General features: G+C 40.0%; 5 protein-coding genes across 5 annotated transcripts; 2 read left to right on the top strand and 3 right to left on the bottom strand.

Moving 5' to 3' along the window:
- Positions 1-32,207: 32,207 nt before the first annotated feature.
- On the bottom strand, positions 32,208-42,871 carry LOC127633854 (WD repeat-containing protein tag-125-like). Its single transcript, XM_052113202.1, has 9 exons — positions 42,755-42,871; positions 42,143-42,423; positions 41,978-42,062; positions 41,666-41,795; positions 39,590-39,797; positions 36,082-36,572; positions 35,931-35,996; positions 33,334-33,426; positions 32,208-33,213 (listed from the first exon to the last, which is right to left on the bottom strand). The coding sequence occupies exons 2-6, from the start codon at positions 42,421-42,423 to the stop codon at positions 36,383-36,385; spliced, it is 894 nt and encodes a 297-aa protein (XP_051969162.1). The 5' UTR covers positions 42,755-42,871; the 3' UTR covers positions 32,208-33,213; positions 33,334-33,426; positions 35,931-35,996; positions 36,082-36,382.
- Positions 42,872-43,150: 279 nt separating this feature from the next.
- Positions 43,151-53,930, top strand: LOC127633896 (tectonic-3-like). Its single transcript, XM_052113272.1, has 14 exons — positions 43,151-43,635; positions 44,630-44,744; positions 44,835-44,935; positions 45,155-45,267; positions 48,385-48,493; positions 49,117-49,229; positions 49,821-49,856; positions 49,980-50,054; positions 50,137-50,256; positions 51,430-51,537; positions 51,673-51,776; positions 51,924-52,071; positions 53,522-53,659; positions 53,778-53,930. The coding sequence occupies exons 1-14, from the start codon at positions 43,275-43,277 to the stop codon at positions 53,928-53,930; spliced, it is 1,794 nt and encodes a 597-aa protein (XP_051969232.1). The 5' UTR covers positions 43,151-43,274.
- Positions 53,931-54,041: 111 nt separating this feature from the next.
- On the bottom strand, positions 54,042-69,498 carry mto1 (mitochondrial tRNA translation optimization 1). The gene is made up of 13 exons (XM_052113271.1): positions 69,402-69,498; positions 68,257-68,455; positions 67,976-68,175; positions 66,398-66,515; positions 66,010-66,308; positions 64,990-65,102; positions 61,398-61,588; positions 60,977-61,107; positions 57,087-57,291; positions 56,418-56,589; positions 54,963-55,072; positions 54,737-54,894; positions 54,042-54,412 (listed from the first exon to the last, which is right to left on the bottom strand). The coding sequence occupies exons 2-13, from the start codon at positions 68,444-68,446 to the stop codon at positions 54,305-54,307; spliced, it is 1,995 nt and encodes a 664-aa protein (XP_051969231.1). The 5' UTR covers positions 68,447-68,455; positions 69,402-69,498; the 3' UTR covers positions 54,042-54,304.
- Positions 69,499-75,874: 6,376 nt separating this feature from the next.
- On the top strand, positions 75,875-112,183 carry LOC127633484 (ataxin-2-like protein). The gene is made up of 24 exons (XM_052112628.1): positions 75,875-75,946; positions 76,109-76,262; positions 77,112-77,145; positions 77,378-77,434; positions 80,509-80,580; positions 80,670-80,826; positions 81,298-81,419; positions 81,499-81,590; positions 82,077-82,316; positions 83,776-84,125; positions 84,209-84,289; positions 86,563-86,679; positions 88,364-88,441; positions 88,563-88,624; positions 88,979-89,307; positions 92,869-92,938; positions 93,046-93,174; positions 93,255-93,321; positions 93,569-93,747; positions 98,816-98,954; positions 99,166-99,272; positions 101,176-101,352; positions 101,899-102,070; positions 111,852-112,183. The coding sequence occupies exons 2-24, from the start codon at positions 76,180-76,182 to the stop codon at positions 111,899-111,901; spliced, it is 2,964 nt and encodes a 987-aa protein (XP_051968588.1). The 5' UTR covers positions 75,875-75,946; positions 76,109-76,179; the 3' UTR covers positions 111,902-112,183.
- A 188-nt stretch (positions 112,184-112,371) lies between these two features.
- adprh (ADP-ribosylarginine hydrolase) lies at positions 112,372-140,062 on the bottom strand. Its single transcript, XM_052112629.1, has 8 exons — positions 139,795-140,062; positions 139,273-139,387; positions 137,640-137,748; positions 137,467-137,565; positions 121,384-121,489; positions 120,733-120,999; positions 115,987-116,201; positions 112,372-113,527 (listed from the first exon to the last, which is right to left on the bottom strand). Exons 1-8 carry the CDS (start codon positions 139,800-139,802, stop codon positions 113,379-113,381), a joined length of 1,068 nt encoding a protein of 355 aa, XP_051968589.1. The 5' UTR covers positions 139,803-140,062; the 3' UTR covers positions 112,372-113,378.
- Between the last annotated feature and the right edge of the window lie 4,117 nt (positions 140,063-144,179).

Raw genomic sequence — 144,179 nt, 5'->3', positions numbered from 1 at the left:
TTGTATTGCATAATTTGGCCATGCTGTGGAAGATGCCAGTTGATGATGAGGTGAGGAGATCCCGCAGGAAGAGCAATAAAGACGCATTCAAGACCCAGAAGTGCAAGAGGGTGTAACCGTCAGGCATTTCATCGCAAAAAATAAATTCACTTAGACTTCACCAAAACACATAGGCTAACTGTTTTATAGTACATGCCTCTATTTGTCATAAATTGAATACATGCAAGTTCTTTCTAATAACTCATGTGTTTGTTTTATCTGCATTATTCTTATTAGACTATTTTTTTTAATGGATTAATTGAACTTAACTTAACTTTACTCATTGTAGATTCAATTTGTATTACTCATCTTACTTGTGAGTTGTATCTCAATGATCTCATTTTCCATGATGTAAAATTAAATAATTGAGTAGTATTGTCGTGGCAGAACCCCCATAACAGCCATCCAAGCACAGTCGAGTCAAAGATTTCTCAGAGCCGCAAAGTTCTGATTCCAAAAATAGACTCTTATTACAGAGTAACCATATGTTCCATGGAGCATCTAAAATTACACTTCAGAATCATGCATTTTTATACAGTTTCTGTTCTTAACTCTTTGAGCGATGGTCTCTTCATCCAATGAAATCCTTTTATGCCTCCCTAGTTTCATCTTCGTCATCTCCCTTCAAGCTGGTCACCCTTGCCCCAGCTTGCTTCAATGATGGCAAAAGAATGACTATTTCATTTTGTAGTCACTTCATATGGTTACATATTTTGTATTGACTAACTATCATTATTTTCTGCATTAAATTGATTAGTATATTAAAAGATTTACCTTATTACAGTCGTTGGTTACACACATTCTTATAAAATGGAGAGTTGTATGTCCACCCACATACGTTTCATCTAATTCCTAGCACTAATTAACACACATCGGCCATTTTTGGACACCAGGCAGTTCCTGTCTCTGACATTAAATCATCCTTTTAGTATCCACACACACATCTCCTTTAGAGTCATACAGAGTTTAACAGAAAGAGGCTGTAATTTTGAACACATAGAATAACTTTCATAATGCAGTTATTCATAGTACATTGAGTACATGTTGTCATTTTTAGATTATTGCATATTGCAAACATATTAATTCGATTATCAATAATGGATTAACTGAATGATTAAATAAAAATATTCCATATATTCCCTCCATTGGGACTTCCTATAAAGTCTCACTAACTTAGTCTCACAGCCACGGAGGCCGTTCCGCTGACGTGGCCAGTGCTCACGCCTGCCACGGTCAACCAGCCAGCGCCCATGTCTGTCATGGTCAACGAGTCAGCTCTCATGCCTGCCACGGTCAAAAAGCCAGTCCCTGAAGCCTCATCCATCCCAGAGCCAGCGCATGCGTTCCCGGCCATTTTGACCTCCGAAATCTCTTAGCCTTCCAAGGCTCCACCGCTTGAGCCGCTCCCTCCTGAACACTGTCCAGCGGCCGCCGTCCTGTTCAGTGCCCCCAGTCCAACAGCCACTACCCAGTCCGTTTCCCCCTGTGCAGCGGCCGCCACCCAGTAGTGTGCAACATCTGCCCTGAGGCCTCCTCCCAGGCTGCCAGACCCTGCCTCCGCACTGAGGCCTCTCCCCAGGCCACCGGACCTTGCCCCTTTCCTTAAATTCCCTCCCTTCACTCCCTTTCTGTTGTGTTGTATGCTTTATGTTCATTTTCATTTTGTCTGTCTTGAGTATTTTTTGATGTTCCCTGTGTCAGTCTGGGTTTCGTTGCGCTGCGTGACTGGGTTGTGAGCTGTCTTCTTTTTGTCGCCTGTTGCATGCATGTACACTCAGGTTTCGTTTAGTGTGAGAATTGCTATGTATTCTTTCGTCTTGTTTGTTGTTTGGCATGGGCGTATATTGCCTTATTGTCTTGGCGATGTGCGCCCATGCCCTTCAGGAGTTTTGGTGAGAGCATGTGGCTTGTTTTGTTTCTTTATCGTTGTGTGTCTCTCTCTGTTTTACGTCATACGTTAACCTGTTCTCTCTCCCTATTTTAGTCTCCTTGTGTGTTCTGACAGTGCCAGTTCATCTTCTGTGCCTTGTATTTTCAGTCGATCTAGTTCATTCCCTGTCAGACCTGTTTCCCCTACCTGGTTCCTGTTTTGGTCCGGTCTGTCCTGTTTCCCTCTGCCCCAGAAGGATTACCCTTTTTCCCCTTTAGGGTAGTTTTTGTTTGTTTTCCCCCTTGTGGGAGTTTTGATTTGAATATTTATTTCCTGTTTATTTTCACTCTATGTTTGTGTCCTGAGCCTCATTATTCTCTATTAATCCTGACAGTCAACCTCACAATCAGCTGATGCTCAGCTGATTATGATGTCTACCAATACAATTCAGATGTTTATCAGAGTGGTCCTGTTTAAGTCCTCCATTTTTCATTGCCTTAGCAGCCTTTCTATTGCATGGATTCAAGCTGTCAGCATATTTCTGTGTAGACCTTATGCACAGCAGCACCATCTTTGATTTTTGATGGAAATGACAACGAGGCTGTGAAGGATAGATGTACAGTCATTTCAATGGGCTGTTCTGTTGTTTACAGTGTTTTTGTATCATTCCGCTGTCAAAACATTAAAAAAATATAGACAAAAAGTAGACAATAAAATTCAGAAAACATGAGTTTTGGAAAATCAGATTTGATCTAGAAGATTTAAATAGCTCGGTTTAATGCAAGCCATGAATGACAACAAGACCCGTGCTCCCTTCATGGCATCCACTGGCTGCTGCGGGCCTCAAAGCAGCACCTCTGGCTGGCACTGATCACCACTCTCAGCTACCATTCTCCCCAGTTATGTGCTTAGATCCTCACAAGTACTGTTAATTTAGTTACCATATCTAACATCTGAGGTTGACACCCATCCTCCCAACCACCAAAGGGAGCCCTCTCCCGAATACTGATCATCACACATTCCTTCACTGCTCATTTCTTGTTTGCCATGCATTTACACTGCTCATTGAGAAGTATTGCCAGCTAACCCCTGTCTTACCAAGCGTTTACCATTGCCTACTGTTTATGCCTCACTTTATGACGATTGTGCCTGTTTATCTGGATATCATCTTTGGATCACTGTTTTGCCTTGTTTGCCTTGTTGGATTGTTTACCTGTTACTGGATCTGGATTTGTTTGCTTATATTTTTGCATATGGATTCTAAAGCTGCCTCCATGTTCAGTTCATAACACCGCATTGTTGAGAGAAAAAACACAGATAAGTCGCATCTCTGTATAAATCACGTGGACAGAGGTTGAATGTGGCAGGACCCAGGAGCAGCCGCCAGACTTCACTTTAGGCATTCAGCAGCATGTCAACATTCCCTCCTTGGAGATTTCCATAGGACTGATGCATGGGATCACTTTGTTTTAAAGCTTATTTTAATTGAGATAATCTGCTTTAAGTAATCATCTATAACAGTTTTTCATATAATGTTAGTGTGGCAGTGGGGATGTGGTCAAGTGCCCGTCCGGAGAGAGGGAAGTGGTAAGGGCACTTACACCTGAGCTAAATTATGTCTAACACCTGTCTCTAATTCCAGTGAGCACGGGGAGAGCGGATAAAAGACCCACGCCACCAGCACTTGAGGGAGAGAGAGTCTGGGGCCTGAATTGATTGTTGTAAATTCAAGCTGTGTTATACTGCAATTATTGTGGAGTTGTGTGCACTGCAGCAGGCCAATAAAATATTTACTTTGAGAGGAGCTATTCGCCTTCGTGTCCTCCTTAGCTCCTGAACTCGTTACACTGGTGCCGAAAGCCGGGATTTCCAAGTACGCCCCATGGAGTCCTCCCAGCTGGCCGAGATCCTCCAGTCCCTTGCTGGGATGCATCAGACACACCAACAGTCCCTGATTGACCAGGACCGATGGTTCTTCGAAATCCTGGAGGCTCAAGCAGAGGACCGGCACACGATCCGGAGCCTCCTTGGCCAGGAGAGAGCCCCGGCCACGACCCCCGACATCCGCACCCAGCTGCCCCCGCTTCTGAAAATGAGGGAAGAAGATGATGCGCAGGCCTTCATCGACCTCTTCGAGAGAACGGCAGAGATCTGGGGCTGGCCGCATGAACAATGGGCGGCCAGGCTCCTTCCATTACTGTCCGGGGAAGCCCAGCTTGCTGCCCAACAGTTTCCGGCGGCAAATCTCCTGGCCTACGGGGACCTGAAAAAGGCTATCCTGCAGCGGGTGATTCACAGTACGGAACAGTATCGCCAGCTGTTCCGGTCCTAGAAGCTGGGGGAAGACGACCGCCCGTTTGCTTTCTCCCAGCGGCTCCGAGACGCGTGCCGGAAATGGCTGCTGGCAGGGAATCCTGACGTTGGGGGAGTGATCGACCAGGTGGTACTGGAGCAGCTGATTCATGGTCTGCAGAAGGGGACAGCGGAATGGGTCCAATGCCACTGCCCGGCGTTGCTGGAGGAAGCTGTCCAGCTTGCATAGGTCCATTTGGTGGCGTACCCGAGGGCAGAAGAGCTCTTTTCTCTCTCTCTCTCTCTCTCTCTCTCTCCCTCAAGTGCTGGTGGCGTGGGTCTTTTATCCGCTCTCCCTGTGCTCACTGGAATTAGAGACAGGTGTTAGACATAATTTAGCTCAGGTGTAAGTGCCCTTACCGCTTCCCTCTCTCCGGACGGGCACTTGATCACACCCCAGCTGCCACAGTTAGTTTAATAAAAAATCTGTAAAAAAGAACAAATTTATAACCGATGTTACTCTATGTTGTATACAAATAAACAGCTTTAAGTCTGTGAGTAACACACTATGCCTGTTATATTCTGTTAATTTATTAACTTTAGTGTCTTTCTATCTGTAAATATTTCTGATATTTGAAACCCTGTTAACTGTGCACTAAGTTTCCAGTTCACTTGCTGAATTTTTATACCACGAATGTTATGAAATATCATTTTATGGGCATGTGAGGAGTTGTGTTAGACAGCAGTGCAAATATTGGGTATTAAAATGGTACTAAAATGTCTCTATGACTGTTGTTTCTTCTGTTTTGGTGCACCTGTTTAACCAGACGACATCAGGTATGAATAAATTATGTATATAAGTCGCTTTGGACAATAAGTCACAGAACCTTTCAGATGGTGCAAAAAAACATGACTTATATTGTGGAAAATACAGTAAATAATTATGTTACAGTGACCTCTGGTGATTAGACAATGGTGTTGCATCAGTCATGACAGAATTCCCACCTCTACAGGCAGCCCTGATGCCAGAGAACCCCTTCAAATCATTCTGCCATGGGGCCGTGGTGCTGGTCGGTGATGGTAAACTCAGTTGAAGTCAGTAATAACGGAAGGATCTAGGATGTCTTCCGCAGGAACCCAAGACCTTTCCTGTATCCATCCCAGTCCACCAGATATTGCATACAATTACCCCTCCAATGCAATTCTTGCAGTTCTTTAACCAGGTAAGCCTCCTCACCATGAATGTTGAGCGGAGGGTGTAGCGTTGACTCCAAGTCTCGAAAACAGCTCTCCTGAAGGCACCAGTTTAAGGAGGGAAACATGAAGTTTAGGAGAGATGTGATAATGAGATGTAACTATATTTTGTACAAAACAGACTTAATTTGTTTGATAATAAGAAACGTTTTTGAAAGGTATTCTTAGATGCTGATCTTGTGTGAACAGCCAGACTTGCTGTTCAAGAAGCAGAACAGGAGCTGATTTGTGTTGATCTGCCTGGTTCTACATTCTTCATCTAGTCAGCTCACCATACCATGGGAAGAAGGGAGGCTGAAACCCTAAAACACACTTGGGGTAATGCGTAATGGGGTAATTCCTGTGGATGAATGAACCACCAAATTTTGTGGAAGAAAGCGACTCCAGTCGAGTTGATGATTGCTACAGTAACCCCTCAAATACCGACCAATCTCTTGATTTAATCTCTCCACTTGTGAGTTTGATTGAGGGTGATAACCGGAAGTTAGACTCACATTAATATTTAAGTGATTGCAGAAGGCTTTTCATTTTCTGGAGATGAACTGCAGCCCCCAATTAGACACTACATCTTCAGGTAATCTGTACAGATAGAACATAAATTGGAACAAAGTTTCCACTGTTTCCATGGCAGTAGGGAGTTTCTTTAAAGGAATTAAGTGACAGCCCTTAAAGAAACAATCTACTACTGTTAAAATTGTGATATTACCATGGTATGGTGGTAGATCAGTGATGAAATCAGCTGCAATGAGACCATGGCCGATGAGGAATGGGTATCGGGTTTTAGGAGACCAGCAGGGAGTTGTTGTTTTTTTAAGACACCACAGTTCCTGATATGATCTGTGACATCACTGAAAAGTGAAGGTCACCAGAATGTATTCCTAACAAGCATGATAGTTTGTTGGGTGCCAGGGTGACTTGAACTAATTGAAGAATGAACCTATTGAATGAGTCATGCTCATATTGACTGAAGAACACAGACCTTGTTTGTGGGACATGTCTGTGGGGTGGGTTCTGAGAGTTGTGCAACTCATTCATTATTTCCCAGTTGACAGGAGCTACAATCACAGATAAAGGGAATCCTCCTTTTGCAGTTTTCACAGTCTCTTTCAGAGGTTTGAACGTGCAGGCAAGATAAGGTATCAGCTTTGACATTTTTAAATCCTGGTGTGCAAAAAATAGTGAAATTAAAACAGGCGAAGAACAGCGCCCAGCATGCTTGTCTGGAATTATGTCATTTGGCACTTTGGATAAATTCAAGTTTCTTGTGATCAGTGAGAATGAGAATGGGTGTTGTGCTTCTTCAAGCCAATGGCACCACTCCTCTAATGCTAACAATTCCCAGTTCCCCAAGTCATAGTTGCGTTCGGCTGGAGTGAGTTTACAGGAGTAATAGACATGTGGGAAGAGTTTATTTGAAGGTTCCTGTCTTTGGGAGAGTATAGATCCAATGCCGCATTCTGAAGCATCCACCTCTACATCAAATGGCAGCAATGGGTTGGAATGCTCTAAGATGAGTGCACTGGCGAATCATTGTTTTACATTTTCGAACACTTGATTGGTGGTGTCTGACCATATCAGTTTCTTGGGCTTTCCCTTCAGAAGTGAAGGGGTGTGATGCAACAATGCTGAAATTTCTAGTGAATCGCCGATTAACATTTTCAAACCTCAGTAAACATTGTAATTCTTTAATGGACTTGAGTTGTGGACAGCTTGGATTTTGGACTGATCCATGGGTACACCTTGGGGATTCAGTATATTTCCAGGAATGTGATGGATGATTAATGGAACTCACACTTCTCTGCCTTGTTACACAGCTAGTTGTCTATTAGACATTTGAGGACCTTGTGGACATGCTGGACATGGGATTCGAATGTGGGTGAGTAAATTAATATGTCATCTATGTAAACAATGACAAACTTGTTAAGCATGTTTCTGAATATGTTTTTGATGAATGCTTGAAAAATGAAAGGTTCGTTAGCAAGGCCGAAGGACATCACGTGATATTCATAATGCCCTGTGTGAGTGCAAAAAGCCATCTAAGATTTATCACCCTCTCGAATGCGAATGAGGTTGTAAGCATTTCTGAGGTTCCTTTTTGTGAAAACTCACTTCTTACAGTTGTTCAAGAGCAGTGGGAACAAAAGGCAGAGGATAATGGTACTTAATGGTGATTTAATTGAGGCCTCGGTAATCGATATAAGGTCTTAGACTTCTTTTTGTAAAACTTCATTAACATATTCCTCCATGACTTTCATCTCAGGAGCAGTTAAGTAGCTAAATTTGCTTTTGGGTGGCGCCACTCTGGGTAACAAATGTATCACACAATCGTATTTTCTGTGGAGTGGCAATTGAGTAGGTCAGATTTTGCTGAATCGTTCCTGTAAATCAGAGTATTCGGAAGGGACACAGGGCAAGACTGTCACATTGATATTTTCGACATGAAGAGTCCTACAGTCGACCGCAGAGTGAAGGCCTAGGCATGTGCGATGACAAGAGGAGCTCCACTTACTTATTTGAACATCTTTCCAGGAGATTTTTGGTTGTGTTCAGTAAGCCAGGGAAAACCTAGGTCAAGGGGTTTGCGAGAAGTCTGTGTAACCTGAAACAGACTGTGTTCCACATAGAGAGCTCCAACTTGGACAGTTATTGTGGTTGTGAAAGAATGGATGGTTCCAGAACCCAGCAGGCATCCGTCTCATGCAGTGGTGATGGTGAGTTGTCTTGAGAGTTCAAAGTCAATAAAATTTCTGGCAGCTCCAGAATCAATTAATGATGAAATGGAAGTAATTTTTTTGAGAATTCCATTGTAAAGGATCAATGGAAAGGAGGAGGCGAGGATCGGCTTGACGATATAAATAATAGTTTTAATGATAAATTTAAAAGACAACATAAACACACACATGACGGACATGTCCGTAAATGATCTCTCTCTCCCGCACGATCCCCTGCAGTCGACCTTTATCCTGGAGGCATAATTAGCCTAATATGGGACTGGGTGTGTAGGATCATGACCCGGCCCCGCCCTTCGCCCTGGCACATCCATTTAATAGTGACAGGCACATTTAGTTGTCTACTTTCGAAATGTAATGTAATTACCCACTGCAGTTTAAGTGGAAGTTGACTTGTACAGTTGGGGACATGAGACAATTATAGACATAATCGTAGTAAAGGCAGAGGCCTTGACACCGATGCCATTCCCTTGGCAATAATCATGCTCATCCAATCTGCATCAGTTCGGACTGCACTGGTTCCGACATGACCTCCAAGGTGGGGCAAGATCAGGGATGACTTTACAAGTTTATTTTCTTGACATTCTAGTTCTGACTGTAGAATTCTTGAGAGACCTTTGTGATACAATAATTTCAGCGGATTGTCAAGCCAACCATACTGTCTGGCTAGTGTCCTGAACAAGAAGACATAATCAGCAGCGGCATGCTTCCCTTGCCAGCTCAAGGGAGTTGCGAGTCTAGTGTTCTTCTCCCACATGGCCATAGCACAGTCCAGAGCATGGCCGGACAGAAGCAAAGTTATCACTGCAACTTTGGACCCTTCACTGGGGAAGACATGGAGCAGCTGGGTGAAGTAAACTGAACATTGAGCCCTTCAGGCTCCCAGGGTTCTGTCAAATTTTTATGGCAGAGCCAGAAAAGAGGGGTCTGTTTTGCGATGATTTAACTACCAGTTCTGGTATGGGTGGAGGAGAAGGTGTTGCAACAGCGGAGGTAGTTTGAGGGGTTAGGGGTTTAAAGAAACATTGACATCTCTCAATGTGTTGAGCTTTTCCAGTTGTGCATAGTGGACAGCTAGGGTTGCTTGAATCTCTGCTGGATCTAAGGGAGGCAAAGTATTCTGTGAATCAGTAGGCGAACTACTGGGGTTTAGATCCATGAGTAGATGAGTTTTGATGAGCCAAACTTCCAAAATGCAATCAAACACATTCCAAGTCCAAGAAACAAACAAACAGATTGAAAAACACAACCCAGGAGGCAAATAAGAGATGATCAGGAAAAAGGTCAAAATAGCACAAGAAAGAAGTCAAAGAATATGCTCAGAATTCCAGTCCAACAACTAAAAATACTTTGCACTGAATGAGTTCACAAAGGAGGTTTAATAGGGTTGATTAACAAAATTCTAATGACAGTGACCTCTGGTAATTAGTGGTCAGTCATGACATGCAGTCAAAACAATAGACATAAATTACAGTATCACAGCAGTTGTTCCAGAAGTAGTCTCCGTTCACAAGCAATTTTTTTGCTCAACAAAGATATATTGATTAAATGAAACAAAATTAAAATAAACAGTAGAAATGCACCAATATGGAAATTCTGGCCAATACAATAAGGCAATCATTTATTTAATGTAGTGGCCGATAACCGATAAACCCTGATATAAACTGTGGCAGCGGGGGCGTGGTCAAGCACCCGTCCGGGAGAGAAAAGCGGTAAGGGCGCTTAAACCTGAGCTAAATTATGTCTAACACCTGTCTCTAATTTCAGTGAGCACAGGGAGAGCGGCATAAAAGGCAGCCAGAGGGCCTCCATGGAGAGGGAGAGACTGACTTGAGAATTACTGTGTGTGTTAATAAGAGCTTTCTTTATAAAAGTGCTGTGTGCACGTCCAGATTAATACAATAAAGACACTTGAGCCACTGCTTCAAGTGTCATCCCTTGGAGGAGATCTTTTACATAAGCAGTAAACAATCTTTTTGGTTCCTGCTTCCTTGTTTCCTGATGAAAGAGAGGCTTGTCTGCCACACAGTGCAAAACTTATTTTATTTTAAAGCAACTGCGAGAAACATTTATCAACATTTCTTTCCAAATACAGGCCTACTGTGATCCCTTGCAATTCAAAAATATAATTTCAATGCTTATGGCAACTTTCTTTTTAAAACAATTATATAACTTTCAAAAATATAACAAAGAATAAAGAAACAAAATGAGTGTGTACCATAAAAATAATAATAATGTTGAATGTTTACAGAAAGTTTGCACAATTTCATAATATTGTAGTAAATTAGCGACTTTATGGTGGGTTATATTTACAACTGCCAGCATTCATCAGCATTAATATGTCAGATTGTTTAATGGAATTAATTTAGGAATCATGGTCGGATTCTACCACATTCTACCACAATATAAATGACAAATGATCAGATTACAAATCTGAATAAACATTTTCCACCATTAAATATGTAAAAACAACAGGCTCACATTTTATATGTAAGGAATTAGCTTAATTCCCTTATTGAAAGAATTAAGGTGTACATCTGATCACTGTTGATCACGAGTTGATATGATGCATCTGTTAAACCTTTAGAGTAATACTATTCTCATGGCTATATAAAATAATATCACAAATACATTGACATATTGTTTGAACTTGGAACGTAGAACTTTAAGGATCAATTGATCAAATTATGTATCAAAATAAACCACATTCCAATTATATTTTAAGATTTTATTGCTAATCTAAACCATCAAACTAAACTAACTCAGACAAACATGAAAAACAGGTTGGTGAGTGGTCTGTAACTGAGAAAATTTAACTTTATCGAGTCTATAGACAATGCCTTGTGAACCATCGATACTTCATTTAGTATACCTCGAATTGCAATCTGGCTACCCGAAGTGTCTTGAACAATGAGTTTTTGCATGTGGTGGTCGTGCTTCCACAGAGAATGTCTCATTCTCCATTATTAGCCTAATTTTTTATTGTAAATTGGTTATATCGAAGGAGAAATGATTTCCATGGGTTTCATAAAGGAGTAGTCTCACAGCAAATGACCAGTCATGTGATGACCATTAACGTCTAGGGAATTTTTGATTTACAACATGGACAAGGAGGGGTCTTGGTGGTCCATAGCACTCTCATTGTACTCAAGATGGCTGACACTCAACAGAGCAGCTTTTATCGACTCTTTTCATGCCTCTGGCTCTTTTACACCCGATTTTTTTGCGTCAGCAGAACAGAGTCTTTCATTTATTAACCTGTTGATACGCAATTTCACCGCACTCGGGAGTGACGTCACTTACATTTACAATATAATTTACAGTCAAAATGAAAACATGCGATATCAAAATGGGACTTCATACCTTTGTTATGAAATCGCGATCGCTAGATGAATCCAGTTCGCCCCACTTCTGTCAATTGTCCATGACAAGTATTCATTGAAATACATCCAATAGCACTTTTGTCCATAAAAGTGATAAATCTGAGAAATATTGAAATATTCTCCATTGTTTACATGCAATCTCACCTGAAAGAATTACCCTACATCATCGTTCTTCAACAAACTGCAATCTGAGTAGCATTCATGTTGTAAAACTGTATATGATCTTATATATTAGTCTCATAAACAAAATGAGCCTGTTTCCAAAGTCAGATTTTGTGCCATCTTGAAAAGCAGAGCCTTAATTTTACTATGTATACCGGCAGCGATTTACAGAGAAAAAGCTAGCAGGAACCTAATTTTTGGTTAGATCATCTTCAAATTATAACTTCTTTATAACAAAATAACTTCTTTAGACTTGTGGCTTTGAGAACATTGTATTTGTGGGTTGTCTCAATTCTATTATTGTTTTTTTATATTATAAAAACATGTTCAGCACAAAATATTTTATAAACTTCAGCTTCTCTAACTTTAAAAAATAACAACATATATTAATCCTTGTAATATTACAACTTGGGAAATAAAGCCTGAGGAGAAAAGTAACCCAACAAATAAGCTTTACCTTGAACTACATATCGCAGAGTGAAAGTGGCCAAGAGAAAGAGAAAGACAAACATATCTTTGGTCGAGGGCTAAGGCAAAGAGAGCAAAGCTCTGCCTTAGCAACACACACACACACACACACACACACACACACACACACACACACACACACACACACACACACACACACACTTCAAAGAGATTAAAACCTAAACTGTCTTCAAGTTTTTTGTTCTTTTTTAAGACTGTTTAATGTCTGGGATGCCCAGAGGTGGGTGTATGGAAGATGTTATATGTCTTCCACCCACTAGGAGGTTCCTTATTGAGTTACTGAGCCCTTCATTGGAGTGTTGAAGCTGTTGCTAGGCAACTGATTTGTCTTCCTTTTGGGAAGGTAAGAATTGTGCTCTTTCTCTCTGTTTCAATATAATTAATTTCTTTATCTATATTGCCCATACATTGTTTAGGATCATTATTAACATGTTAAAATGTTAATTAAGAGGTTTGTGGTATTCGTGCAAATGGGTGTTTAAATTCAGTATTTTTATACTTTGAGAAAGTCCATGCAGTTGATAACATTCAATTACATTCAATTCTGTTTTAAAGTTTGATTTACAGATAAGTTCTGGGTTATATTTTTGTATGTCAGGAGTTTTAATATTCACTTGGTTTAGTTTGATTAGTTGTGTTGAAGTACTTGTGAACTTTATATTTAATGTGATATCATATCTAATACATACACAACCACTATTTTATTTAATTCTTCATGTAACAAGATTTATCTGTGCTGTTACATTTAATATTAAAACTAAAACAGACTTGTCACCCTTTTGGGAAGCCTCCTTTACACCTTTTGCCTGATGTGGAGAGAGAGAAGAAAATAAAAAAGAGCCTAGTTTCCCCTGTCCTTTCTCACTCACACAACTTAGAGACATGAAACCTCCACTTCTGTGCTTGTCTTGGCCTCCCTTTTTGATGGTGTGAATCTCTGGAAGATTTCAGAAAGTATAAAGGCATACTTTTTAGTTGGTTTGCAACCCATCAGAAAATCCACAGAAGAAGAAGAAAGGTGTTATAGATTAAGTAGAGAAGTACTAGAAAACATTGGGGAATTGAGGGGTCACAGGGTGGTGTGGTATGGTGATTTTAATGCACATAATACATTATGGGGAAGTGTAAAAACAGATTATAATGGTAGTATAATGGATGAAATGTTAGAATGGAGTGGACCAGTGTTCTTGAATGATGGCAGGGCCACTAGAATGGATGTAGGTTTTGGACACTATTCGGCAATTGATTTAATGATTGCTTCAGAAAATCTGGCTGGAAAGTGTGTTTGGGAGGTTTTATTAGAACGTACAATAGGTAGCGGTCATTTTCCCATACAGTGCAACATAGGGGTAAATGTAGAGCAAGATGTGGGGGGAAGAATTCATAAATGGGCATTTAAATCAGCAAACTGGGAAAAATTCCATGAGATTTGTGAGATAAAAATGATAAAGATAGACACATCTATTGATGATATAGATAAGATACTGTAATTGGAATACTATGTAGTACAGCAATGGAAGCAGTCGGCAAAAAGAAAGAGTTAAAAGGTAAGAAAGCTGTGCCATGGTTATCAGAGAATTGTAGCAAAATAATCCTTGTGAGAAACAAAGCACTCAGGAAAGTTAGAAAATCATATTCTTTTGATGATTTTATTCATTATAAGAGGGCGCAAGCAGAAGTTAGAAGAACAATCAGAGCTCCCAAAAGAGAATACTGGAGGACATTTTGTGACAGTATTGGTGGAAATATAGACATTAGTAAGATATGGGGCATGATTAGAAGGATGGGAGGAATTCAAAACTTTAGTAGAGTATGAATGTACTATGTACAATAAAATACGGGAAGCAGGAAAGTTACCATCATCTTGGAAGCATATTATTCCCATTGCTAAACCAGGTACAGGTAAATCCCAATCTAAAAGTTACAGGCCAATAGCACTTACTTACGTCCAACCTCTGTAAGCTAATATAAAGAATGGTAATGATAAGGCTGACATATATTCTGGAAAGTAAGGGATTCATTTCTTATCATCAGAGTGGATTTAGAAGAGGACATATTACTATGGACATTGTTCTTTGCTTAGAGACTGATGTTAGAAAGGCGCAAGTTAACAAATACATTTTAATAGGAGTGTTATTTGATGTGGAAAAGGCATATGATATGATATGGAAGGAAGAGTTTTTAATTAAGTTAGATAAATTGGGAATTAAAGGAAGAATGCAAAATTGATTGAACAATCCTTGTTAGGGTAGAAGGATCACATTCAGAGATGTATAAAATAGATAATGGAATGCCACAAGGTAGTGTTAGTAGCCCTATACTATACAACATAATGATTAATTACATTTTTCTACAGTTGAACCAGATATAGGGAAGTCATTATATGCTGATGATGGGGCTACATGGAAGAGGGGATGGAATATAAATCATGTTGTGGGAAAAAATGCAAAGAGCAGCTTGATGAGTTGGGAAAATGGGCTGGATTATGGGGCTTCCATATGTCTATCTCAAAGACACAGGTGATACGTTTCTCTAAAAAGAAGAATTCCTTCCAGATCAAACTAAAACTATATGGACAGCTGTTGGAGCAGGTATCTGTGAAAAGATTTTTAGGGGTATGGATGGATAGCAAAATTACATTTACAACACATATTCAAAACATTATTGATTAATGTAAGAAAGGAGTCTATATATTAAGATACCTGGCAGGGGTGGAATGGGGTGCCAGACGACAATTTTTAAAGAGTATTTATTGTGCAGTGATAAGAGCAGTGATAGATCAGCGTTTTGCATCGGCAGCTCTCTTAAAGAAAATCTATGTTTTACAAACACAGGCTTTACGTATATGCTGTGGAGCTTTTAGATCCTCCTCTCTGCCAGCTATTCAGGTAGTGATGGGAGAAATGCCATTAGAATTACATAGAATTACATAGGATTAAACTATCTATGGCTTACTGGTCTTCAATGCAGAATTTCATCCAATTAATAAAGTTTTGGACGAATTTTGGGAGTATGTGGCAGCTCATTTGAAAAGATTTGGAAGAAATGGAAATAAAGAAACACAGTACACTCACCTAAAGGATTATTAGAAACACCATACTAATACTGTGTTTGCCTTAATTCTACGTGGCATTGATTCAACAAGGTGCTGAAAGCATTCTTTAGAAATGTTGGCCCATATTGATAGGATAGCATCTTGCAGTTGATGGAGATTTGTGGGATGCACATCCAGGGCACGAAGCTCCTGTTCCACCACATCCCAAAGATGCTCTATTGGGTTGAGATCTGGTGACTGTGGGGGCCATTTTAGTACAGTGAACTCACTGTCATGTTCAAGAAACCAATTTGAAATGATTCGAGCTTTGTGACATGGTGCATTATCCTGCTGGAAGTAGCCATCAGAGGATGGGTACATGGTGGCCATAAAGGGATGGACATGGTCAGAAACAATGCTCAGGTAGGCCGTGGCATTTAAATGAAGCCCAATTGGCACTAAGGGGCCTAAAGTGTGCTAAGAAAACATCCCCCACACCATTACACCACCACCACCAGCCTGCACAGTGGTAACAAGGCATGATGGATCCATGTTCTCATTCTGTTTACGCCAAATTCTGACTCTACCATCTGAATGTCTCAACAGAAATCGAGACTCATCAGACCAGGCAACATTTTTCCAGTCTTCAACTGTCCAATTTTGGTGAGCTCTTGCAAATTGTAGCCTCTTTTTCCTATTTGTAGTGGAGATGAGTGGTACCCGGGGGTCTTCTGCTGTTGTAGCCCATCCGCCTCAAGGTTGTGCGTGTTGTGGCTTCACAAATGCTTTGCTGCATACCTCGGTTGTAACGAGTGGTTATTTCAGGCAAAGTTGCTCTTCTATCAGCTTGAATCAGTCGGCCCATTCTCCTCTGACCTCTAGCATCAACAAGGCATTTTCGCCCACAGGACTGCCACATACTGGATGTTTTTCCCTTTTCACACCATTCTTTGTAAACCCTAGAAATGGTTGTGCGTGAAAATCCCAGTAACTGAGCAGATTGTGAAATACTCAGACCGGCCCGTCTGGCACCAACAACCATCCCACGCTCAAAATTGCTTAAATCACCTTTCTTTCCCATTCTGACATTCAGTTTGGAGTTCAGGAGATTGTCTTGACCAGGACCACACCCCTAAATGCATTGAAGCAACTGCCATGTGATTGGTTGATTAGATAATTGCATGAATGAGAAATTGAACAGGTGTTCCTAACAATCCTTTAGGGGAGTGTATATTGGATTGTCTAGAATAGAAATCAGTACAACTGTTGTAGTGCCTTTCATTCCTCCTTGGTTATTTACTGCGCCAATAGTAGATCTTAAGTTGATTGATATGCTCAAAGATAGGAATAGATATATTTCCAAAAATATACTGGTTAATCAATATCTGGACTAGAAATACATAAATTACATCCAAATATATACTGATGGATCAAAAGAACCTGAATCCAGAAATACAGCTGCAGCTGTACCACAATTTAAAGTCAATATAGCAAAGAAGATGTTGGATAATGTCTCAGTTTTTAGCACAGACATGATTGCTATTTTAATGGCCCTTCAGTGGGTGGAAGAAATATAGTCAATAGTCACAGTGATTTGTTGTTCTGACTCCTACTCAGCACTGACTAGTCTACTGAGTGGCAAATCCGCATCAAGATATATTATATGAAATTATCCACAGTATGTTTAGGATCCACCAGCTAGGGTTAATCATTTCTTTGTTATGGGTGCCAGCACATGTAGTGGTGGAAGGGAATGAAGAGGTAGATAATTTGGCAAAGCAGGCCTTGAGATACTCAAACATTAATATTAACGTTCCATTGAGCAAAACAGAAATTAAAGGATTAATTAGAGTAGCTGTGATTAAAAAGGAGATGTGGGATGGGGAAATAAAAGGCTGCTATCTTTATAATATTCATGCATAAAATAAAAGCATATTGCTGCTGAGAGGAGGAATTATGGTGGAAGGAAAGAGGACTCAATAATATCTTGAATGCTTATTGGCATACTGCACTTTATTAATAACTCTTCATTGTTGGTAAACATGAGTCTGGTATTTGTAATGCTTGTTGTTCTCCAGAGACTGTGGAGCATGTGCTTTTAAATTGCACAGCATATGAAAATCAAAGAACACAACTAAGATAAGAATTAAGAGAAAAGTGTATAGAACAGATATCATTATATTGGCTTGAAAGAGCCAACCTACAGATCTACTATTTAAAATTATAATTTTTAGTGGTGCTTGTGAAGCAAAGCATCACTATTATAATCTCACATACTTATTATTATTAGTGGTGCTTGCAAAGTGTGTGTGTGTGGGGGGGGGGGGGGTATCTTCAGAATAGAATGTCGTAGAGACTTGGGGATTGATGCTTTCATTCAGGTTATTAAGCAGCCAATAAGAATCACTCTGGTTACTGGCTAGCCATGGCCTAGCAACCATTTAGAGTAACCTAGCAACCAGCCCTATTGACTTCAATTAAAAATGGCTGAGAGGGATATCTTCGGATCAGAATGTCCTATAGACATGAGAGTGAGCTTATTTATTTGGGTGAGCAATCAGTCTTCAAGTATCCACTTAGAAACTACTTGGCCATGCCCTCGCAACCATTTAGAGCATCCTAGCAACCAAATTTCATTGACTTCCATTCAAAAATGTTGTGGTGCAGAGATATGGGCTTGCTAGGGTGCTCTAAATTGTTGCTAGGGTGTGGCTAAGTAGTTTCCATGATGATACTTGAAGACTGATTGCTCACCCAAGTAAAACAAGCCAACTCTTATGTCTGTAGGACATTCTGATCTGAAGATATCACACTCCATTTTTGAAGGAAGCCAATGGGGCTGGTAGCTAGAGTGCTTTAAATGGTTGCTAGGGCATGGCTAAGTAGTTTGCATGATGATGAATAAAAAGTGCTTTGTAAGTCTCTGTGGCATTCTGATCCGGAGATATGATCTAACAAAATTCTTGCTAATGTTAAGCCAATGGGACTTTTCGGGCGTACCCCAGGCGTACAACGTAGCCCCCAACTCTTAGAAAAGTCATAGCACAGGTATACTCAATAGGCCGGTTGTTTTGACACTTAATTTGTGAATCTACACCAATTGGTGCGGCACAAATTACATGCCAAAATGTTTTGTTTTTTTACAATTTAGTGGTGCTTGCGAAGCAAAGCATCATTAAAATCTCACATATTTATTATTCTTCTGTACACTGTTTAGACCCACAAATGAGGTGTCAAAATGATCAGCCTATTGAGGACAACTGTGCTATTACTTGCCTAAGGGATGGGGGTACAGTGCACCCCTGGGGGCAAAACAAACATCTTAAAAAGGCACAGCATCACTATTATAATCTCACATACATATTATTCTTCGTTACACTTTTTCTGGACCTAACTCGTCCCCTACCATTTGTCGTAGACCCACAAATGAGGTGTCAAAATGAGTGGCCTATTGAGGGCCCCTGTGCCATTACTTGTCTAATGGATTAGGGGTACAGTGCACCCCTAGGGGGCAAAAACAAATCTCAAAATGTCACATAGGGAACTATGGGAAGAGATTTGTTTTCCTACTATTACAAGTCAATGCAAGAAATTTGACGGATCATATCTCCGGATCAGAATTTCATAGAGACATGGGACAGGCTCATTTCAGCCAGGCTACTAATAGGTCTTTAGGTATCACCTTGGAAATGGAATAGCCATGCCATAGCAACCATTTACAGCACCCTAGCAACCACCTGAATAGACCTCCATTCAACATTGCTGAGAGTGATATCTTCGGATCAGAATGTCGTAGACACTTGGGGATTGGCTCTTTTGAGTGTCAGGTTAGTAAGCAGCCAATAATAATCTCTCTTGTCACAGGCTAGCCCTGCCCTAGCAACCATTTAGAGCACCCTAGCAACCAGCCCCATTGAATTCCATATAAAAAGGCTGGATATGATATCTTCGGACAGGATGGACTACAGACATGAGAGTTGGCTTGTTTCACTTGGGTGAGCAATCAGTCTTCATGTATCCACTTGAAAAACTACATAGCCATGCCCTAGCAACCAGCCCCATTGACTTCTTTTCAAAATGGCTGAGCGTTATATCTTCGGATCAGAATGTCCTATATACATGAGAGTTGTCTTTTTTAATTGGGTGAGCAATGATTCTTCAAGTATCATAATGGAAACTACTTAGCCATGCCCTAGTAACCATTTAGAGCACCCTAGCAACCAAACCCCTTTGACTTGACCATTCAAAATCACTTAGATGGCTATCTCAGGATCAGAATGTTGTAGAGACTTCATTGTTGGCTTGTATGACTCAGGGCAGCAAGCAGCCTACTTAGTAAACCCCCTGGCAACTGCCTAGCAACCACATGGGCTTACCCTAGCAACCAAGAAGCAAAACACACTCTGTACCAGAATATTGTAGAAAATTCCTGGTTGGCTCATTTGACTCAGACTGGCAAGTAGCCTTTTGAGAATCACCCTGGTAACTGTCTAGCAACCACATGGGCTTACCCTAGCAACCAAGAAGCAAAACAATTATCGCTGCACCAGAATATTGTAGAAAATTCCTGGTTGGCTCATTTGACTCAGACTGGCAAGGAGCCTTTTGAGAATCACCCTGGTAACTGTCTACTAACCACATGGGCCTACCCTAGCAACCAAGAAGCAAAACACATATCTCTGCACCAGAACATTGTAGAAAATTCCTGGTTGGCTCATTTGATTCAGACTGGCAAGGAGCCTTTTGAGTATCACCCTGGTAACTGCATAGCAATCAAATAACCATGCCCTACCAATCAAGTAACAAAACACATGTATCTGCATCGGAACATTGTAGACACTTCAGGGTTGGCTCATTTGACTCAGGCTGGCAAGGAGTCTTTTCAGTATCATCCTAGAAACTGCCTAGCAACCAGATGGTGTTACCCTAGTAATCAAGAAACAAAACATATCTCTGCACCAGAACATCATAGACACTTCCAGGTTGGCTCATTTAGCTCAGGCTGGCAAGGAACCATGTTAAGTATCACCCTGGTAACTGTCTAACAACCAGATGGTGTGCCAACCCTATCAACCAAGTAACAAATCAAATATTTCTGGACCAGAATATCGTAGCAACTTCCATGTTGACTTATTTCACTCAAGATGGCATGGAGCCTTTTAAGTAGGACCCTGGTAACCTCCTAGCAACCAGATGGGGTTATCCTAGCAACCAAGTAACAAATCACATATTTGAACATCGTAGAGACATCCTGGTTGGGTCATTTACTCAGGCTAGCAAGGAGCCTTTTTTTATCACCCTGGTATCTGCCTAGCAAACAAATGAGCTATCTAACTATCTGTCTGCCAGCCTTCCTATTTATCTATCTATCTGTCTGTCTGTCTGTCTGTCTGTCTGTCTGTCTATCTATCTATCTAGCTATCTATCTATAAACTTTCAGATTAGGCTTTTTCAAGCCAACCTAAAGTTTGTCCACAAATTTTTGTTTTTGTGAGGTGAAAATTCAAAAATATAATTTGAAATTCTTTTAATTGTTGATGAATCTGTAAAATGACAAGACTTTGTAAGCTGGCCAGCAAAAAAATAAAAATAAAATACACAAAATGATTTACTTAACATCAAGTTGATCACCCTCATTGTGTTTTGTGTGTGTTGTTGTTTTTTTTTTTCAGTGGAATCTTAACCCATTTTTTTCAAGAACCTTTATGTTCATACAAAAATAGTTTTTAATAATGATCACTGATATCACATGTACAAAGAGAACATAAAAATCATTAGAATACCAGAAAGGTAGTCAAGACAACACAAAGCTGCTGTATAACTCCAGAAAATTTTGAACATGGTGCGCAAGCCATTTGTACTTTTATTGTGTCTTTATACACTTTTACTCTCCTTTATAATTTTTGTCCTTTTTGAATCTTCACAGTTCCTGCTCATGATTAACTGTCATTCTATGGAATAGAGCTGCTTAAAATATCTATTTTTGTGTACTAAGAAAAAGCGACAGCATATGGGTTTACAATAACATAAGGGTAGGTAAATGACAGAATTTTCCATATTTAGTTAACTACACCTTTAACCCCTTACACCCTAAAGACATTTTGACTGATTCTGACCAAAGTCGTATACCCAAATGTAAGAGCTTTTTTTTATATGGCAAGGAGCTTCAATTGCATGGTATAGTACATTATACATTAAAACAGAATAACTGAAAACTAAGAATGTAAAAATCTAAAAAAAATACATAAAAAAATACTTAAACTAGTCTAAATAACTTTCAGAGCTCTTTGGCTTCTTTTTCCGTAATTTCATCCATACCTCAAAAAATGTGCATTGAGCACCCTCTTGTGCGCAGTCTATGTATGCTGTTGCTGTTATTGACCCCCATACTGAACATATGACAATTTAAATTTGTAATTTCCCTTAAAATATATGACACTGTCCTTGCCAAAACCTAAACACACAAAGGAAGTCACAAGTCTTACCATGTTCTAGTTATGAACATCTGAGGGTGATAGCACTCATGCTTTGTGTTTTATGGATAATTTTCTAAGAAAATATCAAGTGAATTTTCTAAAACGCTACTTCAGAAGCAAGACAAATAACAACATTTATTCAATTCATTCATAATATGCACAGTGTCTAATGTTTTTTTATCATATGCTTGATAAGCTGAAATCTGCTCCGTTGACGTTTACACATTTTCAATAACAAATGACATAACACATCATGTATTGTAAAAGACATATTTTCAAGTAAAATTGAACATCATTGGAAATTACTGTCAGGCGGTACATGTCAATCATAAAATAATATACAAATATTGCATGTTAAGTTATATATTATGTGCTTATGCATGCCGCTGGAATAACTAGATTTGCGATTAGCTTCTATGAATTCTGCCTAGTTTTATATAAAAAATTTATAAAAATTAAACTTGTTTAAAATGACCCTATTGGTTAGACTAAGTGGGCCTGTTCAATAAATTGGAAATGGGCAGATAGTGGTTTGGTGGACTTAGTGTTAGGGATAAAGAGCCTTTTCAATTATTTGTAATTAGGCAGATAGTGGACAGTTGGACACCTTTAAACTCAAAGTCATTTATAAAAATCCTAATAGAAACATAGAAACTACTAACCATTGAATTCATGCAGTTGGCTGGTTGACCTTTCCATAAATTAGAAATGGGCAGACACTATGTAGGTGGACTTAAGTTTGGGGTTATTGGGCCTATTCTTTTAATTATAAGTGGCCAGATTGACGTTTGGTGGACTTTGAGTAAGGGTCTAGGAGACCCCAGGGAGAAATAAGTGGGTAATCAGGATAAGAGTGTCTTAGTGGATACACCTGCCTCTGGACACCCTTCCGAAATCGGCCAATCAAAGCCCTCAGGGTAGGGGCTCTGCCCTTACATAGTGGGTAATGGGACATTTTGCGGGTCTGTGGGACATCAGGGGGTGTGGGCTGTCCTCGGCCCAACAGAGAGATAGTGATCTAATATATTGACTAAAGGTACCCCCAGGGTCATCCAATCAATTTATTTATTATTTATTTCTGCATTCATATAACTCATTGTATATACAACAAAGAAACATTATCTTACATTAGCTGAAAAAAGGCTGAAGCCAATGACCCATTCCTCCAGGGCTGGGAACTCCACCTCTGAAATGTCGGTAAGGTGACATACGTGGGATGTGAGAAGTGTCAGGGGCTGTCCTTAACCCCGCAGGAAAGAAGTGAAGTAATATAGTGAGTAATTGGATGGATAGGATAAGGGTTTTCCAGTGGGGCATTTTTGTTAATTTCTAGGGACGTCACCAAGCGTCATTGATGGACCCCTAGGTCGAGAAGGGAACGTGCTTTGCGTCAGCAAAAATCACCTGGGTGGTGTCACGCAGTCCGCAGTTCATTAAAAAGGCCTGCCTCTTCCCATAGTTGGGATAGGGTGAAATCAATTCAAGTCATGTTTATTTGTATAGCACTTCCTTATACCATATTTCTTGTTTTTTCAGTACTCTAGCAGCTGTATTTTGAACTAATCGAAGTATATAAATTGAAGCTGCAGGACATCCTGCCAGTAATGCATTACAAAAATCTAGTCTTGTGGTCATGAATGCCTTAATACCTTTTTCGGCATTAGAAAAAGAGCATGTGTTGGAACTTAGCAATATTTCTGAGGTGAAAGAATGTTGTTCTACAAATATTGGAAATTAAATTTTCAAAGGACAGATTGCTATCAAATATAACACCCAAGTTCTTCACTGTAGAAGATGACATAACAGTGCATCCATCAAGAGTCAAATTATGTTTTAGAAACTTATTTTAAGAGGTTTTTTATCCAATAAATAGTACCTCTGTTTTGTCAGAATTGAGTAGAAGGGAATTTCTAACCATCCAATCTTTGATATCATTGATACAATCTGTTAACTTTAAGAATTGGAAAATTTGTGTAAATATTAAGTTGGGTATTGTCGGAGTAACAGTGAAAATGAACTCTGTGGTTTCTGCTAATGTCACCCAGGGGAAGAATACTGTATATAAAGAGAAAATTAGAGGCCCTAAAACTGATCCTTGTGGCACTTCATAATTTAGCTTTATATGATATGTCCTCGTTTACACAAACAAAGTGATAGCAGTTGGATAAATATGACCTAAACCAAGCTAATGCCTGTCCATAAATGCAAACATAGTTCTCATGCCTTTGAGACAAAACTGGATGATTATTAGTGAATCTTTAGTGGTTAAAAGAATAATTCAAACTGATTGATAACACAGTGTATATAGAGTAACCTTAGTTAAGCACAGCATACAAGGGACGAGGCAATGATCTGAGATGTCATCGCTCTGCGGCAGAGTTGCTATATTATCAACATCGACTCCATATCACAGAAGTCTGACAGGTCCAAACTATCATCTGTATTAATTTCATATACAATAAGGATGAAACAAATATATTGTTTAGTAGCCTTACCTTTTATGAAATGTTATGTTATTTTCAAGTTTGACATCAATTATATTTTTCTAAATGATTTAATGAAGGTCACAGAAAAATCAACACTTTAAGACTGTATCACCTAGATATCATGTAGAGACTGTGTCTGAACTTCTGTTTTGTTTTTGGAAGCTCAGGGAACAGACACAGTCTCTAGATGATTTCTAGGTGATGCAGTCTCTATGTGTTGAAGTTTATGTGACCCGTGTGGCAACTCAAGGCAGCTAGCAGTCAAATTATCCAGCCTGTCTGCTTCCTGAACTGGGCCCCAGTTTGTCAAATATTATCAATATGATCCAGTTTACTAGAGAGGAGAGCTGCAACTTCCTTGGAGGGATGGAGTCCATCTCTCTTAAGTAGGTCAGGTCTACTTCAAAAACTTTTTGCTGCCATTTGTCTATAAACTCTATGTTACGCTCCAGACACCGCTCAGACATCCATCCATTCAGTTACAATAATCTACTATAAACTTTGCCACCACTACAAGAAGGAAGGGGGCCAGAGCATATTACAGTGTCTGTCATCATTTTTGAAAGTTCACACACCTCTTTAATGTTACATAGTGATTACCGACTGGTTAAGCCGGACATTGTGAGTGCCAACATAAACAACGATTTTAGACAATCTATGTTTAGCATTAACCAGCACTTGTAAATTTGATCATATATCAGATGCTCTTGCTCTGGCAAGCATTTTACCATTGTGGCTGGAATCCTTTTTTCCTCGTTCCTTACAATCGGATCTCTTATAACCAGGACACTTTGAATAGGTTTCTCAGTGGGTGCATCACTGAGTGGGGATAATCTGTTGAAAACTCTAACAGGAACAGGAGAGTGTTGTTGCTTAGCTGAGTAAGAATGCAGCTGAGACTTCACCCAATTGCCCTGCAACAGGGTTATACAGCCTGAACCGATGTGCAGTTGTTGCTCGCTGTACTACCCCTATCCAAAACTATTTCTACCGGCTTCTCTTTCTCACCCACCTTCACTAGTGTTTGGATGCATGTCTCTAACTCATTAATCTTGTGATTTTTCTGAGGACAATGTAAAATCAGCTGTTGAACATTGCTGGTCCATTCATTTTAACTTTGACTTAAGGCACTGTACAGCTGACACTGACTTTAAGGGAGAGAGGCTTTTTCAAGATCCCTCAAGAAAGATGGCTGTTCCTTCAGGCACATTTGGGGTCCTTATTGAGAGCTTGGGTGAGTATTGAAATGAATTAGATTGGGCTGTGAGGGACCCAACAACTAATTAAGTTGCTGGTAGTGCTGTGGTCCTGGTGGAAAGGGGTGTTGGTTTTTGGTAGTGATGTTTGTGGCACATTTTGAAATGTCTAAAACTGGGGTACACAAACTTACATTTAAATTATATAAAATGTAATGTTAGCGTGCACTAAACCATCCTTTACAAATGAGAATTAACATTTCTATAAAGACCTTTATGGTTTGTCTGTATTGTAATTCTTAAAAAAAAAAATCACGTACCAAAGAACTGAATTGTGCAAAATATATTTAAAGGCTACATAGAAAGATGGACATGAAATGAATAATTGGAATTCCAACATCAACATTTAAACATAATACACATTCACAATCATCAAGCACACTCAAGTGGATCTTGTCGTTACACACTTCCTCAACATCTTTGCCAGTGCTGTCTGCAAATTTAAGTGTAGATGCCAATCAGTTGCTTTCGTCTCTGTATTGCAAAATGATCCTCTGGACATCTCACTCACCAAAACAGTGACATCTGGCCTCTGTTGAACTGGACATTGCAATGGCAGCACTTTGACCAGACTTCAGTCCACACCAATGATGTCTCAATCACCTCCTTAGCTTCGCCAAACACCCTATGTTCTTCTGCACTCCTTTTTCATCTCACCCGTATTCTCCCTATCGTTCCAGTCCATGATCTTTTCAACTCTCTCTTTCCCTGTGCATTCCCATCAAGGTGTTTAAGGGCATTTGCAAACATACATGCTCGTGTGCCACCATATGTCCTGTAATCATGTATTTATGGGATTCATGTATCATCTGTCAAAGCATTTCTCTCAGAGAATTCGATAGTTGGAATAATATGAGTTAGTGATAGATTCGATTCCCTTGGGCATAAGCAACGTTCTATGGTTCAGCATCTGGATTCCCGCTCGAAACATCATGTCCTGCTGGAAGGCGATGACGGCAGGGGAGAGGCGTTTACCCCACAGCAGGATGGGACCCAAACTAGTGGTGTTGGGGTGGCAGTGGGCGAAAGCAATGCAGTGTAATGAGCAATGAGACAGAGCTGTGGTCCCTTAAAAGGCATGGGCTAGATCATGATTTGATGAGATGCTGAAATTGAATGAATGAATGAATGAATGAATGAATCACGTGATGCTACAATGAGTCCTCTATTAAAATGATCGCTTAGGCTTCCATTTCTAACTGTTTTCTGTTACGCTGTAGAAGCATACACTAAGTTCTTCTATTAACCTCCCAAGAGGAAAAAAGTACATTCTTTAAGTATGTAAGTGAGAAGTATAAAGAGATTCAGGACATTTTCCTTCCAGGAATGTGGACATTGACCCGTGACACGAATATTTGACGTAATCACAACAACCGCAAATGAATTACTCTAGTTTTGTTTAAATAGCACAATTTATACATAAGGAACAACTTTCTGGGTATATGTACTGTTGCAGCTACAGTTTGGAAGAGCGGTCTGACTTGCAGTTTTTTTAAATCCAAGATTATGAATGAGACATCTCCTCTGCTCTTGAGGCATTATGGGATAGTAAAGTGTCAAGTTGATCCGCACCTCAGAATCTCGCCGGAAATAGTAGGTCATCCAGGTATTTCTCTCTTAATGTTTTAAGAATACTGAAGATTCAGACATACTACTCCATTGGCATACTGTATTTGGCATACTATACTGTATAGTAGAGAAATATGGATATGTGAAAGTGCCCTCTGTCTCTATGTATGTATGTAAAACATCATAAGAGTGTTTCACCCCTGTTCAAATGCTCCTCAGATCGAATCATTTACATGTGTGGCAGGGGGAGGGTGGGGCCGGGTCGTGATTATACACACCCAGCCCCTTATCAGGCTAATCAAGCCTCCGAGAGGGATAAGGGCTGACTGCGGATGGTGGTGTGACAGAGAGAGAACGTTTATGGGCAGCTGTTCATCAAGCTGTTTGTTGTTTGTGTCTTTTGATTTAAGTTCTTAATTAAATATAATTTATATTGTCAAGCCGGTTCTCGCCTCCTCCTTTCCACAATTCCCCTTTACACTGGTGCCGAAACCAAGGAAGGAGGAGGAGTATACGGCGTAGTGGAGTTCTCGCCACTTCCATCCACCCCAACGGAAGCGGAGGAACGGCCGCCGACCGCGAGGGGAGAAGGGGCTCCTAGCTGACCATTTGGAGCGGTCAGAGCAGCTGCCAGGAGCGGGGGGAGACCCCTACCAGCCGCCAAACGTGGCGGGGTTAAGAGAGGACCGCTGACTGTGAGCGGGGAGGAGCTACTAGCCGACCGCATGGAGCGAGAGAACTGCTGCCAGTGGTGGGGGAGACCCCTTCTGTTCCCCGAGAATGTGGCGGGGCATTCCATCTGCCAGGGACCAGAGGACTGCCTCTGATCTGCCCTGGGAGGTGCAGCTGTCGTCCATTAGAGGGTGGAGGAGTGGCCGAGGACCAAGCTACGGCGTATTGAAAAACCGGCGAGTATGTGTTTTTTTTCTCTCTCTCTCTCTCCCACTGCCACTCGGCGTTGGCCTTTTCCCAGTCTTTTAAATTTTACAGTGTTTTTTTGTTGGTGGTACTGCACTGTTATAGGGAGTACCCTCTATTCTAATCATTATTGTTTCCCTCCCCCTGTCCCTTCCCAGATTCAGGAAGGCGGGGATGATCTGCTGGCAGATGGGGCATAAGGCACACCCTCCCCCGGCCTGAGAGAATGAGGGAGGAATGTAACATGGCAAAGGGTGGGGGCGGGTCGTGATTCCACACACCCGGCCCCTTATCAGGCTAATCAAGCCTCCGAGTGGGATAAAGGCCGACTGCAGACAGTGGTGCGACAGAGAGAGAACATGTTTTACATGGAGGCCCCAGAGACAATTTCAACAAATAGTGTCTCTGTGTAAATAATAGGATAACTATCAAATATCGAATCAAAATCTTTCTTTGCGTTTTTCTTTGTACTATAAAACCATCACCAGTGAGGCAAACACTTGTGTGAAAAATCACAAACTGGTGCAAACATCGACCTGTTACTGCACAGAAACATTTCACTAGATATAGACACTAGAATTATAAATAATATTTAAAGGGATATTTTACCCAATAATGAAGATTCTCTCATCATTTACTCACCCTCATGACAAATAAGAATATCTCAGCTCTGTAGGTCCATACAATGCAACTGAATGGTGACCAAAACTTTGAAGCTCCAAAAAGCACATAAATACAAAATAAAAGTAATCCACAAGACTCTAGTGGTTAAATGACTCAAATGAAGTCCCTTTTTTACTATTTAAATCTTTACTTTCACACCTATTTAGTTTTTCTTTCAGATGTTAAAGTGGAGATATAGAGTAAGAAAGCATTAAATATTGATCTGTTTCTAACTCACATCTATCACTTTTGAAAAACAGAGATTTAACAATTTAAGTATGGTTACTTTCATGCTGCCTTTATGTATTTTTTGGAGCCCACTGTTCACTTGCATAGAATGGACCGGAGATATTCTGAACAAAAACAAACAATTTTAGAAGCAGGAGAAAGGCATACATATCTGAATCAGAGATTTATCATTTTTGGGAGAACTATCCTTTTAATAATACAATGGGTGTTCAATGTTTTTAATGCTAAGTGTATTTAACATTAATTATAAATGTTAATACATTTTTCTACAAGCTGTTTATTAAAACATTTGTAAAAATGAGTTAAATGTACTTATTGCATGTATGTATTTATGTTCATCCAAAAATAAAGGAGCTACAATGGTTACACATTTGTTTATGGTGTGGTTTATTTAAAATATTTTTTAGGATAAAACAATCTTAAAATATTATCTCACTTATGAGATCAAATTAGCCCAGTATTCCTGTAAAGATTAACCTGCATTTGGGTTGAATAAATAACCCATTTGCTGGGTTAAAATGAACAACCAATTTGCTGGGTTAGTTTAGCCCAATGTGTGTTCTGTCCCATATTAAAACAGCGAATGAGTTAAAAACAACCCAATTTGGGTTATTTTTAACCCAGCATTTTTAAGAGCGCACACAAAAGCCACTAAAAGCTCAGATGCACAGAAAAGGTCATATTATCAACATCAAATGTATTTAAAAGGATGGGATGTTTTTTTTTCCTCCACAAACTACAAATTCTTTTCCACGGTCGCTCACGGTCGCTCACGCATGTATGTTTGCTCACTGGGTGCTTAAAGACTTTAATGCATGCTTTCTACAAAGCTGTACACTGAGGGTATTAAAACAATAAGACATGACCTTCTGTAAAGCTGCTTTAAAATGATGTGTATTGTGCAAAATACTTTACAGTTAAAATGATTTAAATATGTTTTGGGACAATGGCTACTGAAAAAAAATAACTTAATTAAACATGGGAAAACTATACACACAACTAAATGAAGCCTCTATAAAAAGAAAGAACATATTTTCTATTGTATGAATTCATTTAGTTCTGCCTATAAAAGCCACTGAAATGATCAAAAACCCCTGAACACATGCACCAAGACACATATCAGATCATGTGCACTGTTTATATTCTAAGTCACTCTTCTAATATAAAGTATAATGATATTATTACACAACTAATATATGTACTTGCATTGATAGTTTTTCTGGCATGCAACAGTAAATAATGGATTAGCCATAATTAATTGAGTAGAATATTAGGTAAACTACAAACCACATGGACAGATTTTGCTAGATTAAAAGCTAATTTAAAATTAATTCCCATACATCCAGTTATAGCATACTCAATTATTCATGTAGTTCCATCACAAAAAAAGTCAATTTTACACATTCAAATGGAAAGAATCCAATAAAATTATGCTGTCACAAAATATGCAAGACTTATGTTGCATTAGCTAATTTTAATTAAAGTTTTTAATTACTTAATTAAATACTCTCATCATTTACTCACCCTAATTTTTTAGAACACAAATGAAGGTTTTTAGAAGAATATTCAGCTCTGTAGGTCCTCACAATGCAAGTGGGTTGTACCTGTTTGCATAAAGCTCCTCAAGTGTCCCTTAAACTTAAGGGTGTTGCAGGAAATAACCCTTAAGTGTTGCTTAAGGGTTTTTGTGGGTAAAACCTCACAAGCCCTTACGATTTCCATTAAATTTTTTTTTTTTTTTTTACTTAAGTGTGTCCTTAAAAAAAGTTAAATGTTGCATAAACTGCATTTTCCTAAGTATTTCTTAACGTTAGGAATACTTCACATTAAGTATATTTTTAGAGTTTCAAGATTTCGAAAAAATTAATAAATAGCTACGTTTATACAACCAGTTGAAGAGTAGATTTTTCACAATAGAGAGAACCCAGTTTTGACCATTTAAGTGCTGAAAAACTGTTGCAATTGTTGCAGGACTACAGATTTGACAGTCACTCAATATGAGAAATCGTTAACTATTTGGAGGGCAGATTGAACAGGAATGCACACAAACCAGAAGTGTACCCTGTATTATCTGCTCTCTGCATCTTTATAAACTGTATAAAAAGATGAATTAAAATCATACCACAAGTTCACTTGCACTACATAGTTTATTTTTATATATATCCGACACTCCTACTGACCACCACTAATATTCTTAATTTGGGATGGCTATCAGTTCTCTCCACAGATGTACAAGCATCTTTAAGTCTTGCACCTCTAATCCAACTCTTACCGGACAGTCTTTCAAAGTTGTTGTTCTTAAAAGGCCATAAAAGTGTAACCGGACCTACTCAACCCACTCCGAGCAGGATTCAAAATGGCATCTCTGGCATGGGAAGCGGGCGCACTAATAAGGAGGCTAAAGGCTACAGCCTCTAGCATCAGTCGCTAGTGTGCCGCTTGAGGCCAGGGGAGTGAGGTTTACACACTGCACAGCTAACTACCAGCTGGCTACCATTACACTCACCCCCCTAAACCCCACTGCCATCCAGTTAACAGCACCACTGTAACCGGTTCTACTCAACCCACTCCGAACGGGATTCGAACCAGCATCTCTGGCATGGGTGGCTGTGAGCGGCACCCTGACCCGAGGAACCAATCGTCTAGCCATGATTGGTGAGGGGGTTGCAGAGGGTTCCAGTCCAGCCCCACGCTCATGGTGGCACGGGCAAGCATAGCGGACATCTGTACGTCAGGCTCAGACTGGACAAGCAGACTCGAAGGTGGCAGCCCAGTTGAGTCACCAATATTAGACGCCGCGGTAACGTTCTCCGATGCAGCAGCGAAATCATCATCCAGCTCACGGAGTCCGAGGGAGACATCAGACTGGCCGTCGGGCGAGCCGGGCTTGCGTTGGACCCGGACGGAAGCAAACGAGCGTGCTGGGGTGCGGGTGGTTCGTGGGGATCTACCAGGTGAAACCGAGCCCGCCACACTCCACAAATCGCCTTCAACACCAGCCACACCGGCCCCAATCCCTTAGGAATTAGGTGCAACGCGGGGGGGCGGCTCAAGTGGCTTTTTACCAGAGGAAAAAAAGACGCGACCGCAATGTTGCCACGGTTATGTTCTCGCAATGAGAACATGAACCATTCATAAATTGCTGCCTGCTTTTGATTGCAGCCCAGACACACGAGGCAGCTCTTATGACCGTCAGAAGCGGAGAGATATCTGCCGCATCCAGGATCTACACAAAGGCGGAAAGACATCTTTAAAAAGACATTCAACTCCAATATGTATACTGTTTTAGAGAAAATATATTCTTTTACAGGTGTATTTGCTCTTTAAGGAAACGCTGGGTGTTGACTGCCCGGCGTGCAGAGAAGGGAGAAAGCCGCTGGTAATGCACCATAGGATCCAACAGCAATGCTCTGAGAGGCGAGTGGAACAGTAGTGGACCACCAACTTGCTGAACACACAACCGCTCGGCTCCGAAGAAAAACTCTGAATGGACAGACGCACGATTCCTTCCTTTTATACCCGCATGTCCGGGGGTTAATTTCTCATTGGCCTTTTCTCAAGTTCAGAGGTAACCGAGGCCTTCAAGGAAGACCTCTAGTGTCGCTTAATTCGACACAATGTCGAGTGAGCGACAGACGGGGAACTTAATGTGTTTTATGCAACCGGGCACTGGTCACATTCACTTGAATTGTTCAATTGGACCAACAGAGCTGAAATATTCTTCTAAAAATCTTAATTTGTGTTCTGCAGAAGAAAGAAAGTCACACACATCTGGGATGGCATGAGGGTGAGTAAATGATGAGAGAATTTTCATTTTTGGGTAAACTATCCCCTTAAATTGCATAAGCAGCAAAAATCCACGAATTGTAGGGTTACAATTTTTATTTACTTGGGAAATGCATATTTCTTTTGGAACAGTATTCAGTTTTTTGCAATTGTTTGCTGAATAGAAAGAGTTGTATTGTGTAAATGGTAAGTGAAAAACTGTAATGCATATGTCATTTAAGGCCTAAGACAAACATGAATGAATCGGTGAACAATGAGCATCATGACATGTGAATTCTTCAGTTATAAAAATAAATATGAATGAAAAATAAAACAGAGACATTAAAAAAAAAAATATTGAGCTGAGATGCTAAAACTGCGGTTATATGCTGTTTGCCTTTTACCCTCTCTTTTTTACACACCCTGCATTCACGCAATGTCTTTCCTGGCACGCCATCCTCTGTCCAGCAAAAACACTTTGTTCCCAGAGCTCGCCGCTATTAGACCCATCCACTTTCCTGAAGGACACACTGAAGAACTGAAGACCGCCGAGGACAAACCAAACAAACAGGATTCCGTCTGCAAAACAAGAAAACATATTGAAAGGCAAGAACTCTTGTTACTGAAACATTTTCAGTAATATTGCTTTTTAATATAATAGACTACACTGAGAAGTGTTCAGATGGAAAGTTCACTCACAGTAAAAGTCTTTCGGCGAATGACTCTCAGCATGTTTGGCTGACTCCCGGCCGCAACTATGTGCTCCTGTCCAAACCAGTGACATGTGTAGATCTGGTCACAGAAGAATGCAAGAGAATTCATGAGAGTACAACTATAGAAATCCTTGTAATTAATTAGATGAATCATTAGACGAATGTTCCAGGCTCAATACAGCATTCATCTAATTCTAATCCTCTCTCTCAAGTTGTTAGAGGATGAGTGCAAATGTGAATTTACGAATTTAAAGCCTTGCTTTCTGATAAAGTCTACAGTAACTCAGATAACCACTCTGTACAATTGTGGTGAGAAGAATATAATCCCAGAATGCTGTTCTGAGATGCGGGTTGGGGCTGTTTTGGTGGCATGAGGGGAACCTGCACAATATTAGGCAGGTGTTTTTAATGTTGTGGCTGATTGATGTATATACTGTATTTGCACTTACACTAACAAGAAAAAGGTTGAAAATAAGTTGAAGAAATGGTTGTTTTATTCCAAATTATTAGTTTTATTTCCAAGATGATACCTGGGCGACACATACATGCAGCATAATAAGATCAAGTGTCAATAATGTAGCATACTATTGTTCGAAATGTGTATTGTGGAATAATGCAGACTGTTTAGAATCGTATGGCAGTATGTAGTGTATACTGCACAGTATTCAGTAAATTAGTAAGGTAGCATTCCATTGATAGCCAATAACCCTTCAAAAGTGCAGAATACTATGTGGAATACTGTATGTGTATACCACAATGCAATCAACTCGAAAAACAAATACTGGTTGAAACATTTGCATAATCCCTACTGTTTCACAAACTATTTATTCAATAATAGTAGGCAGTATAAAGTTGTGGCAGGGCGGAGGGCGGGGCCGGGTCGTGATCATACACACCTGGTCCCGTATTAGGCTAATCAAGCCTCTGAGGTTTAAAAGACAACATAAACACACATGACGGACATCTCCGCTAACGATCTCTCTCTCCCGCACGATACTCTGCAGTCGACCTTTAAACCTCGGCACAAAGGGCAAGCAGGCAGTCCAAGGGGGCCACAAGATGGGGACTGGGTCAGGAGGCCTGGGAGATGGCCACAGGACAGGGACTGGGTCAGGAGGCCTGGGAGGTGGCCACAGGACAGGGACTGGGTCAGGAGGCCTGGGAGGTGGCCACAGGTTAGGGTCTGGGTCTGGAGGTCTGGGAGTCGGCCACAGGGCCACAGCCATGGAGAACTCCGAGGGCGGAGCCATGGTAGGTGGAGCCATGGAAGTTTCAGGTGGCGGAGCCATGGAGGGCGGAGCCGTGGAAGACTCAGGTGGGAAACAAAACCAAAACACGAAAACATTCAAAGAGTACACAGGCTGGGGAAACATCCACGGAGGGCAAAGGTAACGTTAACAAACACATGAAAGCATCAACATTCAAACATCAGGGGTAATGAGGACTAAACGACAAACAGGTGAGAACAATGACTGAGTGCTGGCAGTGATGAGGGCCGGGAATTATGGGAATTGTAGTTTAACACAGTTGACAAGTGAAACACAGGGCAGACAACAGGGGATTGTGACAACAAGACAGACAGTTGTGTAATATGAAAGGTACCACGATCCAACATCTTTGAAAGCCGTGTAGTGTGTAGGAGGCATAATCTGACACCTGGCTAAGTGATTATGTAAGTATACAGGCGTGGAGCACGAATAAAGCACGCTCAGCACTAGAAAGAAATATTTCTCTCTAGAACGGGAATAAAAAGCGTGTTCAGTGCTATGTGCTTTATTCCCACTCTGTGCGCATTGCCTCTCTCCCCGCTATAGACATGAGGTGCCACATAATTAATTTGCTGTATGTAGAGTTGCAGGGCCGGTTATTTTAACAACAGTAGTGGAGACACCGCTACAGGTACTGGCATCTTTTGCTTAAATACACTGCATATGGTGAGTAAATTCACAACTTTGCAGCTGTACTGCATCAATGCATCACCGTGTCCTGAGTGCGATACCTGTGTCTTGTCCTACCTGCGATATGTTACGCTGTGACACTTATCGTCCGGTGTGACTAATAAGTCATTTACAAATGCATTCTAAATCATTAAGATGCTCTTATAACATCATGCATAAAAAAGGTGATGTTCATGCAGTACCTGGCAACAAGTGAGGCTTTGTATCTCCTATGTTATAAATGAAGTAGACAGATGTGAATGATTAAGTAGTTCCCAACATTAAAAATGTGTACTGTATATACGTGTATATAAAAGTTCAGGATGGTTTAATGTTCATCAGGCTTTATGACTTATTGTTCAATGAAACCCTTTTATAAACCCTTAACAAAGGGAACATAAGTGTAAAGTATCTAGAAGATATGCCTTGATCTGGTGAAGTCTTGCAAGAGTGGCATTTGCTACTTCTTTGGGTTAGGGTTACAGTTCAGGGATAGTGGTAGGTGTAGGTGTAGGGTTTCTGTAGGGTTCTTCAAATAAACACAATGTTATATACGTCTTCTGAGAGACATCAAGAGTTCCCTTCCAGACAAAACCAGGAAAAAGGTAAAAAGTAGCTTTGAATATTATAATGAGAAAATATTAACCCTGCTCTCTCCATGATGGTCATGAGGCACTTTGCATACTCTCTGCCCAGAACTGTAGTCCCACACCTGAAAAAACAAAATGTACAATCACAAACATCCGTTGGGTTGGTGATAAACTGCTTTGTGAATATTTTTCTTTTCTCGCTCTTACTTCTAGTGTGTTATATTTCCTCCAAGATCCTGTGAGAATCTGATTGGCTATTGGATCGATCTGAAGGGCATCACCACACACATGAGGGCCAGAGATCATTCTGACAAAAAAACAATTCATGCAATAAATATATTATTATAATGATTATAGAGCATATACCTATTAAGCAATATTTGTCAATATTAAACTTCAGAGAGACCTGATCGAGTTCTGCTGTCTAGTATCCCAAAACTATACATGGAAATGAATAGAAATAATTATATGAAATTAATACAAACATATCCAGAGTTTGTTCCCATTTTCAAATACTCAATTTTGTATTTGACATACTATGAATAGAGTGAATTTGAGAAGAATTATTGCACGAGAAATGATTGTTTGCCTGTATGGTGTTGTCCCATCCTCCTGAGATGAACTCTCTCACACTTTCCGGGTGAAACGTCACAGCAAACACTCGAAACCGATGGCCATCCATCACTGTTCTTGAGGAGCTACAAGAGAAAGAAATTACCAACCAAAACAAAAGAATATTCCTTATATATATATATATATATATATATATATATATATATATATATATATATATATATTTCAATTGTGATTTCAAAGCACATTTTCTCCCTAATTCTTAATGGAGTTCTTAAAATAAAGTTCTGAGCTGAAGGTCATGGACCGATGATGGCATGAAGACCACGTCATCTGCAAAAAGCACCCCAACTACGCTTGGATATCCTGTCCATGAATATCACAAACAGGATTGGTGACAAAGCGCAGCCCTGGCGGAGACAAACCCACACATGGAACAAACTCAACTTCCTGCTGAGGATCTGGACACAGCTCTCACTTTGGACGTACAGGGATTGGATTGCCCTAAGAAGGGACACAGTCTCCTGGGGGACCCAGTCATACGCCTTTTCCAGATCCACAAAACACATGTAGACCAGATGGGCATATTCCCAGGCCCCCTCCACGATCCTTGCGAGATTAAAGATCTGGTCCTTCGTTCCACGGCCAGGACGGAACCCGCATTGTTCCTCTTCAATCTGAGGTTCGACAATTGGCTGAACCCTCCTCTCCAGCACCTTGGAGTAAACTTTACCAGGGAGGCTGAGAAGTGTGATAATCCTGTAGTTGGCACACACTTTGGTCCCCCTTTTTGAAGAGGGGAACCACCACTCCATTCTGCCAATCCTTGGGCACTTTCCCAGACTTCCACACCATCCATGACACCCCCTCCACATCCAAAGTTTTCAGCATTTCTGGTCCGATCTCATCAATCCCCGGGGCTTTGCCATTTGTTTGACTACCTCAGAGCCCTCCCCCAGTGAGTATCCCCACACCTGCCCATCACCTCACACCCTGGGCAACTCCAGAGAAGAATAGAGTCCATCCCCTATCACGTTGCTTCTTTGGGCTGTGCCCGGCCGGTCTCCGTGGCAAACCTGGCAACCAGGCGCTCACCGACAAGCACTCCGTCTGGGCCTGGCTCCAGACAGGGGCCCCGGGCTTCCTCCGGGCAGGGTAACTCCTCCTCTTGCTGTTATATCCATGGAGTCTTTGTGAAAAAGTCATGTGCTCCTAACTAACTTTTTCCCATATAGATGTGAACAAATGTACCATTTGCTTCCCCAAAAGGTGAATACAAACGTAATAGTCATGTTTTCCTTACTAACCTTTCGCTTCCCTTACAGCACTTTTTAAGTTTCTATCTCATTTACTCCACTGCTGCAGCAGTGCTCCCACAGAGTGCCTTTTTAATGATACTAACTCACCTACACCACTGCCGCAGCTCAAACATTACGGTCCCCATCTCCTCCTATTCATTTCAATCACCCATATTTCCCAGTCTCTGTCCAGACCCTTGCATGAGGCGGCATCCGCAAGCCAGCTCCTTCTGCGTAGTTTATCAGATTTAGTACTTCAGTTAGCCTTTGCATTGCATTTTTTTTCACCCATTTTGGGGGGTTTTAACATTGTGCCTAAGCAGTTCTATAACAGCATTATTTGTCATGTTCACATTCACATCTAAGAATATAATATTTTATAAATTTTATCTTAGAATAAAGGACAGCAAGACCATGGAAAGATCCTAAGCACCTGGGGGGTAAATTTAGAGCTCAAGTTGAGCCTCTTCCTCGAGCCACTACTTTGCGGACAACGAGCCACATAAGTTACCATGGGTAAGCCACGAGTCCAAGCTCCGGGCGAGGGGCACTAAGGGGACGATCACGTGTGATGTACCTGAAGGTGAGGCCTCGTGACGGGGGGGAGCAGGCGACGTCACGTCGAGGAGCATTGCTTTGTCCCTAGGTGGTTGTGCTGAGAAGAAGCTCAAAGCACTTTCCTTGCTCCATGTACCCGGCCTGGGGCAGGTAGGCGACTGAGGATGTTCTGTAGAGACGACCTCTAGACTCATCACCACCTGCCAGCCTGAGGTGCGAGGTGGAACGTCCGGGTTCATAGGGGCCTGACTGCAAGTGCTCGGTGTCTGACCGCCGTGAGAATGGCGGTTGTGGGCACCGGCTAAGTGACCCAGGGAGTGAGGAAACTGCTTTTTTTGTGACAATGTGGGTACCGCAGCCCATTGGGGGTGCAGCAAACAAAGAAAAGAAATCAAAAGATTCTCCACCCGGCCCTCCACCGGGGGATGGAGTGGTCTGAACACCAGCGCCCATGGCTGTCAGAAGCAGAGAGGTAATGATTGCATCCAGGAATGACACAAAGACAGAAGGGCATCTTGAGAAAGATGTGTCTTTAAAAAGACGTTCACATCAATGTGTACTCTTTTAGCGAAATATATACTCTGTCGAAGCGCCCAGGGGCGTAGTCTGCACTGGCATGCAGAAGAAGAGGAAAGCCGGTGAAAATGCACCATATCTCCAACAGCGTATGCTCTTATAGAGGTGAGTGGAACAGCAGTGTGTTTATTCAGCTTGCTGAAACACAACCACTTGGCTGAACAAACGCACGCTTCCCTCCTTTTATACCCATATGCCCGGGGGAGGGGCATGTAAATTCTGTTCGGCAATTCTTATTGGCCTTTTCTCAAAAATAAGAGGTAACCGAAGCTCTCAAGAGAGACCCCTATTGTCACTACATCGACACAACGTTGAGTGAGTGACAGAAGGGGAACTAGACTACACATGATCCTGAAGACAAAACATCCACCAATCAGAGAATCGTGATGAATAAAGCTTGCCAAAAGAGCTCTGCAGCTACCGACCACTTTCATGATGCACTGTGAATGACACAATTAATTTGGTCTCACACACTCTCAAAACAAAACATACAGTTTCTATATTTATAATCAACAACAATAAATCAATAGATTTACATATTTCCATCATTTTTAATTTGATTACGTCAATCGCAATGCTTCATGGGATTGTAGTTGAGGTTAAGTATACAGTGTGTTGTCTTTTTGTCCAATTTCCAAATACTCTTTTACTTCAGATGAACGATTGTAATGTTATGATTCACCTCAGGGCTGGCTGGTTTGTTTCATTACCTGGCACTGAAGCTTTGCAGTCTCTGGTGAGTGGTGAGGTCATACAGATGGATGACAGAGTCTGAGCCACCGGTCAGAGCCTGTTCTCCTGATAGAGAGACAGACAGAGAGAGAGTCTGTCTCTGCACTCCTGCTTCACTTGCTTCATTCGACTCCCACAGCTTCTGTCCTCCCCACACATACCAGCAGCACACATCACCACTGGCATCTGACAGAGAGACAAACACATATTGATCTCTACAATTCACGACTGTAGTAGTCTGCTATCTGACCCAAGCCTGACAAGATGAAAACAATTTTTTCATGTAATTTTTTTTGTTTTATATAAGGCTCGGAGACAAAAAAAATAATAGTCATAAATATTTAATGTTTTCATTTGAATGTAACTTGTTTTGCAATTTTTTTTTTCTAAAGGGTTAAAATTCTCTCTCATATCCCGAGATGTAGAGGCAAGTATAACAATCAGTCCACGCACTTTAAAAGTTCAATTTAAGTCAGGCTAAAACAATAATTCGTCTTTTTTACAATTTAGTTCTTTTGTTAGTTTTTGCTGTCTTACATTTTAAGTTGGAATAACAGAGGCCTAGATAATGAGATTGTAGCTCAGCTTCTTCCAGCATGTATATATATTAATCAAACCACAATTGGCCCTCAATCCTGCTACGTGTTTCAGACCAATTCAGGCCTATCCATCTGTAACCGCAAGCTTTTTGATTACGCTTTGTGTCATGTAGGGCACAATCGTGCTAAAAGCTCCATTGATATAATTTTCTCCCAAAAAACTAAATAGCAACAAAAGCTACAACAGGAATTTCCTGAACACCTATTTGTCTCTATACACTGCAAAATATTCCTGATCCATGAGATCATTATGTGTAATATCTAAAGTTTGATCTAATATTTAATGAATATCCTGGAAAGTATTTATTTTGTGACAAAATACTTGTCTGTGATGAGGAGGAGGGTGGGGCCGGCCCATGAGTCTGCATGACCGGCCTCCAATCGGGCTAATTAGCTGAGGAGAGGGATAAGGCCGAGCCGGAAGTGGCAGTTTGGGAGAGAGGGAGCAACATGCAGCTGCCGTCTGTGCATATGTGTTTTGTGCCTTTTTGTTTTATTAAATATTCTTTTGGCTATTCAACTTGTTCCCGCCTCCTCCTTTCCCATTTTAACCTTGTTACATTGGTACCGAAATCTGGGAAGGTGGAAGGATGCGCTGTCGTAGAGTCCTCGCTACTGCACTCTGCCCAAAGGAGCAGCCGCAGCCATCCGCCGGTGGATAGAGGAGTCGCTGCCGGACGCCTGGACACGGAGGAATGGCTATATCAATATAACTCCCCTGGGGGTCTTTTACACCAGGTGTGGGTAGGTAAAAGGTCCCCTAACGACTGTTTACATTTTTTATTTTATTTTATTCAAAACAACCTTCTGTTGTTATTTCTTTTTACACAAATGATGTTGCTCCATTAATATTCAATAAAAAGAAATGTATGTCTTTATTCTTGATCCATTTTGTGACATGAAAAAAGCTAATTTTGCCTTTAGCCCTGTCGTACCATATACTTGGAAAGACAGATGAAGACTGTAGCTCGACTATGCAAAAACTATATTTGATTGTTTGTTTGTTTGAGTGACTCATCCATTCTGACACAGTGACATGAGTTTGGGACAGGACTATCTCTTGGAACAACCAATGGAAGACAAGTTTTTTGTTTTTTCTGTTCCCTGTTTAAAAACAGTGATTATTCTTGATATTCATTTTGGTGAAGCAAGTGTTGCAGAAATTACACACAGCAGCTTTAAAGCTGAAATGTGTAACATTTGCATCACCAAACGGAATTGCATGAACAACTTTCCTAAATCATTCCCCCTTCTTTGTTTGATCAAACAGATAGTCTGCCCCAAACTCACACCATTGGTTGAACCGCTCAAACAAACAAAGCAATTTTTACAGTTTTCCTGAAATTTAAAATACAAATGGCTTACTTATTGTTATCTATGCATATTAAGCTGTGATAAGAGAAAGTATTTGAACATCGGGAAACACACTTCACCTTTAAAATAATGAATACTCACAGGTGGCCAATATTTGGCAGTGTGACTGACCAATGACAATAAAGCGTAGGGCAGTCACAGGCATTGAAAACAATGAGCTGCTGTTGTCCTTTAAGGTCTGGATCAGTTCTCCACTATCTGTGCCATACACCTGATGAGAACATAGAGAAGAAAGACTTACTTTAATTGTATGTAAAAATAAAACAGACTTTTCCTTTCATGTTCCACAGATGAAAGAATGTCATACGGGTTTAGAACGACGAGAAGGTGAATAAATGATTACAGAATTGTCCTTTTTGGGTGAATTATTCCTTTAATGGTATTAAATTGAACCTTGATGGATCCGTCATTGAGACCAGCAGCCAGCATGGACCCATCCTCACTGAACTGACATGTCATAACCTCAAAGCCACAGTCTCTACAATGAAAATCAGATTCGATCATTTGATGTTTTTAAAGAGGCCTGTATGAGCTCTAATACATATGTTGTGGACTCACAGGACTGTGTGTATGTGGAGGTCTCCATTAGTTTTGGGCTGTGTTTGAGGGCTGTGTGACTCCTGTGGATGGGTATCAGAGCTCATGTGGAACTGCTGTTGTTCCAGGTGTTGTTCCTCTGATGAAGTGTCTGAGTCATTATCGGGTTCACACTCACTGTCCCCATCTGTGTCTGTTTCAGAGCGGGACACACTAAAGAGATCCGTGCATTTAGTCATCAGTTTGATCTGTTGAGGGCCATCAACAGGAAGGACTGGAGGTGTCATCATTTTCTCTGACATCTGAGGAGGAACAGATTTGATATTGTGTACTGTAATACATTTAATGTGATAAATTGAATGGTCCCTGGCCAATTTGCAATAAAGTACAAAAAAACAACCATGTTTTTGGACATGTACAATAGTATTCTTTGAAGGACCTTCAAGTACCATGTAAATAGCACTTTACGTGAGTTTGGTATTTACCGTCTGATGCCATCCCTACCATGTCACCGCCACAGTACTTTTTTTGCGAGAGACTTTACAATCATATAGTAAGTTATATATGACATGTTCTATATTAGATATTGTCAAAAGGAATCAAAACGTTGCCTTGTGCAAATAAATATTGTACCTCTTTAAAAACGTATACTTTCAGCTGGACTTTCCTTGTCAAAGTTTCCCAACACGAGTAGTCCAACTGTTTTGTTGTTTTTATTTTTGAGATAACAACCAATGTTGCTTAGCGACCACACACACACACACACACACACACAGTATATAAATATATAAAAACTCCTCCCACTCCACTCTTATGGCTGATTTGATAGATAGATAGATAGATAGATAGATAGATAGATAGATAGATAGATAGATAGATAGATAGATAGATAGATAGATAGATAGATAGATAGATAGATAGATAGATATACTTTTGACACTACGGTAATGACGTAGTATTAGCGCTCTCTGATTGGCGGAGATAACCGGAAGTGCTCAAAGTATACACTTCCTTGACGACGAGCTCTAGGACGCTTATAGTTGTTGACATATGTTTCTTCGAGTGTGCCGTGTATATTTTATGCTGGTTTGTGTTTATAAAATGATAAATATAATACAAATGGCTTTCTATACATCTTTCTGACGTTGAGTGCATGGCTATTAATATTAAAAACCACCTGGAATTAACAGATATTCTTTCACAAATGACAACTCGTGTCTTCTGTCGTGTTTTGATTCTTTTCGCGGTTTTTTATCCTAAATCGACGCATTGTCAGAGTTTCAGTGATCCGACAGCAGTGACTGATTCTATGAACACTACGCAGACCTTCACTGATCAGACGAGCACCGATCGGAGTCAATACCCCTTCACATTTACTGACAAGCCACCTACAACCTCTAACCAGTTACCATTAATAACAGCAGCAGCGACGGATCCATCTGTGACCGCAGCTCTCACAACAGATTCTGTTCTGCGCATTAATGCCACAATACTGCCCATCACAAACCTGACGGGTGAGTCCGTCAAGAACACATGCGGATCACACTCCAGCCTAAAATAATCAAATAACTAAATAGAAGGTCTTGTAAGATTGTTTGAATTGTGACATAATTTTATTAGGACACATTTTCACCTCAATTCTTATTACTGTAATGGGTTACTTCGAGTTTATTTGTATTAATTCTCACTATATTTAGTGGATATTCTAATTCGATTCTCATTACTGTAATGCATTATTTTGAGTTTGTTTGTAATTGTTGTTATACAGTTTTGTCCATAAAGTTACCCTGCTTAATTTTCTTCATGCATTGATGATTTTTGGTAAGTTCTTGACAGGCTTCGTGAGATCACTTATCTGAAGTTATTTACAGTTCACTTCTTACAGGTTCAGAGTATCCTGAGTTTAGGTTTCTTTATCAATGATGAGAAGTCATGGATTAACATACTTGTATTCTGGGTACAAAAAAAGTATAGACCGATATCTATTTTGTGACAAGATCACTGTTTTGCTTACGAATTAGGATTTAAAAATTTTCAAAGAGATATCAAAAGCTATTTTATTGTTCTAACTTCTAACAATAAGTAATTTCCATTGGAAATCTGTTGGATCTGTTGAACACATGAAAATATGACAATTAATGTTGAAAAACAATAGAACATATTATGATTACTACAAATTAATATAATGAATTTTGGCATGTCTTACATTTTCCGGGTTTCATTTATTTTGTAGGCATTTCTTAGCAATAATAACAGAAAAAAAAAGATTTTCAACTAAATGCAATGCAGTAAATTAAAATAATTATGTACATACATATATATACATTAGTTCTTCAAATCAGCATTTTCATGCGTATGACTGATGTGCAGTTGGTTAATAATTCAATAATTCAATATTTGTGGCTGCTACATCGGAGCATCCCTACTTTCAAGAATCAGTCCTGATCTGTTCCGCGTCACTGACATTACTGGTCATAAATGGAGCTGACTGTTTTGTCTCTGCTGCAGACTGTCCCTGTGATGTCACTCCTGATTTTTGTGACATTGGCTGCTGTTGTGATGTCATCGACTGCGGTCTCCTCAACCTCAGCTCTGTGTTTAACGGCTGCAGTCAGGACACAAGGTATCGGCATTATCTGTACTATAATGTGTTCGCAAACATTTGAATGCGATTGACATACACATACTGTACACTGGTCTTACTCGCTCACAGGTCTGGCGTGTGTCTTGAGAGCTGGCTGATGTTCAGAGCCAACATCGATCCAGCGCTAGTTACACTCAAGGGAAACCTGTTTTGTGTTCAGAGAGAAGAGGGTATTCACCTTCCATTACTACTGGCTATTTCAAACATTTAATGAGGTCATACCTCTGTTTGAAACTATATTGTCACATTATGTGTGCTGTTTCAAATGCCATACTATTTAAAAAATATATATTTTCAATTTATTTTCGAACTTCTCCCACATATTCAACATGAATGCATGTCCTCTTTTAAAGGCTGTAGTTTATTTCTTATCTTCTCTTTTTGTTTAGAATTGCAGTCAGGCACTCAGACTTCTTCTGCTGTCTCTCAATCCAGTCCTCTCTATCCACTTTCAGTGAGAGATCCTACAGCCTTCAACAGGCACAAATACAATTTTTACAAGGTAAACTGTGAGATATTGTTAATTCACATCTTGTATCTACAGTTACAGAATCTACTTAAAAATTTGACAGTTGACACCAGGGTTTGTTTGAAACAAAAATGTTAGCTTTGATACAATACCAGCTTCTCTATCTTAGTATCGATTCGTGATCAAACAAGATGGATGGATGGGTGTATGGAAGATATGTGTTTTTATTAAACTAAAAATGGATAGAAACATACACAATCTTGGGTGGAAATGAAATAACATGTTCATTGGGTGACTTGTTCATCATATTCATTTCCACGTAAAAGCCAATTTGAAGTTGCATCTACATTATTAAAAGAACACGAACGCAAATATCAGGATTGGGTGCGTTCCATTCAGAAATGATTGTCCTTATGCCCAATTCCCTTCTTAGACTTTACCATCCACTGTAAGAGCTTTGAAAAAAAAAAGTGTGGCTCAATAATAGTCATTCAGAACTTACTTTTTAAATAGGTTTTCTTTTTTTTATTGGAAATTTGCTTTGAAATGATCTTTGGGTATGATTAGCACAATTGTTCTTCTGAAGGGCACTCTAAATGCATCATTCACGCTGTTTAGAACACAGAAGCTTTCATTCCTCTGCAAGGGTCATCTGCTGGCATAGGTGGCTGGTCCACAGTGAGAAAATAGAAATGTCTGACCTTTCAGCTTTTTTATTTCAATACTCTCATGTATTTTCAAGGCAAGGTGTTTGGCCGTTTCATCGACCTAGCCAAAATATCACCTGATTGCTAGTATCAATGCAAAATCTTTACCTTAGGCAAGGGGTTTTCAAACTGGGGTGGCAAGGGGGTACTAGGGTCTTTGCAAAAAAACTATTGTATTAAATATAAAATATTTGAAAGTAAAAAAAAAATAAATAAATAATAAAAAAAAACTAATATATATATATATATACAGTAATGTGCAAACATTTTAGGCACATAAGATGTTTCACAAAAGCATTTGTCTGAAGATGGTTATTTATATCTTCAGCTTTAGTGTGTCAATAGGAAATAGAAATGTCAGACTCTCAAACATTACTTTTGCAAACAGAAAAGTTAGAATAGAAGAACAGGGAGCCCTGCAACAGATGTCATGACCCCCACAAAACCCCCCATTGAACATCGAGTCAGTCTCAGATCACATAAAGTGACAGAAGCAATAGAGATAGCCGAAATAAATAAAAGAACTGTGGAGAATTCTCCAAGAAGCTTGAACATCCGATCTGCCAACAACCAAGAAAAACTGTGTCCAGGTGTATCTAGGAGAATTGGGCTGTTTTAAAGTCAAAGGTGGTCACACCAAATATTTATTTAGCTTATTTTGTTTACTGGACTTTGTATAATGATAATTGATTTTTTCATTATGTTTGAAGACATCCTCAATATGCAACACTTTTCACAAGTGCCAAAATCTTTTACACTGTACTGTATATAAAAAAATATTAAAATCAAAGTTTTGAGACAAATGATTTAAAATGATTATTCAAAATGTATTAATTAAAATTATTACCAATTCATTCTGAAAAACAATTGGAATTTTCACAATTATTTTATTCTAATAACAGCCATCATTTTAAATCATGATAAAAATAACAAATCTGCATATAATTTAATATATTATGAAAAATATTGAATTCCTATTTATAACAAATAAGGGTTGTACATTACTATTTTCTTTTAAGTTGCTTTAAACAATATTTATTGTAAAAAAGTGCTTTAAACAAATAGATTTGAATTTAATTAAAAATGTTTCTCTTCAGGTTTAAACATCTGAAATTATTGTAATAGAAAAAAGACACTGTCAAAATAATAAAAAGTATATATTTTCCATATATAATGTGTTTAAAGGAATATTTCGGGTTAATTACAAGTTAAGCTCAATCGACAGTATTTGAGGCATAATGTTGATCACCACAAAAATTTATTATTTGACTCGTCCCTCTTTTTCTTTAAAAAACAAAAATAAATGTTACAGTGAGGCACTTACAATGGAAGTCAATGGGGCCAATCCGTACATGTTAAAATACTCACTGTTTCAAAAGTATAAATGCAAGACATAAACTATATGTGTGTGATCATTATTTTAGTGTGAAAAATCACTTACTAACTGTAGAGATGTGGGCGTGTCCGAGCGACATCTGTGGAGAGCGAGGCCGGGAGAGGAAGAGCGGTAAGGATTGACACCTGTGGGAAATTATCTCTAACAGCTGTTCTGTGTTTCAGTGAGAGCTGTAGAGGGATAAAAGGGCAGTCCAGACCGCCGAAGGGTAGAGAGAGTCTTGTGTGTGTATTAGACTGAAAAGTGTGCGCAATAAAAAGCTTATGTGGATTGTCCACCCGGCTCCCGCTTCCTCCTTCACAATGTAGCAAGAGATCTGTCACACTAACCTTTTCTGGGTAAAGTTATAGCCAATTTTACATCTTCGTTGACATGATGATTTTATTGTCAACAAACCCTAAAACAACTTTAAAAATTACTATTTAAACAACTTTACAGCTCAAATGATACACATGTTTTAACAGAAGAATTCATTTAAGTGCGTTTTATAAAATCATAAGCTTCACATTTCTGCTTTAACAACCTCCAAAAATTGGCCCCATTGACTCCCATTGTAAGTGCCTCACTTTTACATTGATTTTTGTTTTGTTTTTAAAGAAAAGGAGGGACGAATCAAAAATAATTTATGGCGTAATCAACGTTATAACACAAATGCTGTCGATTGATCTTAACTTGTATTGAACCAGGAATATTCCTTTTATTTTTCTTCCGTGCAATGGCACTATAAAAGCCATGGGGGTGTTTCTGATATTTATTCCGTTTGTTGCCGGTAATCAAAATGACCTAAACTGTCAGAAATGACACACTTCACCTTTAATTAACATTACCTTCACCTCCACACTTCATCACACTGTCATCAGGTACTGAAGTTTGTGCAGTTATGGTGTCCTAGCATTTTACATTTTTGGTAAACTGGTTTCTTTTGTGCAACCCCACTGTACCTTTAGATTATGGCACTGAGCAGTTGTATGGTGCGAGTCATGTGTTGCACATATGTAAGTATGTATTTGTGCCAGTGCCATGACTGAACATTTGCCTTTGTTGCAGGTTGATGACATCATTCTGACCTATTACAACAGCACGTCCATAGTGAGCACACTGAGACAGCCGTCACCGGGTCCAGCTACATCCACCTGTGTCAACCGCAATCCTGCAAGTATGGGCAAAAACATGTATAAACACTGATCAGCCACAACATTAAAACCACCTGCCTAATATTGTGTAGTTCCCCCTCGTGCTGCCAAAACAGCAACACCCGCATCTCAGAACAGCATTCTGGGATTATATTCTTCTCACCACAATTGTACAGAGTGGTTATCTGAGTTACTGTAGACTTTATCAGTTCAAACCAGTCTGACCATTCTCTGTTGACCTCTCTCATCAACAAGACATTTCTGTCCACAGAACTGCCACTCACTGGATGTTTTTTGTTTTTGGCACCATTCCGAGTAAATTCTAGAAACTGTTGTGTTTGAAAATCCCAGAAATACTCAAACCAGCCCGACTGACACCAACAATCATCTGTGTGATTATCTAATCAGCCAATCGTGTGGCAGCAGTGCATAAAATTATCATGCAGATACGTGTCAGGAGCTTCAGTTAATGTTCACATCAACCATCAGAATGGGGAATAATGTGATCTCAGTGATTTGGAGCGTGGCAAGATTGTTGGTGTCAGTATTAATATTAGGCAGGTGGTTTTAATGTTGTGGCTGATTGGCATATTTGACCATGATCAACAGTGTTAATTATGTATTGATTTTGGTCTCCCTTTCTCAGGGTTCTTGCGCTCTAGTTCTCTGTCCTGCTCTCGTATGGTGACTGCTCGCTCTTGTGTGGATGACAGCAGTTTGAACGCTCAAAACTATTACACTGATTTTAGCATACTGAAGGTATAACTATAGCTCTGTTGAGCTGCCTACTTAGACAGCATTTTAAGGAATCATAGATGCACTCTTAATGCAAAGGTTGTATCAGTCGGAGGTGTAATTATACTGGCTTCTGTAAGATACCTGTTAGAAACCACTCGCCTCAAGGAAGTTACATGAATGAAAATAATAAAGAAGGTAATAATAATTCAGGGAACATAAATGAAGAATTCCAAAAAATCAAGGTGCTGGCCAGAGGAAGAAAACACACTGAGGAGAAGGGCGTTTTTAAAAGCTGCTCAATCCAGGCCTCATTTCAGGTTAATCAATACACATGTTCTTTGACTCCGCTCTGTAGATGGAAAGTGGTGGACAAAAAAATACCACTAACAACAAAGCAGGGTCATTACACACCATATTTTGAAGTAGAACGATCATAAACAACCAAAAAAATAATACAAATTACAATGCACAAATTAGTTGAATTTGCACAATGAATTATAGGTTCAGTTTTCCCAGACACTAAAATGTGATATTTACTGTAAAATAACTAAAGCTAAAACTAATGCTTTTTGTGCCTATTAATATCCTCTGATTTTGTTATCATTTTTCTAGGTTCCCAGGGCCCAAATGGAGAACAGGGCAGAACTGGTAGCTAGATCACACGATTTCTAATTACTAATTACTAATTCTAATTATCTAACTAAAGTGATACTTATCCATAAATTGTTTTCCACAGTCTTCGAGACCCAAAATGTTTTTTCCTTGTCTTAGATCCCATTGTCTACAGTGCGTGACTGGCCTGAACCGCATGAACAGATCGGCTTATGTCTGAATGTGGTGTCAAAGGTCAGTGCAGAGGTTTGTGGGGATGCTCAACTGAAGAGGTGGTCAGCATGTACACGAGTGAAGTGTTCTGTTGTGCTCGCAGGTGGAGTATGCAATCAAGTACACCGGCAAAGGAGAGATCGTACAGGCCACAGTGAACATAGAACTGATGAACACAAGTACAGATACACAGCTACTGCAAAAGCATACAGTTGTATTTGAGGTATGTACCTCTATGTAATGTTCTACTTCATCATCACACATTTAGGCACATTTCAAATGCCTAAAGGAGTTAAAAATCCCCAAATTAATTTTTAGCGATAACTTGTACATTTTTAAAAGACAGACATACTGTGGGCTCCAATGTTGTTATTAATGGTATTTGCTTCTGTTGAAGGCATCAATCTTTTATTTTTTAGTATCGTGTTTAATAGCAGAATTCCTGGTGAATGGTCCTGAGGAGAAACAATTCACCAATCAGAGAATCGTGACCAACAAAGTGAATGTCGAATGATGTACTGTGAATGATGCAATCGATTAGGTTTTCCTACTCTCACAAACTACTTGTATATTTGTAAATATCTGAATATTATTAATTCGATTACCTCATTTGCAATGCTTTATGTTACGGGTGGGCAAAATGAAAAAAATTCTATATCATAATGTGAGTCATTTTATATTACGGTAATGGTTTATATCATAAAATTGAAATGATGAAAAGTGATTCAAAAACTTTTTTTTTTTTTTTATTAAAAACGATGTCCATTGCAATGAAAAATACATTATCAATAAACAACTAATAATGAAAAATCTCTGCATAATTTTTCAATCCAAGCAAAAAATGAGACCTCTCTTTTTAGTTGAACACAAGTATTTGCTTAGATTTGAAGCAAACCCCTCCATCACACATTTGTTTTTTATTTAGCCTTCTTTTGGATACTGGAAACCTTTTTGGCGACTATATACTAACTATAAATGCATGGTTGACAAAGGTGTTATTTAATAATTCCTGTGGTAATTTACTCGATGCGATCGCTACCAAGTTTCACAGAAAAATCTCTTTCGGATGCCACTTTATACCGATGCTTCAAAATATATCACCATACCACATAGCCCTACTTCATGGGATTGTAGTTCATTCCCTCATTACAGATGTTTAGTGCAGTCTTGTACCTTTGTATTTTCTTCCAATTTTTAAATACTTTTTTGCTTCAAATCAAAGTTTGCAATGTTGTGATTCAAATAGGACCTGGTTGATTTGGTTCATGGCTTACAACTCTATTATGAAGGATTTTATGAAATAACTAGGGAAAAAATCCTTCCAGAACCAAGATGGCTGAAAAAGTGGTTATGCACTGTTGCACTCAATAACGGTACTGTGTTGTTTGCATTGCAGTTGGCCACACCCACTCCCCCAGTGGCTACACCCACACCGTCATTATTTCCAGAAGGGCTGAAACCCGGTTCGCCAGTAATTGGCTGGTTTGCTGAAAAAGCGCAACCTGTATCCTTCACACTTTGCTCTGTCAGCGGAGTAATATATAGTGCACATTCATTGGCACATTGTACCTAGTGACTGATATATAGCCTAAATTCCTAAAGCTATTATCAGTATGTTCTTCTTTGACATTTGTGGCAGCTGACAGTTATGGGCTTGTCTGAGGATGGAGGGTGTTCAGCAGGGCTCACTACTCGGCCCGCTGTTCTTTTCAAGCAAAATACTATGACTGGCTGCACCTTCAGGTACTACATCAGAATTACACAACTTACCACATGGCTTTAAATTAAAATCCTCCTTGTTTTTGCTCACATGCCAACAAGGTCATATGTGATACAGCCAAAAACATGATTAATGCTGTATTTTGTTTGCTGTTTGTCCATGAATGGCAGGTCCTCATCCAGTGAATGTGCTGTGCTAAGAGCTGAGCTGCTGGGGGTTTTAACAGGAGCTGCAGTGCCTGATCTGCTCAGTATGACTGCAGGCTCTCAGACAGACAGGACTCAGGTCATAACAGAGGACTGCTCAGTGCCGGCTTCAGTGAGTTGATTCTTCTGTGCATAGCAGTTAATAACATACAGAAGTATTTGTTTACTTAGGTCACACATCAAAATGTCTGAATGTCATTTAATTGAATGAACAAAATATTATAGGTGTCCGCTAACAAATGATGCTAGAGCTTTTCTCAGAACTAACTTAACTTTTCTGACCAGCTGGTGTCAAAGTGATTTTTAGAAAATAATACAAAAGTAATTATGAATCATCCCTCCTTTATATAAAAAAAGAAAGAATCATGGTTACTGTAAGGCACACAGTGGGAAGTAAATGGGAAGTGAATATCCAATATTACAACTTATTGTCATTGTGGAGGACCAAAGGACTCATAATAAAATAATTAAATTAATATATAATTAAAGAAATAATTAAATATACCAATTTATTTAGAAATAATTTAATCATTAAGTAACTAAATAAAAGAATAATTAAAATGTACCCATTTAATTTAAAATAATCCATGAAGGGGCCTGTGTATCTCAGTGAGTATTGATGCTATCTATTACCCCAGGAGTCGCGAGTTCATATCCAGGGCGTGCTGAGTGACTCCAGCCAGGTGTCCTAAGCAACCAAACTGGCCCAGTTGCTAGGGAGGGTAGAGTCACATGGGGTAACATCCTCGTAGTCACTATAATGTGGTTCTCTCTCTCGGTGGGGCATGTGGTGAGTTGAGCGTGGATGCCACAGAGAATAGCGTGAAGCTTCCACATGCACTATGTCTCCGTGGTAACACGCTCAACAAGCCTCGAGATGAGATGCGTGGATTGACAGTCTCAGATGCGGAGGCAACTGAGATTCGTCCTCCGCCACCCGAATTGAGGCGAGACACTACGCCACCATGAGGACTTAGAGCACATTGGGAATTGGCATTCCAAATTGGGGAGAAAAAATTCTAATTTTTTGTTAAAAACATTTCAATATATCCACTTTAAAAAAAAAAAAAATACTATTGACATACTGATGATTTTTCTTGGTTTATTACAAAGTAAACGGGTGAACTTTGTTTTTTAAGACATGAGTCAATTATTTCAAAATAGATTGATAGATTTACTTATTGTGTTATTTATTGATTTAATTATTTCATTTTGAGTATGACAACGAAACCCTTTAATCTTGGTATTGGATATACACATACAAGTTTAGTAAGCAATTTTATCTCACTATATCATGACACAATGTTTTTATGCTTTGTGTTTATACTTTTGAAATGATGTGTAATTTAGCGTTTATGGGCTGGACCCATTCATTGCCTCAAATGCTGTTGATTGAGCTTAACTCGTTTTGAACCAGCATTATTCCTTTAATATATGCAGTACATGTATAATTGCATAATATTCTATGCAAAGAAAAAAACACGATCCCTGCTGTATATTTTACAGTAGAGCTGTTATCCAATGAATAACTCAAGCTCTGGAATCTTTGACATGTGTTTAAGGGGGAGGTATGTGAAACATGCTGTCTGCTGCCCGTCTCTTTATCAGTGCGAGTGCTCTGGGCTCAGACGGGCCTCAGGGCTCTCCCACAGAACCACATCCTGGGGGCCAAATACATCTTCAGCTGTCAGAGACTAAAGGTTAGAGATTAAACCACCACAATTCAGAAATAGAGCTCATGTTAATTCAAATATAAAACAGAAAGATGGTTTAAAAGTTCACAATTTAAAATGGCAATGGTATCCCTTTTGTCTGCAGTGTCCCCTCCGTTCTTTTGTGCCAGTGACCATTGACGTGACGTTCTCTGAAGCTACAGTTTACCCAGAATCCCCACGTGGGGAACCACAGCCTGAGTGGAAGTTTCCATTTGATTTTTTCTCCAGAGGGGCCGGAGAGTTTGATCAAGAGTAAAACAAACACCCGCTACATCAGTGTGCAGTTTCTGCAATGCTAGCAGCATCAAGTGGAAGTAAAAATAGAATGGCACATGCACACACACGGATGCCATGAGTTACTAATATGTTCATCTTGTTTCATTATTTTTCTTCATAACTGTTTATCTTGAGAAAGGCTGTATCGATAATAACAATAATGCATGGCCTCTGTTGAAACAGAGTGCCGCAGAAATTCAGCAATTCTCAAAGCTTGAAAGATTCCACAGATGTACAGAATTTCTAGTTATTAAATAAAGTCGTTTTTTTGTTTGTTTTTTTTTTCATCTTGGTTTTATTGGTCCTTTTTAAAATACTTCCTTTGAGCGTTGATCGTGCTTATGGGGATTTTCATCAAAGCAACTTTGTCCCATGATTCCTGTGTTTGTCTCTGTGCACATAGTTGAGCAGATGAACGATGGCCGCTGGGGTGATGCCTGGCAGTCGGGTGGCCGCTCCCAACTGAAATCAATCAGATCACAGCGAGTCGATAATTGTTTGTGAATTTTCTGAACTATTTATCTGAACTAATGTCACGATACTGAAAAAGTAGCAAGATAGTAGCGTCACTACTTTAAGAGATGATATGTTTAGTATGTACAACAGTACTGGTGCTGGTATTAAGTTGCCAGGGCATTCATGTCTGTTTATGAAGACTTCTGTATGTTTCCGGCCTAATTCAGTGAACTCAATCTGAGAGGTATCATTGGTTCAAACAATACAAACTTCATAAAAGCTGCGGAAATGACCAGTTTCTCATAACACAGAATGAACGAAGGGTCTTACTGTGTTCGGTCGAGCGCTGTCCAATATCTCTCGGACCTCCTGCGAGAGGGACACAGGCAGAGTGAGATAGTCGATGTCCTGTGGCAGACACAGACTCTCCTCTGCCTGCATTCTCTCCATCTCTCTCTTCTGCTTCTCACAGTGCGGACGATACAGAGCTGCAGCAAACAAAGTCACATGATCATCACAGAAAGGGCAACACTAATGTTCTGGAATACTGTATTACCTTCGACTTTCAGCCTCTCTGAAAACTCTAGATATGGAGATAGGATCTCTGGGAAAGCAGCGGCCAACATTTGGAAGGAAACCTTTTTATACTGCAACACCTCCTCACCACTGCAACACAAACAACAGACTGGAAATGGTACTTTCTTTACACTTACTATACCTTGGAGGTGGTCTCAATAATGATATTCAACTGAAAAACAAGTCAGATTATGACAATCGCCTTTAGTTATCTAATGAACATTTTAAGGTGTAAGTTGTTAATTGAAATTCTGTCATCTGTTACTCACCCTCATGTTGTTCCAAAACTATACAACTTCTGCAGGACACTAAAGTAAACATTTTGGTTTGCATTTTTTGAATGTGCTGGTTGATCATTTTCATGCAACTACAATGAACAGGAAAAGGAAGCAAAAGCACCATAAAAATATCCTCAGTAGTAGTCCATATGACTCCTGTGCTATATTCCAAGTCATAGGAACAGATCTAGATTTAAATAGTTATTCATAGATAATCTTTCTGTAACCTTTAGTGTATTCAAGAGAGTTCATAAGAGAACTAGCATTGTCCAATTCATGAATAAATTGTATTTTTAATCCAGTCCTCAAGTTCAAACTAACAGACTCATGAATCTATATCATTGGATAGCGACTGTTTCCTCATAGAATTTGAGACTCAAGTCATATGGACTACTTTTACCATACTTATTGGTCCAGTCCCCATTCATTGTAATTAGAGGTGACCGATAGTGGATTTTGCCAATAATGATAACTAAGGTGGTGAAAAAGGACGATAACCGATTAATTCATCCTGTAGTTTTTAAAATGTATTTATAGAATTTCAAAAACTAAAAAATTCTAGTCTTTCCTTACTGTGACGGGCTCAGACACCAATGCAACAAGAGACCAAATTGAATAAAATCCCAGCTGCAGCTTATTGTTCAACCAAAATCCCAATAATAACCAGAAAAAAATGTATACTTAGAGAACAACATGGGACTTTTAACTATAAAACAGCCTGAAAAACACTGGGGACTCTTATTTTGAAATGACAGAGACTTGGAGGGGCACGTTTCCCATTTTTCTTTGCGTGCCCTCAATTAAATTTAGAACACTTGATTTTCTAATCAAAATTAAAAAAATGCATGAAATTGAGGATAAAAATTGGGAGGAATATTGTCAATGACACATTTAGAGTTTCCCATCAGAAGTCAGTGATTGTTTTTATTTCCCCTTTTCTAATGTAGAACCAAGCCATTCTAACTGTAAAACCCTGTAGCGCCGGCCACAGATGAACACTGTCAGCACCGCTAAATCTGTAACACAGATATATCGGTCTGCCTCTAATTGTAATAGCATGTAAATGTAACCAGTACATTCTTCAAAATGTCTCCTTTTGTGGAACAACATGAGGGAGCATGTTTCCAGTGGTTTTTGTCATTGTGATAAAGGTTTACTTAAGATTGGTGCTCTTGGTCTCGCTGATGTTGAAATCACCCAGTTTGTCTCTCCAGCGACTGGCAGACATGGAGACCGACTGCAGAGCAGATAAAGCCTCATTCAGACTCTTACGAACATGAAGAGCTTCAGTGTAACGCTGCTCAGACACACAGCCCATCTCCTCAAACCCTGATGAACACACACGTATACAATCACTAACATCTTTTATACCCAAACTATAGAAACCTTGCAAAAAATGGAATGTCTTATGAGCAGGAGTGAAACTGGAACCAACTGTTTTATTAAAACAAGGGAGAGTAGGCTTACTAATTTATTAATACTAATTAATACTCTGATTAAATTGTATTATATACAGTATATCAGCATTACATCGGCCACAGTCCAGCCTGGTCTCTAGATATTGGTGTTGTTGGGGAAGCTACATTCAAGTTGTAGTTTCTCAAGCAACCCAGTTACTCATTACTTAAATTAGTTAAATACTCTTAAAACAAGTTGTTAGCTACACTTTAAACTACTAATGAAAAGAGTTGTACTTAACTACACTGAAGCTATTTAAAGAGAACATTCTGACATAACAATCAGATTATATTATTTGATTCTTCAATCAGAAGTTCTGATTGCAGAATTCAATATCACCTGACATTCCCTTATACAGATCCCAATACCTCTGAGCGTGAGTCTCAGGTCAGCGTTGTCGGGTCTGAGTGACGTTCTGAACTCAGCTCTGCTCGTGAACATGCGGTACGGCTCTGTCACTCCACGACCGACCAGATCATCAATCAGAACCCCGATGTAACTGTGAGTGCGAGAGAGAGACAGTGGGCGCAGAGAGAGAGACGTCCTGCCCGCATTCAGCCCTGCCCACAAACCCTGAACACAGAGCACAATAACAATGGTTAAGTTGAGATGAGCACTTAAAACTAACAGGGCAATGTTTTGATGAGACGTCGACCAATATATTGGTTTAGCCGATTAATCGACAAAGATTATTCTTTAATTAATCTTGTTGTCACAGATTATTCCAGTTATTTTGGAACTGTCACTTATCTGCAGATATCAATGCAGATAGTTCACAGATTTGTTCCTACCTTGGGGGTATATATATATATACTGTATATTGTTTAGGATAGTCAAGAAACGTACCCCATCAACACATAGATCACATCTCTAACTTCATACCTTGGTGAATAAAATAAAAAAAGGTCATCTGGTAAATATATTAAGCCTTCATCTGGTAAATAGGCTATATACAGTATATACAGTGAGGAAAATAAGTATTTGAACACCCTGCTATTTTGCAAGTTCTCCCACTTGGAAATCATGGAGGGGTCTGAAATTGTCATCGTAGGTACATGTCCACTGTGAGAGACATAATCTAAAAAAAAAATCCAGAAATCACAATATATGATTTTTTTAACTATTTATTTGTATGATACAGCTGCAAATAAGTATTTGAACACCTGTCTATCAGCTAGAATTCTGACCCTCAAAGACCTGTTAGTCTGCCTTTAAAATGTCCACCTCCACTCCATTTATTATCCTAAATTAGATGCACCTGTTTGAGGTCGTTAGCTGCATAAGGACTCCTGTCCACCCCATACAATCAGTAAGAATCCAACTACAAACATGGCCAAGACCAAAGAGCTGTCCAAAGACACTAGAGACAAAATTGTACACCTCCACAAGGCTGGAAAGGGCTACGGGGAAATTGCAAAGCAGCTTGGTGAAAAAAGGTCCACTGTTGGAGCAATCATTAGAAAATGGAAGAAGCTAAACATGACTGTCAATCTCCCTCGGACTGGGGCTCCATGCAAGATCTCACCTCGTGGGGTCTCAATGATCCTAAGAAAGGTGAGAAATCAGCCCAGAACTACACGGGAGGATCTGGTCAATGACCTGAAAAGAGCTGGGACCACCGTTTCCAAGGTTACTGTTGGTAATACACTAAGACGTCATGGTTTGAAATCATGCATGGCATGGAAGGTTCCCCTGCTTAAACCAGCACATGTCAAGGCCCGTCTTAAGTTTGCCAATGACCATTTGGATGATCCAGAGGAGTCATGGGAGAAAGTCATGTGGTCAGATGAGACCAAAATAGAACTTTTTGGTCATAATTCCACTAAACGTGTTTGGAGGAAGAAGAATGATGAGTACCATCCCAAGAACACCATCCCTACTGTGAAGCATGGCGGTGGTAGCATCATGCTTTGGGGGTGTTTTTCTGCACATGGGACAGGGCTGACTGCACTGTATTAAGGAGAGGATGACCGGGGCCATGTATTGCGAGATTTTGGGGAACAACCTCCTTCCCTCAGTTAGAGCATTGAAGATGGGTCGAGGCTGGGTCTTCCAACATGACAATGACCCGAAGCACACAGCCAGGATAACCAAGGAGTGGCTCTGTAAGAAGCATATCAAGGTTCTGGCGTGGCCTAGCCAATCTCCAGACCTAAACCCAATAGAGAATCTTTGGAGGGAGCTCAAACTCTGTGTTTCTCAGCGACAGCCCAGAAACCTGACTGATCTAGAGAAGATCTGTGTGGAGGAGTGGGCCAAAATCCCTCCTGCAGTGTGTGCAAACCTGGTGAAAAACTACAGGAAACGTTTGACCTCTGTAATTGCAAACAAAGGCTACTGTACCAAATATTAACATTGATTTTCTCAGGTGTTCAAATACTTATTTGCAGCTGTATCATACAAATAAATAGTTAAAAAATCATACATTGTGATTTCTGGATTTTTTTTTTTAGATTATGTCTCTCACAGTGGACATGAACCTACGATGACAATTTCAGACCCCTCCATGATTTCTAAGTGGGAGAACTTGCAAAATAACAGGGTGTTCAAATACTTATTTTCCTCACTGTAAACTTAGCATCAACACGACCGTATTGTTCCCTGTCAATGTTCGCTGGAGGAGTGCATGTAAACGTGTTCAGCGGAGGACGTTTATGTAAACAAGTAGGCGCTGTACAACATGAAGGCCAAAATTGGGAAAATTGGGCTGCACGTGTTCAGTGCTTGAGCACTCCGCTTATGACAAGCATTGTGTCAAGTGTCCAACATTACCAGAGTAAAAACATTTTAAATTAGGTATGCACAATATATCAGTGGCGATTTCGGTATCGGCTGATAAATGTGACTTTTAAAATTATTGGTTATCGGTCCAATGAGAAAATTTGGCCGATATATTAAAGCTGATAAATTAGGGGGTCTGGGTATCTCAGCGAGTATTGATGCTGAATACCACCACTGGAGTCGTGTGTTCTAATCCAGGGCGTGTTGAATATCTCCAGCCAGGTCTCCTAAGCAACCAAAGGTAGAGTCACATGGTGGTAATTAGTGGTTCGCTCTCAATGGGGCGTGTGGTGAGTTGTGTGTGGATCGTGGAGAGTAACATGAGCCTCCACATGCTGTGAGTCTCCGCCGTGTCATGCACAACGAGTCACGTGGTAAGATGCGCGGATTGACGGTCTCAGAAGAGGAGGCAACTGAGACTTGTCCTCCACCACCCAGATTGAGGCGAGTAACCGCGCCACCACGAGGACCTACTAAGTAGTGGGAATTGGGCATTCCAAATTGGGAGAAAAGAGGATAAAATAAAAATACATGAAAAAAAAAGACAATAAATGATGGCTTTTTCAGGCACATGCTACTCGCCATGTGTGTTTTGATTGGTGCCTTCTGTCTTTGATTTAGAGGATCATACAGGATCTAAGTAAACACTCCATTATACACTATTTATTTATGTCACATGCATTTTGTTTCCTTTTTCTCTTTGTATGTTAAAGCATATTGTTGTGTTAAGAGTGCGTTTGAGACTTGTTTGCATACCTTAGTTTTGTGTTTTCACAGGTTTTAATCAAGTGCAATGCACTGTATTTATGTATAGAGTCATTATGCTTTTTTTGTAAATAAAACACAGTTTTTCATTTAACTGGTTCAAAGTTTTAGATGTTTCTTGCAGTTTCTTGTTTTCTCATATTCAAGTTGTTTAAAAATAAAAACAATAATCCACTTTACATGATTGATTTCATTAGAAGTTCTCTGGATGTGGCTTTATAAGGTGAGCCTTTTGTTTTTGTAATCAGACACACAAAATTTAGATTTATATCCAGATTTATATTTGTATGCAAATATATCAGTTATCGGCCTCAAAATACACTAAAATAAGACATTTTGGCCGATAACCGATAATTCAAATGCTTTTTTTATTTCACTCAGAAACAGACAAATAGTGAGTAAACACTCTCAAAAAATCAGAACAATCCTGATAGTTTGGTCTATTGAGTGTGTTCTTCAATGCATTTAAGCAACACTTTCAAAATGGCACAAGCTTATCCTACTCAAATGTATGTAACATCAAATAAACATGAATTAAGTCATAAGTAATCTAAAAGTAATCCAGAAAGCAATCAGATTAGATTATAAAAAAATGTAATCCAACAGATTAAGTTACTGACTTCAGTCATGTACTTTGTAATCAGTACCAGGTTACAATTCAAAAGTAATCTACCAAGCACTGACTATGATGTAGCATCGTCTTGTGTTTTACCTGTGCGGCTGCTTCCTCGTATCCTGTCGTGCCGTTGATCTGTCCAGCCAGAAACAGACCTTGAGCACTCTTCACCTGCAGCCACGGGAACAGTTGAGTCGGACAAACAAAGTCATATTGCACCCCGTAACCTGAAGAACAACACGTCACTCTTAAACACATGAATATACACTGATATACAGTGTAAATGTCAAACAGTATCATTTGCCCAGATCCACCATTTCTATACGGCCCTATAAGTAAATTAACTATTTCAGATAATCCCACCCCTAAACTACATGTATAAAATCAACACAAAGTGTGGTCATTCAGACAGTCTCTTTCTGTCTAAGTAAGCATTTTTTTGGCCAGAATAAGCGGAGGAGTGGACCAGTCTTTATACTGATAGTCAAAAGTTTGATTCAGTGAGACTCTTTTGTACCGGGAGTTTGAATCTCAGCACGTTGCAGTCCAGGGATCTCCCTGATGAGACAAAGCTGCTTGTCAGGGGGCATCGTCATGGACAAACCCTGAGGGTACATGAGGTCAGAGGTCAGACCTTCTGGTTCCAGCCACACCTGGTGCTGTCGTCCTGGAAACCGCAGCACCTTTGACTCAATGGAAGGGCAGTACCTACGAGTTGGATGTAGACAGGACATTATGCAAGAGATCGCAATGAATAATGCTGCATTCATGTCATGGAATTAGCAGAATCGCAAGATCTCTGAATATCTGCGCAATCACGTATGAGAGTGTCTTTTGCTTTTATAAAACTACAGAACTACTTAATATTAAGGACACAAATTTTCATTCAAATGTATGTGGCACCCTCCACCCCAAGATATATTATATTACCTGACATGAAAACTAAGGTTAACAGTTGGCCTTTATGGGTGCACTCAGTATTTCTTCCCCATTAAAAAAGTTTTAGTCCTAAAGAAATCAATCCTAATTTTGAAACATATGTATAAAATCATGAGCACTCACGTGAGATGAGGACTCTAGTCATATCAGTAACCTTATAAAAGCTGTTTTATTGTATATGGGGCATCCTCATGAGGTCTGCCATTTTACAATCACATGACCAGCTGAATAGTACTCGCTTAATCTCAGTAGCCGTCTTGTTATTGGACACTTTCACTCTTGGATTAATTGAATCATGGCTGATTGTAATCTGAAACTGAAAACTATTGATTTGAATGATGCTGCATTACACCACTAGGTGTCACTGTAAATCCAAGATGACACAAGCAAAAAGTTACTGAGTGCACCTTTTTATTTACAGGTTGACTGATATATCGGTTTTGCTGATGGCTACTTAAAGCATGTAAGTGTGAAACTTTTTCTTCTATTCCATCTTAATATTCATAGACAACTATAATTAGTCATCTGTAGATTCGTAGACGGGAGCCATCCAGCCTGTCACCCCCCATTTCTGAATTTGCAACAGCCATCTGCGCACCTGGCCTGTGGACCACCACAAACTTCAAAGGCTGGAGAGCTAGATACCAATGGGTGATCCACGTATTGGCTTCATTCATGCGATGGAGTCACTGGAGTGGGGCGTGGTCCGAACAGGGAATGCCCCAACAGATAGTACACAAGGGTGAGGCTCGCCCACTTGATGGTCAAACACTACTTCTCAATTGTGCTGTACTTGGTCTCCCTTAGCGAGAGCTTCCGACTTATGTACAGCACAGGGCACTCCTCCCCCTCCACCATCAAGGAGAGCACTGCTCTCACCCCCGCCGCAAAGTGCAGCTTTCAGCTGCATGAATGCCTGCTAACACGTCTTGTCCATTGGACCTTATCTGGTGGCTTCTTTTTAGTCAGATCTGTCAGCAGGCTGGTGATGGTCAAATAGTTAGGCACAAACATACAATAAGAGCCAGCCAGACCCAGGAACTCTCTCACCTCCTTTTTCGTCTTAGGTCTTGAGCGGGCTGCAATCTCTGTGGTCTTATCAATTTGGGGCTGCACCTGCCCATGACCCAAGTGAAAGCCCAGATACCGTACTTCCATCCGCCCAATTGCGCACTTCTTTGGGTTTGCCGTGAGACCCGCCCATCTCAATGACCTCAGGGCAGCCCTCAGTTGCCACAGGTGATGCTGACAATCATTACTGAAAATAATTATGTCATCTAGCAGCGGCATAAGCAGCAGTCTGAGGATTCTGTCCAGGAGCCACTGAAATGTAGCCGGGGCACCGAACAAACCGAATGGAAGGGTGATGAAAAGGTGTAATCCTAATAGTGAGGAAAATGGGGGATATGGGAGTTAATCTGCCAGTATCCATTCTTCAAATCCAGTTTCTAATAAAAGCAAGCCGCGCCTAACCAATCGAGCAGTTCATCAATCGCATCGGGTACGAGTAAAATTTAGACATGCCATTGACTTTTCTATAATCCACACAAAACCGGACTGAGTCTTCGCTCTTAGGAACCAGAATCACCGGGCTGGCCCAGTCACTGCGGGATTTTTCTATTACCCCATATCCAACATGGCCTTCAATTCTTCCCGTACTGCTTTTTTTGTGTGCTCGGGTAATCTGTAGTGTACCACTACCCCGGGGTCATCTCGATATGGTGCTCTATGAGATTCGAACAACTGGGGAGAGGTGGGAACACGTCAGAGAATCTCTGTGACTTGGGATGGTGTGATGTTGTCTCAACAAGAGATCAAGGTGACTCAATTGGTGGCTTTTAAGTTCACCTCCGGCCCAAGCTCCTCCCTCTCCGGAACCACTACCGCCAAAGTCACGGGAACTGCTTCTCTCCATGGTTTTAGGAGGTTGATGTGGTAAATTTGACGTTCTTTTCACCTCATTATCGATTTCCCCAACTCACATGTATTGAATTTCATTTTTGCTGTCTGAAGGTCCCTCCTCCCAATTTTCCCGTAGGACATCGAGCATGCCACGCAGTTGATGCCATACAATAATTAAAATGGGAAGAACCCCGTGGAGGCTTGCGGGACCTCTCAAACTGCAAATGATAGGGGCACGAGCCACTTCTCCCAATTCCGAGTGTCATCATGCATGATGCACAAATCATATTTTTAGGGTCTGATAAAATCGTTCAACCAAGCCATCAGTTAGGGGGTGGTTATCGAATCGATTTAATCCCCAAAAATTCATACAGATTGTATAATGTGTGTGACATGAACATAGTGCCCTGATCAGTGAGGATTTCTTTCAGAATCCCCACTCGGGAGATAATTCTGAAGAGTGCCTCGCACATCACCTGTGAACGTCCCAGTGAATCCCCGGCCAATAGAAACGGCCATTAGACGATTTAGTGTTTTTTCCTGTGCTAAATCCATAATCCTGTTTATTACACAGTTACTATCCAAAAACATAAATAAATACATTGACATTTTATATTGATTTGCATTTAAATTATGTAATTCTGTGAGAAGAAAGAAAATCACTGACCAGCTGAAATCCAGCTTGTGTCAGAGATCTGTTGGTGATTTGTTTATAATAAATGACTGTCTGACTGCTCATTATCCACCTTATTTCAACACTACTTGCCAAATAAATAAATATATGCATATGTTTTGATTTTGAACCCTGATTTGAGTTGAAATTATTTTATTAGCTTACTTGTAAAGATCGCACAGAGATCCGAAAAGTAGGAAAGAGTACTCGCAATATCCGGATGAGCATCTGATATATGGATGTGCGGTTGTAACTGAGACATATCAGACCACTAGATGGCACCATTGACCAATCAGAATCGAGTATTCTAGAGAACCGTGTAATAAAATGACAAATGGTAATATGTGTAGAGGTATCCATATAACTATAACTGTTACCTTTTACCTGAAGCTGCTGTGATTTTGGTTGCTGTAATATGACATTACAACAGTCAACTTAGAAAAGGCGCAGCTTTCAGCACAATACAAATTTTCCCACTTGTAATTTGTTGTGAGCGGGTTTTACTAGTCCGAAACTCTTTAAGGGCATGCTGACATGACATGAACGCACCATAAACCAATATGAGGTTGTGTACTTGAGTGTGTTGAAATGTTACCTGGGTCCTTTAGTGTCTTGCTGGATGTGCGAGTTGTTTTGAAAGCTCTCTCTCACCATTCGCTCTACTCCAGCAGTGGTGCGCGTCAAATAACATGGAAGCTGCTCTTCAGGCTGTACAGGAAATGATCACTTCATTTTACTAATCCAAACGACAATGTGGTTCATGATCACATTACAATCATCACAGTATTGTTAAAGAAAGTGTGTACAAAAGCTTTGTGTGAGTACCAGGGAAATTCAAACTTGTTATTCACCAAAACTCTTCCCCGCCGCCATCCTCTTATTGAAACTTGCCATGTTGTGCCACATAGTGCGATGCATCTTGATATGTCAAGTTTGAATACGGGCATACATGAATGAGATTTGAGAGGGGACAAGGACTTTTTAGTCTTTGAAAAAAGTTACAATTTCAGCCGATAAAAACATTTTCAGCCGATATGATACTGATTTTTAACAAAATAAATATTATCCGATACCAATATTTTGCCACTTAATTACCTTATTTTGTCATCAGATCACAGTTTTTATTAGTTATTATGCTTTCCAAATGTATAAAGAGGTACAAAAAAAAGATTTTATTGCCCAAGTTAACAATGAATATTTTCCATTGAACATGGATTGGAACACATGACAGGCCAAAAATTTAAGAGAGCCTCAACGAGAGATAAATAGAAGATAAAAAGCCCCCCCCCAAAAAAAAACATTTAATGAATGTGGGGACATTCTATTTTGCAGTTCTAACAAATGTTTGCACGTCTGTTTTTGTGCTTCTAAACAATAAACCTCATATTTTACATATTATAATAGAACATTATAAATTCATTTTATGCAAATTTGACATGCTTTATCAGATTTCATTTATTTTGCTAGGTGTTTCTTTATATTACAACACAATAAATACAGAATGAAATATACTGTAAATAACTGATGGTTTTGGTTTGGTACACCCTTAATTTTAAAGATACACTTATGGTGCTTTTATGGAGTTTGGAAGCCCCAGTATAACAATAATCCATACCTTGCAGTGTGTGTGTGTATTCATGAAGCTGAATGGAGTGGGCTTTGAGTCCGGCAAACGAATGTCAGTTAGAGAGAAGTCGATTGTGTCCTTGAGGATTCGAGGAGGAGTACCGGTCCGGAGTCTGCCAACCTTCAATCCCAAAATCTCTTTCAGACTATAAGAGAGACCTGCACAAGAGGGGGGATCACCCATCCGCCCCCCCGGAGAAGAGTTCTGCCCCATGAAAAGAGAACCGGAGAGGAATGTGCCAGTGGTCAGAACCACAGAGCGGGAATGGACTTCACCTCCACCATGAGCTGCCAGAGAGATCGTACGCTCAAAACAGGAACAAGACACCCTGTTCTTACTGTGACTTCAATATATTGAGAGCACTGATGTTTCTCACCCAATCGTATTCCATCAATTTGATATCTTCCTGGTTTTTCAGGGTCAGCCACAGACACCAACAGGTCCTCCACAGACCCCTCTATGACAGTCAGCATGGGTGTAGACAACAGCTCTGACTGAAAAAGAAGATGCCAATATGGTGTTACCATTGAGCCCTGCTCAGATATTCAAGAGAGTCAATTTACCACAGTTAAAGGAATATTCTGGGTTCAGTTCAAGTTAAGATCAATCAACAGCATTTGTGGCATTATATTGATTACCACAAAAATGACTTTTGACTCGTCCCTCCTTTTATTTACAAAAGCAAAAATGGAGGTTACAGTCACGGCACTTACAATGGAAGTCAATGTGGACAATTTTTTGGAGGGTTTAAAGGCAGAAATGTGAAGTTTATCATTTTATAAAAGCACTTACATGAAATATTCAGTTAAAACTCATTTATTACTTGAGCTGTAAAATTAGTTATTGTTAAAACTGTTTTAGGGTTTGTTGCAATTACATCGTCATAGCAACAAAGTTGTAAAATTGGCTCACTGTAACACAGATTTTGCTTTGTTTAAAGAAAATCAAATCAAAATAAATGTTTGTGGTAATCAACATTATGCCACAAATGCTGTCGATTGAGCTTCACTTTTATTGAATCTGGAATATTCCTTTAAGGGGTGTTGCTACATGGCCTTGGATGGCTTAAAAACATTAACCCTGAAATGCATAGGCTTTCCCCAAAAATAATTAGATACCTCCACTCTTTAGGGACCCAGCACAAATGGATTTACAAAATGCCCAGTGTTAAAATTTCAAAGCACTTATAAGACAATTAGAAAATAATAGAATATCATTTATTCAGTTTTACCAAAAGCGATGATGCAACAAGATAGATGGAACAAGATTCATCACTTCCACACTGAAATTTGAAAGTGGCTGTCAAACACATATTGAGCTACACATAGCACATAAGCGAAACAAGTATTTTCTCAGGCACTTATTGAGTACACCCAAATGTCCATAGTCACATCATACTGTTCATGTGTTGTACTTGCTATAGTTTACTTGCAAATTGATTCTTCATCAAATAGCAATGTCAGATGTAAATTATGTCAATCACTGAAACAACAGCACTAGCTCGAGTAAGAAACAGCATGTCAAATATGTGTGTACACGAATATGAGATACTGATAACCCTTCACTCTTGTGCAGAACATCAACATGGTATAGAAGTCATATGTATGAATATAGTACTCATTTGTCTGTAATAAACAAAGAAAAGGAATACCTGTGATCGTAAACTTCTATAGATATGAAATAATCATAAAAATATGATTTGTGGAAATGGAAAAATATGCTGTGACACTATAACATATATCAAGTCACTAACGACCCTATACACCTTTGGTAATTAAACAATTAGATTTTTTTTATTATTTCACTATTCATTCATTTTACTAGGCCTATTGCAACTAGAGTAACATGCTGAAATGTAATACTTAGTTTAGAGGTCTGTTCACGTATGAGAAAAACTAATGCTTGCTCGATAATGATTCTGTTAATGCGTAAGAGAGACAGAATGCACTGTAACCTGTATGAAGTGTCTATAGCGTTGGCGGTCCAGCTGGGCTCTGGGGCCCCACACTGCGGGCCCCTTACTGCGGTTGAGGATGGAGTAGTGAATCCCGGCCCAGTCCCCAGCTCGTCCCATCACACCATCCAGAGCGTCGATCTCCTTCACAAGATGACCTTTGCCGACACCTCCCAGTGACGGGTTACACGACAGTGCCCCTGCAGGAAACGCACAGAATTATATGTAAAGTTAATCTCTAAACGATCGCCTGAATAACGATTGTTAAATCCCTGACTCACCGATAGTTTGTATTTTCTGTGTGATGAGCAGTGTGTTTGCACCGACTCGGCTGGCGGCCGCCGCAGCTTCAGTCCCGGCATGACCGCCGCCCACCACGATGACATCATAAAGTTGGGTGTGGATGTCAGCGGCCTGAACACCGCAGGTGGAGAGAGATTTCCGTAAAACGTACAGTCTTCTTACCAACATTTGAGATTTCTGAAAAAGTGGCACACTGAGTCAGATGGTAAAGGATTTTTCATCTGCAATAAAAATGGGTTACATACAGTTAAAAAATAACATGCGGGCCCAACCCTGATTAAGAAATACAATTCTAATGGCTTCCACTTCAAATACCGTTATGAGTGTAGTATGTTTTGAGCTATATTCCATTAGATATTTAATGGTTTGTATTAGTTTCCATTACAAAAATGTATTGGTCCATCGTGGTCCCCACTAGACACAACACGCCACCATACAAACACAATACCTTTTGAGTCCCACATTACAGTTTCCATTAAAACCTCTCATTCTCAATATATCCAATGACACCACACACAATTTTGTGAGGGTTTCTATTTTTTATTTTTGTAGTTTTTTCCCCCTCAAAATACCAAAATAAATAAATAAATTGCATTGTACCACCATATTTGTGGAATGTGTTATCCCACAAGCTCACCACTGAAAGTGTTTTATTAAATACATAATAAGGAGTGAATTAATTAAAAGCAAATGGTAAAAAGTAGAAGATTCAACAACAACAACAAATAAGTATAACGAGAAATGTGGAATTTCTAGACGTGTACAAATAATTTATATACATAAATATAATTATTAAAAAGTGTTACATTTAAAATAATTATAATACTGTATATATATATTCATAAACTAAATACAGATATATTTTATTATAAATAGCTCATATTTAGTATAGTTAGTAATAAAATATTAGACTTTTAGTAAGAAAGTGGGACGTAAGTAAAATAAGAAATGACAAGCATGAGCATAAATTAGATTTACGCAAGCAATATTGTATTGCTACATAATAATTCATTCATAGTATCATGCATTGTAAAGTGTTACACAATGGCACGTCTGTCTCCACTGTTTCTCCTCATGATCCATAATACTGTAACTCACTGTTATAGAGCAGACTGATACTCACCCACCGATATTAATATGATCTCTGCTGTTTAAACACGTTTATACACTGACAGTGAACATCCTCAACATTTTCCAACCTGCTCAAGGGCGCAGCCATGTTGCTTCAACTATTACCGTAATAACAGTTATAGACACCCACTTAAAATCAACTGTCAGTTTTCACAAAATGAAATCAAGAAATGACATCACTTATTCATTTAATTCTGTAATGGTGTATGGTAATAATTTCTTTTTTTTATCTTATATATTTAAAGTACCGACAATTTTTATGAATGTAATTTTTTTTTTTTTAAACTTACCCGTCCATCACACACACTCCAAATTGTACGAACACCTTCAGGAGTAAGTTCAGTTTAACATTTATCTTCTGTTTAATATTCGGCAGTTGCGCTTCTGGCTTACTTGGTGCCCTAGGCCAGATCCGACATGGCACCCCCTTAATATCAACAAAAACAACATGAGAAACAGATCAATATTTAAGTCCTTTTTATACTTTAAATTTCCACTTTCACATCTGAAAGTCACATTTGATGTTTAGTTTCACTCTCACATCTGAAAGTGTAAGTGGAGATTTATAGTAAAAAGGGATTTAATTATTGATAATTTTCTCACCCACCTCTATCATATATCTTCTGAAGACATGGAATAAACCACTGGAGCCTAATGGATTACTTTTATGCTGCCTTTATGTGCTTTTTGGAGATTCAAAGTTCTGGCCACATTCACTTGCATTTTATGGGCCTGCAGAGCTGAAATATTCTTCTATATATATATATATTCTCTCTCTCTCTCTCTCTCTCTCTCTCTCTCTCTCTCTATATATAATATTCTTGCAAAATTTTTGGGTAAACTATCCCTTTAAATAAAAATAACCAGACAATGAATATAGAAATTAAGTAACCATGTATATGCGTGCGTGTGTGTGTACTGAATGTTCATAATGTATTCTTAAATTCTGAACAAACTAAGATAATCAAGATCAACAGTATTATATACAGTGAGGAAAATAATTATTTGAACACCCTGCTATTTTGCAAGTTCTCCCACTTAGAAATCATGGAGGGGTCTGAAATTGTCATCGTAGGTTCATGTCCACTGTGAGAATCAAAAAAAAAAAAAAAATCCAGAAATCACAATGTATGATTTTTTAACTATTTATTTGTATGATACAGCTGCAAATAAGTATTTGAACACCTGAGAAAATCAATGTTAATATTTGGTACAGTAGCCTTTGTTTGCAATTACAGAGGTCAAACGTTTCCTGTAGTTTTTCACCAGGTTTGCACACACTGCAGGAGGGATTTTGGCCCACTCCTCCACACAGATCTTCTCTAGATCAGTCAGGTTTCTGGGCTGTCGCTGAGAAACACGGAGTTTGAGCTCCCTCCAAAGATTCTCTATTGGTTTAGGTCTGGAGACTGGCTAGGCCACGCCAGAACCTTGATATGCTTCTTACAGAGCCACTCCTTGGTTATCCTGGCTGTGTGCTTCGGGTCATTGTCATGTTAGAAGACCCAGCCTCGACCCATCTTCAATGCTCTAACTGAGGGAAGGAGGTTGTTCCCCAAAATCTCGCCATACATGGCCCCGGTCATCCTCTCCTTAATACAGTGCAGTCGCCCTGTCCCATGTGCAGAAAAACACCCCCAAAGCATGATGCTACCACCGCCATGCTTCACAGTAGGGATGGTGTTCTTGGGATGGTACTCATCATTCTTCTTCCTCCAAACACGGTTAGTGGAATTATGACCAAAAAGTTCTATTTTGGTCTCATCTGACCACATGACTTTCTCCCATGACTCCTCTGGATCATCCAAATGGTCATTGGCAAACTTAAGACGGGCCTTGACATGTGCTGGTTTAAGCAGGGGAACCTTCCGTGCCATGCATGATTTCAAACCATGACATCTTAGTGTATTACCAACAGTAACCTTGAAAACGGTGGTCCCAGCTCTTTTCAGGTCATTGACCAGCTCCTCCTGTGTAGTTCTGGGCTGATTTCTCACCTTTCTTAGGATCATTGAGACCCCACGAGGTGAGATCTTGCATGGAGCCCCAGTCCGAGGGAGACTGACAGTCATGTTTAGCTTCTTCCGTTTTCTAATGATTGCTCCATGGACCTTTTTTCACCAAGCTGCTTGGCAATTTCCCCGTAGCCCTTTCCAGCCTTGTGGAGGTGTACAATTTTGTCTCAGGTGTCTTTGGACAGCTCTTTGGTCTTGGCCATGTTAGTAGTTGGATTCTTACTGATTGTATGGGGTGGACAGGAGTCCTTATGCAGCTAACGACCTCAAACAGGTGCATCTAATTTAGGATAATAAATGGAGTGGAGGTGGACATTTTAAAGGCAGACTAACAGGTCTTTGAGGGTCAGAATTCTAGCTGATAGACAGGGGTTCAAATACTTATTTGCAGCTGTATCATACAAATAAATGGTTAAAAAATCATACATTGTGATTTCTGGATTTTTTTTTTTTTTTGATTATGTCTCTCACAGTGGACATGCACCTACGATGACAATTTCAGACCCCTCCATGATTTCCAAGTGGGAGAACTTGCAAAATAGCAGGGTGTTCAAATAATTATTTTCCTCTCTGTATATATAACATATATATATACACTCACCTAAAGGATTATTAGGAACACCTGTTCAATTTCTCATTAATGCAATAATCTAATCAACCAATCACATGGCAGTTGCTTCAATGCATTTAGGGGTGTGGTCCTGGTCAAGACAATCTCCTGAACTCCAAACTGAATGTCAGAATGGGAAAGAAAGGTGATTTAAGCAATTTTGAGCGTGGCATGTTTGTTGGTGCCAGACGGGCCGGTCTGAGTATTTCACAATCTGCTCAGTTACTGGGATTTTCACGCACAACCATTTCTAGGGTTTACAAAGAATGGTGTGAAAAGGAAAAACATCCAGTATGCGGCAGTCCTGTGGGCGAAAATGCCTTGTTGATGCTAGAGGTCAGAGGAGAATGGGCCGACTGATTCAAGCTGATAGAAGAGCAACTTTGCCTGAAATAACCACTCGTTACAACCGAGGTATGCAGCAAAGCATTTGTGAAGCCACAACATGCACAACCTTGAGGCGGATGGGCTACAACAGCAGAAGACCCCACCGGGTACCACTCATCTCCACTACAAATAGGAAAAAGAGGCTACAATTTGCAAGAGCTCACCAAAATTGGACAGTTGAAGACTGGAAAAATGTTGCCTGGTCTGATGAGTCTCGATTTCTGTTGAGACATTCAGATGGTAGAGTCAGAATTTGCCGTAAACAGTGTAGCGAATCAGCTCTATGAAATATTAATAATCAATCATAACTTGTTATAATCGATAATGAATATTTGGATCAGTTAATCGGGTTAACTTGATGTAGCTACATTAACATTACAACCAAATACTCGGTTCATCCCGTGAACACTCAATATTGGTTATTAATTAATTAATTAATAGAAAGGTACATTTCCGGGGCATGGGAAATGTCTTTCTTACTAAGTATTAAGAGCAAGTAGTCAAAATCTATGATTAGTGACTTTAGATATGAGCTTGAGACACAGACAACTTTACATGTGACATGAACAAGACTTTATTAACTAGACTAAACATTTAAACTACTCTAACATACATATACATACATTCATACAGTTTACCAAGGGAAAGAGGGTTGAAGCAGAATACAGGAAGGCAAGAAGTTATAGCATTGTTTGAAATTCAGCAGATCAACAGCCTGAGCAAACCATCATATTAGTTCTGACACGCCCTTTTTAGAAAGGGGTAAGGATACTTAATGTATCAAATAATGAGACTAAGTTTGATACTTGCATGTCCCATTTGAATTAAACTGTCCTGATGCAATTTGTTGATGGCTTGAGTTGATCTTTGATGATGTTGTCTTGATGAGAGAGAACCAGTGGGAGTCAGAGAATCTTTGGTGAATGGAAAGTCAAGGCCGTAGCCTGGCGCACGCTTGGGAGTCCTTGGGGCCTTCTAGTTCAGCATCATTCAGCAAGAGAGTGAGAGAGCACAAGGCTCAGAGGGCAAGAGAGGCAGGAAGCAAGAGGAGCATAAGAGAGCGAAGAGACGGCTAAGAGCTAAAAAAGGGAACCAAGAGAGGGAGAAGCAATTTATAACCTTAGAAAACATGTCCCACCTCTCATTGGCTCGACCAATAAGAAGGGTTTGAGTTCCAGGCGGGAATTTGGTTTATGGCTCTTTGTTCTAAGAGGGGTGGTAGCCAATGAAGAAACTAGAAAATCTTCTTGTAATACTAATATGTAGTTGTTATCGACATATCATGTACACAGTCATTTCAATCTTCAAAATACCAAGTTATAGAGACCAAATATGCCACACATATGATTTCGGTTAACCATAGTATGCAAAGTCTGAAACATTAACCCATTAGAGTTTGCAAGAAAACATAGATCAACAACACTTAGGAAAATCCTGAGATGGAACATTAGATACATGTTAATATTTTTATCACATGGATATATATAGGATATACAGGATTAAACAGGGTTCATTTCTCTTTCTCAGTAAGAGAATGAAGTGAGGGTCAGCACTTCTCTGAACATTCCTTTGGAGGTCGTAAAAGTCTCCCTTACTCTGGGCATGAGAGAGTTCCTTTGTCAAGGCTCACTTGCATGTTTATGACAGTAAGAGATTTTGGGCTGAATGATTCAAAAGATAGTAAAACATCGCGTAATATCATTCTACAGAGATCTTATATTCGAATTCAGCTCGGACAAATCGTAAGGTTTAATTTGATACCAAGAAACGTGTGTTTAGTACACTTAAAAAGGGAATATACACTCTGAGGCTATTAAATATAAGGCCTCAGAGTTTAAAACACACAACGAAACAGTTCTAACGAGTTTGATATACCTCAGAAATACACAACATACAGGGATTACACGTATTTCATTAGCAATATGCAGTTCTGTGTTTAACTGAAAAACACACACACACACTTTTACTTTCAAAGTTTCCCCCTTCCTGTCCACACGATAAGCACGTGGTGAGCATGCGGATGTCACATGCGGTCCTCTGTCAATAGTTCATTGTCTCTTTGTCAATACATTTATTGTGCTTGTGGAGACTGGTTGGCGCTATTTCAGTAATTAGGGGAGTTTTTAACAGTAAGTTCTTGTTTGTTCATGAATCTGCTAAGCCACTGATCCTCCGCCATACCTTACAACAGAATGAGAACATGGATCCATCATGCCTTGTTACCACTGTGCAGGCTGGTGGTGGTGGTGTAATGGTGTGGGGGATGTTTTCTTGGCACACTTAGTGCCAATTGGGCATCGTTTAAATGCCACGGCCTACCTGAGCATTGTTTCTGACCATGTCCATCCCTTTATGGCCACCATGTACCCATCCTCTGATGGCTACTTCCAGCAGGATAATGCACCATGTCACAAAGCTCGAATCATTTCAAATTGGTTTCTTGAACATGACAATGAGTTCACTGTACTAAAATGGCCCCCACAGTCACCAGATCTCAACCCAATAGAGCATCTTTGGGATGTGGTGGAACGGGAGCTTCGTGCCCTGGATGTGCATCCCACAAATCTCCATCAACTGCAAGATGCTATCCTATCAATATGGGCCAACATTTCTAAAGAATGCTTTCAGCACCTTGTTGAATCAATGCCACGTAGAATTAAGGCAAACACAGTATTAGTATGGTGTTTCTAATAATCCTTTAGGTGAGTGTATATATATATATATATATATATATATATATATATATATATATATATATATATATATATATATATATATATATATTTTTTTTTTTTACATTTTTGCGAGCTCTGTCTCTCAGCCGATGGACCATGTCCAAAATAGGACGTTTACCTGTATCCAATAAACAACCTTCAAATTTGTACACAAAAGTGTCAATAAGCCATATATTTCAGTTTGACCTTGTTTGTTCATGTAACTGTCAGCTGTAATAAATTATATCCCCATTACAATATGATATTTAATAAAAGTAGATTTGATAAATAGTATATTTGCCCCATGTAAATAACAATATTTTAGGAACTGTATCTAAAATAAATGAGGGGTGATAAATAAATACTAATACAACAGGCTGGAAAAATAGACATTTATTCATTTTAATATTCTATATATATTTTGAATGTGTTGAAACATGCACCGTTAGAATGGTTTCATGCTGAAGAGGCACTTAAAAGTCCTTTTTTATCTTTCTCTCGTAAATGATTGATGCCTGTCACGCAAAACATGAGCTCATTGATTTCATAAAATATCAGTCTGATTTTTTATTCCATCTGTTACTCCTGGTCGGAGGCTTCCGTAATTATTTAGTTTTTACGTAGGGTTACGTCCTAAACGTCCTAAGTTTAATGGTGCAACGCTCACATTTTTAGCAGTCCGTAAATTGTGCCCATTTACGCCACAACACCGGCACCCAACAGATCACGCGCACGCGCTCTACTCAAGCGCATCTCGCGTGAATCGTGGGCGTGCTGCTGCTGATCCAGTGACTCGCGCGGAAAACTAAAGGTAACAGACACTAATAATCTATGACATGGTCATTGCCAATGCAAATTATGCTTTAATTTCCGTAAGCAAAAATACTTTAATGAACGAGAAGCCATAATGAGCAGATATTGTTATTTTTGCGTGGGAATGGTTGCTGACAATGCTATTTGTGCTCTGCTGCAGTTGATCTGTCATTAAGCTGGACTAAGTCTTCAGAGATCGGCTGAATTGGTGAATTTAATTTCATCTGGGTCATGCTGAAACCACAGACGGGCTCTGCGGTCCGGAAACCCCCTAACGGGGTGCCTGCAGCGGTCAGTATGTCAGCCGCGGGGAGGTGAGTTCTGTCGGGCGAGTGTACTCAGGAGGGGGCAGGGATTTATTTGGGCCTACCGGTCACTGCCTGTGTCGAGTGGGCGTGTCTGCACGGCAGTAAGGACTTGATAACCAATAGCAGCATATTCAGTTTGATTGATTTACGGAATGTCCAATCATAAAGGGCTTGTTTGGTTGATCTGATTGTGTACACCAGAATCTGTATTCTCTGCATATCTATACATTTATTGGCATATTTTTCTATGCATGTATCTATTTAAAGTCAACATTAATTCAAAATGGACAAAACGCATTCCTGGTCTTATTTACTTATTGTGGATATTATTTAAAAGGAAAACATGTTGTTATTATTATAATTTTTTCTCTCTCCACTTTTTCTCTACGTCGGAGACGTCACTCCGCGCATCTTATCACGTGGAGATAATATCACGCTTTATGCAGAGACATAGCGCGTGTGGAGGCTCACGCTATTCTCAGCGCCATCCAGGCAAAACTCACCACTTGCGCCACTGAGAGCGAGAACCACATTATGTTGATCATGAGGAGATTACCCCATGTGACTCTACCCTCCCTTGCAGCCGGGCCAATTGGTTGTTTAAGGGACCTGGCTGACTCCAGGGGTGGTAGTCAGCATCTTTACTCACTGAGCTACCCAGGCCCCCATGTTATTATTTAGAATCTTTCTTCAAAATGTCATAACTGGCCTTTCCTCTGAAAGGACTTTCGCCAAACGCCAACATTTCACTATCTAATCATTTGAATAATGCTCCTGAGTGTGTTTTTTAAATGAAAATTAAGTATGGTTTGACAGTGTTTTGCTAAACTTTGTCCTCTCTCACCTGTCCTGCAGGGGTCGATCAAGCAAACCTCCCTCCTCTCCTTCTGTAAGTTCATCTTTCTGTTATTGATATCTTACCAGCATTGTGCATAGTTACAGTTATTGATCTTTTGCAAAAGGAGCAGTCATACATCTTTGTAGACTGAGAAAGCAGGACTCTTAATACCATTCACAAATAACGCTTTTGATATCAAATGTATTAGCAGCCTCTATGGTCTAAATCAAAGTTCCACTATGACTTGTCGATATGATAACGTGTTTGATTTGGATGTTGTCAGGTGTTTGAGGGTGTGTACAACAACGCCAGGATGACCCACTTCCTCACAGCGGTCGTGGTAAGTATTTGTGCCAGTGTTTTGGCTTTATGTTCAGATGGTTTCATAGTTGCAGTCTGATGCGCCATTAAACTTTGTTGAAATGTTACTTTATGTTCATGGAAGCTTCCAACTAGGATTAACGTTGGAATAAAAAAAACTCACTGAATGAAATTAATGTGTGACAGATTTCAAACCTTTAGATATATTTGACGTTTGTTTACATAAACAAGAGAGAACATTAGATATGTTGAAACCTCTAGGGCCTCTTCAGCATGAAACCGATTTAAACGGGGCCCTTTGTGGAGTGCGTCACCCGGTGTCACTGGAATGCAATGTCTCCGCACATACTGCAAAATATATATGATATTAAAATGAATAAATAGTATTTTTCTCCAGTCTGTTGTATTAGTATTTATTTATTGGCCTTTATTGATATTAGATACAGTTCCTGAAAGTTCCTATTTACATATTTAAGTGCATATATTTATTATTTTTACTTGTATTTTATGCAACTCATTAATATGAAAATAATTACCGCTGACAGTTACATGAGACAAAAAAGTTTTTTACTCATAAATCTCATACTATGCTGTTAAGCATTACTTTATGGAGAGCGATAAGCAAAAATGAGCCGCCGCGTTATGCAGATCGGACCACAACACGATGCCGTGATACGCAGAAAAGGACAGCGAACCCGCTCAACAACTTTTGGGCCATTTGCCATGTAAAATCCCGCGCCGATTTCTCTTCCCAGCCCTTGTACTAGGACACTAGTCGTCAAAAGCAACGGTTGCAAAATAGCATTCTCACACGACAAACAGACAACTCTCAAACTGATGCTCATAGCATTCTTTTGCACATATATGAACTGCCCTGTGAACGGGGAATGATTGACGGGGAGAAAGTGCTTCAATGTCTTCTGATTGGCTAAACAAAGACAAGTCATTTTTTTCCAGCTGCTTATTGAGTCTAGGGCTGTCACAGAGACCAGTGTGATATTTTGTGGCATCTTATTCAGTGATATCTGACAGGTAATTGGGACGGGTTCTGCGTGCCATTTCATAAATAAATCCCTTATAGCACCTTTAAGAACTATGGTGTGACAAAATTACAGTAAGCTACAACAGTGTTGTAGTTACAACATTACATCCCATCTCAAGACCTCATGCACAGCTGATGTAACCCTACCCTGATGTTTTAGCCGGTTTGAATTAAAAATGAAACGCGTTTGAATTGCAACATAAGATAATTCTGTCAAAATGCTAATTAAAAGCATTATATAATAATTTATATAAATTAAAAAAAAAAAAAAACTGAAACAAAAGACATTCATCAGTTCAAATTAAATAAAAAAAAAAATGCAATTAAAATTAAGTGATCAAAAAATCTTATATAACCACCTCCCCAAATCCAAACATTTACCATCTCCAACGGCCCCATTTGTCATCAAGCATCCTTCAACGAAAACATGAATTACAAATAGCCACAAAAAGACAAATATAAATGTAAAGATAATAATCATAATAAAAAAAAAAGCCTAATAATTCCCTTGTGTTCCCAAAATAATGCTGCCAAATGTGTGTTGTTTTTGAATGTGTTTGCATTGCGTTTTGGTAAAACAGTTTATGCTGCCTAAAGAAAAAAAAATAGAACTCTCGTCTTTGTTTCTTTAATAGAAAGATATATATTACTCAACCTGTAGAGTTGCATTCACAGTGCGTAAGAGTGAACTGCTCCATGGAAATAAAGCAAACTAAACTCACAGTACCTCCTGAGATTATTGGAGATCACTTACTGCAGTCTCATAGACAACATTATTATTGCAAGCAATTTGCAGACGAATGAAACTCTTTACATGTATGTGTTCCACAAGACAGGGACTCGTTGCTCGCCTCTGAACAAACAGCGCATCAGACACGAGCAATGACGGCTTTTATTTTGTCTGTTTTTATATAATAAAATATAATAAAACATTTTCAACCTCATGTCTTGTGTCTAACATCATGTGTCTCTCCATGATGTCTGACAGGTCACCCGCCTGATGCGGGTAGATGAGCAAAATTACTCGTGCATGAAATACCTGCATTTGGTTCTTAAAAATATAACCACACGTTTCTTCAAATGCACATCTTTGTGTATTTTTTCTTGTCATACATCACTCCGAGACATCTTCCAGGTCGCCCTCCACAGTGGCTGGTAAATCAGCAAAAATGCCAGCCACTGCGCATGAAAAATCAGCATTTGGCAGGTGTTCATTTCAAACGTTGTTCACCAGGAGTAGGCTGTACGGCCAATCGGGAAAAAGGAAATCAAAACGGTGTCATTGACTTCAAGCTTTGAAATCACACCCACACTTTCTGCAGGAAAATTATCTCTAGAAAGTTTTAAACAATCATGCGTTGGTGAATGGTGACACCCGGCGAGCCACTTGATTTTTAACAAAGAGCCACTTATAGCTTGCGACCCATAGGTTCCCGACCCCTAAGTAAGGTGTTTCGTGCTGGGGAAATAAATCCACGTTTGAGAACCATTAAAGGAACCAAAAGTCAAGATTCAATAAGGGCACAATTTAAAAAAGCACAATTATAATTTGTGATTTGTTTCTTAACAACAAAATGCCAAAGAGTGCTAACAAATCATTGCAAAAACTGAACGCTAGTGTACTCATAAAAGTTGATAAGTATAGCAGATAAACCCATTTACAATATACATTCTCTTCCTGGAAAATGAATCAGTAATATTGATGATAACATTGATGTCTTGCACTCAGGGGGTATACTAATTTTGGTCCAAATAAAATGCTGGATGTTCCCCTTTGTTACAAATCATCAAGTAAAGGCTATTGGCTGTTTAAAAAGAGGAGAGGGATATGTCCCACCTTGACTTCCCATTTCAATAGAAAATAACATACATTATAACTATAACAAAGATTGAGGCTGTCAAAACATTTCATGGGGTTTTTAAGAGTTTTAGGTGATTATTTATGGGAATTATTGACATGTTAGGTATGGGAAAGGAACTGTATTGGTGTGAGTTGTTTATTTTATCATTGTCATGTCACAGATTTGTCTCACATCTTTGTCTTCCTGTAGGGCTCCACGTGTGACATCAGAGTTAAGAATGGGAATGTGCACGAGGGGATCTTCAAGACTCTTAGCTCAAGGGTGGGTCGCAATGGCAGTTACGTTACTTATTGCATCTTTTGTTAATCAGTTGTTTTTAACCACGTCTGTTTCTGTCTCTTGTCCTTCAGTGTGAGTTGGTCGTGGATGCGGTGCACAGACGTGGCGAGGAGGACAGCTCGTCCATTTCTCCCAAGAGAGAGGAGATCACAGACACTATGATATTTAACCCTGTAGACATTGTAACCATGACGTGCCGAGATGTGGACCTGAACTTTGCCACTAGAGGTAAAGAACATCTCAAGTCAAAGAACATTATTTGTCAGTTAAGGTTACTCATCATGTACCTATGTCAGGGGCTTTTTTCGGAACAGCATGCTTACATACTACTCATACTGTTTCTACAGTGTGATGTAATTGTACTGTGCACAAAATGCACATTTTAATGTTTTGCTGGATTTAAGTGTGGTGTCCCACAAGGCTCAGTATTGGGCTCTTTTTTTCTTTTTTTTTCTTTTCTTATTCTTTTTTTAACAAACTAAGGAATGAGTTAAAATAATTTTCTGTGGTAATCAACAAAATGATCACAGATGCTATCTGTACTGTTTCAATCGTATTTCCCTGAAATACTCCTTTAAACTGTGCTGATTATAAAACAGCATCCTGCCTTATGGACAGTTGCTCATGCACTGTTTCTGTTACACCGATGAACATTTTGACATTGATTAGTGTAAACATGTCTTGCGTTCCTCCCATCAGATACTTTCACAGACACAGCAATCAGTCTTTCTCCTGTGAACGGGGAACATAAAGAGAAAGTTCTGCAGAGATGGGACGGAGGAGACAGCAACGGAGAGAGCTACGACCTCGACACAGAAGCGGTAACTGGCACACTGAAGAGTACATCAGTGTTGGTTTGTCAACTTTATCTTTGTAATTAATAATTTCTCTTGTTTACAGTCCAACGGTTGGGATGCAAATGAGATGTTTCGCTTTAATGAAGAAAACTATGGAATCAAATCAACGTATGACTCCAGTCTGTCTATGTACACGTAAGTTTTTGCTTTGGGTTCAGTGGACTCATTTGAACAACTTGTTGACCACTAATGTATTTTTATTAATAAAGTATTACTTAATATAATATTTTAAATATATATGTGGAGAGAAGATTGATCAGGTATTTACTGTGTACAATGATTTTGTTGCCATTATACAATAGAGCAACATTTGCAAGTGCTTACTGCGGCCATTACGTATTTTGTGTGAATCAATAAATAATAACATACATAAGTTGAGTTTACATTTTAAGAATGTTTAGTTTTATTCATAAATGCAAAATAGATTTATATTTCATATAATTTCATATGTTTAACCAAAAATGAAAATTCTGTCAATTACTCACCCTTAAGTTGTTTCAAACCCACATAACTTTGTTTGGAACAACCTGAAGATGAGGAAATTATAACAGAATTTTTATGTTTGGGTGAAATATCCCTTTAAAGTTGAAATTTAGAGGTTAAAATAAACTTCACTCTCAGGTTTCCTCTGGAGCGGAACAGCTCCGAATGCTACAGACAGCGTGAAGCACGAGCCGTCCGATTGGCTAATGAGATCGAGTCCAGCCCACAGTACCGCCACCGGGTGTCGCTAGAGAATGATGATGGGAAGAGTGAGGAGGAGAAATACAGTGCTGTGGTGAGAGATGGAGAGCGAGAGAAGGGCAGAGAGAGTCCACGAGAGAGAGAGAGAGGCAGAGACAGTCCCAGCGGTGTCAGCAGGTAAATGTGTTGTGACTATACCAACATTTCAGTAGTTTATATCAATACAAGTGAAATTTCATGAATCTCAATACTACAGCGAAAATGTGGCTAAATATCCAAATTATAGCAATTCCATGTTGCCTTCAAGTATTTCTTTATGAAGTAAACATCAATTCAAGTTTTTCCAAGTCTTTTTTCAAGCAAACACTCTGTAATAAAGAACAAAGAAATGAGAAATTAGCAGTTTTCTCTCTTTCTTGTCAAATATTGATTTTTATTAAAATGAAGATAATAGACTTTGAATGGTGTTTGAGGGTGTCACACTTGCAGAGTTTTGGCTTTGCGTTCTGATTTCATGATTCATTTTAGTGTCGAAAAACGCTTGGTGACAGAATCACTTTGGATAATAATCAACGTTTATGATGATATGCAGCTGAGTGCGATTACAGATAAAACCGTTAAGATCAGCTTGACGTCTTTTCTGTTCTTCAGTAAAAGATGAAGCTCATTGGTTGCTTGACAAGAACACAAGACCCAGCGACAGAACAATTTTTTTCAAGCAAGTTTGATGTGCTTTTCCAGATGCTGGAGCCATTAAAACAACAGGGAATCCTTATGCTTAGCGGCCACTGGTAGAAGCTAATGTGTGCTCCATCTCTCGATTGATGATGGATGAAATGTTCCTGCTTAGTTCTTGGCAGGCTACTCCGCCTTACAGCCTCCAAATGGTTAGGATTAGGGCGGGGGCGGAGTTAGGACATCTGCTGCCTCCCAGGAACAAACCGAGTCACCTTTGTGCAATGGGCTCTCTCAATTACTGGCCGGTTGTTATGTTAAAGAAGCTTACACCTGAAAATTGGATTGTGTGGGGCATCTGTTTTATTTTTGTTTTCCATTCACTTGTAGGGCTGGCTATTATATGGATTTCTCAAATCAATTCCAGTTAACACATTTGATTTGTGGTATGTCAAAGGGCAGCTTCGTTCAGTCAAATGGCACGCGGGCACTGAAATGATGATATAAAGTGATTCTCGTCATTTGTGTTGTTTCTTCACCTTTCTCTTTGGTCTGTTGTTGTCTTGTCTTGTGATTGACATAATGAGCACAGTTAAAAAATATCGGTATTGTTCATATGATCATTCCGATTAATCTGAAAATTAATACTCTGCTAACTCAGCCCGATTCACTGTTTACATTAAAATGTCACTAAGATGGGCCTTTTGATCAAGAAGCACATTGAGCATGTGCATAATATGAATGTGAGCATTCAGAAACAGCCACCTGACTGTCTGACAGCACTTGGGTATGAAAGTCTATACTTGGTGCTACTAAAACTGTAGGCTGGTATTCTATGTTTTTTACATTTTGTTTTGTTTTACGATCAATTTGGTACCAAAGTACCGATATTTTCAACATTCTTAGACACGTTCCTGTCTGTCAGGCTATATTAACACTTGAGTACATCTGTCTTTCTCAGGGAGGGTAAATATATTCCTTTACCCCAGCGGGCGAGAGAGATGGGCGCGTCTAACAGAGGTGGCCGTGGTGGAAGCAGCTATACCACAAATCGTTCCACACCCCCTGGCTCATCCCCACGTCTGCCTCTCATCTTTGGGTGGTCACAGCCACCCCTCTCATCAGAGCGGAGTAGCCCCCGAGGTGGATTCTCGCCTAACACATCCTCTCCCAGACTCAGTGAACCTTCTTCAGTGGGCTCAGGGAGCAGCTTGCCCACCCCAAACACACATTCACACCCATTTACCACCATTACACACTCACACTCCCTCCCGCACACGCTCTCTGACGCCTCCCGCACCATCAACGGAGGTGAGTTAATGGCTAATGTTGTGTTTTTTGTTTGTTTTTTCACAAGTCCGACTATTAAATCACTTTGTGTTGGTGTTTCTCAGTTTCTTCCAGAACGTCTCCAAAATCCCAGAAACCTTCACAGACCAACAGAGCAGCTCGACCATCCAACACACACCCCTCAGGTGTGTGCCATACATCTTACATTAAAGGAATAGTTCACCCCAAAATTAAAATGCTGTCATCATTTGCTCACCTTCAGGTCAGTCTAAACACATATGACACAATAAAAGGGAATGAGGACCTGGTCAAATCTTAAAAAGTATCATAAAAGTAGTCCATATGACTTTTGGGTTATATTCCAAGTCTCACGATTACTTTGTGTGAGGAGCATGCCAAAATTGTTGTCATTATTCTTCTACTCCATCGCAGTTCCCAAGGTTTATCATCAATCATGCCAAACATCATTGGTTCTCATGTCTTTTGACCACTGTTGGGTGTAATCTAATCACAAAATGATAAATTGCTGTAATCTAATTACTTTATAGTCAAAAAATTGTGTAACTCATTTTTACATTTGTGTATTTGACTTTCAATTAGGTTCATTATAGGGATGGGCATTTCTTTTTAATTTTGTAGTCAAGTACTCGATGGGGGGGGTCTGGGTATCTCAGCGAGTATTGACGCAGACTACCACCCCTGGAGTTGCAAGTTAAAATCCAGGGTGTACTGAGTGACTCCAGCCAGGTCTCCTAAGCAACCAAATTGGCCTGGTTGCTAGGGAGGGTAGAGTCACATGGAGTAACCTCCTTGTGGTCGCAATTAGTGGTTCTCGCTCTCAAAGATGCACGGATTGACATTCTCAGAAGCAGAGGCAACTGAGACTTGTACTCCGCCACCCGGATTGAGGTGAGTAACCGCGCCACAACAAGGACCTACTAAGTAGTGGGAATTGGGAGAAAAGGGGATTTAAAAAAAAGAAGGAAAAAAAAAAAAAAGAGTATTCGATTACTTCTATATTAAAATGCACATTAAAAATAACATCTTATATTTTGTTTTATTTACAAACGTTACGAAGAACTCTTTCAAAATAAGATACTTCAACAAACCATGCTTTTCTTTTGGGAAAAATTAGCTATATGGATTTAAAAAAGGTTTAAAAATAACAGTAAATTATTAATTTGCATTTACCCAAAATTGTCCAATACTGACGTCATATGAGTAATGCACATATACAGTATAAACTCTGATTCTGCATAAAGGCTATCACATTTTTATCATTTCACATGTTGTTATTCAGAAAAAAAATGCTTTTTGTAAAATGTGCTCTTCCGGTGTTCAGAGATTTAATACACATTCACACATACTGGCATTTTCTTTCCACCAATAATAGGTGATCCTCGTCTGTTGGTTTGCATGACTCCAATGAGATCGATTTTAATGAGAATTACAATGTTACAAGTATTGCCACACCTGACTGCTTACAAACCCACAGCACCCCCCAGTGGACTCAATTGTAACTGTGAGATTTGGTGAGCGATTCAGAGGGAAAACGGTGTATTTCAGTGCTGCTGATGGCAGGAAAATGTGCAAAGGAAAATGAATTTTCTGGTGCAGAATATGTTCTTGATTATTCGTGCACATCCCAAGTTAATTCCTTGTAAGTGCAGTACTTGGGTGACACATTGCTCTTAAATATTATTTATGTAGAATACATTTAAAGCATGAAGTGTACATGTTTTTCCGACAGCAGAAGAGTCACTAATGAGTCATTGGAAGAGAGAAAGTGTGGTGCTGAATGCATGACTTGCATCTGGCAATGAAAGAGGGAAACATTTTGATATTATTTTGAATTCATTGAGTAGAATAAACGTTTCTGTTTTGGATAACTTAACTTAAAATTAAAGTAATTAGTAAGGCAGTGACCAATTGGCAGTATGGGGCAGTCCATGCGACTCCAGGTGTACAAGCAACATGCCTTGTCAAATTAATGAGTGCAACAGGCACTTTTACCAAGTGCAACTTTTATTGCATGTTATTGTTGAAGTTTACTGCTGTCAGTTTTAAGGAATAAAGTACAGTCAGCCAGTCTTCCAAAAATGACGCACTCAAAGACAGCTGGCGAGCACAATATAATGCAGGGATCCAGAGACATGTTTATACAGAAGGGTTCATTTAGTAATTAGTCATTTTTTTAGTAGTATAATCCAATTACAATTTTTTGAGAATTAATTTGTAGTCTATTACGTTGAGTAACACTGCTTGTGACTACTTGGGACTCTTTAGACATTTTTGGAATCAAATACAAGTTTGAATGCGATCTGAAAGATGTAGAGGGGAAGACAGAAAAACACATCAATCTAGACTGTGCAGCCAGTGTGAATAGGTCAAAAGGAATGCATTATTTCAATTTTGAGAGATGGTACATGTGTGATCATTTGTCTTATTTCTTCTACAGCCTCTCGATCTCCAAAATCTGACGTTCCTTTACAAGACGCTTCCATTCCCAGCTCCACATCAGTGGACAACCTCAAACAGAAGTATTCTGGCCCTGCCCCTTTATTTCCAGTTGATGGTAAATTCAAACTTTTATCAAGATAATGCTAACATCTTTCAACATTGCATGTTATTAATGAAGTTTACTGCTGTCAGTTTTAAGGAATAAAGTACAGTCAACCAGTCAGTTATAGATCAGAACAGTCTGGTGATAGAAGTAAAAATCCCAATAATTTTTTTCTGTAGGGGAATTGATTTTTAAAAATAACCTCTAAACCTTTAAAAGACAGACCTACAGTGAGTGCTAAGGTTGTTAATCGATGGTATATGCTTCTGTTGAAGCCATCAGTCTGTGATATTTCAACTTAATTTAAGAAACCCTGTTCAAAAGTGGAAGAAATACACTACCCATGATCCTGAAGAAAAGCCTCCACCAATCAGAATGTGGCAAAGTGCACCAAAAGAGCTCTACAGCTCTACACACTCACATGATGCAATCAAGTCACTCTCCCTTCACACTCAAACTACTAAGAAATGTGTATATCTGAATAGTTTGCAATAAACTTAGTGTAATCAGAAACCTAAAATCAATACATTTCCATAGTTTTTAATTTGATTACGTCATTCACAGTGCTTCATGGGATTGTAGTTCATTACCTTATTAAAGACGTCAAGTGCACAGTCTTTGTCTCCTTGGAGTTGGTTGGTTTTGTTCATGGCTTAAAACTCTTTTATGAAAGCACTATGGAAGAAATGAATGGGGAAAATATTTCCGTCTTGTGTCAGTGTGAAGAGTTTGCTTTTTTAAACCTGATTAGTTGACTGTACATCATCTCGTTTATTGCATGGCTACTTACCAATTTTTAGACTCCAGAATCGGGGCATTTGAAATTTGTGGAACTTTGAAGTACATATGTAAATTACTGCCTCTTCAGAAAGACATCACACCTATTTTTCATCATTGCACCCTTGGCCCCGCCCACTGCTGCTCATTGCTCAGTTACACAGGTGAAGAGGAGAGACATGGGCCTGTCATTGGAGATTCATCTACAGCAAAGAGGACTTACACAGGACCCCTTCATGTGTCTATCTGGATTTAAATGTTTTTTTTTTTACGCTAGATGAACGGCTTTCATCCATCTAGTGCTTGTTTATTAAATACTAACAATTAGAAATAGCTCAGGTCGGTGCAAAAACTGTCCAGGACACCTTGAAAACAGCTCGAAATAGCACCTGAATGAAACAGATTGGAGGTCTCTTTTTTAGAGTTATAACTTGACATTGCATCTTTTAAAATTGGTGCGAGAGAAATGATAGCAGTCAAAGCCATTCATCTAGTGTAGAAAATAATTGAGCAGCAGTGGGCGGGGCCAAGGGTGCAATGACAAAAAATAGGCATTGATGTCTTGCTGAAGAGGCATTTACAGATGTTCTACCACAAATTCCAAACGCCCCGATTCTACAGTCTGGTTTAAATAAAGTTTTCAGTTCTGAAACTTACAGTATATATTTATAGTACAATGACATCTTATGTCAAAAGATCAAGGAAAATTAGATTCCTCATGTCATGACCCCTTAATATGTGAGAAGACATGGAGAATGAAATTGGCACGGTGTTGGAAATCCATTGCCTGGGCCAACGATTAATTGTACAGTTTAGCACTCATTAAACAAAAATAGAATGGAATGTCATGTTCGATCAGTCAGAATCAAGTGTTTCCTTTATTTCAATCTGAATTGATAGTTGTCCATGTCTTTCCTAGTGAATGAGATTTTGAGCTCTGCAGGGAAAGAGAAACCAGCTGAAACTCTTCCCAGCACTGAAGAATCCAACAGCAAAGGTGGGTGTGATGACTAAAACCTGCAGATTGTTTTGTTTTTGGTGAATCATCAACAGAGAATGGATTTTGCAGCACTGGAGCGAGAATGGATATTCATTTGTGTGTTTGTGTTTTTTCCCAGCACCATCTATTCAGCAGCGCTCTCAGATTGAAGAGCTTCGCAGTTTTGGCAATGACTTCAGGGTGAGATGAACTAGCATTATTAAAATGTTTTGTTCAAATAACTAACATAAGACCTGCATTGAAGGAGGGACCATATCTAGAGACTATGTGATTAACTCTTTTGACTTGGGCTAACAAGAAGTGCCCTAGCAACCACATACTGTAGCAAAGTCTTGGTAACCACCCACAACACCTTAGCAACTGTGGTGGTGAGTTACAGGCTTACACCACTCACTTTCACTCATAAATGTCTCGTGCTAATTGTTTTGATCATTTAAAGGGGTCAAACCTCTAAATGTCTGTCAGGAGTGTGATGGATGCCATGTTTGATTAGTTTGTGAGATGCAGTTTGTGTAATTTCTCTCATCTCCATAGCTCCCGTCCAGTGGAGGAAGTCCAAATCCTCCCAATGTACCATCAGCACTCACACAAGAGACCCCCAGCACTACCCAGCCCAACTCAACTAAACCCAACACACAACCGGCCAGTCCTGTGACAGATAGCAAACCCAGCCTAAACCAGAGCTTAATCCCAAGCCCTCAGGGTCAGAATGCTGCCTCGGCTCTTCCAGCAGAAGACGCCAAAGAGAAAGAGTCCAGTGTCCCTCTCGCAGACAGGCAATCGCCAGGGATGCCTCAGCCAGCCAGGACCCCAGGCAGTGAGGACCCCAGACCAGACTCCACATCAGCAGAGGCTGGGACAGAGTAAGTGTCTGCCCCTGAGCGCCAAGTAATACTCAATTGATAATAACAGTTTCCTGTGAGAAATGAATGTATGTCTTCCTCCAGGCAGCGCTTAGAAACCCAAATCCTCCATTGAGCCAGATTACAATATCACATTTGTACTCTCATTTATACACTAGAAAGTATAATCACTTAAATTAGGGATGCACCGATATGGAATTTCTTGGCCGAAACAAATAATTCACAGCACATTGTTGCCAATAATTTAACTTTTCGCATTGAAACCATTTAAACTGGAGCTGCTACATAAATAATTTAAAACTACTCCCTTAAAACAAAATGGGTGGCTTCAACAGCTTGGAATTTAGACTTCACAATGTGGTCAAAATGTAAAGGTTTAGTTCAACCCAACATTTTCAGCACTTTCAAAATCCGCAATTTAATCTCTATTAATTATGAAAAATGATGCGATTTAATTGTGATAAGAAAATGTAATCCACTGACAGCACTAATATGTATATATAAATTAGGGCTGTTAATCACTATAAAATGTTTAATCACATTAATTAAATGACTTGCCAATTATCTTAATTTATATTTTATCCTCTTTTCTCCCAATTTGGAATGCCCAATTCCCAGTACTTAGTAGGTCCTCGTGGTGGTGCGGTTACTCGCCTCAATCTGGGTGGCAGAGGACAAGTCTCAGTTGCCTCCTCTTCCGAGACATCATATCACGTGACTTGTTGTGCACAGTTACTTAATTAATTACTTGTCTATTAATTGATAGCATACATCATGGTTTCCTGAGAAAGGCCCCCAAAAAAGATAATTCATTTAAATAACGCACAATAATTTATACAATACACAAATTGGCTCAAGAACTCCATATGGATTTTTTTCCTTCTCCTATCATTAAACAAGCAGTGGACTGCAAGTGGTTTTGCATTGAGTTCGTAATTGTGTGGCGTTCTTACAGGGCACGTAAACACAACGTTTTTAGGACAAATTAATTTAAAAGTAGTGGAATCTGAAAATCACATCTCAAGATTCCTGTATTCTGTTGTGCTTCCTCCTCATTGAACGGTTCTCATTCTGTGGCTGTGCTGCATGTGAGGTTTGTTGAGGCACACTGGCTCATATAAACATATGCACTTCAAGCTTTAATTGCTCGTATGCTAGGAAAACCTGTATATTTATTACGGAATTTACATGTGCCTCAGTGGACATGATTAATTGCGTACATTTATGTTTTTTTTTATATAATGAATCTAAATTAACATGTTAAATCAGCAGCTTTAATATACGGTATATATACACTCTATAATATACACTCACCTAAAGGATTATTAGGAACACCATACTAATACTGTGTTTGACCCCCTTTTTCGCCTTCAGAACTGCCTTAATTCTACGTGGCATTGATTCAACAAGGTGCTGAAAGCATTCTTTAGAAATGTTGGCCCATATTGATAGGATAGCATCTTGCAGTTGATGGAGATTTGTGGGATGCACATCCAGGGCACGAAGCTCCTGTTCCACCACATCCCAAAGATGCTCTATTGGGTTGAGATCTGGTGACTGTGGGGGCCATTTTAGTACAGTGAACTCATTGTCATGTTCAAGAAACCAATTTGAAATGATTCGAGCATTGTGACATGGTGCATTATCCTGCTGGAAGTAGCCATCAGAGGATGGGTACATGGTGGCCATAAAGGGATGGACATGGTCAGAAACAATGCTCAGGTAGGCCGTGGCATTTAAACGATGCCCAATTGGCACTAAGGGGCCTAAAGTGTGCCAAGAAAACATCCCCCACATTATTACACCACCACCACCAGCCTGCACAGTGGTAGCAAGGCATGATGGATCCATGCTCTCATTCTGTTTACGCCAAATTCTGACTCTACCATCTGAATGTCTCAACAGAAATCGAGACTCATCAGACCAGGCAACATTTTTCCAGTCTTCAACTGTCCAATTTTGGTGAGCTCTTGCAAATTGTAGCCTCTTTTTCCTATTTGTAGTGGAGATGAGTGGTACCCGGTGGGGTCTTCTGCTGTTGTAGCCCATCCGCCTCAAGGTTGTGCGTGTTGTGGCTTCACAAATGCTTTGCTGCATACCTCGGTTGTAACGAGTGGTTATTTCAGGCAAAGTTGCTCTTCTATCAGCTTGAATCAGTCGGCCCATTCTCCTCTGACCTCTAGCATCAACAAGGCATTTTCAGCCCACAGGACTGCCGCATACTGGATGTTTTTCCTTTTCACACCATTCTTTGTAAACCCTAGAAATGGTTGTGCGTGAAAATCCCAGTAACTGAGCAGATTGTGAAATACTCAGACCGGCCCGTCTGGCACCAACAACCATGCCACGCTTAAATCACCTTTCTTTCCCATTCTGACATTCAGTTTGGAGTTCAGGAGATTGTCTTGACCAGGACCACACCCCTAAATGCATTGAAGCAACTGCCATGTGATTGGTTGATTAGATAATTTCATGAATGAGAAATTGAACAGGTGTTCCTAATAATCCTTTTAGGTGAGTGTGTATATATATATATGTATTTCACCAGATTAGGTTTAATGAGGCATAAGGTTTATTTTTATTAAAAAGATATAGACACAATATACAGTATTTGCTGACGGAGCATGTTTCCATATACTCACATTTTTCTTTGTTTGCCCTCAATTCAATTTAGAACACTTGATCATCTAATCGAAATAACAAAGTATGCATTGAAGTGGGGATACAAATCTGAATGGATATTGTCAATGATGACCGCAAACCCCTACGAGGTGTCCGTGATCTTTTTTTATTTCACCTCTAGAGGCCGCTGATTTTACTGTAGATTCCTCCAGCGCTATCCACAGAGGAACAGGGGGGCATTACAAAACAAAACAGTCAGCATAGATTTTTTAGACTATATTACAGATGTATGCTGATTTGAATGAGAAATGAATGACATTACGCTTGCATAATTGTATTATGTCCAGTTATACTAGTATGTATGGTTATCCTGATGAATCGCTAATTTAAACAAACAGAGAGAAATACAGTCTTTAAACACATGAAGCAATGAATTCAATAAATGAACAGTGTGTAACGAACATTAAACAAAACCCACAATACAAACATAATGCCAACAAATCTCTGTAGACATATCCCAGCAACCACACAGTGCTCGTTCCAGCTCTCATCATATAATTATCATAATAATCATAATAGGTTCAATTAGTAACGTTTAATGTCACAAAGTAGTTTTATTTTTAGCCAAGTTAACATCTCCCATTGCTCTGTGTGGATTATTATGTAGTCCCACACCTGCCAGTTTTCAGACCCATCCCTAGGCTCCGATCGATTGCATTGGCCAATATTTACATGTCGTAAAAGATGTGCGGCTCCTTTAAGACTTCAGCATTACTTTCATGTCATCACTGGACTGTGGAGATAACAAACATCCCGACCCACACTTCAAGCTAATCGTCATTCTACACTTCTATTTCAACGGGACACACAGACTTAAGATGGGTTTTAAACAGGTTATTTTTGTAATATTTTGAATGTGTCATCTGGTTTCCTTTCTAGACAAGTGAAAAAATCCACTTTGAACCCCAATGCAAAGGAGTTTAACCCCATCAAACCACAGATGACTCTGGTAAGCACAGGAGCCAGTGAAGCTGATTTGAATTGTGATATTAAAATGAAGTGCCATTAGATGAGTATGAATGGCAAAAAAGACCCATGATTGTCTGTTTGTCTCAGTCAAAGACATCTACCGTCCCCACACCCCCCCGTCCAGTACCTCACAGCCCGTCTGTATTTCTTCAGCATGGACAGAACATCTACAACACCTCCTATTTAGGATACGTTCCCCAGATACACTCTGTACAGGTAACCCGCACACAGTTTCAGCACATTGAATCCAGTGTTGTGAAGTTCTTCAGTATAAATGCTGCTCTGTGTTTGATCAGGCCCCGCAGATGTATCAGTACACTATGACTACTGTTAACCAGGGTAAATACCCCAGACCACCGAAAGGTAAAGACCCTCGCAGAGCACATACTTCTCTTACATGACTCATTCATTCAAATCAGGCCCTAAACTTTCTCTACACACATACCTAGCTGTGCAAGCTCCATTCCATGTGTCATTGCCTTCTGAAATGCATCAGAACTCAACTCATAATGCGTCTATTGTAAGAAACAGAGTAAAGATCAAAGCCTTATACTTTTGACCTCTTAGATCTTAACGTATATGTCAAACATGCATGTGTCTGTGTGTTTAGGTTCTGTAGTGGCTCCGCGGTCAGATCATAACTCAACAGCGCCACCCATGTTACAGGCTGCTGCGTCTGCTGCGGGAGCATCAATAGTGACGTCACCTTACGGTCAATCGTACCTTCAGTGCACCCCGCAGCAGTACGGCCAACAACAGGTCATACAAGCCATGACTCCATATGCACAGGTACAACACACACAAATAACAGAAAACATCAACATGTTATGAATGAAAGGTGCACTCAGTAACTTTTTGCTTGTGTCATCTTGGATTTACAGTGACACCTAGTGGTGTAATGCAGCATCATTCAAATCAATAGTTTTCAGTTTCAGATTACAATCAGCCATGATTCAATTAATCCAAGAGTGAAAGTGTCCAATAACAAGACGGCTACTGAGATTAAGCGAGTACTATTCAGCTGGTCATGTAATTTGTAAAATTACAGCCCCCATTTTACTGTATTTTTCGGAAATAGTCACACATGAATTTACGTCGCATCAGGTCAAAATTGCGTTGCTGAGAGAACATAAAAACACAGATTAGACACATCTGTATATAGGTCGCACTGACAGAGGGTGCATGAGGCAGGCACTAGGACCCCGGGGACATCCACCTGACTTCACTTCAGCGGTTCAGCAGCATGTCAGACTCGCTCAAGCGTGATTATTCAGCATCTATACATCATATGACAGTGTATTTTAATCTGCAGTATTTGCTCCATGTTATTGTGTGTAACAGTTTTTATACTCTGTTTATGTTTCATTAAAAAAACATACGGCTGCAACAAACGATTTATTTTATTTTTTTTTAATTTAAAGTTAACTTTGTAGTTCCTGTATTTTATAAAAAATTATGTGTGCGTGTGTGTGTGTGTATATATATATATATATATATATATATATATATACGTATATGTATATGTATATATATATATATTCTTTTTTTTTTTTAATTAAATTGTAATGTATATTTGGTTTGATTTTTGGTTCTGAATTAACTACACATTATATACATTATATTCTGCATACAGTTTAATATCGAACAGTCTCATCCGAGACCTTTTGTCTAGACATCCTAAGCTCACTGTATTACATCTGCTAACATGATGAGAAGAAACCATCTAAAACATTTTAAAAGCCGGCACACTTGGACCTCTGAGATATTGTGACATCCGTGAAAGCTGCATAATTGATTACATTGAAACCGAAATCATGGTATGATGTCGCACGTGTGTGATCAAAATGATTGCGCTCCCTTTCTCCATTTCAACACTGTTTTTAATTTGTAATATGTATACATTACAAAACTTAGAAAATAGCAGTGAAATGTGAGTTATGCACTGGAGAGAAACAAGTCTTTAGCACATGACACAGCACAAGCCCTCTTTCAATGCACCTGATGCTGCAACCGCTCCACATTAAACTGTGATTATTAGGATCTTCTCTCATACACTGGACATCATGGGTCCTGTTTTTTCCATCATTTTTTAAATGAGTTTCATCATGCAACACATTTTTCACTGGGCTGTAAAGTGACGTCTGAGTAAAACAGTGAATCTGTTGTATTCTGTTCATTCAATGAACGTTAGCGACGATCTGTGGATCTTATATTTTCAGTCCTCTACAGTATTTTCTATCCTGTTTACTGACTGAATGTTTGTATGACTGAGTGTGATGAAACGTCATTTTGTGGGCATGTGAGGAGTTGTGTTTGACCTATCAAGAGTTTGTTAGAAAACTGTTATGATGGACTGAATATTTAAATGGTTGCATAAAGCACTATGTAAAGTAATAACACTGAATATGCTACTTTAAAAAGCTACTACCATCTCTCTGACAGTTGTTTTCATCTGTTTGTGTGTAAGCATACATGTTTAGTTGTGCAGAGTTTGCTATTTCACTATTGAGGAATCCCCGACGACTCTGCCTGAAAAATCATGTTGGCGGTTATTATTGTCAGAGCTGTTCAGCTCGAAGATGACATTTAAAACAGTCCGCTTTATATCATCCTCTAAACACCGGTTACATTTCTGGACTGTCAGTCAGTTGGGTTGTCTAATTTTATGTTAATAAGTTGGTATGTTAACAATTTGGTAGCAAGGACTCCTCTCTCATGGATTCATGTTTATTACATTTGGCCAACAATCAAATCTTTAAATCAATGACTAAATCTTTGATCCTGGTTGTGAAAACACTACACACGGCCCAAAAGTTGACTGCATGACTTAAACGGATGACCAAAAACCCCTCATCTGAGCCACAGAACTCTTCACTGAAAAACATGTTAATGCAAGGATGGTTGAGGTTAATATCATGTATTTATGAATTCATATCTGTAAAGGACTTGGCACCTTGGAAAATAATTCATTTAATCCATTATGGAATAAGGCTGTAACATAACAAAATGTGGAAAAAGTGAAGCGCTGTAAATAATTTACAGATGCACTGTAAAAATCTGAACCACAGGCCTGACCGGGCCAGCAGAAAAAAATCATGAGCGTTGAGCCTCGCAATAGTCATTTCTGTCACTGGCATTTCTGTCGCCTACAGCTTGCTCACTGGGGTTATTGATACAATTATCATTTAATTATTTTTAAACACTATTAAAAATCATATTTTATCTAAATTACACAATGATGATTAATCGACTTTATAGACATTACAGTTGTATCGTCTGTTAATGCTGATATTCTGTAAAGCTGCTTTGAAATGATGTGTGTTGTGAAAGGCGCTATACAAATAAAATTGACTTGACTTGGCATTGGTTCACCAATGGTAAATGGTCTGCACTTATATAGTGCCTTTTTTAAACTTAACGGTATTCAAAGTGCTTTACACTGAATCATTCACACAAACATTCATACACAAATGGCGGCAGAGCTGCCATGCAAGGTGCTAGCCTGCCATTGGGAGCAACTTTGGGTTCAGTGTCTTACCCAAGGACACTTTGGCATGTGGAGTCGTGTGGGCCGGGATTCAAACCGCCAACCGAGCCACAGCCGCCCCAATGAGTTCTAAACTGTTGAGCTTTTTTGGCACATCTTCATGAAGAGTTTGTGTGAAGCACAATGGAATTTGCATATATGGAATTATGCAAAAGTAACATTTAAGTGAATCTGGAGCACTTTAAATCAGATATAATGTATCAGCACAATACAGGCATGACCGAGCAGTGTGCATGAACTTAGAAGCATGCAGACTACATTACATTTATGCATTTGGCAGACGCTTTTATCCAAAGCGACTTACAGTGCACTTATTACAGGGACAATCCCCCCAGAGCAACCTGGAGTTAAGTGCCTTACTCAAGGACACAATGGTGGTGACTGTGGGGATCGAACCAGCGACCTTCTGATTACCAGTTATGTGCTTTAGACCACTACCACCACCACTCCACCAGACTATTTATTTAAGTCGCAGCCCATTACAGTTAAAAATTCGCACGAGGTCCTACAGCGATTTCAATTTTATTTTGATAAGTTGTGCTGCCCTTGCCAATACCGATAACTACGGTTTCGGAAATTGACGATAATTGATTAATCGGATGATAGTTTTTAAACTGGATACATTAAATGTTTTAATGTTCTTAATCTTTCCTTACTGTATATGGGTGGCTCAGACATAGAGGCTTCAAGAAAATGAGTGAAATCCCAGATGCAGTTGTGCACCAAAATAACCAGAAGAAGAATGATCTGGTGCATAATCGGGGCCAGAGTAAGGAATTCTGGGCCCCTTGCCTTTTTAAAAAAAAAGTATAAATTGTTGTGATCCCCCTGGACGTGTGGGCCCCTAAAATCATTCCCACATTTTACCGCACTAGCAACGGCCCTGTGCATAACATACAGCTCTGGGAAAAATGAAGAGACCACTATGAAATGATCAGTTTCTCTGGATTTACTATTTATAGGTTTGTGTTCGAGTAAAATAACATTAACATTTTATTCTATAAAGAACTGACAATTTCTCCCAAATACAAATATTGTCATTTAGAGCAGAAAATGACAACTGGTCAAAAAAAACAAAAAGCTGCAGTGTTTTCAGACCTTGAACAATGTAAAGAAAACAAGTTCATATTCATTTATAATCAACAAAATACTGATGTTTTAATTCAGGAAGAGTTCACAACTCTCTACGATCACGTTTGAGAAAGAATCGTCATTGGCTAGTAAACTTTTGTTTTTACTCGCCAGACTTTTGACGACATGTAATCATAATATAACTAAAAAATAAATTTCGCAAACTGAGAGAGGGGACCTCTTCATATATATTCACACAATATAGTATATTGTAATTGTTTTTTATATATTTTGCTTTATGATTTTATTACATTTTTAGGTTTTTAAAAATTTACACATTTCACATTGTCAATTTATGATGTCAGGAAATCACATTTTTAATAATTATACAAGCTGTTGTCACTGTTTGAAATTTCGTTAAAACATTTTTACAAAACAATTCACAATGTAGGGATCTAATAATGAAAATTACGGGTTTTAGGGATATTAAATAATTAAAATAATATTTAATTATCAAAATATGTCTAAATAACTAAAATATATCCCTCTTATTTGTCCGTATTTTTTTTTTGTAACCCATCTAACATGTATAGCTATTATATTACATTATATTATATTAATTATATTATGCAATAGTAAAATATTTCTGCCTTAAATTCTTCACTTTCACACATTATTTTAAGGCTCTCTGATTAACTCACAAGCCCTTATTTCTCATGAAGAAAGACTTTGAGATTCTGTTTCTTGGATATTATCATCTCCACAGAAATAGAGCAGGACATCTCCTCTGTCTCACTGCCTGTTATAACACTGAATAAACCCTCAATGACCATGGATATTTGACATTACATGAACGTTAAGTGAAACTTTTGTTTTTCAGATGGTTATTGGCTGACAACCTCAAAATGGAAAAATATCGGCTGATTTTTCCGTCTAGCATTAGCAAGCAACTAATTATCGGTGAATTACTAGCATTAACACAAAATAAATGACCTCTTCACTTTTGTTTGGGTATGTGAAGTTTTCTCAGAGATGATCAGAACTTGACATTTTCAGGCCTGTCAACAGTGTACATTTTCATTATCAGCCCTATTAGGGGGATGCTTCATAAACTTGAGTAAACAACTCTGTGTATGTTCAAGACGCTCCACATTTCCACCATATACATCCATCTAGGTTTTGAAGTCATAATATGAGAGTGATCGTAAAGCATTGTCTTCACATCTGTGTCTCTTTCAGCCCATGTACTCAGTGTTGCAGAGTGGCGCTCGTATGTTGGGTCAAGGTGGAGGTCACCCACAGGCTCTCGGCCCTCCTACAGGCGCACAGTTCACCGGACAGCCTGATGTCCCTCAGGGGCCACAGCAAGGCCTGTATGGTAAGAGTCCTCCCATCAGTAAGTGTTCTTGCTTGATGTGTGAACAGACATTTTAGTTAGTCCCACAAACTTTAAGCATTCAAATTCAATTCAGTAATGTTTTACAATGTGGCTTTTGAGACATTTCTTTAAAAGGAGGATTCTGTGAAGTCCTGTTCAAGTGGTTCAACCGCTTTCTCTTCAGGGTTCATGTTTCTCTCTGTGTTTGCAGCTCCTCAGACGTTCTCACATCATTCGGCGTCTGTTCATCCTCCTCAACCCTCCAGCACACCGACAGGAAACCAGCCCCCTCAACACACTGCACCAAGCCCAGGACAGGTAACACACATACTTCCACAGTTTCCACTATATGAATGTGTTAATGTGAAATGTTTACAGTGTTGAATGCAATTGTCTTTTGTTTTAGTTTCCTCCTATTGAACAGCCAATCTAGAAAGCATTTATAATTAATCGCACTATCCAGCGGTCTAATATTTCTGAATAATGACATCAACTTTCCTACTTCTCGAACTGCTCTATGATTTCTATAAGCAAGCTAATAAAGTAATTTCACTCAAATCAATCTTACATATCAATTTATTTCTTTATTTGAAGATTAGTCTGACCAGCAGTCAGACGGTTATTTTTGCTGTAAAACACCAACAGTAATCGGACTCAAGATAGAGGTGGAATTCAGCTTCCAGTGACGCCGGGATTTCTTCTAACATAATAACATCATTTCATGAACAAATTTTATGCCCCTTTATTTATTTGTGGTCATTATCGCAAAAATGATTGTACCAGCTGACGATACATGATCCCTTTCATACAGTGCTGTGAAAGTATTTGCCCCATCCTGATTTCTTCTGTTTTTGTGTATATCTCATACTAAATTGTTTCAAAAATTCAAATATCGAATATAAAACAAAGGCAATCTGAGTAAACACACAATCCTTTTTATTTGTTTATTTATTTTTATTTTCTCCGCAATTTGGTATGGCCAATTCCCAATGCGCTCTAAGTCCTCGTGGTGGCGTAGTGACTCACCTCAATCTGGGTGGCGGAGGAAAATCATCAATCCGCGCATCTTATCACGTGACTTGTTGAGTGTGTAACCTCGGAGACCTAGTGCATGTAGAGGCTTCACACTATTCTCTGCAGCATCCACACACAACTCGCCACGTGCCCCACTGAGAGCGAGAACCACATTATAGCGACCACGAGGAGGTTACCCCATGTGACTCTACCCTCCCTAGCAACCGGACCAAATTGGTTGCTTGGGAGACCTGGCTGGAGTCACTCGGCACACCCTGGATTCAGGGGTGTTAGTCAGTGTCTTTACTCTCTGAGATACCCAGGCTCCACCTATGATTTGTATTGTTAAATTCTTTCATGTTTTCTTGCATGTAAATTAAGGTCATTTGTATTCTGTTTGTGTTTGTATCAAACATTTCTTGTGTAGACTAAATTAAATATGGGGCAAATATACATGAGATGACTCAGTTTCACGTGTAGGTTTGTCCACATATTTACATTGCCGCTACAGATTAAGATTCAACTTTATTGTCATTGTGCACATTCAGAGCCAATGAAATGCAGTTGTTTTCGCATATCCCAACTAAGCTGGGGTCAGCCATGAAACAGCGCCCCTGGAGCAGATAGGGTCAAGGACCTTGCTCAAGGGCCCAACAGTGTTATCTTGGCAGTGCTGGGGCTTGAACCCCTGACCTTTCGGTCAGTAACCCAGAGCCTTAACCGCTGAACTACCACTGGCCCCAGAAATATAGACCTACTGCACAGTAAAATCTCTACCACTTGACACTTTATACTGTTGTGCCGCTCAGCTCTAATTTGGCATGTAGGAAACATCACATGGATCCTTCATGGATAAGACAATCCCAGAATTCTCAGCGATGATCTCAGTGAAAAAATAGTCCTAGAGTTCAGAGAAATCTGATGACTTTACCCAATGTTTGTGTGTTATTGTTCATATGCTTATTAGTTGAATATTGCTAGCTTAGCAACATGCTAATGAATTGAAATCAATTGTGAGTCGAGACTTTTGTGCGCTTCACATGAGGAATGTAATTCACTGCCTATGCTGCGTCTCAAATCAGTCACTTTAGTAAGGAGGCTGCCTATGTGGACTGTAGTTTGGGAACAGAGCTAATTATAGTTTGCTTTCTTATTTCCTTTCCTACCTTTTTGATTTCTCTCTTTCCCCTTCTCTCTGTCTGTGTAGTCGGGTCAGACCGGGCCGCAGCCATTATATCACTCTGGGCCGCTGTCAGCCCCCACACCCCCCACCCTGCTGCCTGGACACAGCTCACCACAGACCTCATACCCACTCCAGGGTTACAGTTTGCACAGACATCAGCCCATGCCTCACACGTATCCTGCTCTGAGTCAGCTCACACAGGTAACACATGCCTTTTCCATGCAGTCTGCTGTCAAATAAATGATGAATGAAGAGTTTAAAGTGTTACATCCTCCCCAGTCTAGGTTTGGAGAGGTGTAACAAGGAGAGAGATTACAAATTTCCCTTCTCCTGTCCCAGAAAGTAACACAACCACTGCTTTTGAACAAGAAACAAGAAAAGTTGTATTTAATATAAACAAAGAAGCTATCTATGCCAGTCTTCAGAAGGGGGCAAGGCCAAAATAACTAACAAAAAGATCATTAAAGCTAAAAAGAGATCAAACAAAATTTCCTAATCAAAGACAAATTACAAATAAACAACAAGCTTCTACCCAGAATCTCTTACTAGGTAGAAACAGTAGAAAAACATGACAAATGGAAAAAGAAATAGCACCCACCTTCCTACAGCTTCCATAAAAAAAAAAGGAATGGAAAAACTTAGCAATGGATAGTGCACAAAGCACCAATAAAAGCACAGATTATTCCCAATATACACCACCAAACTTAGGCAAAACTTGTAGGATGTAATTGGTTGTATGTTTTGCAGACTCATGTTCCAGGGCCGATGACAGGCCCACATCACTCAGGCACTCACGGACCACCACAGGTAGTGATGCTGCATGCTCCACCCCATCAGACTGGCCCAGGCTCCGCCCCTCAACACCCACCACACGGGCCCCAGCAAGGACCACCCCAACACTACGCTTACTTGCATCAGGGTACAAATTCCTATGAAACACTTATTTCTCCACAGTATTTCTCATCCTCAGGCGTCTTTTTACTTTGAATATTGAATGCACATGATTTGTTTCAGGGCAGCAAGCGTCTCGATGAACTCCAAATGAAAAGCGCGTCTTGTTCTGCTTGACGCTGGCACTGCCGATGGAAATATAATTCATCTGACGTAGCTGACGCTTTAGAAGTTTGGCGGCAGCGAGTACAAAGTCGAAATAGTTCAATTTGAGCGGTGCATCTGTTGCGCAGCAGCTTGTAAGAATTGACATGTCAATGTGATAAAATGCTGACTTGTGACAAAAGATGCAAATAACTTTTGTCACAAGCCCCATCAGTGTTTGTTTAATAAGAGGTCTTTTCTCCAGCACGGACTCACTGTTGTGTGTGTGTGTGTGTGTGTGTGTGTAGTGTGTATCTGAGTGTAGTGGCTATTTGTCCATAAACTTAAACAAAAACAAATAATAACAAACTTTTCAAATGGCCACTTGAGGCTACGTCATGGTTAGGCTTTACGCAGGTTCAGAGGTACCAAAGCAAAGTGATGTCCATAACAAGATTGAGTTTGAGGAGGTTTATTCACACACATAAGCAAGCTCACAGACATTTCTGCTGCCTCTCTCACGCTGGTAAAAAACCATACGCCCTCGAGCCTGAAGTACCTCCCACCTTGACCTACTTATGCAAATGAACATAACACCATGTGACCAATAAACGACAATACAAGTAAAGCATAAATACAAAATAAACCAAATTAACTTTAACAAGAAAAGAAATAAATTAGGCTATAAATTAACTTAAGCCCAAAATAAACAAAAATAAAAATATAGCTCCAACAACCCAGCCCCTAATTGTAACGGTACTTTACCCACAATTAACCTTAGCTTTAACACAAAGGAGCTATTTTCTAATTGTAGCTTAAGCATTAAACTGGAATCTTCACATCTTCGGATTCTCCATATCTGAAAGAAACAAACAGATGGAAGACAGAGATAGGAGAAAGAATGAGTTGTATAGTCAATTATTAGCCTCCAAGAGAAGACAGAGCTTGGTTATTGGTCTGTCCAGGACGCTAATCTTCGTTTGGACCTTCACAGAGCGAACCAGTCCTCGGGAGTCAGTTGTGGTGCTTAGCACTCTGCCCATCAACCATGAGCCTCTTGGAGCTGTGGCATCAGCGATTACGACAATATCTCCTGGAATAAAGTTTCTCTTTTGCTTCGTCCATTTTTGCCTTTCTTGCATTACAAGCAAATACTCCGCTGTCCATCTTTTCCAGAAAAGCTCCGCAACGTACTGCACTTGCCTCCATCTCCTCTTAATGTACAGATCAGATTTCTCGAACAGACCTAATGGCAGAATGGGCTTGCCTTTTAACAGGAGAATGTGATTTGGAGTAAGCGCTTCTAAATCATTGGGATCTTCTGAAGCCTTAGTTATTGGTCGGTCATTGAGTATCGCTTCCACCTCGCAAAACAGCGTTTGCAGGCCTTCCTCGTCCAACAGTTGATGTCCAACAACAGAGGTAAGTACACTGCGCACCGAGCGAATCAGACGCTCCCAAACACCACCTTGGTGAGATGCAGCTGGGGTGTTAAAACTCCACGTCATTCCTTCCTGCACAAAAGTCCTTTCAATTTTAGAGTGATTTAAAGCGGCCAATGCCTGCCTCAGTTCCTTCTTCGCACCAACAAAATTTGTGCCGTTATCTGACCTTATACTTGTCACAGGTCCCCTTCTGCAGATAAATCTTCGCACAGCATTGATGCAGGAGTCTGTGTCGAGGGAGTGCGCCACCTCAAGGTGTACTGCGCGGCTACTCATACAGGTAAATATCACTCCATATCGCTTCAGCACAGTTCTACCTCTCCTCACCTCCAATGGTCCAAAATAGTCCACTCCCGCATTTGTAAAGGGTGCGTTATCAGGCACAACTCGTTCCTCCGGTAAGTCGGACATCTTCTGTTCTCCAAGCTTTCCTCTGTACCTTCTGCACACTGTACATTGTGAGAGAATCTTCCTGGCCGCAGAGTTGGCATTTATGATCCAATACTTCTGTCTCAATCTGTGCAGCATGTGATTGCGTCCAGCATGTCCAAGTTGGCAATGGATGTAACGCAATATGAGCTGGGAAACACAGGATGCTTTACCTCCCACGGCAGTGCAGATTTAAACAGACGTCCACCAACTCTGAGGATGCCATCTTCGATGAAGGGGTCGAGGCGATACAGAGGACTGTCTTTAAAAACAGTCTTTGGGTCATGTTTCAGTGAGGAAATTTCAGTACTGAATCTTTGGTTTTACGCAAACTGAATTATTGCCTTTTCGGCTTCCTCCAAGCACTCTGGTGTCAAGCTGGATTTTCCAAGTGCGGCTTTGAATTTTTTAATCTCCTTTTCCACATTCTCATTCTGGTTGACCACATATTCTTTTCTCTTTCGGCTCAAAAGTAAAAGTCTTTCTTTCAGCTCCAACAGCCAGGCCACTGATGTTTTAAGCTTTCTCCAGGATGAAAAATAGTGAATGAGCTGACTGAGGGGATTGTCACTGTGTATTGTAACAACATTCACCTTAAGTTCCCTTTTCACCTCTGCATCATCAGATGGAATGCAAGAGGAGTCCAAGTCGAGTTTCGGCCTCCTGGTGGGGGGCAAGTGCAAAAAGTCCGGTCCTTTTAGTCATTTTCCTTTCCCAAACTCCCGAGCTCTTAGTCCTCGAGAAGCTTCATCTGCAGGATTGTCTTTGGTGTTTACATACCTCCACTGATCTTTGTCTGTGGATTCTCTTATGGTGCTGACACGATTGGCAACATATGTGTGAAAGCGCTTTGTTTCATTAAAGATGTACTTGAGAACAGTGGTGCTATCGGTCCAAAAGAATGACCTTTGCAATGGCAACTGTAGCTCCTTCAACAGCATTGTGTTCACTCGAGCAGCAAGCACAGCTGCAGCAAGCTCAAGGCGTGGAATGGTTAGTTGCTTTAGAGGAGCGACACGAGCCTTGCCTGTGATAAATGAAACATGCACATTGTCAGTGCTCTCCAATCTCAAGTATGAAACAATGCCATATACTGTTTGACTAGCATCTGAAAAATGATGCAGTTCTGCTTTCACTTGTGTTCCAAAGTTTTTGGGTTTAATGCACCGTTCCACTTTAAATCCACTCATATGTTGAAGTTCAGAGAGCCACTCAGACCAACGTTCGGAGACATCATGGGGAACTGGCTCATCCCATTTGAAGTTCATTCTGCACAGCTCCTGTAACAGTAACTTGGCAGGGATTATGAAAGGAGACAGAAAACCCAACGGGTCGTAAAGAGAGCTCACCACAGAAAGGATGCCCCTCCTAGTGTGTGGACGTTCCTGCACTGCAGTCCTGAAGTTGAACGTATCTCCTTGAACACACCATTGCATCCCCAGAGCTCTTTCCACAGGGAGTTGGTCCCTGTCCAAATCCATGTTCTCCAAACCCACTGCTCTGATGTTGCTAGGAATACGTGCAAACACATTTGAGTTATTTGTGACCCACTTTTGGAGATGGAAGCCACCTTTTTTACAGAGAGATGTTAATCCATTTATGAGCTTCACTGCATCTTCCTCTGTCACAGTGGACTTAAGACAGTCATCCACGTAGAAATTTGTCTTGACTATACGAAGGACATCGGGTGAATATTGCAGTGCATTATCCTCAGCAGTTCTCCTCAGTGCATAGTTTGAGCAGCTTGGAGAGGATACAGCTCCAAACAAATGCACACACATCCTGTATTCCTCTGGCTCCGCTGTAGCGTCTCCATTGGGCCACCATAGAAAGCGCAAGAAGTTAACGTGCTTATATGGAACCCGGACCTGATGGAACATGGCATTGATATCAGCCATAACAGCGATGGGCTCTTCTCTAAACCGAAGGAGGACACCAATTAGCGTGTTAGTGAAGTCTGGGCCCTGCAGGAGCTGACTGTTCAATGATGTACCTTTGTAAGTACAGCCGCAATCAAACACAACACGCAACTTTCCTTTGGTTGGATGATGTACACCATGGTGGGGAATGTACCACACCTTTCCTTGTTCCAGAGTGGGCTCATTTGTGGGAACCTTTTCTGCATATCCTTGCTCTAACATGTTGTTAAGGAAATCAACGTATTGAGCCTTGAATAAAATATCTCTATTAAATCTCCTCTTCAGGCCTTGGAGTCTTTGTAGTGCAATGCAGCGATTATTTGGCAAAACAGGATCGTCAATTCTGAAAGGTAAGTCAATATAATAATGTTCATTGTTAAGCACTGTCGTACTCTCCACAATTTTCATGAATTTAAGGTCTTCTCTTGACATCTCAAGTTGTTCATCACTTGTTCTTTCAGTAAAGTCATGATTATACTGTTGCATCAACATACTTTCCAAGTGTTCCACAGATATGTGATTAGCAGTTACAACAATGCATCCTGATTTGACACCAATACCTTCAGAGGCTCCAGCACGAAGAGGCCCGTATATGACCCAGCCAACTCTGGTCCTCACTGCATACGGTCCACCACATTGACTGTTTATCAGTTCCCATGGCTCCAAAACTTTAGGAGAGTCGGTTCCAATGAGCAAGTCTACATCTGCATCTACTTCATGTAGCCTAATGCTGCTCAAATACGCCCATTTGGCAACATCATCCTGACATGGCACATTGACTTTAGATACAGGCATTTTTGTTTGTGTCAGAACAGATGGTAGATCAATAAAGTCATCGGTGTCAAATCCAGACACCTCCAGACCGGTTACTATAGTAGTGCTAATGGTTTTAGTCTGCCCCATTGTCCTTAACACTACATTACAGTTTTTTCCTGATACTCCCAGCCTTTCAGCCATACTTGTAGTACAGAAGGTACCAGAGCTCCCAGGATCAAGGAAAGCATAAGTATGCACAACTTTATTACTTTTCTGACTTTTCACCTGCACAGCCACAATGGAAAAAACAGCAGTATCCTCTTCACCAGCCCCAATATGACCACACGTCTGCTGCTTCCCGGATACAGTGCTCACAGTTTCTTTGGAGGTTATCCTTGTAGTATCCTCCTTCTCCACATGCAGGACAGATGGGTGTTTCCTGTGACACACTTCACAATCCAAACGACTCCTACAGTCTTTGCTCGTGTGTCCATGTTTCAAGCACCCAAAACAAACGCCCTTCTCCTTTAGAAACTGAATCTTGTCCCGTTGTGTCTTTCTTCTAAACTGAAAGCATTTTTCCAGAGTGTGATTGGTAAGATAGCAGAACATACATTTGAGCTGGTTACTGTGAGCTGTCAAGTTTTCCATTTCTTTATGTCCATCCTTTGGTGCATTAATGCTGGTGGCAAATGTACCACTTTTCCTTTTTTGCTTAACTTGCATGGATAGCTTTGTATAGCTGGCTGGAGAAACATCATTAATATTTCCAAACAGAGGATCTGAAACAATTTTGACTTGTTTTTCAATGAAATTCACAAAATCAACAAACACTGCTCTGCTTCCAGTTTGTTCCTGTATGTCACATGCCACATTTCTCCACTTTTCCCTCAGCTTGTATGGGAGTTTCATTAGGATCGTCCTGAGGTTAGCTGGCATGTCCAACTCCTTCATATACTTTATATGATGTACTATATTGGAGCAACCTCGAAGGAACAAAGCAAATGACTGCAAAGCATTAACATCCTCAGGTTTTATTGAGGGCCAGTTGTTGATTTTGTCCATGTAAGCAGAAGAGATTTTATGTTCACTGCCAAAATGTTCAATCAAAAGCGTTTTTGCTCTTTGATAACCTGGTTCAGAGGGCATATGCTGACAACTTCTTACAATGTCTCTTGGTTGCCCCCTAGTGTACTGTTCTAGGAAGTACAGACAATCACTGAAATTTTGAGTTTTATCCTCAATGCAATTTTCAAAGGCTCTGAGAAAAGATTTGAAATACAGGGGATCACCATCAAATACAGGTATATTTCTCATAGGCAGAGCAGAGGCTGTGTTTTGTTGGACCAACAGCGTAGTTATTTCATTTTGACGCTGCATGATATTCAAAATGTCCGGAGAATTGGTGGATTGATTATCGTCACAAACATCTTGCAAACCCAGTGATTGTGTACCTTGCCTTTGAAACACAGGAATGACATTAGGTATGGGTATTTGTTTTACAACATGTTTGGATTGAACACCAACAGGGACAGAATTTAACAAGTGACTGGAGGTAGGTTCAGAGCTTTTATTGGTGGGCACATAGCGTTCAGCATTCGGATTTAGTTCATATGTCCCTTGAATTTCTGACCTTTTCAAGTAAGAATTCATGCCATCTGCTGTTTGAGATGCACATCTTGACACTTTAGAGCCACACTTTGAGCTTACTTCCAGAACCTCCAATTTTGCATTTGTCACCTTTAATTCTGCCTCCAGAGCAAGTTGTTCCTTTTCTCTCCTTAAATGTTCCCGTTTCTTCCGTAAGTCCTCTTGTTCAAGTCGTATTTGTTCCTCCTGATCCTCCAAAATATGCCTTTGTTTTAGAGCAGCCATGCGTTCCTGTAACGCTGCTCTTTCTGCTTGCACTAATATTTTTGCAGATGCACTGGATGAAGTCTTTGACAGTTTAGAACCAGCCTTTGAACACGTTGCAGAACCTTTATTGGATACACTGTCCTCAGGCCCAATATCAGTTGGATTATCAGGTGGTTTAATTGGAAGTTCATATGAATGGCCTGTGTTTGATAACCAACCTTTGACGTCATCAATAAAGCTTGAAAAACACTTTTCCTTTTGTTCAAAATATTTATCTTGTTTCTCCTTCTCATCCTGAGGTATGTCCAGTGACACAAATGACAAATGATGATGTTTTGCCTCATCAACACATATTATTATTTGATCCAAAAGAGACTTGACTGCATCAATATTGTCTGCAGAATGCATCAACTTATCCATCTGATTCATGTACGATTTGGCTCGTCTGCATTGCATCGATCTCTTTTCCTGACACGTTTGCATAAAAAACATCATTCCTTTAGCAGTAAAACTTGTACGTCTTCTTGTAGGAAGCGCCGTGTCACTTGTGGCTTTAGATGCAACATCAGACATTTTACCCTTTGTTGATGTCGGTCATGTACACACAGTTGTTTGCAAAGATTGAATAAAGCACATACCTTGTGGAACTTTGTTTGTTGCGGTGGTAGCCTTTGTACACGGAGTTGAAGGCACGCAGTAGCTGTTGTTGCGCGCGGCCGTGCGCGTCACCTGTGAAGGCTTTGGGCCTTTGCGAATTCAAATTGCAGAAAATAATATCCTCCACTCCGTAGTGCAGCTTCAGCGCTCCAGTAGCTTCACCGTTATCCAGTACGGTGTCCAGGGAAACTTTACACTGTCGGATGGGTCGTATTATTAAATGTTTGCACTGTATCCAGCCCACGCCTCCGTCACTCCTAGGCCCTTTCTTTTGTTTGTCTCCCGCATCCAGGTGAGTAATCCACTTTCGAAACGGTAATCCAGCAAACGACAAGTCCAGTATCCACGTAAACCAACGATATATCCAGGGCAGGTTTTTTACTTAATGTAGTGGCTATTTGTCCATAAACTTAAACAAAAACATATAATAACAAACTTCTCAAATGGCCACTTGAGGCTACGTCATGGTTAGGCTTTACGCAGGTTCAGAGGTACCAAAGCAAAGTGATGTCCATAACAAGATTGAGTTTGAGGAGGTTTATTCACACACATAAGCAAGCTCACAGACATTTCTGCTGCCTCTCTCACGCTGGTAAAAAACCATACGCCCTCGAGCCTGAAGTACCTCCCACCTTGACCTACTTATGCAAATGAACATAACACCATGTGACCAATAAACGACAATACAAGTAAAGCATAAATACAAAATAAACCAAATTAACTTTAACAAGAAAAGAAATAAATTAGGCTATAAATTAACTTAAGCCCAAAATAAACAAAAATAAAAATATAGCTCCAACACTGAGTGTAATGTCCCCACTGGACACATCACAAGAGTTCAGAACTCACACAGAGATGAATAAAATATAAGAATCAAATGTCAAATCGGTACATGCCTTAATTGCGATTAAGAACAAATGAACGTGTTATATATTTCAAATGAATCTCATGTGTTAACACATTAGTGCTGACTGCATTACTCTAAAATATCATGAACCTCCTCAGACTCTGGCGTGACAGCTGTGTGCATTTTCCATTTTGATTTGTAACTAGTAGCACCTAATAAACAAGCGAAAATAAATAGTTTTCATAAAAATGTGGAAAGTTGTTAAGTTGTGAAAATTTCAATAATTTTAAGATATAGAAAGTCAGATATTTTTCATCAAATAGTTTACTGTGTTTCCAGGAGTGTGGGTTATTCATGTTATTAAGATGTTCTAGACATTACAGCTGATTTTCTGTAAAGCTGAATAAATAATTCTGATTAAAAGTAATGCATCATCCAATCACCGCCAACCATGTTAAAATAAAATGTTGTATTAATTCAAAATTCTTAATCTATGTACTGATTACTATTGTACGGTGCTCCAGACTGTGACTAAAATTGTCGCAAATGCGACTGCAAATAATTGATTGCGACAATCATTTAAAATCTAGTCGCCTCTGACAATCAGGTTGTGTGTTAATGAGGTTCCGTCAGATATCATCTTGGAGTTATTGAATATATTTTTGCGCTTTTAACCCGTTCTGTTTCTGACAAGCTTGCTGCACCGCACGCAACAAGAGAGTCATGAACAAATGACTCTTTTGAACCGGATCTTTTTCATGAATCACCCAATAAGAACTGAGGGTTTGAACTCAGGAGCTGAGGTTAGCAGTGTGAATTGGTCACTTTCTCAGCCGTCAGTGAAATCACGCTGGGACTGCAGACATTTCAAAATAAGAGTCCCATGTGTATTTTGGGCTTCTTTATAATTTAAAGTCCAGTGTTGTATGTTTTCTTCTTGTAATTGTGGATTGTTATTGCAGTAGCACAATAAACTGCATCTGGGATTTCTTACAATGTGCACGCTTGTAGTCTCTGTGTCCATACGGTAACAGTATTTACAACAAATTAAATTAATATATATATAAAATCAAGCTTTTGACATTTTCATAGACTGTGATGACGTGTTTCCGCCTTGTTTATCAGTGTAAATCTGGCAAACTTTTTTATATTTTTTTTATATTGTGTAAGTTTATAACATTCTGCTTTGTGTTATATTACTCTGGAATTATAATTTTTTTAAATTACCACAGCTGCGAGGGGGTTTCTATTACAGCTGCTGAGTGAGTGAAGTAAATTTGGCATCTTCTCCCATCTGACCACTCTTATTTATTTTTTTATTCTGGAAAGTCATTCATATGTAATAGTGAAAATAATAAGATTTTTTTTTTTAAATAATAAGAAGCCCATTTGGCCCATATCGTGGCTGACCCACTGGCCCGCTTGGTTCTCCCGATGGCCAGTCTGCCCTTGATCGGCCACAAAGTGTGTCAGCCCACCGGGAAAATGCCCGGGGTGCCACATTACCAGTCCAGCCCTGGTGATACCGTATAACTGAATACAGTCACATGCCTAGCCCACGCATGTGGACACGGGACTCACAAGGTTGAAGTGTTGTTTCATCGTTCCTGTTGTACAATTCACTAATTGAATAAAAAGATCTGAAAAATTAACATTCATAATATAAAATGGCTCCTAAGTTGATGTTGGCTTCATTAAGCATTCTTATTATAAATATCGCGCATGCAATCAAACTCTGTTTGTTTTCTTCAACAGTTCAGGTTCATCCTTCTCAGCAGATCCCATTCCACCCTCCAGGAAACTGAACAAATGAAGACACTGCTGCTCATTCATCACTTTTTAAACCCAAGACTGCTGGTTTGTTAAATGCAGCCAGGATCAAAACGCTGTTAACGGTACTGGATCACACAACACAAACCCTCATCTGGATCAGTTTTTTTTCCTGAATCCTCTGCTTTTTGTGAAAGAAGAGGCAAATACATCATCGTTTTAGATGAACAAACAACAATAGCTGAAACTGTGAGTGGACATGATAAATGAAGAGGTTTTAATTCAATGTAAAAATAGAGTTTGAAAGAATCCTGGATGGAAACAATAACTGATGGGACTTTTAACAGGAAAAAGATCTTTAAATAATACATTCTATCTGTAGCAACCTGCTTTTCCCACATACCCATATTGCATTACCTTACCCTCCCTTACCCCGAGGAAAAAATAAAACAGAAAAAAAATAAATAATAACCCCAAAAAATAAAGTTTTAAACTTTAAATAATTGTGGCCTTGTCTTTATTTCTGATTAAACATTTCTTTTATGAGATTTTAAAGCACAAAATTCAGCAATCATACAAGTGCATCTTTAATATTTTTGGATGCTGATATAGATACTTCATTACAGTGCAAATTAGTCTATAAAATTGATTAATTTCTCAACTTCGGTAATAACATTCACACTTAGTGATTTTCAATTAGAGTTCAGGCGAAATGAGCATCAGCAACCTTTGGCAATACCATGAAGTTGATTTCAACTGTATGCAAATATATACAGCATATATATATATATATATATATATATATATATATATATATATATGCTGACAACACACTGCATTAACTACCTGGTACTTTTACACTCAAGCCGATCAATCGCTGTCAGTGTGAAAAAACCTTAAAGGGACAGTTCACCAAATAATACATTCTTTCATCATTTACTCACCCTCATGCCATCCCAGATGTGTTTGACTTCAGCAGAACACAAAGATTTTTTGAAGAATATTTCAGCTCTTTTAGTCCATACAATGCAAGAGAATGGGTACCAAAACCAACATAAAATTAATCCATAAGGCTCCAGTGGTTTAATCCATGACTTCAGAAGTGATTTAATAGGTGTGGGTGAGAAACAGATCAATATTTAAGCACTTTTTTCCTTCACTTTCTGATTCATATTCTTTGTGTATATCACCCCGACTAGGCAAGGAGTAGCATTTACTTAAATATTGATCTGTTTCTCACCCACACCTATCATATGTTTGAACACATGGATTTAATTATGAGTGGAGTCTCATTTTTGAGTGAACTGTTCCTTTAAAGATGTAAAAGCATGCAAGTTTGCCAATTAATGAGTTAAGCTCTTCTGAGCTCTAACATAGCTCAATTTACTGAATAAGTTATTAAAACTACAAATTTCAGTGGTTGATTAAATTCATAACTGTTCAACTTTTTCTACATGTTTATTCTTTAGTTCTTATATCAGGCTGTTTTCCTGTGTGGGTTTTGCCTCTTCATTAGTGTGAGAGCGCATACAGCTGTTGTGCCGTACCCTCCAGTCGGTCCCTGTACTCCAGGTTACTATAGTTACACTGGGGCACACCTTCTGTCCCGTACAGCAGACCCCAACAGCAGCAGGCAATCACTGCAGTGCTGTCACTGTCTCCTGTAGAGAGAGAATAATGAAGCTTCCTTTTAATATTATTAAAGAAATAGCTCTTTCGGTCATCATTTACAAATAATATCCAAAAATATTAGAAATACAATTCTCAATATATTTAGGGCCTACTGCCCTCAGCAGTCTGATACTACATGATGTTCATTACATCAACCAAAATCCATTATTTGATAAATTACTACGGCCATGATTAATAGAAAATGTACACAAACATCTATTTAAAGGTGTAAGTTGTGTTGGGAAATTTTTTTTAATGAAACTCCTGTATAATGAGCCTAATTTACATAAAGGAGGCATGTTTACATGGAACAAAGACAGTGACTCAATTTACTATTTTAATCACCAGAAACACTAGTCACTTGAAAAAGTTACATGCTGCTCGATACAGTGGCTGTGTTTACAAGGAAAAAAAGTCAGAGAATGCCAATAAATGCAAATAAGTAGTCAGTATAATTTTTTTATAATATATATATATAGATAGATAGATAGATAGATAGATAGATAGATATCGATATCAGAGCTGTCATGTTTGGGGCACTGAACTGCTTCAGCAGAGCTGTCCGTGAAACTTTGGTGGCATACCCTGCACTCTCCTTTTTTAGGGTCACCTGTAAATGGTTTTAACAATGTATATATTGTCTCCAATTCTTTATTAAACGAACAAAGACACTTTTTCTTCTCGGGAGCTGCCCTCTGGAGTAAAAAGGTGGTACTGCGATTTAATGCGTTAATTATTTCTAGCGCGTTATTAATGCGTTAACTCGACAGCCCTAATATATATATATATATTTAGTATAATATATACGCGTTACTAAGGGTTCAAATGCGAACTAAGGGATCTCAAGAGATAATAAGAAAACACTGAACATGCGCAGCGCAGCCTTTTTTTCTTGCCAGAGCGGGAAAACACTGGAAAAAAAACTGCAACAGAAAAATGGGTCTATCCAAAGCACCCGAGAAGAAAAAGTGTCTTTGTTCATTTAATAAAGAATTGGAGACAATATATACATGATTAAAACCAGTTACAGGTGACCCTAAAAAAGGAGAGTGCAGGGTATGCCACCGAAGTTTCACGGACAGCTCTGCTGAAGCAGTTCAGTGCCCCAAACATGACAGCTCTGATATCTTTGGCTTTGAGCATTCCTGTCACCAACGCTTTTGTGGAGAGGGTGTTTTCACTGATGACCGCTGCGTGGACAGAGACAAGGAACTGAGCATCTGTGGACCTCATCAAAAGTGAACTCCTGGTGAAAGTGAACACCTACACCTGCCAGGAGTTCTACAGTCATAATGAATGAGAAGGCCCTACTCGAAGGTTAAATTCAAGATGCACTAAATCTGGTAAGAACGCATTTAATCGTTCTAGTCTTTAATAATGGAATTGATGTGCTTATTTGGAAATGTGCTTTTTAACGATTAGATTATTATTTTCACTTCATTATATTTACATTGAGTAGGTCTTAGCTGTTAAAATGAGTTTGTATCGTAGACCTTATGCTAAACTGAGTGACGTTCACAGCGCCGTCATTAACATGCTCCGCAAAAATACATCTAATATAAAATCAATATTTATTCACCTAGTACAATAATAGTACGTTATCTCTCCCACTTGTCTGCAAAATCAGTTCTGCTGACCTACAACAGAGCAATAGCCTGGCTTGTTTCTAAAAAAATAAAAAAAAATGTCTAACGCAGGTGTAGATTGACGGTTCTTAAACAAACCCTCACAATAAATCTCTGATTGACAAATTCACTTGTGAAATGGATTGCTGTGAACTGTATGCCAATGATTGACTTATGATCAATAATATGGTAGTAAAAAATACATTGTATTCTAAAGCTGCTTTTTGTCTTGTCTTATCAATGATTAACTCTTCTGCTACAAGAATGTAATGCATTTTAATTATCTGAATATTTTTATTTTATTTATATATATATATATATATATATATATATATATATATATATATATATATATATATATATATATATATATAAAATTTAAAGATAACTGTATAATTATTTCATCATTATATATTGAATTATTGTTATATGAGGGGCTTTCTCAGCAAATATTTGTATATGCGATTAATTAATCCGGATACCATGTAATTAATTCGATAAAATTTTTTTAGCGATTGACAGCCCTAATATATATATATATATTAGACAGACAGACATATGATTTTAGACTACAGGAAAACACATTTGTGTTTAGCCATTTACGAATCCGTCATCAGAGCTTGTGCAGCTGATTTGGGGTAACTGCAGGGGCTAACCCACAGAGCTGGTCATGCCTCGCTAGTACTGACTTTGATGGCATACGTCATTATGACGCACCAGCTACGAATTTATGACAACATTTCTAACCAGCATGCATTGAGTCAGGTGGTGATTGTTCTACGCAGCATGAAGTCAAACACAAAGTTAATGGACTGCTATCTGACCTCCGTGAAATCCTGCTCGACTCATAAGCTCCTCCCAGTCTGATCCCGCCCCCAACAGAGCATCCAGAGCTATCATTGGAGCATCGTGACCGCTGCGACCCGCCCACCCTGACAGGCTGAAGCTCTTGTAGGCCTCGTCTCGTTCAGCCGGTCCATATGGCTCAGGCCACACAACTGGACCAGCACCAGAAGACAATGCCCTGAGATCCAGATACCTAAAGAATGAAGAGAGGAAATATCTCACCCAATCCTGTGAATGTTTCATGGTCAAATTGTGTATTTACTTACCCTCATGTCGTTCAAATCCATATGGCTTTCTTCTGCGGAACACAAAATTAGAAGTTTTAAAGAATGGTGCGATCGCTAATTTCCATACAGTTGCAGTTGACAGTGAATCACTTTCAAGCTTAAAGCACCCAAAAGTGTCATAAAAGCGGTCCATGCAACTTGCCCAACATACTCCACAGGGTTCCCTTGGTCATGAAAAACCTGGAAATATCAAGGAATTTTTAAATTGTGATTTCTATGCCTGGAAAAGTCATGGAATTTTTATAGTTTTTTATACTTTTTTAGAAATGTATACATTTTTATAAATGTATTATGCTCAGTCCTTAAAATATTCAATCGGGGAGTTTAGCATGCCAGGAAGTGCACCTTTCACAATGCCTTGCTCAGCATGGCCAGGTATGAAAAATGGATAGCAAAGGATTGGGATCTTACGTTGCCTGGGAAGGGACAGATTAGGCTCACTTAGTTTTGTCATTGCCACATCATAATAGCTGTGGGAACGTGATATGTTGTGTTCACTAGATATTATGTTGAGCGAATGACATCCTTATCTCGTGGCCACAAGAAAATGATCTCGTTCCCTATACAAAAGTTGTCCCATGACTTATGTTGATGTAAAGGGCTAAAAAATGACATATATGAAATGGGGTAAAGTTAGATTTAGGCTCTATATTCATTGGATATACCTTTTCTTGGCCGAAAGGGTATATAACTGTACTAAAGGGCCATAAAACATTGTACGCAGAACAGTCAACACTTGGTGTGGCTGCAGAATTATGACTGAACATGCACTGATGCACTTTCAATGCCTAGCATACTCAAGGGACCGTATGAACATTCCACCCACTATGCTGTTGATGTGCAAGTTAACATAAAAATAAATTAATAAAAAAAGCAGTATTTTCACAATTCAAAGTTGTAGGAAGTGCCCAGTGGATACACAAATGTACTACAGTTGAGATTATTAAAGTCCAATTATAGGAGTATAATTACTGGGATATTATTCTATAATTTTAGGATTATAAATTTTATAATTTCACATTCCAGAGGATGTCACAGGTTCTTTGTTGATAGACTGACTTACTACAGGTGATATTTTGCCAGTATCTGCAATTATAGAGAGGCAGTTTTCAAATATTATAAACAAAATTCACCTTAAATGACAGTAGCACATTCTAATGGCTTCCAGGTAAACAGGTCTCATGGAGGAGCATGTCCAGGGAGGTTTGTGTTGAATTAGGGTTAGACTGTTCTCTCTTTATTTGGAAGATATTTCTATATTTCTAACCATAGAATTGTTGTTCCATATAACATTTACATTTATGCATTTGGCAGACGCTTTTATCCAAAGCGACTTACAGTGCAATTATTACAGGGACAATCCCCCCGGAGCAACCTGGAGTTAAGTGTCTTGCTCAAGGGCACAATGGTGGTGGCCATGGGGTTCGAACCAGCGACCTTCTGATTAACAGCCCTGTGCTTTAGCCACTACACCTGTGCTTTTTAACGATTAGATTATTATTTTTTAAAATGAGCAAATGTCATTTAGATTAACTTTGGTGTCCTTTTTTAATATAGTATATTATATATACTGCATCTGTTTAATTGCACATGCTGGAAAATCTTACCTGTTGTAAGTTAGTCCATCCACTGGGAACTTCCTACAAGTTGTAGTTATTTTTCATTATTAATTTAAGAAATGTTTTCAGTTTAACTTCTGAAACAATGGTGTGGTTTTGGTTTTTGCAAATCTGCTATTGTGATTTCAGTGCCATTTTCAGAATTAAAGGCTAAATGTTTGGGCATGGAAATTAGCTTTCAAGTCATGGAAATGCATTGGTTGAAAAGAGTGGGAAGCCTGACTCCTTGTCTTCAGAATATTTACGATCACTTTGTATCCGTGACTAAAAACAAAATGTTCAGGACAGAAATGATAAGATTAGTACTGTATAGAGTAGACTATGTCAAGTAAAATGGAGCTATAAAATACCTGGAGAGAGCTATCTGTTAGCATCCCCATTCATCTCTATGACAGTTGCTAAGCTAGCACAAGGTTTCTAGAAAGCTAGGGAAATGGAGGCTGCCATATTTGCCCATGGGCACTCAGTTCTGAGATCGGGTGTCACGTGACTGATCACTCGTCAATGGGAATGTATATGGAAAAATATAAATAAATTTCACGCTCTTAAAGAGTCCTTCAAAAACAATCCGTCACCGGATGACGATGTGCTATATTGTAATGAAATAATTGAAATGCCTGGTTCTGATTATGCATGTGATCATATATCACGGTAATTAACATGCATGATATTGTTATCGTGGGCACTTCAAAATACTCAAAATAATTCCAGATAACCTTTTGGGCAAATCGTTTAGATTTTCTGATCGCACAGTAGTTTTTATCCGATCAACTAATCAAAATGACAACACTGTGTTGTGTGGATCGGTCCAATCCACTTTTTTTATTTTTCCACTTACAGAGCCAGGGCTGTGTACAAACACTGGATTTTCAGCACACACACAGAACGGACTGTGGAATTTGACAAAAAGTGTATTTGATAAAAATGACTTACTCCACTTTAAGTAGTAAGTGTGGAAGTATTTTGGTTTCCATAAAAATGAAGAGGGATTTTTGGTTGGAGATGGTTTCCATTTGTGTAAATCATGTGGGAGAACAGTGGCAGTGAAACTGCCGAGGACAATATGTCCGCTCATCCATGGGACAATCATTGCGTTCAATTCAGCGAGATAAAGGCAGGTTGTGACAGTTCTGCTTTTGGAAACTGAGAGACATCACTATAAGATACAACTAAGATGACAAAGAAAGTGAAATGTTGTTGCCCTTTGCAGATAATGTGCAAGTGGCCGAAGCGTTCGCTAGAACTCCTCTAGTTACACTGTAAAGTTTGCATCTCGTAGTAACAACTAATATACAGTTGGAATCAGATAATACTAAGTCCTGTAATTTATAATGGCAATGTGGCACAATGATGATTTCAATATTAATTTCAAGTTAGAATGCAACGCAATTGTACGTTTCCATTCAGTGTTTGTGATCGTGTGGATATTACATTTGTAGCTAGTGCCTTACTGTTATAATATTAACAGGATTGCTATAAAAAATTTTTTTAAAAAACATGCACAATTGTTGTAGTCTAGTGATAAAACTTTAACATTAGCCTCAATAAGCCACAGTGTGTTTCGATCAGTAATGATCAGTGGCCCCGTGGCATAATGATTTACACATTTAAAAGCTCAAAAAACTTGGATACTTATTAAAATATATGAAATAGAATAGAAAATGCATAATTTGTCACATTTAACTTTTGCATTTATGGTTCTAATGTGCTAACATATTATATGTGTCCATAATATGTGCCGATTACTCTGTTATTGTAATTTATGATGACACTGATACTACTGTAAAAGAGGGTTAATGGGTAGGATACAGACAAAAGAATGATGATGTGCATATGTTACTTTGGGCAGATGTGAATGGCTTTCAGCTGCAGACTGCACGAGTGAAGCTGCACATCCAATAATAGAGTGAATGGACACTTAAAGAGTATAGGAGTAGATTTGATTCCTCTTGTAGACAAAGAGAAAAAAATAGCTTGACATGGTCTTGGAAAATCTCTGTTCTCTACATAACGGTGTGTTCATGTTGACTGATCTTAACTGACTGAACAGCAATTAGCTGTCAGCCTCAAAGTATGTGGAGCTTCAGATCACACCAACCGGTGACGTGGACCAATAGCAGTAAAGTGTTTTCCTTAAAGTTTTCCCTGGTGAGCTGTTACAGACCATTGAAATGAACTCAAAAACACTTTATTTTTGGCTAGACTTGACGGCTAGAGAGCACTCTTCCTGTTGGCAGTAGAGCAAGGGTAAAACATTCAATTTTGGTGAAGAGGAATCGCTTACCATTTTTTTTTATTATATGTTTATCATATTGCAATTCAGATTTTTCAAAAGAATCGCAGTATTTTTTTATAATTACATTTTTTTTCCAAATCGTGCTGTCCTAGTCACTATTAACTGCTACTTTATGGAAATTAGTGATCCCAGCATTCTTTAAAATCCATGTTTTTGTGTTCCGCACAAGAAAGAAATTAATTTAAACATTTCCTTTTTTGTTCTGCATATGTACGTAGAACAACATGAAGGTGAGTAAATAAGATTGTGTTAATACTTGCAATCTATGAAGTTTATTGAGCAAAAGTCTGAATACATCAGATGTTTGAGAGTGTAGGGAGACTTAATTACACCATTCACAAGATTCATGGAGTGGGCAGTCGCCACTTAGCTCTTTAGCTGTGATTTAAGCCCAGTGCACATTACATGACTCGAGCTCGTCTCTGATGTTATAAGTTGGCAACTGGTTATTAAAATCAATTTGTCTATAGGGAAAATGCATAAGATGTTTTTACTTCCAGAAACCTGCAGTTGCATTCTCACCATTTCCATTTGTCAGTAAAGTAGCCCCAGTCTCTCTCGGTCTCTGTAATGGCATATCCTGCAGACTGCACAAACTTCTTTGCTACAGGACAAGCTTCCTCCAACAAACCCAAACCCCAGCTTGTGATTGGTCTGTGCTGGACCGCATAGGCGGTGAACAAGGCTGAAGCCACAGCTCCGAGAAATCCGGTTGGATGAGGATGAGTCATTCGTCCAGTCTCCACAGCGACTGCAACCAGTGAGGACAGCTGCTCGGGATGAGGATATCTGTGGAGCAAATGTGCAGAACTACATCTTTTCAAAATCAGTTATGGAAGTCCTGTGTAATTAAGCTGGTTTGCAAATTTGTCATGGTGCCTTCAAATAAGATGCATTGTTGCATTCAAAAACAGATGACGTGCAATAGAATGGTACAGAATGTTGTGTTGAAACACAAAATCATTTTTAACTTCACATGCTGTAGATCCTAACGCTCATGGCATGAGGCACTCAAAAAACAATGAGTAAATTCTCCAAGAGGGTTTTACCATGCAAACTGTCCTACAGCGAAAGCACGGCACACTAATAAAGCAGTTGCTGGATGACTAGTAAACCATTGTGAGCCATCCCTTTAACAAAATAAATTTGATGACAAGCATGTTTGACCCTCACCTAAGTCCGATGCACATTGACCTCATAGCTGCCCCACACCCTGTGCCCTCTGGATTGTAGGGGACCCTGTAACCCCCTTCAGTGTCTGGACGCAACTGCGAAATCCCTTTAAAGCATGGATAAATGATATCAATTAACCATGCATCACAAGACTAAACAAAGCATAATTTTTCATTCTGACAACATGAAGTATTAAAAATTAAACTTCCTCCAACTTCTAATGATTCTGATCTCTGATTTTTCTTTTAGTGCTCTATTCAATTTTTCTTATAATTATTATTATTTGTGATTCTATTTGTTAACGTTTTGCATTCTCATATTTTCTGAAGCATCCTTGAATTCTTGAATGGTGCTTCAGAAATATATATGTACACACATGTACATATACATACATATATATACAGACACAAACACAGTATCTCACAAAAGTGAGTACACCCCTCACATTTTTGTAAATATTTGATTCTCTTGATCTTTTCATGTGACAACACTGAAGAAATGACACTTTGCTACAATGTAAAGTAGTGAGTGTACAGCTTGTATAACAGTGTCAATTTGCTGTCCCCTCAAAATAACTCAACACACAGCCATTAATGTCTAAACCGCTGGCAACAAAAGTGAGTACACCCCTAGGTGAAAATGTCCAAATTGGGCCCAATTACCCATATTCCCTTGCCGATGTCATGTGACTCGTTAGTGTTACAAGGTCTCAGGTGTGAATGGGGAGCAGGTGTGTTAAATTTGGTGTCATCGCTCTCACACTCCCTCAAACTGGTCACTGGAAGTTCAACATGGCAAAGAACTCTCTGAGGATCTGAAAAAAAGAATTGTTGCTCTACATAAAGATGGCCTAGACTATAAGAAGATTGCCAAGACCCTGACACTGAGCTGCAGCACGGTGGCCAAGACCATACAGCGGTTTAACAGGACAGGTTCCACTCAGAACAGGCCTCGCCATGGTCGACCAAAGAAGTTGAGTGCACATGCTCAGCGTCATATCCAGAGGTTGTCTTCGGGAAATAGATGTATGAGTGCTGCCAGCATTGCTGCAGAGGTTGAAAGGGTGGGGGGTCAGCCTGTCAGTGCTCAGACCAATTGGTCTGCATGGCTGTCGTCCCAGAAGGAAGCCTCTTCTCAAGATGATGCACAAGAAAGGCCTCAAACAGTTTGCTGAAGACAAGCAGACTAAGGACATGGATAACTTGAACCATGTCCTGTGGTCTGATGAGACCAACATAAACTTATTTGGTTCAGATTGTCTCAAGCGTGTGTGGCAGAAACCAGGTGAGGAGTACAAAGACAAGTGTGTCTTGCCTACAGTCAAGCATGGTGGTGGGAGTGTCATGGTCTGGGGCTGCATGAGTGCTGCTGGCACTGGGGAGCTACAGTTCATTGAGGGAACCATGAATGCCAACATGTACTGTGAAGGTGATAGACTGGCCAAGCATGTCTCCAGACCTAAACCCAATTGAGCATCTGTGGGGCATACTCAAACGGAAGGTGGAGGAGCACAAGGTCTCTAACATCCACCAGCTCCGTGATGTCGTCATGGAGGAGTGGAAGAGGACTCCAGTGGCAACCTGTGAAGCTCTGGTGAACTCCATGCCCAGGAGGGTTAAAGCAGTGCTGGAAAATAATGGTGGCCACACAAAATAGACACTTTGGGCCCAATTTGGACATTTTCACTCAGGGGTGTACTCACTTTTGTTGCCAGCGGTTTAGACATTAATGGCTGTGTGTTGAGTTATTTTGAGGGGACAGCAAATTTACACTGTTATACAAGCTGCACACTCACTAATTTACATTGTGGCAAAGTGTCATTTCTTCAGTGTTGTCACATGAAAATATATAATTTACAAATATTTACAATGTGAGGGGTGTACATACTGTATGTATGTGTGTGTGTGTACATATATATATACACACACACACACATATATGTGTGTGTATATATATATATATATATATATATATATATATATATATATGTGTGTGTGTATATATGTATATGTACATATATATACACACATATGTGTGTGTATACATATATATATACACGTGTGTGTGTGTGTGTGTATATATGTGTGTGTATGCATGTATATATATATATATAATATATATACAAGCACGTGTGTGTGTGTGTAATATATATATATATATATATATATATATATATATATATATAAACACACACACAAGATTTTTGATAACTTTGCAAATTTATTAAAAAGAAATACTGTTGTATTACATTGATGTAAAGGTATTCAGACCCTTTGCTGTGACACTTAAAATTTTGCTCTGGTGATTGAGATGTGATGATTTTACACTTTGATTGGAGTCCACCTGTGGCAAATACAATTGATTGAACATGATTTGGAAAGGCACAAACACCTGTGCAAAAACGCCACCTTGCGAAGTGGTAAAGGTCCCTGCACATTAGTTTATTTTGTCTGTTTGTGGCTGTAGCGTCATAACTGTTTGATTTAGATAAGCCTGAATCTGACTCCATTAATAATTAAATTTAACTCCAATTATATTAATTGACATTTTGATTTGGATGCTTGATTATTTCTGTAAATTCTATGCTTGTAAATTTCACTTGTTCATTTGGAATTCTGTCGCTTAGGGCCTCGTGTCAGCCATGTGCACTGTCCCACTTGTCAGTTTGATATTTAGCCAGAGGTAAACGACTAATACTATAAAGAATGATTACTACCACAGCTAATCTATTTCTAAATGGGTCTCATATGCTTAGTTTCTATAGATCTATATACGCTTAATTAATGTAATATAATCTCTAGACAGCGGTAAATGACTAATACTAGTTGGATAAGGCCGACCAACATACCATTATTGAAATACAAGTTTTGTTTAGTTCAATAGTTTCATATTACACTTGATTAGAATAATATCAGCATTAAACCGGGGTCATGCATAGTGCTATCTGGGTGAGTCGATCAATATTAAATTGTCACAAATAGTACTTTCTTTTAGCTTTTACACTCTATTACACTTAAAGTCAAGTGGTTAATCAGAAAGCTGAAGATCCCAGTTGATGTGCTTCATGCTACAACATAACCAACTAAAGCAAATAATTTCAGAATAAATCAGAATAGAATCAAGTTTAACAATTTATTAGTCATGAAAATATGTATCAAGCCAATTACATAATCAAATCAGAAATAATCAATACAAAACATCTAATGCACAGATGCATACCGGACTTCAACAATGTATGTAATTTGAAACTACAGGGATTTCTGACTACAGAAAATTCAAATGATGTGAAAGTTTTTGCCTCTCCGGGAACCAGCACCTTATCGTGGTGGATAGGTTTGTGTGCCCTTATGATCCTGAGGGTTGTGTTGTCTGGTAGGGTCTCCCAAGGCAAAGTGGTCTCAGGTGAGGGGCCAGACTAAGAATGGTTCACAATGACTCATGGATAAAACTGCAAAAGGAGGAGTTATCCTGCCCGGAGGAAGCCCGGGGCCCCCGTCTGGAGCCAGGCCCAGATGGAGGGCTCGTCGGCGAGCGCCTGGTGGCCAGGCTTGTCACGGAGCCCGGCCGGGCACAGCCCGAAGAAGCGACGCGGAACCCCCCTCTACATCCCTTGGGCCCACCACCCATTGGAGGAACCGCAGGAGTCGGGTGCGCTGCCATATGGGCGGCAGTGAAGGCCGTGGGCCTCGACGGACCAGAACCGGGCAGCAAAGGCTTGCTCTGGGGACATGGAATGTCACCTCACTGGGGGGGAAGGAGCCGGAACTAGTGAGGGAGGTGGAGCGTTACCAGTTGGATCTGGTGGGGCTTACATCGACGCACAGTTTTGGCTCTGGATCCGTACTCCTGGATAGGGGATGGACTCTATTCTTCTCTGAAATTTCCCAGGGTGTGAGGCGACGGGCGGGTGTGGGGATACTCACGAGTCCCCGGCTGAGCGCCACTACGTTGGAGTTTACCCCGGTGGACGAGAGGGTCGCCTTCCTGCGCCTACGGGTTGTGGGGGGGAAAACTCTGACTGTTGTCTGTGCATATGCACCGAACAGCAGTTCAGAGTATTCAGCCTTCTTGGAGACCCTGAATGGAGTCCTGAATAGGGCCCCAGTAGGGGACTCCATAGTGATGCTGGGTGACTTCAACGCACACGTGGGAAATGACAGGGACACCTGGAAAGGCGTGATTGGGAGGAACGGCCTCCCTGATCTGAACTCAAGTGGATGTTTGTTATTAGACTTCTGTGCTAGTCATGGATTATCTATAACAAACACCATGTTCGAACATAAATAAGGACGCTCATAAGTGTACGTGGTACCAGAGCACCCTAGGCCGAAGGTCGATGATCGATTTTGTAATCGTGTCGTCGGATCTGAGGCCATATGTTTTGGACACTCGGGTAAAGAGAGGGGCAGAGCTGTCAACCGATCACCATCTGGTGGTGAGTTGGGTCAGGGGGTGGGAAAAGACTCTGGACAGACCTGGGAAGCCCAAGCGAGTAGTGCGGGTGAACTGGGAATGTTTGGAGGAGGTCCCTGTCCACGAGATCTTCAACTCACACCTCCGGCGGAGCTTTTCAGGCATCCCTGCGGAGGTTGCGGACATTGAACCAGAGTGGGCAATGTTCAAAGCTTCCATTGCCGAAGCCGCGGTGGAGAGCTGCGGCCTCAAGGTTTTAGGTGCCGCAAGGGGTGGTAACCCTCGAACACCGTGGTGGACACTGGTGGTCAGGGAAGCCGTCCGACTGAAGAAAGAGGCCTTCCGGGATTTGTTGTCCCGGAGGTCTCCGGAGGCAGTTGCAAGGTACCGACAGGCCCGAAGGGCTGCGGCCTCGGCCGTGAGGGAGGCAAAGCAGTGGGTGTGGGAAAAGTTCGGAGAAGCCATGGAGAAGGACTTTCGGTCCGCACCAAAGTGCTTCTGGAAAACCGTCCGCCACCTTAGGAGGGGGAAACGGGGAACCATTCAAGCTGTATACAGCAAAGATGGGATGCTGTTGACCTCAACCGAGGAGGTTATTGGGCGGTGGAAGGAACACTTTGAAGAACTCCTAAATCCCAACACACCCTGGTGGTAGAGGCAGAGCCGGAGGATGATGGGGGATCAGATTCTATTTCCCTGGGGGAGGTCACTGAGGTAGTCAAACAACTCCGCAGTGGCAAAGCCCCGGGGATTGATGAGATCCGACCAGAAATGCTGAAAGCTTTGGATGTGGAGGGGGTGTCATGGATGACACGCCTCTTCAACATTGCGTGGAAATCTGGGACAGTGCCTAAGGAGTGGCAGAAAGGGGTGGTGGTTGCCCTCTTCAAAAAGGGGGATCAGAGAGTGTGTGCCAACTACAGGGGTATCACACTTCTCAGCCTCCCTGGTAAAGTTTTCTCCAAGGTTTACTCCAAGGGTTCGGCCGATTGTTGAACCTCGGATTGAAGAGGAACAATGCGGTTTTCGTCCTGGCCATGGAACGACGGACCAGATCTTTACTCTCGCAAGGATCCTGGAGGGGGCCTGGGAGTATGCCCATCCGATCTACATGTGTTTTGTGGATCTGGAGAAGGCGTATGACCGGGTCCCCCGGGAGAGACTGTGGGAGGTGTTGCGGGAGTACGGGGTGGGGGGGGTCCCTTCTTAGGGCGATCCAATCCCTGTACGTCCAAAGCGAGAGCTGTGTCCGGGTCCTCGGCACGAAGTCGAGTTCATTCCATGTGGGGGTTGGTCTCCGCCAAGGCTGCGCTTTGTCACCAATCCTGTTTGTGATATTCATGGACAGGTTATCGAGGCGTAGTCGGGGTGGGGAAGGTGTGCGGTTCGGTGGGCTGGGGATCTCATCGCTGCTTTTTGCAGATGATGTTGTCTTCATGTCATCATCGGTCCGTGACCTTCAGCTCTCACTGGATCGCTTGGCAGTCGAGTGTGAAGCAGTTGGGATGAGGATTAGCACCTCTAAATCTGAGGCCATGGTTCTCAGCAGGAAACCGATGGAGTGCGTACTCCAGGTAGGGAATGAGGTTTTGCCCCAAGTGGAGTTCAAGTACCTCAGGGTCTTGTTCACGAGTGAGGGGACAATGGAGCGGGAGGTTGGTTGGAGAATCGGGGCAGCGGGGGCGGTATTGCACTCGCTCTATCGCACCGTTGTCACGAAAAGAGAGCTGAGCCGAAAGGCAAAGCTCTCGATCTACTGGTCAATTTTTGTTCCTACCTCACCTATGGTCATGAAGGTTGGGTCATGACCGAAAGAACTAGGTTGCGAGTACAAGCGGCCAAAATGGGCTTCCTCAGACGGGTGGCGGGCTTCTCCCTTAGAGATAGGGTGAGGAGCTCAGTCATCCGTGAGGTGCTCGGAGTAGAGCCGCTGCTCCTTTGCGTTGAAAGGAGTCAGTTGAGGTGGTTTGGCCGCCTCCCTAGGGAGGTGTTTCAGGCACGTCCAGCTGGGAGGAGGCCTCGGGGAAGACCCAGGACTAGGTGGAGAGATTACATCTCCACACTGGCCTGGGAACGCCTCTGGGTCCCCCAGTCAGAGTTGGTTAATGTGGCTCGGGATAGGGAAGTTTGGGGCCCCCTGCTGGAGCAGCTGCCCCCGCGACCCGACTTCAGATAAACGGTTGAAGATGGATGGATGGATGGATGAAAGTTTTATGTGCTAGATTTCCTTAAATACCCAGACCACAACCAAATGGAATGATAAGAATTTGGAGAGAGAACAGATGTAGAAAGATAACAATGAGGTAATTTTTGCTCAGTTGGGTGTGAGATGGTATCTTTGTGAGAGTTTCTATGCTGATTTTTTCAGAGATCATGCATTTGCTGTTTGCCTCCCTGGGGAGTTTTGTCCTTTGAATGCAAACACCTTGGCACCCCACCTTACACCTGTCTATATAAAAGTCTCACAGCTGAAAATGCATATCAGAGCAAAAACCAAGGCATGAGGTCAAAGGAACTGCCTGCTGCTAGAGCTGTGTCGAGGTACAGATCTGGGGAAAGCTACACAAAAATTGTTGGCTTCATTGAAGATCCCCAAGAACACAGTGGCATCCATAATTCTTGGAAGTTTGGAACAACCAGGACTCTTTCTAGAGCTGAATAACTGGCCAAACTGAGCAATCAGGGGAGAAGGGCCATGGTAAGAGAGGTGACCAAGGACCCAAAGGGAGAAACTTGCAGAAGGACAACCATCACCGCAGCACTCCACTGATCTGGGCTTTATGATAGAGGGGCCAGACGGAAGACTCTCCTCAGTGCAAGACACATGGAAGCCCGCTTGGAATTTGCAAAAAAGCACCTAAAAAGGACTCTCAATCTAATGAAACAAAGATTGAACTGTTTGACCTTAATTCCAAGCATCATGTCTAGAGGAAAGCAGGCACCGCTCTCCACCTATGCAAAAACATCCCAACGGTGATGGTAGCATCAGGCTGTGGGGGTGTTTTTCCGCTGCAGTGACTGGTCAGGGTTTGAAGGAAAGCTGAACATGGCAAAATACAGAGATATCCTTAATGAAAACCTGGTCGAGAGCCCTCAGGACCTCAGACTAGGCCGAAGGTTCACCTTCTATCGGGACATTGACTCTTAAGCACACAGCCAAGACAACTCAGTGAATGTCCTTGAGTGGCCCAGCCAGAGCCCAGACTTGAACCCAAACAAACATCTCTGGAGAGACCTGAAAATGGCTGTCCACCGATGGTCCCCATTTAACCTGACAGAGCTTGAGAGGATCTGCAGAGAAGAATGGCATAAAATCCCCAAATCCAGGTGTGCAAAGCATGTAGCATCATACCCAAAAAACTTGAGGCTGCAATCACTGCTTCAACCAAGTAAAGGGTCTGAATACTTACGCCAATGTGATATTTAAGTTTTTTCTTTTTAATAAATATGCAAAGTTATCAAAACTACATTTTTTGCTTTGTTATTTATGGGGTATGGAGTGCAGATTGATGTGGAAAAAAAAAAAAAGATTTAACGCATTTTAGCATAAGGCTGCAACATAAAATGTGAAAAAAATGAAGGGGTCTGAAAAATGTATTAATGCACAGTGTGTGTGTGTGTGTGTGTGTGTATATACACACACACACACACACACACACACACTCTGCAAAAATAGAGACATCCTCTCACCTTCAACTGCTTTTCAGCAAACTTAACATGTGTAAATATTTGTATGAACATAAAAAGTTTCAACAACTAAGACATAAAATGAACAAGTTTCACAGAAATTTGACAAACAGAAATGGAATTATGTGTCCCTAAACAAAGGGGTGGTCAAAATCAAAAGTAACAGTCAGTATCTGGTGTGGCCACCAGCTGCATTTAGTACAGCAGTGAATCTCCTCCTCATGGACTGCACCAGATTTGCCAGTTCTTTCTGTGAGATATTACCCCACTCTTCCACCAAGGCACTTGCAATTTCCCAGACATTTCTGTGGGAATGGCCCAAGCCCTCACCCTCCGATCCAACAGATCCCAGACACGCTCAATGGGATTGAGATACGGGCTATTTGCTGGCCATGGCAGAACACTGACATTCCTGTCTTGCAGGAAATCATGCACAGAACGAGCAGTATGGCTGGTGGCATTGTCATACTGGAGGGTCATGTAAGTAAGAGTCTGCAGGAAGGGTACCACATGAGGGAGGAGGATGTCTTCCCTGTAACGCACCGTGTTGGGATTGCCTGAAGTGACAACAAGCTCAGTCCGATGATGCTGTGACACTGCCACGAACCATAACGGACCCTCCACCTCCAAATCGATCTTGCTCCAGAGTACAGGCCTCAGTGGAACACTCATTCCTTTGACGATAAGCCATCCTTCCTTGACAAGCCCTCAGTCCGGCCTCTCTCAGCCTATTGCGGACAGTCTGAGCACTGATGAAGGAATTGTGTGTTACTGGTGCAACTCGGGCATTTGTTGTTACCATCCTGTACCTGTCCTGCAGGTGTGATATTCGGATGTACCGGTCCTGCGCAGGTGTTGTTACACATGTACTGCCACTGCAAGGACAATCACTGTCCTTCCCGTCTCCCTTTAGTGCTGTCTTAGGTGTCTCACAGTACCGACATTACAATTTATTGCACTGGCCACATCTGCAGTCCTCATGCCATCATGAAGCTTGCATAAGGCACATTCACGCAGATGAGCAGGGACCCTGAGCATCTTTCTTTTGGTGTTTTTCAGAGTCAGTAGAAAGGTCTCTTTAGTGTCCTAAGATTTTATAACTGTGACCTTAATTGTTACTGTATTAATTACCTACCGTCTGTAAGCGGTTAGAGCATGGAAAACATTGTTTAAACTATTTACAATAAACATTTGTAAAGTTATTTGGATTTTTACAACATTATCTTTAAAATACAGTGTCCTGACAAAAGGGACGTTTCTTTTTTAATTTTTAAAACATGAATGATCATGCTCTTTTATTTAAGGATAGTGATCATATGAAGCCATTTATTATCACATAGTAATTTGGCTCCTTTTTAAATCATAATGATAATAGAAATCACCCAAATGGCCCTGATCAAAAGTTTACATACACTTGAATGTTTGGCCTTATTAGAGACACAAAAGGTGACACACACAGGTTTAAATGGCAATTAAAATTTAGTTTCCCACACCTGTGGCCTTTTAAATTGCAATTAATGTCCACGTATAAATAGTCAATGAGTTTGTTAGCTCTCACGTGGATGCACTGATCAGGCTAGATACTAAGCCATGGGGAGCAAAAAAGAACTGTCAAAAGAACTGTCAAAAAAAAAACTTTATAAAGATGGAAAAGGATATTAAAAAGATATCCAAAGCCTTGAAAATGCCAGTCAGTACAGTTCAATCACTTATTAAGAAGTGGAAAATTTGGGTATCTCTTGATGCCAAGGTCAGGTAGGCCAAGAAAGATTTCAGCCACAACTGCCAGAAGAATTTTTTCGGGATACAAAGAAAAACCCACAGGTAACCTCAGGAGAAATACAGGCTGCTCTGGAGAAATAAGTGTGGTTGTTTCAAGGAGCACAATATGACGATACTTGAACAAAAATTAGCTGCAGGGTCGAGTTGCCAGAAAGAAGCCTTTACTGTGCCAATACCACAAAAAAGGCCGGTTACTATATGCCTGAGCTCTAAAGGCACGGGGAATCTTGTGAAAATGAATGGCAAGATGAATGCAGCATGTTATCAGAAAATACTGGCAGACAATTTTTATTCTTCTGCACGAAAGCTGCGCATGGGACACTCTTGAACTTTCCAGCACGACAATGACCCCAAGTACAAGGCCAAGTTGACCCTCCAGTGATTACCTTCAGAAAAAGGTGAATGTTCTGGAGTGGCCATCACAGTCTCCTGACCTTAATATCATCTAGCCACTCTGGGGAGATCTCGAACGTGCGGTTCATGAAAGATGACCAAAGACTTGGCATGACCTGGAGGCATTTTGCCCAGACGAATTGGGAGCTATACCACCTGCAAGAATTTGGGGCCTCATAGACAACTATTACCAAAGACTGCACACTGTAATTTATGCTAAAGAGGGCAATACACTGTATTAAGAACTAAGGGTATGCAGACTTTTAAACGGGTCATTTAATTTTTTTAAATTGTTTTGTTTTATGATTGTGCCATTCTGTTATAACCTACAGTTGAATATGAATCCCATAAGAAATAAATGTGTTTTGCCTGCTTACTCATGTTTTCTTTAAAAATGGTACATACATTACCAATTCACAAGGGTAAGCAAACTTTTGAGCACAACTGTATATGTATACACACACTGGCGGCCAAAAGTTTGGAATAATGTACAGATTATTGAAATTGGTACTTTAATTCACCAAAGTGGCATTCAACTGATCACAAAGTATAGTCAGGGCATTACTATTGGAAAAAACAGCACCATCACTATTTGAAAAAATCATTTCTGATCAAATCTAGGCAGCCCCACTTCCAGAAGCCATCACTCCAAAACCTTATCCTTAGCAGAAGCACTGTCCATGCTGCTGCTGCTACAAATGCTACTAGTTGTTGGCCCGGTATGATCCAGTTTTGCGAGAGTTACTAGATAAACGTGCCATGTCAATTATTTAAGCCCAACCATTCAGAATAAATTGATTGCACTGTCATCTATGAAGGTGCATGGCCATATTGTGTCCAAGATTGAGATGGACATTACTCAGGATATCAGGTAAGTTGATCAATTGAGTCAAATTTTCAGATACAATACCATTTGCAATATCTATAAAATATACATTTCAAATGATAATCCAGTCGGCGTTGATGTCAACGTCAAAATTATGTCAAAAAAATCCTTGAGCTGATCCATAGTAAGGGACTGACATTTAAAAAATGCAGAGGCCAAGGATATGACTGGGGCTAGTGCCATGAGTGCCATTTATTCCGGGGGTGCAGAGACGGATCCATGACATGGAGCCCAATGTGCTGCGCATAATTTGAATTTGGTGAACACAGTGATCAAAGAGTACAATGACGTAGTTCAGAGACTTTGTTTTCTTCAGCCAAAGCATCAAAAGGTGGGAGATGTTGGAAAATCAGCTTTCAAAGCCAACACTGAAAAGACTTTGTTGCACGCTATGGCTTCCAGGCGCAATGTTCTCCACGCACTACATTTCGTTATGCTGACATCCTGAAGGCACTGACCAAAAATCGCTCCACAATCCAAAAAATCTGAAGAATGTACAGGGGTGACTGGACTTGTCAAATCAATGGAAACTTTCGAGTTTGCAATTATGATGGTGATTCAGGAGAAGGTTTTAAAGTCTGTCAATGTAGTTTCGCATATACTACTGAAGATGTGGACCTTTTTCTTTTTATACTTTGTCTTTCAATTCAAATAATTTAATACATTATACAAATAAACATTCTTTTAAAGACATAATATTATTTTCCCATTAATTGTTGTGAGCATGAACTGCCCGTTTAAGGTCCTGCCACAGAATCTCAATCGGGTTCAAGTCAGGACTTTGACTTGGCCACTCCAAAACTTTAATTTTGCTTCTTTTGAGCCATTTAGAGATGGACTTACTCCTATGATTTGGATCATTGTCTTAATGAATAATCCAGTTGCGCTTGAGCTTCAAATCACAGACTGATGACTGGCTGTTCTGCTGCCTTGTGCTTCACAGAAAACTGGATGAGTGAAGCCATTCCGGACACCACGTTACATCTGCCGGGCTTTCAGCTGTTCAGAGTGGATCACATCGCGGAGTTAACACGGGGAAAACGAGAGGTGGTGGAACATACTTTTACATTAATGAATGTACAGATGTAACAACGTTAAAGATGATAAGCTGTCCTAATTTGAAAGCGCTCTTTATTAACTGCAAGCCTTTCTACTCACCACAGGAGTTTTCTTCATTTATTCTGGTGAGTGTGTATATCATGCCAAATGTGTGTGTGAATACAGCGCTGCAACAGCTGGCTGATCAGATCACAGAACAACAATACCCGGACTCAGTTATTATTATTCTTGGGGATTTTAACAAAGCATATCTCACCCGTGAACTGCCCAAATACAAAGAGCACATTACATGCCCCACCAGAGACAGGAATATACTGGATCATTGCTACACAACAATAAAGGATGCATATCCCTCTGTCCCTAGAGCAAATTTGGGACTGTCTGATCACTCTCTGGTTCATCTTCTTCCAAACTACAGGCAGAAAATAAAATCAACCAAGCCAGTAGTAAGGACTGTACAGAGATGGACCAATGAAGCAGAGTGGAAACTACAAGCCTGCTTTGATTTCACGGATTGGAGTGTTGAGGCTGCAGCCACAGACCTGGACAAGCTCACAGATACTTATATATATCATATATCACTTTTTGTGAGAATATGTGCAGGCCTACTAGGACTTATAACATTCAATAATGATAAACCACACAGGAAAACTCAAGACAGCTTGAACACTGAATAATGATATGAGAGTGGCTAAAAGTAGTTACTCTGAGAAGTTGAAAAATGTGTTTTCAGCTAACGACCCTGCATCAGTGTGGAGTGGCATGAAACAACACAAATTACAGGATTCCTACACCCAAACCTGTGGTTGACCAACAACTGGCTGATGGCCTGAATGTGTTCCACTGCAGATTTGAAAGGACCAATCCCACACCCGCTCGGACCTTCACTTCACACAAACACCAACACCTCCTGCATCCTCCCACCTCCTGCTACTCAAACTGCACTTAAAATCAGTGAAGATGATGTGTGCCGGGTTTTTCGGAAACAAAAGACGAGGATGGCTTCAGGCCTAGATAGCGTCTCACCAGCGTGTCTTCGATCCTGTGCTAACCAAATGGCCCCCATCTTTACACAGTCCTTCAATAGATCACTGGAGCAGTGTGAAGTACCATGCTGCTTCAAACACTCAATCATTATCCCCATCCCAAAGAAACCAAAAATCACAGGATTTAATGACTACTGTCAGTCGACTCTCTTCATTTGAAAGACTGGTGTTGGCCTACCTGAGGAACATCACTGGACCCTTTCTAGATCCCCTTATCGAGCAAACAGGTCTGTGGATGATGCAGTCAACATGGGATTGCATCATATCCTGCAACATCTGGACAGACCAGGAACATATGAAAGGATCCTTTTAGTGGACTTCAGTTCAGCTTGCAACAACATCATCCCAACTATACTCCAGAACAAATTACACCAACTCTCTGTTCCCATGTCTATCTGTCAGTGGATCACCAGCTTTCTGACAGACAGGCAGCAGCTTGTGAGACAGGGGAAATTCACTTCCAGAACCTGTTCAATCAGCACTGGTGGCCTCCCAGGATGTGTGCTCTCCCCACTACTCTTCTCCCTCTACACCAATGACTGCATAGCCAAGGACCCCTCCGTCAAGCTCCTGAAGTTTGTAGACGACACCACGGTCATCGGCCTCATCCGAGATGACGATGAGTCTGCATACAGAAGGGAGGCTGAACGGCTGACTGTCTGATGCTGTCATAACAACCTTGAGCTGAACACACTCAAAACGGTGGAGATGATTGTGGACTTTAGGAGAAACACCCCAACACTGACCCCCCTCACCATTCTATACAGCACTGTGGCAGCAGTGGAGTCATTCAGGTTCCTGGGCACTACCATCTCACAGGACCTGAAGTGGGAGACCCACATTGACTCCATTGTGAAAAAGGCCCAGCAGAGGTTGTACTTCCTTCCCCAGCTGAGGAAGTTCAACCTTTCACAGGCACAGCTGATTAAGTTCTACTCAGCAGTCATTGAGTCTGTCCTCTGCACTTCATTAACTGTCTGGTTTGGTTCAGCTACGAAATCAGACATCAGAAGACTACAAAGGACAGTTCAGTCTGCTGAGAGGATTATTTGTTGCCCCCCCCCCAGAGCAGAATTATCCTAAATTATTTCAAATCGCCCTGACCCTGAAGCAGCAAAGCATCTCCACTAGGGATGCACCGAAATGAAAATTCTGGGCCGAAACCGAAAATCCAGGATGCACTTGGCCGAAAACCGAAACCGAAACGTACTTTTTTTTTTTTTTTTTTTTGTGACATAAATGTATTAACATTATACTTTTTCATTAATTTCATGAATTTAATGAATCTGAATTGAAAAACTACAAACCAATAAAATAAATCACACTTTTATTGAAAGTAACACCAATATTGGACAAAAAATATATTAAAACATTATTAAATATTCTTCTTCATTCAGTTCTGTAAAAATCAAATTTTACAGATTTTATTAACAATTATCCAAATAATGTAAAGTTCCGCTAGATAAGCCTCAAGTAGTGGTGTAGCTGCGCTAGTTGTGGCACTGCTGTGGATCGGGGCGCTTTCCTGTAGAATCTATTGCTGTACTCTGTATATATATATATCTTGAAAGTTCTGCTGAACAAAAACTGCAGATCGCAAATTTAATGTCCTTATCAGAAACTTTGAAGAATTTCCACACCGCTGACATGATCGGCCTTTGTTTGGTAGCGCCGTGATAAGGGCTAGATCGATCCAGAGTGAAATCAGAGCACTGAGGGGTGGGGCGAGGAGGTATATATTTTCAGCCTTTTTTCTCTTTCGGCCGAAAACCGAAAGTGCCATTTTCGGCCGAAAATTTTCGGCGGCCGAAATTTCGGTGCATCCCTAATCTCCACACAATCACACTGCCACCACCATGCTTGACCGTAGTTATGATGCTCTTTTTGTGAAATTCTGTGTTTGATATATGCCAGATGTAACAGGTACCCTGTCTTCCAAACAGTTCCACTTTCAACTCATCGGTCCACAGAAAATTCTTCCAAAAAGGTTAGAGGAACATCAATGTGTCTTGGCAAAATTCAGACAAGCCTTAATGTTCTTCTGGGTTAGCAGCGGTTTTCACCTCACTTGCAGGTTTGTGCTAAGCTACTGGGAGTGGCGGCCCTAATGTGCACAACAGAGCAAAGATTAAGTGCCTCTAGTGTTCATTTTTCCAGGAAATTGCCACAATACGTTGAACGAGGCACAAACAAATTTTGCCAAAATTTTGTTATAGTAACGTAATTCCATGAGACCTAAACACTAAACATGAAGTCCAAAGAAATCGATTTTAAAAGGTGATGCCCACAATCTTTGAGCACCGTGCCAATAACGGAACTCTGAAATTAAGACACCAAGCTCGTGTTTGAATGAAAAATCAACCCAAAGATAATGCTAAAATGAAAATGCATGTGCTAAAAAATGAAAATGCATGTGCTAAAAAACACAAAAGGATCTTAATTTATTTATTAAGTGATTTAATATTTTTTATTTATTTATTATGGATTTAATTTTGAATTATTTGTCCCTCCATGACTCTGCTGCACTGACACTTCTCATTTTAATGAGAACCAAACTGAAACATTGGCAGTAATGACAGCATTATTAACTAGAGGACACAAAATACAAATTACACTTGACAGAAGTTCATAGAAAAGTAAAATTGTAATAATGGTTTTATTATTATCATTTAACAGTTTTATGAATTTAAAATGGTGAGTACAGAGACAGATGCAATACACAAATGTAAAACTTTTATAAACTATCCATTAAATCCAATGCTGTAAAATCCTCTGGGACCGGAAAGATGTTACTTGAAAAATCACCCACAAACTTACCCAGAATACTTGATGGTCCTGGCTTCCTGCCGTCCATGTCTTTCATTCCCTCCACATAACGGAAGGCAACCTCATGAAGTAACTCCTCACCTTCTTTACCTGCAAGACAATGACCCAACATAATGATTCTGTTCATGAAAACTCAGTCCAAACACATCGACCGATGGACCAACCTGTCACTAGAGCCTCTGCAGTTGCCAGGTGAAGCACTGTGTCATCGCTAACTGGCCAGTCAGGAAGCTCTGCACGGATGCTTTTCAGCCCTCCGAGCTCTTGCAGTTCCTGTATGATTATAATAAATTACTGACTGCAGATAACAACCAGTGTCAAAGTAATATTCCTGTTTAATATTCTGTTTGCTCACATTTGTGCAGCTCAAAATAAATCATATACACTCACCTAAAGGATTATTAGGAACACCATACTAATACTGTGTTTGACCCCCCTTTGCCTTCAGAACTGCCTTAATTCTACGTGGCATTGATTCAACAAGGTGCTGAAAGCATTCTTTAGAAATGTTGGCCCATATTGATAGGATAGCATCTTGCAGTTGATGGAGATTTGTGGGATGCACATCCAGGGCACGAAGCTCCTGTTCCACCACATCCCAAAGATGCTCTGTTGGGTTGAGATCTGGTGACTGTGGGGGCCATTTTAGTACAGTGAACTCATTGTCATGTTCAAGAAACCAATTTGAAATGATTCGAGCTTTGTGACATGGTGCATTATCCTGCTGGAAGTAGCCATCAGAGGATGGGTACATGGTGGCCATAAAGGGATGGACATGGTCAGAAACAATGCTCAGGTAGGCCGTGGCATTTAAACGATGCCCAATTGGCACTAAGGGGCCTAAAGTGTGCCAAGAAAACATCCCCCACACCATTACACCACCACCACCAGCCTGCACAGTGGTAACAAGGCATGATGGATCCATGTTCTCATTCTGTTTACGCCAAATTCTGACTCTACCATCTGAATGTCTCAACAGAAATCGAGACTCATCAGACCAGGCAACATTTTTCCAGTCTTCAACTGTCCAATTTTGGTGAGCTCTTGCAAATTGTAGCCTCTTTTTCCTATTTGTAGTGGAGATGAGCGGTACCGGTGGGGTCTTCTGCTGTTGTAGCCCATCCGCCTCAAGGTTGTGCGTGTTGTGGCTTCACAAATGCTTTGCTGCATACCTCGGTTGTAACGAGTGGTTATTTCAGGCAAAGTTGCTCTTCTATCAGCTTGAATCAGTCGGCCCATTCTCCTCTGACCTCTAGCATCAACAAGGCATTTTCAGCCCACAGGACTGCCGCATACTGGATGTTTTTCCCTTTTCACACCATTCTTTGTAAACCCTAGAAATGGTTGTGCGTGAAAATCCCAGTAACTGAGCAGATTGTGAAATACTCAGACTGGCCCGTCTGGCACCAACAACCATGCCACGCTCAAAATTGCTTAAATCACATTTCTTTCCCATTCTGACATTCAGTTTGGAGTTCAGGAGATTGTCTTGACCAGGACCACACCCCTAAATGCATTGAAGCAACTGCCATGTGATTGGTTGATTAGATAATTGCATTAATGAGAAATTGAACAGGTGTTTCTAATAATCCTTTAGGTGAGTCTATATATCAATTCTAAAAAGAATATGCATACATATGCCTGTATATAAAAACTTGCATGGACAAACAAATATCTGATGACAAATCTGAAAGTACTGGTATTCTTCTAGGCTGAAGATTCAAAAACAAGCAAAGCACATTAAACAGAAAACAGTTTGCTGGATGATGCTGTTGTATGAATTGTAGTTTGTCAGACCTGGTGTATGGCAGGACCGGATTGATTGTATTCCCACAGCTGATTCCTGTAACCCAGCGCATCTCCGACACCACTGAGCAGCATGCCTGCCTTATAATGTTCCACAGATACAGAACTGCAAGAACATTCATTCATACACATTTTAAGTGTTAACTCCCACCGAAGGTCTATGGGTGCTACACTCGCCTCACTGAAGCCATTACGAGCAGTTGTTTTATTCTAAACACACATTTCCTTTATGAAAAGAAAGAAACAGAATGCATTTTTTTTGTGGGAAAATTTGTACAAACTTGATTTAGGTTCTTTAATATGTTAAGTACCTTGTAAATATTATGGTACATGAATATGGTAAATAATAAAATATGGCGAATATCATGTATGGTATTTCTGATACTATCATTGTACTTTTTTTTAGAACGGTTACACCTGTACTACTGCACTTACAATTTATCATATTATAGTCCCTTACAATAAAAAACATTTCTTTATGCTTTGTAACTGCAGCACGTCACAGTTACTCACCGGTCCATGTATGAATCTCACAACGGCTTCAGTTACACTTTATCGGTGCACAAGTCTAGCAAACGCCGCGGAGACAAACTTTTCACGCTCTATTCTAATTATACATTTACCAGTCTTATTCCTATTATAAGTCGCCAGACTGCAGTACATACAATGCGGTTATTTTAATATATATCTCCTAATAAGGTTTGAGGCCGTGAAGTTTTTAGCTCTACATTTTACAGAAGAAAAATTGCTAGAAGAGATTTACTGAGAGAAATTGACTTAACGGGGCGGGGCACAGAGAGTGATTTCCTATTGGCCAGAGTCACTCGGCCAGGTCTACAATAATTCAAAATAATGATAATAATAATACAAATAAATAACATATTTGTTAGACATTGTTTTACTTTCTGATTAAGCAGCTCTAATGCAATAAAGTTGGCTTGACGTTGGACGTTCGATATTCACAAATAGTCGCAAGTTTAGGGACCATCTCGAAAGATACATGAGACGTTCGTTTTTACATGTCTAACTTCATTACTAACATTAACTAACTTAGTCATACAGCCAACTCTAAAATGTGCATTTAGTTGTCAGCAATAATGCACACCTTTTAGATTTTTGATATTTGTGAAAATAATTTGTCAAATTATATGTAAACATTTTTTGTCTATCGTTTCTGCATAGGCTCACATAGAAGCAAATGACTTACACTCATTCAAACAACTCCAAAGTGTAGGCTACATCTAGGATTATTAACGATCAAGCTGTTCCCTGTTCTAATCTTCCCCAATATATCTTTGTATTTTAATAAACCAAGATTGAATATCATACATCAATAAACATTCGAGTCAGGAAACATATGTTGGTATGTTGCTTTGCAGGCTCTTGTCCCTCCCTCAAACAAGATAGCCTATTAAACAGATGTGGGAGAAAGTCACACATGTTCAAGTCTCAAGTGCAGTACAGACAAATCAAGCAAGTCTAGTCAAGTCCTGATGAGTTTCAAGTCAAGTCGAGTCAGTCCACAGTACTAAATAAATAGAGGTTCATTTTAAATAAATATTTGTTTTTGCTCTCAAATGATGAACTTATATACTTATGTTTACATTCATTTTTTATATGAATTGTATAACAGTAATGTCATAAATGCAGATTTTTCATGCAGAGTATTTTGCTGATGTACCAGTGACTGTGGAAGGTGACCTGTAATACTTCTCGAGTGATATATTACAAGTAATTAGACACAAAGACGTGCATTTGATGAAACGTGATTATATTTTGGAGAACAGATGAAAGAAAAGCTGCCGATGTGTGTCTGATTTGATGTGTGTGTGCAGTGAGCTCCGATGTTCACGAGTGCAATGAAAGCGCTTCTCCAAGACACGCACATTCATAGAGTTCTGGGCCTTGTTTCCCAATAACTATTGATCTTAGCTGTTAAGAGCATTTTCTATGAGCGATTTTATGAACGTTTGTTATTCTTTATGTGCACCCAGGGTATGATATAGCACCCGCCACCTGCAAAATGTGACGAGGCTCAATCCAGTTCAAATGTATTTCATGCGTGAGTAATTTTGCTCGTCTACCCGCAACAGGTGGGTGACCTGTAAGACATCTCGGAGTGACACATGACAAGAAATTCTGTTAGTCAAAAAGACACGCTTGAAGAAACACACTTAATTATATTTTTAAGAACAGACAAAAGAAAAGCTGTCAATGCTCGTGTCTGATTCGCTGTTTGTTCAGAGGCGTACAAAGAGACCCTGTCTCGTGGAACAAGCGCATGTAAAGTGTTATCACTCCATTTTCATTCAACTGAAAACTGTTTGCAAGAATAATGTAATCTATCAGAATGCTGATCCTCTTGTGAGGTATACTGTGAGTTTCACTTTATTTCCACAGAGCAGTTCACTCTTACACATTGTGAACGCAACTCTGCTGGTTCAGTAGTATATACAGGTATATTTGTATTAAAGCAACAACGATTATGATTAATTCATAAAGTAATGCAAGACACTAAAATTGAGTTCTATTTTCTTTTCTTTAGGCAGCATTAATTGTAGCCTATTAACAGATGCAATACAAACACAAATTTGATAAGAACGCGACAGCATTTTTTGGGAACACAAGGGAATTTTTTAGGCTTATTTATTATGATGATTATTATAATTATCTTTACAGTTATAATTGTCATTAGTTCTTAGTTTGTATGCTGTTAGTTATTTTTCACCTGGTGTTGACTGATACTTGCCTGATGGCAAATGGTGTCGTTGGATACGGTAAATGTTTGGATTTGAGGGGGTGGTTATATATAAGATTCTTTAATCACTTTGTTATTTTAATTGCTTTTTTTTTTTTTCATTTAAAGTCCTATTTGAATTCAGAAATGTCTTTGTGACAGAGCGGAGGGCGGGGCCGGGTCGTGATTTTACACACCCAGCCCCTTATCAGGCTAATCAAGCCCCCGACAGGGATAAAGGCTGACTGCGGACGGTGGTGCGACAGAGAGAGAACGTTTACGGGCAGCTGTCCGTCCTATGTCCGGACAATTGCATCTATGTGAACTTCTGCAGTTAATCCAGGATGGACTTCAAAGACATTGGTCATTAATCTTAAAGTTCAAACAAAATCGATGTTTAAACACTGACCCTTAACACTTACTTTATTTAATCATTTTAAACCATAACTTTAACTATACATAAATATTATTTACATTATATTCATGATGTTAGTCAGAGGGGAACTGACCCCCACAGTGAGTCTGGTTTCTCCCAAAGTTATTTTTCTCCATTAATCAACATCTTATGGAGTTTTGTGTTCCTTACCACAGTCGCTTTTAGCTTGCTCACTGGAGTTATTAATACAATTATTATTTAATTACTTATTTTTAAACATGATAAACAATCATATTTTATCTAATTACACAATGATGATTCATCGACTTTATAGACATTACAGTTTTATCATCTGTTAATATCTGATCTTCTGTAAAGCTGCTTTGAAACGACGTGTGTTGTGAAAGGTGCTATGCAAATAAAATTGACTTGACTGTGTGTGTGTGTTTGTGTCTTTTGGTTTAAGTTTCTCATTAAACTATTATTTATATTGTCAAGCCAGTTCTCGCCTCCTCCTTTCCCTTGAACCGCTTTACACTGGTGCCGAAGACCCGGGAAGGAGGAGGGATACGACGTAGTCGAGTTCTCGCCACTACCATCCACCCCAACAGATCAGCCGCGGCTGTCTTCCGGGGGACGGAGGAGTCCGGCCGCCTGGAAGTGGAGGAACGGCCACCGACCGCGAGGGGAGAAGGGGCTCCTAATTGACCGCCTTGAGTGGTCAGGGCTGCTACCAGGGGCGGAGGAGACCCCTACCAGCCGCTGAAATGCGGCGGGGTCTGAGACAGACGACCGCGAGTGGGTATATCAATATCATATCTATATCAAGCTAACAAATTACATAAAAGAACCATGAAAACACAAATAAAGCAGTTCATATGACTCGTGCATTTTATTCAAAGCCACTTGAAGACGTGCGATAGCTCTGTGAATCACAAAAGGCTGTGTTTAATAAGTAAATATATAAAATGCACGTACAGCTCCAGCGTGTTATTGAAGGATGCTGCTCTGTTGACACACACACACACACACACACACACACACACACACACACACACACACACACACACACACACACATTTTTTAGCCTTCACGCCATGTGCAATATTTGAGCCCTACTCACGTCACGGACAACATCTCAGATGTAGATGTTCAATCGTTCAGTTCACTTATAATATGCATTTAGAATGGCACTGCAGGTGCTTTGTTTTTTTTTTTTAATTTGAATAAGCGAATTGAACTACTGTGAACTTGCCTACAAACAGACACATACAAGACTTCCTGGAGAGTGTTAAAATAAAAAGCATGGGGGTTTAAAAGTTAAAGGTGCCACAGAGAGACTCAAAAAAAGGCAGAGATATGAACTCCGTAGCAGGGTTTATTGAGCGGAGGATTGAAACAGTGATGTAAACATTGTGAGTAAATCCAGTTGAGAAGAGTGGCAAACAGCAGGTGAGTAATATCCAGACAGTTTATAGACACGATGAACAGATAACTCACAACAGTCTTATGATACTTGCAGGCAATAATGAAGACACGTGTATGTTCACCATAGTAGACCGGTGTGGCATCTCAGAGATACTATCAATGAGAACAGACAAAGTGTTTGTGTGAAAGCAGGGTATATATGCAGTCCTTGATTAGCCACTAATGATATGCAGGTGCGTGTAATCAGAACTCAGGGGAGATGGATCCGTGACAAAAGGTGCATGATTGAGATATATTACTATTAGGGCTGTCAATCGATAATTTTTTTTAATCAAATCAATTACATGGTCTCCCGAT

Source organism: Xyrauchen texanus, chromosome 40 (genome assembly GCF_025860055.1).
Source record: "Xyrauchen texanus isolate HMW12.3.18 chromosome 40, RBS_HiC_50CHRs, whole genome shotgun sequence".
NCBI lineage: Eukaryota > Metazoa > Chordata > Actinopteri > Cypriniformes > Catostomidae > Xyrauchen > Xyrauchen texanus.
This window is presented reverse-complemented; position numbering and strand designations above follow the sequence as displayed.

Bases quoted from the DNA above. Each gene is read 5' to 3' on its own strand.
- LOC127633854 (XM_052113202.1), bottom strand. From the start codon at position 42,423: ATGTCAGAGAAAATGATGACACCTCCAGTCCTTCCTGTTGATGGCCCT. The intron at 41,796-41,977 runs GTTCAATTTAAT...TGTTCTCATCAG, and splicing joins TCAATGACGGATCCATCAAG to GTGTATGGCACAGATAGTGG. The intron at 36,573-39,589 runs GTAATGAAACAA...TTTCTCTTGTAG, and splicing joins CTGCAAAGCTTCAGTGCCAG to CTCCTCAAGAACAGTGATGG.
- LOC127633896 (XM_052113272.1), top strand. From the start codon at position 43,275: ATGGCTATTAATATTAAAAACCACCTGGAATTAACAGATATTCTTTCA. The intron at 50,055-50,136 runs GTCAGTGCAGAG...TTGTGCTCGCAG, and splicing joins GTCTGAATGTGGTGTCAAAG to GTGGAGTATGCAATCAAGTA. The intron at 52,072-53,521 runs GTGAGTTGATTC...CATGTGTTTAAG, and splicing joins ACTGCTCAGTGCCGGCTTCA to GGGGAGGTATGTGAAACATG.
- mto1 (XM_052113271.1), bottom strand. From the start codon at position 68,446: ATGTTGGTAAGAAGACTGTACGTTTTACGGAAATCTCTCTCCACCTGC. The intron at 66,516-67,975 runs GTTACAGTGCAT...CTTCTTTTTCAG, and splicing joins GCTATAGACACTTCATACAG to TCAGAGCTGTTGTCTACACC. The intron at 55,073-56,417 runs GTAAACCTTTAT...TTTGTGTTGCAG, and splicing joins ACCAAGAGCACCAATCTTAA to TGGTGAGGAGGTGTTGCAGT.
- LOC127633484 (XM_052112628.1), top strand. From the start codon at position 76,180: ATGCTGAAACCACAGACGGGCTCTGCGGTCCGGAAACCCCCTAACGGG. The intron at 80,827-81,297 runs GTAAAGAACATC...TCCTCCCATCAG, and splicing joins CCTGAACTTTGCCACTAGAG to ATACTTTCACAGACACAGCA. The intron at 99,273-101,175 runs GTAACACACATA...CTGTCTGTGTAG, and splicing joins CTGCACCAAGCCCAGGACAG to TCGGGTCAGACCGGGCCGCA.
- adprh (XM_052112629.1), bottom strand. The intron at 121,000-121,383 runs GTGAGGGTCAAA...TTTGCTCCACAG, and splicing joins TCAATGTGCATCGGACTTAG to ATATCCTCATCCCGAGCAGC. The intron at 116,202-120,732 runs GTGAGAATGCAA...TTCATTCTTTAG, and splicing joins TTTACTGACAAATGGAAATG to GTATCTGGATCTCAGGGCAT.